General features: G+C 43.0%; 7 protein-coding genes and 1 pseudogene across 12 annotated transcripts; 5 read left to right on the top strand and 3 right to left on the bottom strand.

Moving 5' to 3' along the window:
• The first annotated feature begins 10,698 nt into the window (after window positions 1-10,698).
• LOC115164579 (transcription cofactor vestigial-like protein 4) lies at window positions 10,699-17,476 on the top strand. The gene is made up of 5 exons (XM_029717213.1): window positions 10,699-10,920; window positions 12,930-13,053; window positions 13,175-13,445; window positions 15,177-15,264; window positions 15,382-17,476. The coding sequence occupies exons 1-5, from the start codon at window positions 10,854-10,856 to the stop codon at window positions 15,690-15,692; spliced, it is 861 nt and encodes a 286-aa protein (XP_029573073.1). The 5' UTR covers window positions 10,699-10,853; the 3' UTR covers window positions 15,693-17,476.
• A 12,971-nt stretch (window positions 17,477-30,447) lies between these two features.
• LOC115164065 (sodium-dependent phosphate transporter 1-A-like) lies at window positions 30,448-41,686 on the top strand (annotated as a pseudogene).
• Window positions 41,687-44,505: 2,819 nt separating this feature from the next.
• On the top strand, window positions 44,506-60,821 carry LOC115164575 (U5 small nuclear ribonucleoprotein 200 kDa helicase). Its single transcript, XM_029717209.1, has 44 exons — window positions 44,506-44,896; window positions 45,265-45,428; window positions 45,537-45,708; window positions 45,882-46,074; window positions 46,191-46,345; window positions 46,442-46,594; window positions 46,690-46,789; window positions 46,911-47,047; window positions 47,219-47,299; window positions 47,468-47,641; window positions 47,921-48,058; window positions 48,217-48,372; window positions 48,504-48,674; window positions 48,859-49,052; window positions 49,186-49,309; window positions 49,476-49,625; window positions 50,124-50,234; window positions 50,330-50,461; window positions 50,606-50,794; window positions 50,975-51,172; window positions 51,300-51,452; window positions 52,533-52,613; window positions 52,740-52,823; window positions 52,911-53,017; window positions 53,963-54,081; window positions 54,203-54,357; window positions 54,485-54,674; window positions 54,807-54,980; window positions 55,158-55,318; window positions 55,445-55,672; window positions 55,806-55,997; window positions 56,157-56,335; window positions 56,471-56,622; window positions 56,727-56,835; window positions 56,954-57,062; window positions 57,169-57,358; window positions 57,495-57,659; window positions 57,822-57,943; window positions 58,117-58,260; window positions 58,434-58,610; window positions 58,724-58,884; window positions 59,091-59,172; window positions 59,276-59,368; window positions 59,560-60,821. Exons 1-44 carry the CDS (start codon window positions 44,852-44,854, stop codon window positions 59,707-59,709), a joined length of 6,414 nt encoding a protein of 2,137 aa, XP_029573069.1. The 5' UTR covers window positions 44,506-44,851; the 3' UTR covers window positions 59,710-60,821.
• Window positions 60,822-60,834: 13 nt separating this feature from the next.
• LOC115164576 (probable cytosolic iron-sulfur protein assembly protein ciao1-B) lies at window positions 60,835-67,065 on the bottom strand. Of its 2 annotated transcripts, none has more exons than XM_029717210.1 (7): window positions 66,682-67,065; window positions 64,136-64,284; window positions 63,915-64,026; window positions 63,700-63,788; window positions 63,329-63,530; window positions 63,154-63,229; window positions 60,835-61,528 (listed from the first exon to the last, which is right to left on the bottom strand). In XM_029717210.1, exons 1-7 carry the CDS (start codon window positions 66,818-66,820, stop codon window positions 61,294-61,296), a joined length of 1,002 nt encoding a protein of 333 aa, XP_029573070.1. In that variant the 5' UTR covers window positions 66,821-67,065; the 3' UTR covers window positions 60,835-61,293. The 2 variants fall into 2 exon arrangements, with proteins under 2 accessions (XP_029573070.1, XP_029573071.1); XM_029717211.1 differs by having other exon boundaries at window positions 63,338-63,530.
• Window positions 67,066-67,220: 155 nt separating this feature from the next.
• Window positions 67,221-70,457, top strand: LOC115164578 (transmembrane protein 127). Its single transcript, XM_029717212.1, has 3 exons — window positions 67,221-68,012; window positions 68,094-68,258; window positions 68,675-70,457. Exons 1-3 carry the CDS (start codon window positions 67,769-67,771, stop codon window positions 68,983-68,985), a joined length of 720 nt encoding a protein of 239 aa, XP_029573072.1. The 5' UTR covers window positions 67,221-67,768; the 3' UTR covers window positions 68,986-70,457.
• Window positions 70,458-73,153: 2,696 nt separating this feature from the next.
• On the top strand, window positions 73,154-75,405 carry LOC115164573 (coiled-coil domain-containing protein 74A-like). Of its 4 annotated transcripts, none has more exons than XM_029717204.1 (8): window positions 73,156-73,237; window positions 73,736-73,975; window positions 74,071-74,112; window positions 74,262-74,358; window positions 74,476-74,668; window positions 74,792-74,895; window positions 74,978-75,034; window positions 75,120-75,405. In XM_029717204.1, exons 1-8 carry the CDS (start codon window positions 73,189-73,191, stop codon window positions 75,253-75,255), a joined length of 918 nt encoding a protein of 305 aa, XP_029573064.1. In that variant the 5' UTR covers window positions 73,156-73,188; the 3' UTR covers window positions 75,256-75,405. The 4 variants fall into 4 exon arrangements, with proteins under 4 accessions (XP_029573067.1, XP_029573064.1, XP_029573065.1 ...); XM_029717205.1 differs by having other exon boundaries at window positions 73,227-73,237; window positions 73,699-73,975; XM_029717207.1 differs by lacking the exons at window positions 74,978-75,034; window positions 75,120-75,405 and having other exon boundaries at window positions 73,154-73,237; window positions 74,612-74,668; window positions 74,792-74,823.
• A 63-nt stretch (window positions 75,406-75,468) lies between these two features.
• LOC115164572 (protein turtle homolog A) lies at window positions 75,469-128,258 on the bottom strand. 2 transcript variants are annotated; one of them, XM_029717201.1, is made up of 22 exons: window positions 127,597-128,258; window positions 114,912-115,007; window positions 113,280-113,486; window positions 102,258-102,404; window positions 101,437-101,588; window positions 101,221-101,338; window positions 94,877-95,018; window positions 90,389-90,534; window positions 90,128-90,270; window positions 89,882-90,022; window positions 89,672-89,788; window positions 89,418-89,568; window positions 89,191-89,302; window positions 88,919-89,094; window positions 88,580-88,818; window positions 86,076-86,160; window positions 85,262-85,432; window positions 81,665-81,701; window positions 77,841-81,386; window positions 77,517-77,686; window positions 77,166-77,369; window positions 75,469-76,862 (listed from the first exon to the last, which is right to left on the bottom strand). In XM_029717201.1, the coding sequence occupies exons 2-21, from the start codon at window positions 114,970-114,972 to the stop codon at window positions 77,182-77,184; spliced, it is 6,249 nt and encodes a 2,082-aa protein (XP_029573061.1). In that variant the 5' UTR covers window positions 114,973-115,007; window positions 127,597-128,258; the 3' UTR covers window positions 75,469-76,862; window positions 77,166-77,181. The 2 variants fall into 2 exon arrangements, with proteins under 2 accessions (XP_029573061.1, XP_029573063.1); XM_029717203.1 differs by lacking the exon at window positions 127,597-128,258 and having other exon boundaries at window positions 114,912-115,519.
• Window positions 128,259-128,912: 654 nt separating this feature from the next.
• Window positions 128,913-131,050, bottom strand: LOC115164574 (transmembrane protein 230). The gene is made up of 3 exons (XM_029717208.1): window positions 130,626-131,050; window positions 130,219-130,341; window positions 128,913-130,083 (listed from the first exon to the last, which is right to left on the bottom strand). The coding sequence occupies exons 1-3, from the start codon at window positions 130,719-130,721 to the stop codon at window positions 129,943-129,945; spliced, it is 360 nt and encodes a 119-aa protein (XP_029573068.1). The 5' UTR covers window positions 130,722-131,050; the 3' UTR covers window positions 128,913-129,942.
• Between the last annotated feature and the right edge of the window lie 12,296 nt (window positions 131,051-143,346).

Raw genomic sequence — 143,346 nt, 5'->3', positions numbered from 1 at the left:
TGAACGAACAAGGGTGGCGTGGAACCCCAAGAGTGCACACTTGGATTATGATAGCAATGTCTGTCTGACACTCTCGGCTACAAGCACGGACAAATTAAGAAAGTTTATCCCACCATGCGCAACATATATTGGATTCTTGCCAGCCAGTACGATCCACTCGGTTTCACCATCTCATACCTAGCTGAATATCTTCTCCAAGCGTGGCTTACTTGGGAGAAAGTACTTCTACAGCTATCTCAGGTCACACTGCCAAGGTGTTACGTCAGCACCGACATGGATCTCCCAACCAGCACAAGAAGTGTTCACATCTTCAGTGATGCCTCAGAACATGCGTACGGTGCCGTTGTGTACCTCCATACTGAAGACACCAATGGACGGATCCAAGTAGCATTCCTTGCAGCTAGATCAAGAGTGGCAAACAACAACAATTGATGCCAAGACTCGAGCTCTGCGCTACACTCACCAGTGCCCAGCTGGCTGTGGTCATCAGAAGAGAACTCACCCTGGAAATCCATGAGGTCACATACTGGTCGGATTCTACAACAGTCTTAACCTGGCTCCAGTCAGACTCCTGCAGGCACAAAGTATTTGTAGGCACGAGTCACAGAAATACAGGAGCTCATGCACCCCCAGGCCTGACGTTACGTGGACACAGAGAGAAATCCAGTTGACGATATCACACACGGCAAGACACTGTCTCAGCTTTCAGAACACAACCATTGGAGTCAAGGTCCTCCATTCCTGTGGAAGGCCTAGTCATCCTGGTCGAGAAGACCAGACGATGTACTTCCTGATGAAGCAGAGGAGCTGCGGAAGCCTACCTTCTGTGGACTCCTGTCAGTGGACACCAAGTCGTCTCACCCTGATGTTACCCAGTTCAACACTTTCCAGGAGCTGGTGGAAGCTACAGTGCAGTTGTTACAAAGGGCTGCCAGTAGTGCCGAAAGGTTCTGGATTCTGAGAGAGAGGGCAGCTATTTGTCGTCTTCAGCTTGGTTGCGTTGAATGCAGGAAGTGGTGAGGCCAGCCAGATGTGCCTAGGATGGCTGACCAACCTCCAGCCCGAATGCGACTCCACAAGCCCATATTCTATTCTACATGCATGGACTGCTTTGGACCATATTTCATCAAGATTGGCCAAAGAAATGAAAAGAGATGGGGCATCATCTTTATGTGCATGATCACCCGGTCTGTACATGTGAATCTACTGACGAACATGGATTCTGATTCGTTCCTAATGGCATTGAGACACTTCATCTCCTGAAGATGAAATCCCTTAGAGATCCTGTCCGATCAAGGAACAAATTTCAAGGGAGGGGAGCGAGAGCTACAGGAGGCCTTCATGGCTCTCCACCCACAGCTCCAGGAACAGTTAGCCAGTCAGAAGATTCGCTTCATCTTCAACCCACCAAGTCCGCCACACTTTGGAGGATGCTGGTAGAGCGAGATCAGATCCATCGAGACTGCCCTGCAAACCATCCTTGACATGCAGACCATTTCCGAAGAGGTGCTGAGGACTGTCCTAATCGAAATAGAAGGGATCTTGAACTACAAACCCTTGGGATATGTGTCGTCGGACATGATGCATCCGAATCCAATCCCTCCTAACTCTCTTCTCATGGGGCGGCCAGACTCGTTACTACCACAGGTGGTCTACCCAGAGTCTGAACTGTTCAGTCGCAAAATATGGAGACACAGCCAGGTTCTAGCCGACCATTTCTGGCACTGCTTCACTCTGAACTACTTACCTGCACTTCAAAGCTGCCAGAAGTGACACAAGGATAAGCAAGACCTTGTAGTTGGGACCGTTGTGATGATCGTGGACGATCAGGCTCCTACGGCACTCTGGCAAGTTGGAACTGTCAAGTCAGTTATCCCTGGAGCAGAGAGGAAAGTGAGGACAGCAGAGATGCAAGTCAAGGACAGAACCTATGTCAGGTCTGTTGCTCGACTCATACAGCTGCCAGACCTTCCTCAAGAAGCTACTGACCCTTAGCTGGCTTGTCAGTTGGAACAAATATGTACAACACATTTGGGGGCGGCTGTAAAAATGGCCAGCTCAACTCCTTTCCAAGACCCCAGCTTTCTTTTGGTTTTCTTATTGAAATAAGGTCATGCCAATCATCATTATTTTATCAGCAGCCTTTTTTCCCAGGACAGTGTAGGAACCGACCAGGCAGGTCCTCAGTCAGTCTGTAGGTTCCATTCTCAAATAAATTGGTCACATACACATATTTAGCAGATGTTATTGCGGGTGTAGCGAAATGCTTGCGGTGAGGCGAAATGCTTGTAATGAAGACCAACCATTTTTTCCCTTCCTGCTTATTCTACCTCAGAAGAATTTGCTTTTCTTTCTGATGTTTATTGTGCATGCAGCTAAATGAAAGTGCCAAAATCCTGATGTCTTGTTGTTTGGAGGTAAATAGTGTCTGTTGTAAATATGTACCATTTGTGTTAAACTTGTGACCTAGCTAGCTTGCGTACTCCCGCTAGCATTAGCATAGTCATCTGGAATGTATAACTACAGAGCATTCGGAAAGTATTCAGACCCCTTCCCTTTTTCTACGTTTTGTTACGTTACAGCCTTATTCTAAAATTGATTAAATTAATTGCTTTCCTCATCAATACCCCATATTGACAAAGCAAAACAGATTTTTAGTATTTTTTTGCAGATGTATTAAAAATAAAACAAAAATACCTTATTTACATAAGTATTCAGACCCTTCGCTATGAGAGACTAAATTGAGCTCAGGTGCATCCTGTTTCCATTGATCATCCTTGAGAGGTTTCTACACCTTGATTGGAGTCCACCTATGGTAAATTCAATTGATTGGACATGATTTGGAAAGGCGCACACCTGTCTACATAAGGTCTCACAGTTGACAGTGCATGTCAGAGCAAAAACCAAGCCATGAGGTCGTAGGAATTGTCCGTAGAGCTCTGAGATAGGATTGTGTCGAGGCACAGATCTGGGGAAGGGTATCAAAACATTTCTGTAGCATTGAATGTCCCCAAGAACACAGTGGCCTCCATCATTCTTAAATGGAAGAAGTTTGGAACCACCAAGACTCTTTCTAGAGCTGGCCGCCCGGCCAAACTGAGCAATCGGGGGCTCTTGGTCAGGGAGGTGACCAAGAGCCTGATGGTCACTTTGACAGAGCTCCGGAGTTCCTCTGTGGGGATGGGAGCACCTTCCAGAAGTACAACCATCTCTGCAGCACTCCACCAATCAGGCCTTCATGGTAGAGTTTCTAGACGGAAGCCCCTCCTCAGTAAAAGGCACATGATAGCCCGCTTGGAGTTTGCCAAAAGGCACCTAAAGGACTCTCAGACCATGAGAAACAAGATTCTCTGGTCTGATGAAACCAAGATTGAACTCTTTGGCCGAAATGCCAAGTATCATGTCTCGAGGAAACCTGGCACCATCCCTATGGTAAACATGGTGGTGGCAGCATCATGCTGTGGGGATGTTTTCAGCGGCAGGGACTGGATTGATGGAAAGATTAACGGAGCAAAGTACAAAGAGATCCTTGATGAAAACCTGCTCCACAGCGCTCAGGACCTCAGACTGGGGCAACAGTTCACCTTCCAACAGGATAATGACCATAAGCACACAGCCAAGACAATGCAGAAGTGGCTTCGGGACAAGTTTCTGAGTGTCCTTGAGTGGCCCAGCCAGAGCCCGGACTTGAACCTGATCGAACATCTCTGGAGAGACCTGAAAATAGCGGTGTAGCGACGCTCCCCATCCAACCTGACAGAGCTTGAGAGGATCTGCAGAGAAGAATGGGAGACACTCCCCAAATACAGGTGTGCCAAGCTTGTAGCATCATACCCAAGAAGAGTTGAGGCTGTAATCACTGCCAAAGGTGCTTCAACAAAGTACTGAGTAAAGGGTCTGAATACTTACACTACAGTTCAAAAGTTTGGGGTCACTTAGAAATGTCCTTGTTTTTTAAAGAAAAGCAATTTTTCCCCCATTAACATAACATCAAATAGATTTTTATGGAATATCTACATAGGTGTACAGAGGCCTATTATCAGCAACCATCACTCCTGTGTTCCAATGGCATGTTGTGTTAGCTATTCCAAGTTTATCATTTTAAAAGGCTAACTGATCATTAGAAAACCCTTTTGCAATTATGTTAACACAGCTGAAAACTGTTATTCTGATTAAAGAAGCAATAAAACTGGCCTTCTTTAGACTAGTGCAGTATCTGGAGCATCAGCATTTGTGGGTTCCATTACAGGCTCAAAATGGCCAGAAACAAAACATTTTCTTCTGAAACTCGTCAGTCTATTCTTGTTCTGAGAAATTAAGGCTATTCAGTGCAAGAAATTTCCAAGAAACTGAAGATCTCATACAACGCTGTGTCCTACTCCCTTCACAGAACAGCACAAACTGGCTCTAACCAGAATAGAAAGAGGAGTGTGAGGCCCCGGTGCACAATTGAACAAGAGGACAAGTACATTAGAGTGTCTAGTTTTGGAAACAGACGCCTCACAAGTCCTCAACTGGCAGCTTCATTAAATAGTACCCGCAAAACACCAGTCTCAACATCAACAGTGAAGAGGCGACTCCGGGATGCTGGCCTTCTAGGCAGAGTTCCTCTGTCCAGTGTCTGTGTTCTTTTGCCCATCTTAATCTTTTATTTTTATTGGCCAGTCTGAGATATGGCTTTTTCTTTGCAACTCTGCCTAGAAGGCCAACATCCCGGAGTCGCCTCTTCACTCTTGACGTTGAGACTGGTGTTTTGCAGGTACTATTAAATGTTTTTGTTACATGTAATCTTTTGGTTCAACCACAATGCATAATCAGCATCATCAACAGGGGGAACACTATTGGGATTGGGGCTACGCTGATAAGCTGTAGAAAGAATATATTCATTTACAAGACCTGTTCATAGAAAATATAATAGGTAATTTAGGGCCTGAGATCAAAGTCAATATTCAGACCACTAGGGGTCAATGTTTTTAAATAGAATATTGTAGCAGGTTCAAGGGTGTGGGGTTTCCACGTCACCAAGTGCAATAACCAAACACGCACAAGGAGCACAGCTAGAATGCAAATGGGAAGTTTATGATGGAGTTTTGCACACTGGGGAAAAGGGGGGAATTCACCAAACATTTCACAGTCCACCATCCATTCTTGTTGTCCGTTCCGTTCTCCCGGGGTAATTCTAAACCTCGGGTCCTCAGCCAAACCGGTTCGGTACAAAGTGCGAGTAATCAGACAGTCCAGATCACAACGGGTAATCACACAGATATTTCTCTCTCTTCTCACACTCTTCATAACACACTCTTCATAACACACTCTTCATAACACACTCTTCATAACACACTCTTCATAACATACTCTTCATAACATACTCTTCATAACACACTCTTCCCTCTCCATTCTCTGCCCCTTTGTGCAGGCCGCTTCCTCTTTTATCCCAGAGTACTCCCTGGCTTAATGATCCACAGGCTCACCTTGTTGTGGCAGGAAGTCCATATAAGGCTCGGGGGTGGAGCCAGCAAGATATCTCACTTGAATAACCACTCCCCTCACCTCTCCCTGCCGTCTGCCACAATATCCAGTAGGCCTCCCTATATAGTAGTAGGATCTTGATGTTACCTCCTCTCCTTGGTCGAGCAACATGCTCAATGCCTGTGTATTTGAGGGAGGAGATGGTATGGTTAGCTTCAACAATGTGAGCTGCTACTGGATAGTCAGTGTTCTTGCACCTGATTGAGCTGCGGTGTTCAGCTATGTGTTGTTTTAATTGTCTCTTCGTTTGTACTACGTAGGTTTTCCCACATGTACAGGTGATGAGATAGATTACTCCCTTTCTTGCGTGAGATGAAACCCCTAAACAGGGATTTTTCGACCTGTATGTGGGTGACTTGCCTAGTTAAATAAAGGTTAAATTAAAATTTTAAGAATACAGTCTGAAGAAGGATGTTTTAGTAGTGCTATCGCACTGTGCGCATGAGCCACATTTGTAGTTCCCATTTGGAGTGGGTGTCAAGAGTGTCTGAGTGGGCTCGTGGCAGGTCAGATCTTACTAAGCTATTTTTTGTCTGATTGCAGAATATGCCAGTGCTTTCTCAGGATTTCTTTCATTTTCTCCGAACACTTGGTGTACTTAAGTGCAAAACACTTTTGCATTGTTTTACTTCTTTGGTTTAGTTTTTAGCAATTCCTCTCTTGGTTTTTCAGATATTTTCATCATTGCAGCATTAAGAGTTTTGTCCTTGTAGCCTCTCATTTTGAATGTATCTATCATTTTCTTAGCATTGCTGTCAAAATCTGACTGGTGGCCACAGATTCGTTTAACTCTTCAAATTCATAAACACCACATATTTTTCAGTAGTGACCAAAAAAACATTATAACATTACCATCGTCTTTTTTTCATTGTACTACCATGATACGTTTTTTTGTAAGGGATGTGAGGAACGTGTTTGCTGGCCTCATAAATGCTAACCTGCTAGCTAATATTTAGAAAAATGATTTAGCCAGCAAGCGAAGCTAGCTACAGATGTTAGCTGGCTAGTTCGCTACAGTAGTTAGCTACTGCCATCAGTTGTTCTTGTGATATCATATTTTGCCTATTTTACCATTTATAGAATGCATACTGTCATTTGAATATAGCGCGGGAAAGGGAATCCGTACACACTGTGGACACGGTAGACACATTTAAATGTAGGTGTAGATGCATGATGCGTTCGGAATTCCATGATCAGAACCTCATGATTAGAATACTAAAGCTGCATGAACTGTCAAGTCTAGACACGGCCATTGAGAACCGTTGGTCTGCTAAGTACTAGCCCATAGAATCCAATAAATGTTTCCTGAGTGTGAACTACTCACAATGTTGTTTCTATTATCCACACTAAATGATAAGACCTTGTGCATGTTGATTGGTTGACATTATGGCAGGAAATAGTCATAATAAAAAAACATCACTCTGAATACTCTTAACAAATTAATCCTATCATATCATCCTATCCTATCAAATTTTGATAAACCCATGAATTCCTGATCATGAAGGAATGTCAGTTTTACTCTGCACCATCGGTAAGGGACATTCAGCATCAATCTGTCAAGGAAAATATAGTATTCTTTCTAAGAAAGATATCTACATATGTTTCAGGATGTTATGTATCCCTGGAAATAATTAGGATTCATGTTAACATTACAGTTTTGAAAACATAGCTTGTTAAAAAAAAGTGCTGTCTTGCCACAACTTGGGTTAAGTTGAGCTGATGGACAGGGTAAGTTAACCCACCTACAAATATAAGGGCACAAGGTTGAGACCCAGATGCAGACACGGGAGGCAGATGGTTTGAGTCTTTGATATTTATTATAATCCAAAAGGGTAGGCAAGAGAATGGTCGTGGACAGGCAAAAGGTCAAAACCAGTTCAGAGTCCAGGAGGTCAAGGCAGGCAGAATGGTCAGGCAGGCAGGTACAGAGTCCAGAAACAGGCAAGGATCAAAACCGGGAGGACAAGCAAAAAGAAAATAGAAAAAGCAGGCGCACGGGAAAAACACGCTGGTTGACTTGAACATACAAGACGAACTGGCACAGAGAGACAGGAAACAGGGATAAATACACAGGGGAAAATAAGTGACACTTTGAGGGGGTAGAGACAATCACAAGGACAGGTGAAACAGATCAGGGCGTGACAACAAATGTATGTGCTGAATTAAATATTACCACTACCTTTTTTAAACCATATCTATCAAACACAATTCAATACAATCACAATCACTTTTTTGTTTTTTATAATTTTAAGCATATTTTAACATGGGCTCAACACCTAACAAACACTGTACCTTTTAAACACTTTTAACAGGCCAGGCCCTGTTGTTACCTCATACCCCAGCAATAATTCCTTGCATATACACCTGTGAAGAAAACACTTACATTTGCTAAACTTTCCATTGGCTCAACTTACCCCAAGGCAAAGATTTTGACTATGTTGGCCCACACAGCTATAAGGATGCACTTTCAGGCTAGGTTTAGGACCTCATATTGAAGCTTATAAAGACCCCAACTGATGATACAAGCATCATGAAACTTGTAACACAATAAATGAATTACACTTCGTGAAAATAATTTTCTTTTTTTCTTCCTTCACAGACTCCATGAAATTATAACCTCTTCCTAAATATTTTGTCAAATTATTAATTGTGTGTACAACAGAAACAACTACCCACAAAACCCCAAAGGAAAACAGGCTGCCTAAGTATGATTCTTAATCAGAGACAACGATAGACAGCTGCCTCTGATTAGGAACCCTACTCGGCCCAAAACAAAGAAATACAAAAACATAGAAAAAGGAACATAGAATGCCCACCCAATGTAACACCCTGGCCTAACCAAAATAAGAACAAAAAACCCCTCTCTATGGCCAGGGCGTTACAGTACACCCCCCCCCCCCAAAGGTGCGGACTCCAGCTGCAAAACCTGACTCTGAAGGGGATGGTCCGGGTGGGCCTTCCTACGGTGGCGGCTCGGGTGCGGGACGTGGACCCCGTTCCACCCTTGGCTTCGGCCACTTAGGTGGCGCCCCTAGCTGCGCCGGAGGACTGGCGGGCAACCCTGGCTGCGCCCGGTTGGCGGGCGATTCTGGCTGCGCCTGGCTGGCAGGCGACCCTGGCTGCGCCCGGCTGGCGGGCGACCCTGACGGCTCCGGTGGCTCCGGGCTGGCGGCGGCTCCGGCAGCTCCGGGCTGGTGGGCGGCCCTGGCGGCTCCGGGCTGGCGGGCGGCTCTGGCCCAGGATTCACCAGTCTGGGGAGATATGAAGGAGGCCTGGCCCTGGGCGCAGGCACAGGACTCACCAGGCTGGGGAGACATGAAGGAGGCCTGGCCCTGGGCGCAGGCACAGGACTCACCAGGCTGGCGGGCGGCTCTGGGGGCTCCGGACAGGCGGGCGGCTCTGGACAGGCGGGCGGCTCTGGACAGGCGGGCGGCTCTGGCGGCTCCGGACAGGCGGGCGGCTCTGGCGGCTCCAGCCTGGCGGGCGGCTCTGGCGGCTCCGGACTTGCGGGCGGCTCTGGCCCAGGATTTACCAGGCTGGGGAGACATGAAGGAGGCCTGGCCCTGGGCGCAGGCACAGGACTCACCAGGCTGGGGAGACATGAAGGAGGCCTGGCCCTGGGCGCAGGCACAGGACTCACCAGGCTGGCGGGCGGCTCTGGGGGCTCCGGACAGGCGGGCGGCTCTGGACAGGCGGGCGGCTCTGGTGGCTCCGGACAGGCGGGCGGCTCTGGCGGCTCCAGCCTGGCGGGCGGCTCTGGCGGCTCCGGACTTGCGGGCGGCTCTGGCACAGGACTCACCAGGCTGGGGAGACCCACTGGAGGCCTGGTCCTGGGAGGAGGCACTACAAGGCTAGTGCGAGGAGCAGGAACAGGACATACTGGAGAGAGAGTGCGAGAGGCAGGCACCTGAAAAGCATGGGTAGTTGACTCAGGCCTCACCCCTGGTCCAGCCGAACTACCCGTGTACCCCCCCAACAACAAAAAAATTGGGGGCTGCCTCTCGTTCTTCCCAGGTAGGCTTCGATATCTGTCGATCACCTGGTCCCAAGTCCAGTCTCTCCTCCCAATCCACTCCTGATGAGACCAGGTGTCCATCTCCTCCCGAGCACGCTGCTTGATCCAGTTGTGGTGGGTAGTTCTGTAACGATCGTCTGGAAGAGGGGACCAAGATGCAGCGTGGTAAGTGGTCATAATGATTTTTAATGATACACTTCAAAAAAACTAACAGGGAAAACGAAAGCCAACAGTTCTGTTGGTGCAAACCACACAACAGAAACAACTACCCACAAAACCCCAAAGGAAAACAGGCTGCCTAAGTATGATTCCTAATCAGAGACAACGATAGACAGCTGCCTCTGATTAGGAACCCTACTCGGCCCAAAACAAAGAAATACAAAAACATAGAAAAAGGAACATAGAATGCCCACCCAATGTAACACCCTGGCCTAACCAAAATAAAGAACAAAACACCCCTCTCTATGGCCAGGGCGTTACAGTGCCTGTAAATGTGTCAGGTCCTGAGTGTTGTTGTGGTCACATGTGTGCTGAGAGTATGCTCATGTGTGTCCAGACTCTTCAGCATGCTCAGACAAGATTGTTTCTCAGTGCAGAAGTTTTTCCAGGATTTAGGGGCCTTTGTCTGGCCATCAACAATAGCCTTTTTCATTAATGGTTAGGCTGGCTCACAGTACAGCTGTGTGCGTGTATGGGCAGGCCAGTGGAATGACTGGAGCTCTGGTGGGCTAAGCGCTCGAAGAAATGCAGTTTGGTGAGATTGTAGATTAGGAGCGAGGGAAGGGCAGAGGACAGGTGCTGACTTCCAGAGTGGAGACAAAAGATACACCTGAAGTTCCCAGTGGATTCTGGGAGAAGTACAAAACATGGGAAAAAGTGCTTTGTGACATTATCAGTGTTTTCTTGTTTTGAGTCTCCGTTGAATTGAATGTAAAGTAATCCATGTTACATTCCTGTTTATGCCTGAAAGTGAGGTAAACGTATGGTTGGGTGGTGCAGGGACAGTCAGGGAACAGTTTAATATAATTTTTCCGATTTGCGGTATCTACCTGTGAACCCACTCTTCCTGCAACAATAACATAAACACCTAAAAGGGAGGAGGTTGTGATTGGCTTGAGAGCGACCAATGACATTGCAGCAATAGGGTTTCCTGGAAGACACAGCAGCTCTGCGCAGCCTCCTGATACGTTACCTGGCCAAGATCAAGCCCAGCATCTCATTAACTTTCCATTTCCAACCAGAATTTAGGCTCGAACAGTCAAGGTGGTCCTCTGCAGTTTGCTTTATTCACAGACAAAGACAAGGAAACATGGCTGTTGCAAACTTGCAATACATAACTCGGATGAGCAGTGGCTTCAAAGTCTACATCTTGGAAGGTAATATATCTTATTTATTTTCTTATAGGCCTACTATTGTTTCACAAAATAGAATTGTGCTGCTGTGATCCCTGCTACTTTAAATAGTAGTATTTATTGCTGCAACATGCATTGTTATCATGTATGATGACACAGTTGTTATTAGATCATTATTACTTCGTAATTAGCTTAGCTAGTTCAACTAAAGTCATTAGAAATGCAAATGTTTAGGGTCAGTATAAAATAACTTTTACTAAGTCCGAGTAAATGTCGAGTACATTTTAGCTAACTGTTTGAATTGTATAAAAACAATATGTAATCCACTCTAAAGCAACTTTAACAATATCATTTAAGAAACCAATACATATTTTTACTTTTAAATGTTTTTTTTTAAGGTTTTGAGTTTAAGATAACGTTGACGAATGTGATAATAATGCCTCACTATATCCACTTAAGGCTATAACAACATTTAAGAATAGTCAGCAACTATAAATGAGTCCCTCCATTGGTAAAATGTCAACTTGCTTCTAAATGTCTTGCTCTCAAGCATTACTTCAGATAGGTTTATGTCAGATGATGGGAATAACTGTGGCAGATGGAGAGGATCTGAAGATACTGCCCTCTTGTTTCCTCTACTGATAGGAACAAATAACCATGCCTCAGGCATCATAACGTCAGTCAGGCAAGGTGTGGTTTTCTCTCAGTCGCCCTCCACGGGCATCCACTGTGACACTATGCTGTCTGAGGGACAGAATGGGAGGTCATAGGTGAGATGTTGGGGTTGAGGGACATGACTGTTTGAGATGTGGATTGGATTGACGGTTGTGGATAGGGGGAGTATTTGAGATTAAGGGGACCATTCATGCACAGTACTAACATGACCTAATCATTCAGCATTGTATCTCAATATGGTAGTGGAGCATTGCATGCTAATGTGGTGCATTTCTTTTGGTATATTGACAATGCCAATTTGAAAATAGTTCAAGGAATTTAGCTTTAAAGAAACAACATAATGTGAGGTGTGAAGAGGACTGGTGTCAGCTTTATAAAAAACAAATGCCAGTGTACTTGACGTTGGTAAACGTCACATTCTGCCACCTCTGGTCTCTTGGCCCTCCCACCTCTACGAGAGGGCAGCTCCTGCTCAGCTCAGCCCAGTCCAAGCTCTTCTCTCTCCTGGCAACCCAATGGTGGAACCAGCTTCCATCTGAACCTACTAAGGCCAGCCCATCTTCCGAAAACATCTTGACCCTTCCTCTTCAAATAGTATCTTAAATAATCCCACAGCACCCCCCCCCCTTGCTCCTCCTCCTCACCTCCTCCCCATTTCCCCCCCTTACTAGCTCTGATAGCTCCTTTATTGAGGAAAATTGTACTTACTATGAGTGTGATATGTGGTTGTCCCACCTAGCTATCTTAAGATGATTGCACTAACTGTAAGTCGATCTGGATAAGAGAGTCTGCTAAATGACTCAAACGTAATGTAAATAACACAAAGGATGTTAGCACCTGTTGATGTTTCTCTTAGTTTCTCACAATGAAGAGAATGCTTCTGTGTGATGTGTGTATTGTAATGATGGTTGTGAGACATTAGTTATCTTAAGTTTGTCCAGCTCAATCCACATTTTGAATATAAACTAATCTTCCTCTCTTAGATATGTAAATAAGATAGGTGTCATCATCACTGTATGTTGAAATACAACATTTACAGGTAACATTGAATCAAAAAGTTTTGTAACAGTCACCAATCTGGTATGTCTAGTTCCACAGCTTAACAGAGTTTACAATTAACGGTGGAATGAAAGCTTTCCCACGAACCACTCATACAGGTGATGAACCGTATGTCACAGTTCCACAGATCAAAACAACCCGTCACCTATTTACTCATTGCCACACCTTATGTCTGTTCAGTAGATTAGTTAGGTGTAAGCCATCCTTATCTGTGCCAATATCTTTGCCAATAAGTATAGTGTGTATTATTTCGAATAGTAACCATTAGCTTTATGTGTGCCTGATCTTTCCTCTTGTAGGTCAGCCCAACCTAAGAAGTGAAGATAGATACAGGCATATGACAAATGAGAGAGTTCGAGTACCACCAGTGCATCCAGTCAAGCGCAAACACAGCTCTGAGCGTGGCCTAACATTGGAAGAAAGGTTTGTGAAACCTGCACATGCCTTAATCCCCCTCTATAACTTCATAATTGACAACCATTGGTTTCATAACGCCATGTCCAGTGTGTGATTCCATGTTTCAGCAAGTGATTTTGTGTTTCAGGCGAGAGAGGGCACAGAGCAAAAGCAACATGAGAAATGCTCAGAGGCCAGCTGTGTTTAGTGTTCCCCAGAGCCCCACATCCTCCTGGAGCCCAACCCCAAGCCCCACATCCTCCTGGAGCCCAACCCCCAGCCCCACAGGTCATCTTCCCCATCATGTGTATCCCACACCACCTATGGATGAACCACTGGACCTAATTAAGAAACCAAGGAAAGAGCCTGAGAGGACAGAGAAGAAAACCAAAAGCACTACATCCACCAATCAGATACAGGTAATTTCAAGAGGAACAATTATAATAGTGGGTCCAGGTGCTAACAACATGAAGGATGGGTTTTCTGGTTTGTCTCAGTCATGAGTGCCTCAGTAATCTCCCAGTGAAGCCCTAGGCAGTCAGACCCTACGTACACTACATGACCAAAAGTAAGTGGATACCTGTCGAACATCTCATTCCAAAATCATGGGCATTAATATGGAGTTGGCCCACCTTTTGCTTCTATAACAGCCTCCACTCTTCTGGGAAGGTGTTCCACTAGTAGTTGGAACATTGCTGCGGGGACTTGCTTCTATTCAGCCACAAGATCATTAGTGAGGTCGGGCATTAAGCTTGGGCGATTAGGCCTGGCTTGCAGTCAGCATTCCAATTCATCCCAAAGGTGTTTGATGGTGTTGAAGTCAGGACTCTGTGCAGGCCTGTCAAGTTCTCCAACACCGATCTCAACAAACCATTTCTGTATGGACCTCGCTTTGTGCAAGGGGGCCTTGTCATGCTGAAACAGGAAAGGGCCTCCCCAAACTGTTGTCACAAAGTTGGAAGGACAGAATCGTCTAGAATGTAATTGTATGCTTCACTGCAATTAAGTGGCCTAGCCCAAACCATGAAATGGAGGAGGACCATCCTCCTCCACCAAACTTTACCGTTGGCAGGTAGTGTTCTCTTGGCATCCGCCAAACCCAGATTTGTCCATCAGACTGCCAGATGGTGAAGCATGATTCATCACTCTAGAGAACATGTTTCCACTGCTCCAGAGTCCAATGGCAGCAAGCTTTTCACTACTCCAGCCGACGCTTGGCATTGCGCATAGCATGGTGATCTTAGGCTTGCTCGGCCATGGAAACCCATTTCATTAAGCTCCCGATGAACAGTTATTGTGCTGACGTTGCTTCCAGAGGCAGTTTGGAATTCGGTAGTGAGTGTTGCAACCGAGGACAGATGATTTTTACATGGTACGCACTTCAGCACTTCAGCCCATTCTGTGAGCTTGTGTGGCCTACCACTTCGCGGCTGAGCCATTGTTGCTCCTAGACATTCCCACTTCACAATAACAGCACTTACAGTGGACCAGGGCAGCTCTAGCAGGGCAGACATTAGACTAACTGACTTGTTGGAAAGGTGGCATCCTATGAAGGTGCCACGTTGAAAGTCACTGAGCTCATCAGTAAGGCCATTCTACTGCCAATGTATGTCTATGGAAATTGCTTGGCTATGTGTTCGATTTTATACACCTGTCAGCAACGTGTGTGGCTGAAATAGCCGAATCCACTCATTTGAAGGGGTGTCCACATACTTTTGTATATATAGTGTATCTCTGCGATCTCTGTAGTGATTATAAACGCTCAGGCACATTCTATTCCCAAGAGCCTTTACAGGCTTCTGCTTGTCCAAGATATGCAATCCAGCTGGATTCGGGAGAAAATGTGAGCAATGGTGGGAGGAATGTCCTCAACATGACTAAACAGACATCTCTTTCTTTGACCTGTTTGTGCCAACCTGATGAGGGTGAACAGCTTTCAGGCCCCATCCTATAACCAAATAAATGTTCTATCCTAAAGTCAAACTGAGCCTTCAACAAAAAGTTAGTGATGGCTTAATGTGCTACGTTTACATTGACATGTTAATCCTATTGTTCTGGGGGGAATTAGGTTTTCGATAACATCGTTCTGTACGGAATCTTATAATGTTTAAACACTTTTTAAAATGTAACAATTGTTTTGCCTCTTTCAGATGCGTCCTTCTGTGATCACCTGTGTCTCCTCCACAAGAAAGCCCACCTGTAAATCTGAGTTCCGCAGCAGCAGCCACTCCTCCACAGGTCAGTATCATTCTCCTTTATCTCAATAAAAACTGTAGTGCTACAATGCTGTTGTTGTATTGCAGACTTGTTAAGAATTATGCCTCTGACCTTTGTTTGGTATTCTCTCCATTGCAGTGCTATATAAGCACAGCTATGACCATGTGGTGGAGGAGCATTTCAAGAGAAGCCTGGGGATGGACTACCAAAGGGCCAGCTCCCGCCAGTTCTCCATCAGCGTCTCTGTGGATGACCACTTTGCCAAAGCCTTGGGAGGGAAGTGGCTTGAGATCAAATCTAAATCTTCCTCGTGCTCCTCGTCTACATCCTCACCACCCAGCAGCCCAAGTGTCACTCACTCCCGCAGCTACAGACACAGCCCAAGCCAAGCTCCCAAAGAATCTCCAAGTACCACTACTCCCACCTCCAGCTTCTGGTCAGTCAAATAAAACTACAGAGACCTTTCCTGGAGAAAGAATTAACTTTGAGTAGCTTTTTATGCAATGCAACAGCAGGTCAATGCTTTTCAACGAATGAAAGCACCGAGGAAACAGTTATTGAGCAAGGGTAGACTAGAGAACAGGAATTCAGGAACACTTACCTACTCTATGGTTGAACCATTGAGAGCATCTCTATGAGTCTATGCCCTGTTTGTGGAAAGGGGGTTTATTGGTCTAATTTAAAGGGACAAGCAAATGTTACAGGGATGTGATGTCTTTATTTCTCTTAATTTCTGTCCCAGACTTTTTAATAGCATATCTATCTCTGAAATAGATGGCCATTATATTTCAGTAAATGTGTCATATTTCATGCGGTGAAGATGCCACAACTTTCATGATTGTGTATTTATACTGTATGTTTTTAACGAACCTGGATCCTATTTTCAGTCTACTAAATTATCTACTGTACAAAAACATTCACCAAACCTGTTCAATACAGAAACTTCGTGTGTTTGTATAAAATCAACTTAAAAAGGGCAACTCAAAAAGAAAAACCTATTTGTGACTGGATATTACAAGTTGAGGCTTTATTAAGTAAAACATACAACTTAAATTAACAATATTCTTGTATGAAAAGCAACCTGGTGATTTACGAAAACATTTTGAGTGTGCAATTTTTATATGATGTACTTTGAAAAATATGGAGTGCTTTGAACACTGATAAAATGCATTATATTAATTCAATACAATTGAATTACCTCCCTTGAGCCTATGACTGCGATTGTTGTACATACTTTTTAAAAAATGCAAGTACCACTGACTTACAATTACAGGTATGCTTTATGACCTTACATTAAAGAAGACAAGGTCAGAAAGGTTGGTTATGTGTCACTTCCACGTCTCAGTAAAGAAGTCAGATTCTCATGTGAATACTACTCCTGTAGACATTCAAGGTAGCGATCCAGACAGCTTAATTTCAGTGGTGAGTCACTGTGTCTGGGGTACATCCTTTATAGTGTGCACGTACACCACGTCACAAGATGGAAGCATTATGGCATTCGGCACTTGATTCTTTGCGGAAAGGGGGATGTTAATATACCTTTTGATGATTGAGTCATGGCAGCATTTAGGGGGGTTTGAATCCCTATTCCTCCTGGGTGTAAAACTAAAGAAAGGTAAATACTTCGTCCTCAATAGGGGCTTTTTTCTGGGAGATTTTGGGAATGTCAGGAGCATGTCCCAGCAGGCTTGTGTTCAAGCATTCCTGTCTCCTGAGAAAATTATTCACAAAGATCCTACAGATCCTGTTTGGCAAGGGAATGGAGAAAGGGAGGGAGGGAGAGAAGGAGGGAGGGAAATGGGGTAGGAAGGGCAGGGCTAATATAGGCCCCTGGTTTCCTTTTTTTTCTTCAGTTTCTTATTTGCATGTTCTATCTTGTCTAACAAGTGAAATTATATGATGCTCTGAATCATTTTCCAGAAGTGAAGCCTTTGAACTGTATTGCTACGTGTCTTGCAGTGTTTTATTGTAAAATAATTTGTCAGATTAATGTAAAAAGAGAATCACTCTAAAATGACCATATTAACTGCATTTCAGAATGGATTGCAATGTGGGGTCATCTATAAAAACGTTGTTTGTGGCAATACGATATAATAGCAATCCAATGCAAAAGTACTCATGAATCATCTGACAAGAATCAGTTGTTCTCATTTGCTTTTATTCTGCACCAAAGTTTTTATATCAATATAAAATCATGCAATTACAATAAAATTGGCAAAAATAGATTTTTAGCAAAAAACTATTTCTCAAGCAAGATTTTTGCTAGGACTGTTTGAGTGGTCTGAGTGGGGAGGGTACAACTGAAAACTAGCTGTTATTTGCATAAAGGTTTGGAATTCTCTATCTTATTGGTCTATTTGCAAATTTACCGCATGGTGATGTCACCACGTAAAGCCGAAACTCTGGCCCATGCATAGTGGGCAAGTTCAGCTCTTTTTACTGATTTAGATATTTTCGAGTCATTCAGTTAAATTAATGAATTGTTCGAATAGTTTCGTTAATTTGAGTCAGTAATACCCAGAGCACGCATAACATTCAATATTTCAATTAATTGCATTCATTTTTGCACCATGTGATCAATTATCAGTTATAAACATGTATTTTTCTTCTCTATACTGACTGCAGCGTGATCTATTTTCCCTCGCGCACATGATAGACAGTTGCTGGTCGGAGCACATCCCCGCTGAGCTGGAGGAGCGGGTTTTAAAAGCCAATTTATGTGGTCGGAGGCCCGTATGGATGTTGTGACGCAATTGCAGAGCTTCTAGAGCAGTGGTTCTTAACCTGGGTTCGATCGAACCCCAGGGGTTCGGTGAGTCAGTCTCAGGGGTTCGGCGGAGGTCAAGACACACACCCGACTCATATGATTCGTGATGACACGCCCCGCTTGGCCATCATTGGCTGCAGGTGATCACGCAACATCGCTTGGCCTATCTGTGCTGCAGGGAATTTGGCGCGCTCAGTAGTCGAATTGTGACTGTCGTGATGGTACGTCGTGTGATTTCTTTCTTAATATTTTAATCCCTTCATACTAACTATGTCGAGCAAAAAAAGAAAGTGGTCGGACGAATATGTACAATATGGATTCACATGTATAACGGAACGTGATGAGAGTCAGCGTCCTAACTGCATGATTTGCAATGCCAAGTTGAGCAATTCTAGTCTTGCACCGGCAAAACTAAGAGAACACTTCCTTAAGCTGCATGGAGATGGACAATACAAGAACACAACGCTCGCTGAATTCAAGGTGAAGAGAGCCATTTTTCCAATTAAGAAGGGTTCGGTGAATGCGCATATGAAACTGGTGGGGGTCAGTACCTCCAACAAGGTTAAGAACCACTGTTCTAGAGGCACCCAGAGGCTAAATTGAACTCTGTACCACATCGTCACGCGCCTCTAAAATGTTGTAACAATGTGGAGGGCTCCGTAAAGCTCCGCATTGACATGATTGGTTGACGGTAGGTGAGGGCGGGAGGTCCTGTATAAGCACAAACTGACTTCCTCGAAAACTTCCTTCACAACAGCTCTGCGCTGCTCGGCGAATAGCAACCGGAATGATGGCTCTGACTTCTGCAGAGGCCGTATCACCCTAAATTCTGCACGGCCAAAACAGACGTCAAATGACCATGTCGCTCCTTTAATCTTTCTGTAGAATTCATTGCGGCCAACAGGTCAAACAAACTACTAAAATGAATGAGTTACTATGAAAAAAGATATAACTCTTGAGTCAGTAAAAAGAGTCGTTCAAAAAGAACGAATCGTTCGCAAACTGCACATCACTAATTAGGTCATGTGTAGTGTTAGTTTCATCCGCTGTTGTACAATATATACGCTGAACAAAAATATAAACGCCACATGCAACAATGTCAAAGATTTTACTGAGTTACAGTTCATATAAGGAAATCAGTCAATTGAAGTAAAGCCATTAGTCCCTATTCTATGGATTTCACATGACTGGGAATACAGATATGCATCTGTTGGTCACAGATACCTTAAAAAAAAGGTAAGGGCGTGGATCAGAAAACCAGTCAGTATCTGGTGTGACCCGTGGCGACCCGCCATTTTGAGGCCCACAAAGCAGGTCGGCTCTGCAAAGCTCAGTGCTTTCTGTGGTGGTGAGGCAGGCCAGCAGAAAATAGGAGCATTGCTCCGTGATTTAGCTCAGTGTTCTGTCACACATGGGGACACTACGTCACCCGCCTTTAGTAAGAGTAGACATCAAGAATGTGAGCCCTTTGGGTGCTGCCATGGAGTTACATTAGAAGTACCCTTCCAAGAAGGGTCAGGGTCATTGGCCACAAATAAAATGAAGTCAAATCACGTTATATCTACAGTAGTCTTGATTGGACTGATCATGTCAACATCTTACTTTCAAAATCTTAGCAAGCAGTCGTCATCATAAATCAAGTAGACAATCTACTGGCAAATCCTTTTTAATCCTTGTCATATGAAAATGAAGATAAATTATAGATAAAACGTATCGGTGCTCATCGGCCATTGGACATAAACATTACACAACAAGTTGGAGATGGCAAATTCAAAAATGAGTTGTTGGGAAGGAATCGGTGACAGCGGCTAACCGCAAACATTGCAACTGGGAAGTCAGACTGGGAAAATACGTTTTCAACAGTCATCCAACTCGGAATCTTTTTCTTTGATGACAAAATTTGCCAACGAAGGGATGCCACGCACAAGGTGAGTCCAAAAATGTCTTATATGCTGCTGCATAAATTATGTAATATGCCAGAGAGCCATATCAGCCCTTTCAGCTATGTTTTTTAAAAAGGTAGTAAACGAGGCTGAATGAATTGTTTCGCTGCCAGGTATCCTGGAAGGATATTTACCTCATCCCGTCAGTCGAGGATGCCTGGTCGTTCTTTAAAATTAATTTCCTCACCATCTTAAATAAGCATGCCCCTTTCAAAAAATGTAGAACTAAGAACAGATATAGCCCTTGGTTCACTCCAGACCTGACTGCCCTTGACCAGCACAAAAACATCCCGTGGCGGACTGCAATAGCATCGAATAGTCCCCGCGATATGCAACTGTTCAGGGAAGTCAGGAACCAATACACACAGTCAGTCAGGAAAGCAAAGGCTAGCTTTTTCAAACAGAAATTTACATCCTGTTGCTCTTACTCCAAAAGGTTTTGGGACACTGTAAAGTCCATGGAGAACAAGAGCATCTCCTCCCAGCTGCCCACTGCACTGAGGCTAGGTGACATGGTCACCACCGATAAATCCATGATAATCAAAAATTTCAAAAAGCATTTCTCTACGGCTGGCCATGCTTTCCTCCTGGCTACCCCAACTCTGGCCAACAGCTCCGCACCCCTCGAAGGTACTTGCCCGAGCCTCCCCAGCTTCTCCTTCACCCAAATCCAGATCGCAGATGTTTTGAAAGAGCTGCAAAACCTGGACCCGTACAAATCAGCTGGGCTAGACAATCTGGACCCTCTCTTTCTAAAATTATCCGCCGCCATTGTTGCAACCCCTATTACCAGTCTGTTCCACCTCTCATTTTGTCCGAGATCCCTAAAGATTGGAAAGCTGCCGCGGTCATCCCCCTCTTCAAAGGGGGTGACACTCTAGACCCAAACTGTTACAGACCTATATCCATCCAGCCCTGCCTTTCTAAAGTCTTTGAAAGCCAAGTTAATAAACAGATCACTGACCATTTCGAATCCCACTGTACCTTCTCCGCTGTACAATCCGGTTTCCGAGCTGATCACGGGTGCACCTCAGCCACGCTCAAGGTATTAAATGATATCATAACCGGCATCGATAAAAGACAGTACTGTGCAGCCGTCTTCACAGACCTGGCCAAGGCTTTCGACACTGTCAATCACCGTATTCTTATTGGCAGACTCAATAGCCTTGGTTTCTCAAATGACTGCCTCGCCTGGTTCACCAAGTACTTTGCACATAGAGTTCAGTGTTTAAAATCGGAGGGCCTGTTGTCCAGACCTCTGGCATTCTCTATGGGGGTACCACAGGGTTCAATTCTCGGGCAGACTCTTTTCTCTGTATATATCAACGATGTCGCTCTTGCTGCGGGTGATTCCCTGATCCACTTCTACGCCAACGACACCATTCTGTATACATCTGGCCCTTCTTTGGACACTGTGTTAACTAACCTCCAAACGAGCTTCAATGCCATACAACACTCCTTCCGTGGCCTCCAACTGCTCTTAAACGCTAGCAAAACCAAATGCATGCTTTTCAACCGTTCGCTGCCCGCCCGCCCGACTAGCATCACTACTCTGGACGGTTCTGACCTAGAATACGTGGACAACTACAAATACCTAGGTGTCTGGCTAGACTGTAAACTCTCCTTCCAGACTCATATCAAACATCTCCAATCCAAAATCAAATCTTTCCATTTCGCAACAAAGCCTCCTTCACTCACGCCGCCAAACTTACCCTAGTAAAACTGACTATCCTACCTATCCTCGACTTCGGCGATGTCATCTACAAAATAGCTTCCAATACTCTACTCAGCAAATTGGATGCAGTCTATCACAGTGCCATCCGTTTTGTTACCAAAGCACCTTATACCACCCACCACTGCAACCTGTATGCTCTAGTCAGCTGGCCCTCGCTACATATTCGTCGCCAGACCCACTGGCTCCAGGTCATCTACAAGTCTATGCTAGGTAAAGCTCCGCCTTATCTCAGCTCACTGGTCACGATAACAACACCCACCCGTAGCACGTGCTCCAGCAGGTATATCTCACTGGTCATCCCCAAAGCCAACACCTCCTTTGGCCGCCTTTCCTTCCAGTTCTCTGCTGCCAGTGACTGGAACGAATTGCAAAAATTGCTGAAGCTGGAGACTTACATTTCCCTCACTAACTTTAAACATCACCTATCTGAGCAGCTAACCGATCGCTGCAGCTGTACATAGTCCATCTGTAAATAGCCCACCCAATCTACCTACCTCATCCCCATATTGTTTTTATTTACTTTGCTGCTCTTTTGCACACCAGTACTTACACACCATCATCTGCTCATCATCATCTGCTCATCTATCACTCCAGTGTTAATCTGCTAAATTGTAATTACTTTGCTACTATGGCCTATTTATTGCCATACCTCCTCATGCCATTTGCACACACTGTATATAGACTTTCTATTTTTTCTATTGTGTTGACTGTACGCTTGTTTTTTCCATGTAACTCTGTGTCGTTGTTTCTGTTGCACTTCTTTGCTTTATCTTGGCCAGGTCGCAGTTGTAAGTGAGAAGTTGTTCTCAACTAGCTTACCTGGTTAAATAAAGGTGAAATAAAAAATTTAACATATTTTTTTAAAAAGGCTCCGCTGATAGCCAGGTGTAGCGGTGGTAAGGATTCACTACATTTTGCTGGATAGAAAGCTCTGCTGTTGGGACAGGTTTATGTAGGCCTAACAGTTTGTGGGCACCGCTTTTCGCCGTTTAGTGCAATTAATGTATTGTTTAGTGTTGTGTTGTGTAGTGGCTTTGCTGGCATGCATCTAAGAAAAATTTGAGGGGAGTTTGCCCCACCAAGATTTACATGCTAAAATTGCCACTGGGTGTGACCACCGTTTTCCTCATGCAGCGCAACACATCTCCTTCGCATAGAGTTGATCAGGCTGTTGATTGTGGTCTGTGGAATGTTGTCCCACTCATCTTCAATGGCTGTGCGAAAGTTGCTGGATATTGGCGGGAACGGGAACTCTGTCATACACGTCGATCCAGAACATCACAAACATGCTCAGTGTGTAACATGTATGGTGAGTATGCAGGCCATGGAAGAACTGGGACAATTTCAGCTTTCAGGAATTGTGTACAGATCCTTGCGACATGGGACCGTGTATTATCATGCTGCACCATGAGGTGACGGCGGCGGATGAATGGCAAGACAATGAGCCTCAGGATCTCGTCACGGTATCTTTGTGCATTCAAATGCCATCGATAAAATGCAATTGTGTTCGTTGTCTGTAGCTTACGCCTGCCCTTATGCCTGAGCTCCCAAGTGGCGCAGCGGTCTAAGGCACTGCATCTCAGTGCAAGAGGCGTCACCTGAGTCCCTGGTTTGAATCCAGGCTGTATCACATCTGGCTGTGATTGGGAGACCCATTCGACAGAGCACAATTGGCCCAGTGTCGTCCAGGTTTGGCCGGAGTAAGCAGTCATTGTAAATAAGAATTTGTTCTTAACTGACTTGCCTAGTTAAATAAAGGTTAAATACTCAAAAATAAACAATACTGTCACCATACGGCACTCTGTTCACAATGTAAAACAGATGAGCTTCCCTGAGATGGTTTCAGACAGGGCTGGCCTGGGCTGGCGTGGTTACACATGGACTGCGGTTGTGAGGCCAGTTGGATGTACTGCCAAATTCTCTAAAATGACCTTGGAGGTGGCTTATGGTTGAGAAATGAACATTCAATTCTCTGGCAACAGCTCATGTGGACATCCCTACAGTCAGCATGCCAATTGCACGCTCCCTTAAAACTTGAGAACATCTGTGGCATTATGTTGTGTGACAAAACTGCACATTTTAGAGTGGTCATTTATTGTCCCCAGCACAAAGTGCACCTGTATAATGATCATGCTGTTTAATCAGCTTCTTGATATGCCACACCTGTCAGGTGGACGGATTATCTTGGTAAAGGAAAAAATCTCACTAATAGGGATGCAAACATTTCTGGGATCTTTTCAGCTCATGAAACATGGGACCAAGACTTTACATGTTACGTTTGTATTTTTTTTCAGTATAGAAAACAGAATTTTGACTGCACTAGGCCTTTATGGTACTCTGTAAAGAGGTAGGGTTTCTGAAGTTTTTCGGGAAGAGGGCCAGGAACTCTCCTTCCACCATTTGGGTGCCAGGACAGAGAAGAGCTTTGTTTGGGCTTAGTGGGAGCTGACCCCCGTAGGGAGACATCTAGAGGACTTGAAGGGAATTTGTGTAGCAATATCTGAAACAAGTGCTTTCCATACAGTCTTAGCATGCTCTCATAACAACTAAATGCAAACCGTTAAAGCTAATCAAACTAGCTGTTAACCTCTTGCAGTATATCTCCTAACATCCCCTATCCAGACTTCTCACTATCTTTATTATTTGAACTTACGCAGCACTATTAAGCATCAACAAATACTTGACACATGACCTTGCTACTGAAGAGAATGTTTAGTAACAGTATTAAGCATCAAGGAATACTTGACACATGACCTTGCTACTTCAGGAAATGTTTAGTAAACCATTTGGCGTCTAATCCCTTGTAATTGAAAACATGAAAGGCCAATTCCTTTGTTTCTAAAGCAAGCACTATCCCATTTGCAAGAAGATAGACAATAAGAATCAATTAGTGTAAAATGTAAAGTTTCAGGCATTATTCAACATCATATGCACAATACAACTATGGAAGGAATTAGGAAAGCATAATGACAATACAAATATTTGACATTTTCTTTTGAAATGTACTTTTTTCTGTTTATACAATCGTTATATCGAGACCTTTCTTGTAACAATATCTGCATTATGTAGGCTTCTCTGAATTAAAAAATAAATACATTATTTCACCTTTATTTAACCAGGTAGGCCAGTTGAGAACAAGTTGTCATTTACAACTGCGACCTGGCCAAGATAAAGCATAGCAGTGCGACACAAACAACAACATAGAGTTACACATGGAATAAACAAACGTACAGTCAATAACACAATATAAAAAATCTATATGCAGTGTGTGCAAATGATGAATGAATTCTCAAATGCAATGTTTCCATCACAATCTCTCCCACAAGTATTTCTTAGTTATGAAGAACAAGATCTAACGGTATTTTAGAGGAGGCAGTTTGTATAGTATTTCAACATCAGCTTGTCCAGTTCATTGTGAAAGATTCATTCTATTCAACCAATAATGGTTGGCAGTACTGTACATACTTCAAATTGTGTGTATGTATGATCATACAAAACAGAAATGAGAAAGCACGCTATGAGAAACCACGCACAACTAACGATTACTGTGGGAAATGCTCTGCTGTATATCCTGTATAGTCGGTGTAAAGCCCCAGCCTGGGAAAAGGAAGGCTTAATATGTTGGGGGTTTGGTTCTCTCACACAAAGTTACCCTTATCACAAAGTTATTTCTCACACCTCAATGGAAAACAACAATGTCACTAACTTGACTAAAGCCATACAAATATACATTCATCTAATTATTCATTTGGAAGTACTAATTAAAGATGCATTACTGTAATTATTTGATTATACAGTAAGTTGTCTGAAAAATGTAGGACATTCTCAACCGTTATAGTACTTGTTCTGAATGAAGAACTAATGTGCTAATTCAATAAAACATTAAAACATTGATTTAGAAATGATTTACAAAAGTGTTTTGTTTTGTTGATTTTTTACATCTGGAGGATGCCGTGCCAGCTAGTGTAATGAGGCAGTTGTACAGCCAGATAAATAACTGCGGATATGTGTGGGTGAGACGCTTCAAATGACACACTTCCTGTTTTACCCCACATTTTCCCATATGAAGAATTTTGTGTTGTAACGAATAACAGACAACATTATGTGATGCTGAAGTTTCTCAAATTCCAAAAAGAAAACAGACTGAAACAAGTCTTACACATGCGGAAAGCCTACCTGACATGTCCTGACCATAGAGAGCTCTTATTTTCTATGGTAGAGTAGGGCAGGGCGTGACTGGGGGGTTTATCTAGTTTATTTATTTCTATGTTGTGTTCTAGTTTCTTTTTTCTATGCTGGGGTTTTTGTATGATTCCCAATTAGAGGCAGCTGGTCATCGTTGTCTCTAATTGGGGATCATATTTAAGTTGTTGTTTTTCCCACCTGTGTTTGTGGGAGATTATTTTGAGTTAGTGCATGTTGCACCTCTGTCGTCACGGTTTGTTATTAGTTTATTGTTTGTCTCGCTAAGTTTCACATTCAAATAAAAGATGTGGAACGATACTCCCGCTGCGCCTTGGTCTCCTTCTTCAGGCGAATGTAACACTACCAGCAGAGAGACTGGACAAAATGTAGAATATCATTCAGATCTTTTCACTGACTCTAAATCGCACATCTTTCTTTTAGGTACTTTTAGTGTACACTTTTAGCATATGTTTAGAGGATGTTGCTAAGCCAGCACAACATATACAGTATACACAACAAAATAGTTGTGGTTGAGGAGAAACATCCATCACACAACATAGCAGAAACAAACATGCTGAAAGTTAGAGCTTTGTCTTCAGCCAAAGATTAATATAAAGAAACATGAGGGTCGTATTAAAGGCTCAAATTAAATCTTGACTAAAGCCATACAAATGTACATAAATCTAATTATTCATTGGGAAGTACTAATTAAAGATGCATTACTGTATTTGATTATACAGTAAGTTGGCTGAAAAATGTAGGACATTCTCAAATTTGATTTGAGCCTTAAGCCAGCACAACGTATACACAACAAAATCATTGTGGTTATGGTTGAGGAGAAACATGCATCACACAACATAGCAGAAACAAACATGCTGAAAGTTAGAGCTTTGTCTTCTGCCAAAGAGTAATATAAAAAACACATGATATATATATTGCCATCCGTTTTGTCACCAAAGCCCGATATACTACCCACCACTGCGACCTGTTCGCTCTCGTTGGCTGGCCCTCGCTTCATACTCGTCACCAAACCCACTGGCTCCAGGTTATCTACAAGACCCTGCTAGGTAAAGTCCCCCCTTATCTCAGCTCACTGGTCACCATAGCAGCACCCACCTGTAGCACGCGCTCCAGCAGGTATGTCTCTCGTCACCCCCAAAGCCAATTCCTCCTTTGGCCGTCTCTCCTTCCAGTTCTCTGCTGCCAATGACTGCAACGAACTACAAAAATCTCTGAAACTGGAAACACTTATCTCCCTCACTAGCTTTAAGCAGCAACTGTCAGAGCAGCTCACAGATCACTGCACCTGTACATAGCCCATCTATAATTTAGCCCAAACTACCACCTCTTCCCCTACTGTATTTATTTATTTTGCTCCTTTGCACCCCATTTTCTATTTCTACTTTGCACTTTCTTCCACTACAAATCTACCATTCCAGTGTTTTACTTGCTATATTGTATTTACTTTGCCACCATGGCCTTTTTTGCCTTTACCTCCCTTGTCTCACCTCATTTGCTCACATTGTATATAGATTTATTTTTCTACTATATTATTGACTGTATGTTTGTTTTACTCCATGTGTAACTCTGTGTTGTTATATGTGTCGAACTGCTTTGCTTTATCTTGGCCAGATCGCAGTTGTAAATGAGAACTTGTTCTCAACTTGCCTACCTGGTTAAATAAAGGTGAAATAAAAATAAATACAAAAATATTGGATCACAGCTGAAATGGAATGCTACATAGACCTTTACAGAGTCCCAGGAGTCAAATCAAATCAAATCAAATTTATTTATATAGCCCTTCGTATATCAGCTGAAATCTCAAAGTGCTGTACAGAAACCCAGCCTAAAACCCCAAACAGCAAGCAATGCATGTGAAAGAGGCACGGTGGCTAGGAAAAACTCCCTAGGAAAAACTCCCTAGAAAGGCCAAAAACCTAGGAAGAAACCTAGAGAGGAACCAGGCTATGAGGGGTGGCCAGTCCTCTTCTGGCTGTGCCGGGTGGATATTATAACAGAACATGGTCAAGATGTTAAAATGTTCATAAATGACCAGCATGGTCAAATAATAATAATCATTGTAGTTGTCGAGGGTGCAACAAGCACGTCCGGTGAACAGGTCAGGGTTCCGTAGCCGCAGGCAGAACAGTTGAAACTGGACCAGCAGCATGGCCAGGTGGACTGGGGACAGCAAGGAGTCATCATGCCAGGTAGTCCCGAGGCATGGTCCTAGGGCTCAGGTCCTCAGAGAGAAAGAAAGAAAGAAAGAGAGAAAGAGAGAATTAGAGAGAGCATATTTAAATTCACACAGGACACCGGATAAGACAAGAGAATACTCCAGATGAAACAGACTGACCCCAGCCCCCCGGCACATAAACTACTGCAGCATAAATACTGGAGGCTGAGACAGGAGGGATCAGAAGACACTGTGGCCCCATCCGATGATACCCCCGGACAGGGCCAAACAGGCAGGATATAACCCCACCCACTTTGCCAAAGCACAGCCCCCACACCACTAGAGGGATGTCTACAACCACCAACTTACCGTCCGAAGACAAGGCCGAGTATAGCCCACAAAAATCTCCGCCATGGCACAACCCAAGGGGGTTGCTGGATCCAGTCATTGCTGGATCCAGTGTCCACTTATTTGAAAAGTGCAGTGACATGAATCCTTTAACTAGCCACAAGGTCATACTTACCGTAAATTCCGGACTATAAGCCGGAACTTTTTCCCCAGCTTTGAACCTTGCGGCTTAAACAATGACGCGGCTAATATATGGATTTTTCCCGCTTTCAATTTTTTTTTCTCCAAAAAAACACATTCTGTGACGTGCTCAGTTTTTTGCCGGCATGAAGCTTTCATTAGACCAAGGAAATTGCCGAACGGGTTAAGGTCAAACAACTTTTTTGTTTACTGTTTAGATTAAATCGAGCGCTCTCAAACTTCCCATCATTCTGATTACGGTAGTCATTTTGTCACCCACATCATGGCAAAGACACAGAGAAATGCATATGATGCAGCTTTCAAGTTGAAGGCGATTGATCTGGCTGTTGGAAAAGGAAATAGAGCTGCTGCACGGGAGCTTGGTCTTAATGAGTCGATGATAAGACGTTGGAAACAGCAGCGTGAGGAATTGACTCAGTGCAAAAAGACAACTAAAGCTTACTGCTAATTTTTTATTTTTTGTTACAAGCCGTGTTTCGTTAAAGCCTATTTATTTTTGTTACAAGCCGTGTTTCGTTAAAGCCTATTTATTTTTGTTACAAGCCGTGTTTCGTTAAAGCCTGTGTAAAGTTCATTTGTTTCAATGTACCGGTAGGCACCTGTGGCTTATAGACATGTGCAGCTTATTTATGTTCAAAATAAATAAAAAATTTAATTCAGTGGGTGCGGCTTATATTCAGGTGCGCTTAATAGTCCGGAAATTACGGTAGTATGTTTAACAGTTCGCCATTACTGCATTAACTCACACAAATTCCATTGATAATATTATTAGCCTCAGCAATTAAATGTATGACTTAGAAAACCTGTACAAATGTAATCTCTTGTAATCTTCCCACTATAATCTCCTGTGTTTGATGGTGTATTGTGTAAATGGGGCTAAATACATCCCTACATGTTTTTCACACAAAAGATGACCAAGCTTCCCAAAACTGTCACACACTTGTTCACATTCTTGTGTCTTCAGTGTATTCGCAATGTGTTTATCACTTTAATTGAAAATTGACAAGCAGTATAAATAGAAAAATGACAAGGTTATCGGAAATTCAGTTAGAGAATCATCAGCTGTCTTCCTGGCCCACCTCCAAATGCTTTTCAGGGGTCAAAAAGTTCCATCCAATGGGCAAGTGGATCACATAAATGCCGACTAAAAGGTTTAGATTACGTGCATTTCAACTACCACAACTTACAACACCACAGAGTACCAAATAATAACTGATGTTTAAAGGAAAGTCATCAGCAGTTTTTAAGGGCAATGTTGCATTTCAAACCTGGGCAAATTCTGCTGACTTCCTTGTGCCTGCAAACTTCCTATGTGAATTTCACAGAAAAGAAGATTAATAATAAATTGGAGGTTGATCACTAACATAGACACTGAAAAGTTTGACCGTGTAATGTTGAAGTGCAGGAATACTATATTATCGGCTACCTACATTATAACAATTAGGGGTTCAACAAGGGTTCTTCTAAGAGCGTCAAAGTTCTCAGAAGAACCTTAGGGTTCTTGGCACTAAAAATTGCCCCAAAAGGCTCTTCCAAGAACCCCATAGGAGGTGGGGTTTATCGAGGAACCTCCTTAGCTGGTGGAGGTTCTCAATTTAAGGTAAGGCTTGTCCCTTGTATGATCTAAATTTATATTGGCTTATCTATTTTTTCATATTTGTGCAAATCCTTCTAAAACAATAAATGGACACAATTCAATGGATATCAATCAACAAAGACATAAGAATATTTAGGCTATAAGAATATGTTGAAGGCTAGCTGTATTGGGTGCAGATGACTGAACTTTTTTGTGTCTGTGTCTGCAGGTATACAGAGGAGGAGGCATACAAAGGTATGCCAATTGGTATTGGTTTGTTATGCAGATCACTTGGACCATCCTCCCTTGCCTCTTCAAATGATTCCAACCTCCTAGTGTGGAAATATATATAAAACAAGTTTTTGACTGCACTTGGCCTTTAAGGTTTTCTGTAAACAGGCTAAATATTAAGCCTTGTCTCTGGCAGCTGCAGTTTTATGATTAGAACTGAGAGTGCGTGCGCATGAGCCGTTATACTCCCCACTCATTGCCGAACAAGTATGTAAGCCCACAAGCAACTTAACCAAACAACTCTGGCCGCACCGCTTGATATAGAACTCTCCTCCAATGACTGTAGATTAAGTGGACAAGTTATACCGTGGATGCTTGCTTAGGCACACAGGCTACGCACAGTCTTCAATTTCAGGGCTACTTATTGCAACGGGAGCAGAGGTCCTTTATTGGTGAGTAGGCTTATAAAATACTTGGTGCTCTCCACTCACCATGGCCCTCGTTCGTTAATCACTTTCAGACTGTTTCCGCACTGTCGTACACGAACCTGAGTTGCGCGTGACGCCTTCCACTTTTTTATTGTTGGCACATTATTATAAACATCTGAATAAGTCTATGTCATCTAGATCAGTGGTTCCGACGAGGACCTCTGGGGGTACTTGGCCCATCCACAGAGGGTACTTGACTAATGAGACCATAGGCTTACTGGTAAAATCACACGAGGTACTCCGGGCAGAGCAAAATTCAGTTGGTGGTACAGTAATCGAAAAGGGTTGAGAACCACTGATCTAGATAATTTAGTGTCAAACTGCTGTAACTATTACATGTAGGCAATGTAACCACTTGATTTTCCTTATCCTGCTCTGATATTTTGTAGCAACTCTTATTTACATTTTCAGAGATTGTTTGCAATCTTTTTTCTTCTAAGGATAAACTATTTTGTTGAGTCCTTGTGGTTTTCAGAATTGGAAAAATGAAAGGCATACTCTACTATGATTTTATGGTCCACTTATGTTTTAATTAAATAACTGGTTTTAGTATAAAGCACATGTGAAGTAACCTAACCAGTCAGATATTCATTGCTAGTTATGTAAGACACAGAACTGGTGTATCGTCTAGTTGCCTAGTATTTCATAAGACCACGGCCCAGAGCCGGACTACTGCCCCAGACCCCCACCCCCAATTCTGTTTTTATGACAGAAACATGTCCAGTTTTATAATTCTATTTCTACACATTTTGTCACAAGGCTAAGAGAGTACTTTGCTGTTTTAAAGCTAATTTCTTGCAATTCTACACATTTTGCAATTAAAAACAAAACAAAGGTTGGGGAGACAACTGTAATCCGGCACTGAGAAGGCATCAGTAACACTACTCTTGAAGTGCTTGAAATCTACATTTGTGATAATTGTCCCCCACAATGAAATCGGGTGTCACGTTCTGACCAGTAAAGGGGTTATTTGTTATTGTAGTTTGGTCAGGACGTGGCAGGGGGTGTTTGTTTTATGTGGTTCGGGGTTTGATGGGTTATGTTATTATGTAAGAGGGGGGTGTTTGTTTAGAGTGTTTTGGGGTTTGTTGGGCTATGTGTTATGTAGAGGGGTGTTTGTTTAGAGTGTTCTGGGGTTTTTGGGGTTATGTTCTAGGTTAGTGTATTTCTATGTTAGATCTAGGTTGTTTAGTTCTATGTTTAGTTTTTTGGGATTGGCCTTCAATTGGAGGCAGCTGTTCCTCGTTACTTCTGATTGAAGGTCCTATGTATAGGGGTGTGTTTGTAATGGGAATTGTGCGTAGTTGTCTCCTTGTTTAGTGTCTGAGTACCTGACAGGACTGTTAGTGTCGGTCGTGGTGTTTGTATACGTGTTTTGTTTGTTTTTTCCTTCTTTTAACCAATTAAAGAAGATGAGTATACATGTTCCCGCTGCACCTTGGTCCAATCATTACGACACCCGTTACATCGGGGAAGGGACTGAGACTTTCTCTGTCCATCAGTACATTACACTCTTAGAAAAAAAGGTTCTGCATTGAACCAAAAAGGCTGTTATTGCTTGCTTCATATATGGGACCCCTTAAGGTTCTATATAGAACCCTTTTGTAGGGTTCTTTGATCAGAAACCCAGGGGTTCGTCATCACTGAACCAAAATTGCTTCCATGTAGAACCATTGAGTTCCATACAGGGTTCTATTTTGAACCAATTTTGGGTTCTTTACAGAACCTTAAAGCTGCAATATGTAACTTTTTGGGTGACACGACTAAATTCACATAGAAATGTGAGTTATAGATCTGTCATTCTCATTGAAAGTAAGTCTAAGAAGCGGTAGATCTGTTCTATATGCGCTATTTCTATGCTTCCCGTGCTAAAGTTTAGTTTTAATATTCTACATAGTTTAGCACAGAAAGCGTGGTCATTAACTACAATGACCATAATCCATTGCGCACCTACTTTTCCGGCCTGTAAGTTTATTTTATGCCTGCTACGTTAAGTTAGTGTGGAACAGAAAGACAGAGAGAGAAAAGAGACAGAAAAATATGCAATCGAGAGGAATAGATAGCAGTTGCTTTGCGAGGTATCTCTACCTGAAAATACATGATCTAAGTGATTGATAATTGGTATTCAGCAGTCATAAATGTATGACTTATTTACTTTGAAGAATGACTAATATAGTGATTTTGTCAGAGAGCATAGGCAGCAGCTTTATAGAGATGAGATGACTTGGAATTAAATAATAAAGTCATCAAATGAAACAAATGTAATATACACAACAACTGAAATAAGTTACTAAAGTAAAGTCATGTGAATAAATTATGGTTAATAGGTGATAAGAAATAATGGGCAATCACTAACATCATGGGAATTTAATTAATTGTTCTATTCTGTGTTACGGCATTCAACCCACAATTCATAATGCATTTAATAATGTTAAAAATAAATCAATTGAAATCAAACTGTGATTATTTTTTTATAATCGAACTGAAACCAAACCTACCTCAAAAAGCACTAATCGCTCAGCACAGACAGCACTGGCCTGATTTTGACAAAACTTGGGTGAATAATGAGTCTTGCCATAGAGATCCGGCATTTACAAAATTATACTGATTGGCCAGATGGTGGCGCTATAACAAGAGATTGAAAATGCTAACTTTAAAAGGTCACGCCCCTCACCTCGTTTGATCTAAAGTAATGCAATTCGGTACAATTGTCTCTCTCCTCACAAGGAACAAATTTGCCCCAGGGACACATAAAGTCGGAATTTAAACGCTACTCCTCTGGCACCGAATGACCGATCTGCATGCAACTTGATATGTTGCATCTATGGACAAAGGTCTCTCAAGGCATTACTTTCCAGACTAGTACCTCAAACAACACTGATCAATAAACATTCACATGGGTGTGGTCTGGCACATAAATGCATATAAATCAATCAAAGGCATTTGTATTGTAACAAAATGTGGTACACATGCTGCAAACACTGTCAAGACTAAACATATTTAAGAACATTCACATTGACCCCATGGTGATGCTATTATGGGCACATGTTTATATCTCTTGATCTGTTTGACTCAGAGTGATGAAATTTGGCACACATGCTCAGGGATAGGAATCTAGTTCACTCACACAATATCTTAGACACCACTAGCTCTGAATGATGCTTCTTACCATAGAGAGCCGTCATTTACAAAATGACACTTATTGGCCCAAGCGGAGAGCAATACATAATTCCTGGGGGACGACATGTTTACTGTTGCCTTGTTTTATTCTTGAAGTACCGTATATAGGCTATATATACTTTTATGCTAGTGTATGATTCACTGACAACTTGTATATAGGCCTACTGAAAGACAGCTTTTATACTGTATTATTTCAGAGATTGATATTTAAATTGATCTGTCATCATACATGATTTGTAAAGTGCCATCTCTCAAATTGAAATACAAAACATATATTCTTCTTAGGGTAATCATTCACGCCATGATTAACCCACCAATTATTGGATGTGCTCTAGCTTCACAAATTAACGATCACTGTTTAAAAAAAAGCACAAACAGTTCACTAATAAAAAAAAGTCAATAGGTCAGGTTTGACAGAGATTGCCCAAGTGAGCATGGTGGAGAGAATGGGGTTACTATCAAATGTAAAAAATTTGAAACAGTTTTCACACATACAATGGTTGTTAATTTAACCCCGCCCAAGATGTTTAAATTTACTTTAATAATAGACATACTTTAACATCGCGGATCCATAGTGTCTTTTTTGGTCCTGTCTGTTAACTCCTGGTCTAATATGTTTATGTCAGTTCAAATATGTCATTACTGTTAAATACTAAAATGAAACAATGATTTTGATCTTCTGATTCAGTGTGGTGAATAAGTCTTTATTTTTATTTGATTTTTTTGCAGAACATTGTACATCATCAACCACCTACTGAGGCTACCACACAATGGATGTACGTTGCATATTATCCCAGTGTCTAAGAAAACTCTCAAACCAGCTCAGTAAACTTAGATAGCAATTATTGTTTTACCCTTCCCTTTAGCCTCTTATTGACCAGAGCTCGGAAAGGAGTAAGAAAATAGCTATATTCTTTGATTTGAGGCAGGATACCTGAAACGCGTATTTATTGAATCTCAAGGAAGCAATATACCTCATTATTTATTATTCGTATTATCTTGAAAAAAATGTTTAAGTTATTTTGAAAATGTCTGAATTTTTATAATTTTGTTTTGTGATTCAAATAGACAATTTTTTTTACAATGGAATCTACTAGTATAGCATCTCTAGCAGGAGCCACCACTGCCTATTCGAGTGATATGTCAGGCTAGCTGTGGCTACTGATCCTGGGCTTTGTCATTGCCTTCACCCTGGCCTTTTCTGTGGGGGCCAATGATGTGGCCAACTCGTTTGGCACGGCGGTGGGCTCTGGCGTGGTCACCCTACGAGAGGCCTGCATCCTGGCCACTGTCTTTGAGACGGTAGGCTCCATGCTGCTGGGGGCCAAAGTCAGCGAGACCATCCGCAAGGGCATCATCGCCGTGAACATGTACAATGGCTCCGAACACGTGCTGATGGCAGGCTCCATCAGTGCCATGTCTGGTGAGTGCTTATATGACGATCATTGTTAGGAGTTCAGAAACTCCTTGCATACTATGTTGATTTAAGAGGTCTCAATGGCATTTGTTGATATCCTTATAAAGGCAACAAATGAGGACATTTTTCATGCTTGTGTTCTACAGGTTCTGCTGTGTGGCAACTGGCAGCTTCATTTTTAAAACTCCCTATATCTGGAACCCACTGTATTGTGGGTGCAACAATTGGTTTCTCCATGGTAGCCAAAGGTCATCATGGGGTCAAATGGATGGAGCTACTAAGTAGTGGTGTGTAAATGACTGTGGTCATACGCTGCAATAAGGACTCGCTCAGACATGATAATTATGAGATGATGATATCACAGTATTCGGGTGACAAAATAAGGGTTGAAAAAAAAAAATGCTTATGACAAGTCTTACAATGCATTACATCTGTATCGTAATGCATTATTACCAAATAGTATTGGTCAGAGACTCATTGAAATATGCTTTGAAATAATTATCTTTAGAAATATCTATTTTCTCTCTGTAGTGGTATCCTGGTTCCTCTCACCTCTGCTGTCAGGCATCATGTCTGCAATTCTCTTCTATTTTATTCGCAGGTTCATCCTGAATAAGGTTAGAGGGGTAAACCTGTAATATTGTTTTTAGTGTTCCAACTTTCTCCTGATGAGAGAATGTAGAAGGATGAAATGACTGTTTCAGCACACAATGGGGAATATCTGAGGAATCTATGAAATAATAGTGACATTTAATAAGTGATCCTTAGACATGTGCTCCGAGCCAGATCTCACCCCACCTATTTTCCTCAAGAGGATCCTGTTCCCAACGGCCTGAGAGCTCTCCCTGTCTTCTATGCTATCACCATGGCCATCAACCTCTTCTCGATCATGTTCACTGGAGCCCCCCGTGAGTACACACTCTCAGTCACTATGCACACATACACCCCAATCACTTCATCCTCCCAAAACACTCTCTCACAGCACTAATGCAGGGACCATTGAAACCCTCTGGAGCACCCTTGATGCCTTATTAAAAAGTGTCACTGGAGGCATAAAGGAGTCTGCTATGATGAAATGTGTTAATATTTCTGTCCAATGTTTTGTCATTCAGCGTATTTAACTACCTGAATTTTTTTTAAGAAAACATTCTGCTGTCAGAACCTCTGAAATGACATGTCTTATACTATGCTGTGGGATACAATTTTATTTTATTGCACACAGTAGACACATCCAACAATATAGGCTACTGTGTATGATATTGCTCACATATTTACCACACTCGTTTTCATGCTTGCCAACATAATTTTACACTTTGCCTTACTCACGTGTTCAGTTTCTCAGACAAAGTAACACAACTGATGCTGATAATCTCACTCATGCCAACAGACACACATAATCAAAACCACACAATCTTGTAAGGCTTCATTTAGAAGATATGAAATGTTCTCTTGGGAGCCCCTCATTGTATCTATGGCAGTAGGAGAGTTATTGTCACTGCATTACAGTATTTGCTATCCTGTATATTTTTATTATTGCTGTAAATTGTGTTTTGCTCCCTGTCTCTCACATCTGTCAAATTTGATTGACTTGTTTTGATCTGTAACATTTTATTGGCTACTGGATTAAATAGGTAAGTATTGAGAAAATTTGCCTCACCCCCCTTATCCTACCTCATTTGCACACACTGTATATAGATTTTCTCTATTGTATTATTGACTGTATGTTTGTTTATTCCATGTGTAACTCTGTGTTGTTGTTTGTGTCGCTCTGCTTTCCTTTATCTTGGCCAGGTCACAGTTGTAAATGAGAACTTGTTCTCAACTAGCCTACCTGGTTAAATAAAGGTGAAATAAAAAGATAATTCGTAATTATACAAATTACTTCACAGATCTTTATTGTAAAGGATTTAAACACTGTTTCCCATGCTTGTTCAATGAACCATAAAAAATTAATGAACATGCACCTGTGGAACGGTTGTTAAGACACTAACAGCTTACAGACGGTAGGCAATTAAGGTCACAGTTATAAAAACTTAGGACACTAAAGAGGCCTTTCTACTGACTCTGAAAAACACCAAAAGAAAGATGCCCAGGGTCCCTGCTCATCTGCGTGAACGTGCCTTAGGCATGCTGCAATGAGGCATGAGGACTGCAGATGTGGCCAGGGCAATAAATTGCAATGTCCGTACCGTGAGACGCCTAAGACAGCACTACAGGGAGACAGGACGGACAGATGATCGTCCTCGCAGTGGTAGACCACGTGTAACATCACCTGCACAGGATCGGTACATCCGAACATCACACCTGTGGGACAGGTACAGGATGGCAACAACAACTGCCTGAGTTACACCAGGAACGCACAATCCCTCCATCAGTGCTCAGACTGTCCGCAATAGGCTGAGAGAGGCTGGACTGAGGGCTTGTAGGCCTGTTATAAAGCAGGTCCTCACCAGACATCACCGGCAACAACGTCGCCTATGGACACAAACCCACCGTCACAGGACCAGACAAGTGCTCTTCACTGACGAGTCGCGGCTTTGTCTCACCAGGGGTGATGGTCGATTTTGCGATTATCGTCGAAGGAATGAGCATTACAGAGGCCTGTACCCTGGAGTGGGATCGATTTGGAGGTGGAGGGTCCGTCATGGTCTGGGGTGGTGTGTCACAGCATCATCGGACTGAGCTTGTTGTCATTGCAGCCAATCTCAACGCTGTGCGTTACAGGGAAGACATCCTCCTCCCTCATGTGGTACCCTTCCCGCAGGCTAATCCTGACATGAACCTCCAGCACGACAATGCCACTAGCCATACTGCCGTTCTGTGTGTGATTTCCTGGAAGACAGGAATGTCAGTGTTCTGCCATGGCCAGCGAAGAACCCGGATCTCAATCCCATTGAGCACTTCTGGGACCTGTTGGATCGGAGGGTGAGGGCCATTCCCCCCAGAAATGTCCGGGAACTTGCAGGTGCCTTGGTGGAAGAGTGGGGTAACATCTCACAGCAAGAACTGGAAAATCTGGTGCAGTCCATGAGGAGGAGATGCACTGCAGTACTTAATGCAGCTGGTGGCCACACTAGATACTGACTGTTACTTTTGATTTTGCCCCCCCTTTTGTTCAGGGACACATTATTCCATTTCTGTTAGTCACATGTCTGTGGAACTTGTTCAGTTTATGTCTCAGTTGTTGAATCTTGTTATGTTCATACAAATATATACACATGTTAAGTTTGCTGAAAATAAACGCAGTGGACAGTGAGAGGACGTTTCTTTATTTGCTGAGTTTAGTAATGCACCGTCCTAGTTGAAAGTGACCCTGATAAGTTCCTCTTCAGCACCTGTCTGACTCACATTATTTGTTGCTGCATGTCCTCTTTCTGATACTGCTCATATCTGAGTATGTACACAAATAGCTTAGTTGGAAGTGAAAAAGTTCTCAGGAAATTCTACCACGTGTCTCCTATCTCATGTGGTCATGAAGTAGGAAGGGACCGAGAAACAACGAATTAGAGACAGCAAGAGGGGTCATTTAGTTTGTACCATCCTAGTGATTATCTAAAAGGACTTTGAAGGCACAAGCAATAGTACACTCAATAGTGTACTTGACATTTGTGTATGGTAAATGAAACGGACAGTTTCTACAAAATTACTGAATTGTTCGACCAAATGCCATGGTGGGTAACACTGCTCATCTCACTGGGCTGCGCCCTCATCACAGCCTTGGTTGTGTGGTTCATCGTCTGTCCACGGCTCAAGAAGAAGATGAAGCGTAAATCTCATTGCTGTTATACAACTTCCAACTTTGAAAGGGAATCGATTGATGTAGAAATAATGCTATTTCTACATCAATCGATTCACACACAATCGATTCACACACAACCAAGGCTGCTGTTTGTCCATCAGGAGAAGTGGCCTCCAGTCGCTGTGAAACTCCACTGATGGAGAAGACCCCCTCCAATCTTGCCCCACAGGAGCATCCCTCCACAATCAAACCTTGTGACTCCATTCCCCAGACACCACCAGCCGATAAGCAAAGGGTGACCTTTAACATTGGAGGCTCAGAGGAGGCTGATCTGGACAGCAACATGGACACCAAAGACTTGGACGTCAGCAATAGTGAGATCCCCTAGTGACAAAATGATTAAGCTTAATAGTATTTTACCACTCATCTTTATTGTTTGAACTGAATGTATTGTTGCTGGTTATCCCTGTTAGGTATTAATGACAGAATGGGCCCCATGACTATCACAGACCCACATAGTGGCCAAGCCCACCCTGTACAAAAGGACTCGGGGCTCTACAAAGACCTGCTACACAAGCTTCACCTGGCCAGGGTGGGAGACTGCATTGATGACGACGATGGACGACCCATACGGCAAAACAACAGCTATACCTCCTACACCCTGGCCATCTATGGCATCCATGGGGACCGCAGATACAAGGGGGGAAGCTAGCAGATCAGCTCAGGAGATCACAGCTGGACAGCTACAACAGCTACCGCTTGGCAGAGGCAGATGGTGGTACAGTGGTTAAGGAGGAGGCAGAGGCTGTGGGGCTGACATTGGAGGCAGGCAAGGACATACTTCTAGAGGAGGATGAGCTGGAGGTGGACCGGCCAGAGGTCACACATCTCTTCCGGTTCATACAGATCCTCACCGCTTGTTTCAGCTCCTTCGCCCATAGAGGCAACGATGTCAGGTATGCTAGGACAGGGAATATTTAAGCAATAATTCTCGAGGGGGTGTGGTATATGGCCAATATACCATGGCTAAGGGCTGTAAATAAGCACAACGAAACACAGAGTGCCTGTATACAGCCCTTAGCCGTGGTACTGTATATTGGCCATATACCACAAACCACTGAGGTGCCTTATTGCTATTCCAAACTGGTTACCAACATAATTGGTAAAAATAAATGTTTTGTCATAACCATGGTATACGGTCTGATATACCACGACTGTCAGCCAATCAGTATTCGGGGCTCGAACTACCTAGTTCATAAAGATAAATAATGACTGTCTGCTTATCATTATAGGCTGATTAAGTGAAGTAAGTATGCTCTCCTTTTTTATTCTCTCTCAGTAATGCAATTGGTGGCCCTGTGGCTGGTGTATGAGAGTGGCTCTGTGGTGTCCAATGCCCCCACACCCATCTGGCTGCTTTTGTATAGAGGAGTGGGCATCACTGCTGGGCTCTGGGTGTGGGGACGCAAAGTGATCCAGACCATTGGCAAGGACCTCACCCCAATCACCCCCTCCAGGTATACCATGCACTGAAACTATCTGTGTTTTACATACGTAAGTCTGTGGGCCAATACAACAAAATATCACATTGTTCAAACTCCCAAAGTCTATTCAGTATGAATATCATTCAATGTTCTCTTGTATCTTATTACACAGTATATAATTCTTGCGAATCTTATTTGCTCCTTCCAGTGGATTCAGCATTGAACTGTCCTCAGCGCTCACAGTGGTAGTAGCCTCTAATATTGGTCTCCCTGTCAGCACAACTCACTGCAAGGTAATTCAAGTTTAACTGTATAGATGAGTCGGGTCAATTTTGAGCCTAACAACAAAAAACTGTCTAGAGCGCTATACCACAGTTATTGAATAATTTGGAAAATTTGACTTATAATACCATAACGGAGGAATCGCATGATACTTAAATACGTAACAATTCATTCATTAATTGACCAGTGTGAGCTAGTAGAAACCAGTGTGAACCTGTGGATAGTGTTGAGTAAACTTGTTTTTGTTGTGTGCACTCAGGTGGGCTCTGTGGTTGCTGTTGGATGGCTGCGCTCAAGGAAGGCTGTTGACTGGCATCTGTTCAGGAATATCTTCATCGCCTGGTTTGTAACCGTCCCCATCTCTGGGCTCATCAGTGCTGCCATCATGGCTCTCTTCATCTATTACATCCTGTGGGGTTCGAATGGACCTGAGATGACCCCTGCCCTCACCTGTGTTGAAAAATTTGTGTTTTCAGCATTTGTACATACCAAGTCCTGACTTTGTTTATTTTTACACATGTGTTTACTGCACATCACTGAAGTTGATTACTATGTAATGTTGATCATCTGCCATGTAATAAAAAAATGTATTGTTAAATGTCTAGTTTACAGATCATGCTAAAACTAGAAAGAGTTGTACATTCAGAGGCATTAGTAATTTTGTTCAAAATAAAATGACATTACCAAACCATTTGTTGTTGTGGTTATAAGCTTAGTACACATTTACCAGCAAGAAAATACAGTGCAATGAAAAGGTTTAAAAGTAAATTAATTTTGAATGGTCAACTTTAATTTTTTTTATTTAACCTTTATTTAACTAGGCAAGTCAGTTAAGAACAAATTCTTATTTACAATGACGGCCTACCAAAAGGCAAAAGGCCTCCTGCGGTGACGGGGTCTGGGATTAAAAATTAATCAAATATAAACATAGGACAAAACACACATCACGACAAGAGAGACAACACAACACTACATAAAGATAGACCTAAGACAACAACATAGCAAGGCAGCAACACATAACAACACAGCATGGTAGCAACACAACATAACAACATGGTAGCAACACAACATGGTAGCAGCACAAAACATGGTACAAACATTAATGGGAACAGACAACAGCACAAAGGGCAAGAAGGTAGAGACAATAATACATCACACAAAGCAGCCACAACTGTCAGTAAGAGTGTCCATGATTGAGTCTTTGAATGAAGAGATTTAGAAAAACTGCTGCAGCGAACTGAAAAGAGGAGTGACCTAGGGATGTGTGTGCTTTTGGAACCTTTAACAGAATGTGACTGGCAGAACAGGTGTTGTATGTGGAGGATGAGGGCTGCAGTAGATATCTCAGATATGGGGAAGTGAGGCCTAAGAGGGTTTTATAAATAAGCATCAACCAGTGTGTCTTGCGATGGGTATACAGAGATGACCAGTTTACAGAGGAGTATAGAGTGCAGTGACGCATCATATAAGGAGCCTTGGTGGCAAATCTGATGGCCGAATTGTAAAGAACATCTAGCCGCTCGAGAGCACCCTTGCCTGCCGATCTATAAATTATGTCTCCGTAATCTTACATGGGAAGGATGGTCATCTGAATCAGGGTTAGTTTGGCAGCTGGGGTGAAAGAGGAGCGATTACGATAGAGGAAACCAATTCTTAATTTAACTTTAGCCTGCAGCTTTGATATGTGCTGAGAGAAGGACAGTGTACCGTCTAGCCATACTCTCAAGTACTTGTATGAGGTGACTACCTCAAGCTCTAAACCCTCAGAGGTAGTAATCACACCTGTGGGGAGAGGGGCATTCTCCTTACCAAACCACATTACCTTTGTTTTGGAGGTGTTCAGAACAAGATTAAGGGCAGAGAAAGCTTGTTGGACACTAAGAAAGCTTTGTTGTGGAGCATTTAACACAAAATCTGGGGAGGGGTCAGCTGAGTATAAGACTGTATAATCTGCATATAAATGGATGAGAGAGCTTCCTACTGCCTGAGCTATGCTGTTGATGTAAATGGAGAAGAGCGTGGGGCCTAGGATCGAGCCTTGGGGGACTCCTTTGTCAACAGGCAGTGGCTGAGACAGTAAATTTTCTGGCTTTATATGCTGCACTCTTTGAGAGAGGTAGTTAGCAAACTAGGCCCGCAAGAATGGAATGGTCTACCGTATCAAAAGATTTGACCAAGTCAATAAAAACAGCAGCACAACATTGCTTAGAATCAAGGGCAATGGTGACATCATTGAGGGCCTTCAAGGTTGCAGTGACACATCCATAACCTGAGCGGAAACCAGATTGCATACCTGAGAGAATACTATAGACATCAAGAAAGCCAGTCAGTTGAATATTGACAAGTTTTTCCAACACTTTTGATAAACAGGGCAAAATAGAAATATGCCTATAACAGTTACAGTAGGATCAGCTTGATCTCCACCTTTAAATACAGGATGAACCGTGGCTGCCTTCCAAGCAATGGGAGCCACCCCAGAAAGGACCTCGGACTCAGTGACTGCCTGCAGGGAGAAACTTTGTACCGGGGCAGGGGAAAAAGAGGGAGAAGCATTGAGATAGTCACATTAGAAGGGGTGGGAGATGAGGAAATGTTGCCGGGCAAGGACTTGATATGTAACTTGTAACTTGATATGTAGTTTGAAGAAATAATAGATGAATACCCTCCGTCATGGTTTACACAGGCACATATAATACACATATAATACATTGTAATCCTCATAAAATCTTGATTATTCTAGTCTTTCATTAACATAATCAATCATAGAAACATAATGTGTTTATGTGTGGCACCTGGGTGATAAAAAATGATAGGATAATAATGAAATGGTGGATACCAGTGGATAGTACAGTATTTTACATCTACTGTATACGTAGCCTAGTGTGTGTGTGTCCAGATAATTTGACACTGGGTGGGCCTGAGGTGATCGCAGTACAGGAAGTATTTAGGAAGGGAAAAGATCCAGCAGATGATACACACTAACATACATATTAAAATACTATCCACCATTTTAATTGTAGTTTTTTTATCACCAAAGTGCCACACAGATTACTAGGCTATGCAATAGAGATTAGCGATCAGGCTATACACTACAGCTACAGTATATTGCAGTATGTACAAACACAAAGGGAATGGAGCAACTGCAGGCAATTTCCTAACTATTTAAAAAAAAAGAATGGCACAGCAGCCCAATTATTAGCTATGCCTTTGTTGGGCAGTATTCACAAACCTATATGACCTCTTGTCATTATATAATTGTCACCAAAGCCCAGCTGGGCTAACAATACAGTCAGTGGTGGTTGATGAGGAACAGTCTGAGCGGGGGTTTTGAACCAGGGACACCTGACCCAGCACTAACATATGGATGGGGATGCTATACTCTCACTATTAGTTTAGATTCTAGAAAACCCCATATTTAATTAAATTGGCCAGAGCGGTACTGCTTCATCGAATTGATAGAGGTAACTGTACAAAAAATATAATCTCGAATTTGACCTACGACACGAACGGAAGCGGAAGTAGTAACTGAAGCGCCGCTTGTTGTTGGAGCGAGCGTGTTTGCAGAAACGTATGGCTAACGCTTTTACTAACAACAAGTACATCACATATCGCTAAGTGTATATATTGATACAAAGGATTTTCGCTTACCTCAATTTCTCGATCCAAGCACACCAACATTGGCAGTGGAGCTAATGTTAGCCAACCTTAGTATAGCATCCCCATCTTAGCTGGCTGCTCTAGAAACTCGCTAGCTAACGTTCAGCTAGCTAACATTAGCTAGTCATCGTTCATCCAGTGACACTGTAAATTGTAACTTTTGAACCACAAAAGTGCTTAAACTTTCATTCAAGCAATCATGGCGGATGTTACTGCACGTAGCTTGCAGTATGAGTACAAAGCGGTAAGTATGACATTGAACTAAGCTGACGTTAGCTAACTAACGTTACTTCGAGATGTTTTCACTCATGCTGTATTGTTTTCTTGCGTCTAAGTAGTTTGCAGTAGTTCGGTAGTTATCTAACGTGTTACCGGTATGCTAATGTGGCTGGACACAGTATTGTACTTTCTACTGGTTACTAACTAGGTAGTTAGCGAGAAGTTAGCCAGTTAACGTTAGTCTGTTAGCTAGCCAGTTTGTCCTAATGTTGACAAACGAATTTCTCAATAAGTTTTTTTATTTTTGTGCTTCAGTAAGTGTGTAACTAGCCAGCATGGTGAAGGCAAGTTGCTTTACCCTTCCTCTTAACTTTGTCTATTGTCCAATACTAGAACTCCAACTTGGTCTTGCAAGCGGACCGTTCGCTCATTGACCGCACAAGGCGTGATGAGCCCACAGGAGAGGTGCTGTCCCTGGTGGGGAAGTTGGTGGGAACCAAGATGGGTGACAAGTCCCAGAGGACCAAACCTTCAATGCTGGAGGAGAGACGGGCAAAGTAAGTACAACTGCCTCTTCAAGTATTTTTTCTGGTGCATGTCTGAAACACTTCTTGACTGACCCATGTATGACTATTCCCTCCACCTTTGTCTTTTGAACTGTGCAGGAGGAGGAAGAGAGATGAGGACAGGCATGACATGAACAAGATGAAGGGCTTCACCCTCCTGTCAGAGGGCATTGATGAGATGGTGGGCATCGTGTACAAGCCTAAGACCAAGGAGACCAGGGAGACCTATGAGGTCCTTCTCAGCTTCATCCAGGCTGCGCTTGGAGATCAGGTCAGAGAAACAACTGTTAAGACACTTGTGCAATTATGTGTCTGTCTCAAGGGGTCATTGGTTTGAAAAGAATGAAGAACACTATGCAGACCATATATAATGGTGGAATGAACAATGTTCTATTCAAATCAATGACTTGATTATGCCTGTGCTGTATTTTTGTATCTCTGCAGCCGAGAGATATCCTGTGTGGAGCGGCTGACGAGGTGCTGGCTGTGCTGAAGAATGACAAGATGAGGGACAAGGAGAGACGGCGGGAAGTGGAGCAGTTACTAGGGCCTGCAGATGACACACGCTACCACGTGTTGGTCAACCTGGGCAAGAAGATCAGTGACTACGGGGGTGACAAAGAGCTCCAGAACATGGGTAAGGAAATGAACACAATGATGAAGGAATGTTTACATTATATTCACTCAACTGGATCGTGCATTCATTTATGGCTACTATTATGCATTAAAGTGAACCAATGTTTCAACACACAGATGACAACATTGACGAAACATACGGAGTGAATGTCCAGTTTGAATCTGATGAGGAGGAGGGTGATGAGGACCAGTTTGGGGAGGTGCGAGATGACGGATCAGACGAAGAGAGTGAAGGAGAGGAAGCAGACTTGGGCTGCACTCTGACAGCCAATGTAAGACCCCTCATTCACATAACACACACGTCTGTGTTTATACTAAACTACAATGTTTCTTTTAACCTTTGCACTAATTAAACATGTATCACGTAGCTTGGTGTGACAGGTGATGTGATGACAGCCAAGAAGAAGGAGCTGCACCCTCGTGACATCGATGCCTTCTGGCTCCAACGTCAGCTCAGCCGTTTCTATGACGATGCCATAATCTCTCAGAAGAAAGCAGATGAGGTTCTGGAGATCCTCAAGGTATGTGTTTGTGTGTGTATTTGTTTCAGTATCTCTGCCTTTGTCTATGTGGTTGCCTTGGTCTCTGACTGACTCCCTGTCTCTGTATTCCACAGACGGCCAGTGATGACCGAGAATGTGAGAACCAGCTGGTCTTACTGTTGGGATTCAACACCTTTGACTTCATCAAAATCCTTCGTCAGCATCGTCGCATGAGTGAGTACCTATCATTTCCACAACTAATGTACATTAAGTTAACATTTAGAGGGGGACTATAACAGCATGCATTGCCAAAATTGAGAGGTCACTCATAATCAATTTCTCTGCTCCCTCACAGTCCAGTACTGTACCATGTTGGCAAGTGCTCAGAGCGAAGCAGAGAAGGAGAAGATCATAGGAAAGATGGAGACAGATCCAGACTTGTCCAAAGTTCTTTATCAGCTGCAGGAGACTGAGAAGGAGGATATTATTAGGGTAAGAAACCATCTTAATTGTTGTATTAATCACTGGATAAATCATTGTTTCTACACTGTGTACTGTAGACGTATTGGAACAGACTGAAATACATAGAAGGATAAATGATCACCTAAGCATTTAATGTTGGTTCCTTTGGTCTCAAACAATGGCTGGTGTTCATGTCTTCAGGAAGAGCGATCTCGCAGGGAGAGAGTAAGGAAGTCTCGCGTGGACAATGACTTGGAGTCTATGGACATTGACCATGGAGAGGTGAGGAGGACCATGAATAATGCACGCATGACTATAGCCACTGTAATCCACAGACGATTTTCACATAAACTATAAACATTACACACATGTAGCAATGACATACATTCAATATGAATACATTGATGCTAAATAAATCCTAACTTCAACCATTTACCCCCCCCCTCTCAGTCCATGACCCCTAAACAGTTGCTGGACCTGGAGGACCTGGCCTTCACCCAGGGAAGCCACTTCATGGCCAACAAGAGGTGCCAGCTGCCCGATGGCTCCTTTCGCAAGCAGCGCAAAGGCTACGAGGAGGTGCACGTTCCTGCACTCAAACCCAAGCCCTTCGCTGACGATGAGGTGTGTGTGCGCCTATGTATTCATATTTTTTGTTGTTGATGTACATTTTACATTTTTACATTTTAGTCATTTAGCAGACGCTCTTATCCAGAGCGACTTACATTTCATTTCATACATTTGTTTTATTTATTTTTTTCGTACTGGCCCCCCGTGGGAATCGAACCCACAACCCTGGCGTTGCAAACACCATGCGTTGCAAGTACTGACGCTTCTAGCAAGTGAATGGTCTTATTTTCAAGAACTGTCACCCAAGCCTCAATTGATCATCTGTATTATTAGGTGCTGGTGACCATTGAGAAGCTGCCCAAGTATGCCCAGGCAGGTTTCGAAGGGTTCAAAACCCTGAACCGCATTCAGAGCAAGCTGTTCAAGACTGCTATGGAGACCGATGAGAACCTGCTGGTGTGTGCTCCTACGGTTAGTAAATAAACCACGGTCAACTATAATACACTGCTCTCTGCTCAGCACTCTGTCATGTTGCATATGTTCAAAAGTGCCATTGTTGAACTCCGTTTTGTTTTATAACTTATCCCAATGTATTTTCTTCCTCTGTTTATTCCCCTGGGTACCTCCAGGGAGCAGGTAAGACCAACGTGGCCCTCATGGCTATGCTAAGAGAGATCGGCAAGCACATCAATCTGGACGGAACCATTAACTTGGACGACTTCAAGATCATCTATGTGGCTCCTATGCGCTCGCTGGTACAGGAGATGGTGGGAAGCTTTAGTAAGGTGAGACTTGTTCTTTTTATGGGGTCCGAACTCAGTGTTATATGCTGTCACGCACTTAAATTGCCAGGAGAGCTATGTTTGTATAATAAGGAATTCTGTGATTGTGTTTTGCATGTCTCCCTCCCTCCCAGCGTCTGGCCAGTTATGGCATCACAGTGTCTGAGCTGACAGGAGACCACCAGCTGTGTAAAGAGGAGATCAATGCCACCCAGGTCATCGTCTGCACCCCAGAGAAATGGGACATCATCACACGCAAAGGAGGCGAGCGCACCTATACCCAGCTAGTGCGCCTCATCATCATTGTAAGTACAGACACGCTCTCAAACTTAAATGGTCCTCTTATGGACTTTATGCAAGACCCTTTAGTCAAACATCCCATTACTATTTCCCAAGCATTTACGTTATTTGACATGATTTTTAAAACTGTAGTTATAAACTCATTGGGTGTAAGAGCTGTATGTAACTGAGTGTGTGTCTGGTGGTCAGGATGAGATCCATCTGCTGCATGACGACCGTGGGCCAGTGCTGGAGTCTCTGGTGGCCAGGACCATCCGCAACGTGGAGCTGACCCAGGAGGACGTGCGTCTGCTGGGTCTCAGTGCCACCCTGCCCAACTACGAGGACGTGGCCACCTGCCTGCGAGTAGACCCCGCCAAGGGACTCTTCTACTTCGACAACAGGTCAGCCAGGGCTCAGGAAGGAGGGTCAATCTCTCCACACACTCTCACTTATCATCCTACTATAGATGAACAGGTTTTGTGAGAGGTTGGATTGGAAGCACAAATCTGACTGATAGTCTTTTCTGTCTTCCAGTTTCCGTCCAGTGCCCCTGGAACAGACATATGTGGGCATCACTGAGAAGAAGGCTATCAAGCGCTTCCAGATCATGAATGAAATTGTCTATGAGAAGATCATGGAGCATGCTGGGAAGAACCAGGTGAGGCCTGCTCAGCCTAGTGTTCTTCAGCCATCATCTGACTCTGCATTGCCGCCAACACAAAACATGAGATCCTGGAAAATCCTAATGTCTATCAGATGAGAAATATCAACAGACAGAAAGTTCCACACAATCTAGTATTCGTGTGCTAACTTGTGTTTGCCAGGTGCTGGTGTTTGTCCACTCCAGGAAGGAGACGGGGAAGACGGCCCGGGCTATCAGGGACATGTGTCTGGAGAAAGACACCCTGGGGCTGTTCCTGAGGGAGGGGTCAGCCTCAACTGAGGTCCTCAGGACTGAGGCAGAGCAGTGTAAGGTGAGTTCATCTGACCTGGGGACTAATTTTAGCTAACAAAGCCTGTAGAATCTCTCCATGTCCAGAATTCTACACACATCTGTCCCAAATCTGTGAGTAAAAAAACAAATTGTACAATAATCTGATTATTAAAGCTGCAATATGTAACTTTTTGGGCGACCAAAACAAATTCACATAGAATTGTGAGTTATAGATCTGCCATTCTCATTGAAAGCAAGTCTAAGCAGCGGTAGATCTGTTTTATGTGCGCTATTTCTATGCTTCCCGTTAAGTTTCGTTTTACATCTTTTACTTTTGGTTTTGAACACCAGCTTTAAACAGCTGAACATACAATAATTTTGATTATTGAAAATATATTTCACAGTGGTTTAGATTTGTCACAAACTGAAATTAATTTAACTATTAGAATTTTAGCAACCAGGAAATGGCGAAGCGATTTCTGCATATTGTACCTTAAAAAAAAAAGGAACATTACATACATTTTTTTTCGTCCCCCAGAACCTTGAGCTGAAGGACTTGCTGCCCTACGGTTTTGCCATCCATCATGCTGGTATGACCAGAGTGGACCGTACCTTGGTGGAAGATCTCTTTGCTGATCGCCACATCCAGGTTAGTCTCTACTAACCTCTTTCCTTTAATACAGTCAGAGCTATTGTTACAACGTCACCGGACCTGTCTCACTGAAAGGGCTCTGTCTGTTTCAGGTGCTGGTGTCCACAGCCACATTGGCCTGGGGTGTGAATCTGCCTGCACATACTGTCATCATCAAAGGCACCCAGGTGTATAGCCCAGAAAAAGGCAGATGGACAGAGCTGGGAGCCCTGGACATTCTACAGGTTAGTCTGCATTGGCTGGATTAGACTAGTGAGGTACATACACAGAGCTAGACTTCACTGTAGCAGAGTATTTTATGAGCTAGATAATGCTCAAACTCTAGCTTTGTAAGTTTGAATGACACCTATGTTCTGTGCTGTGTTCAGATGCTTGGTCGAGCTGGGCGTCCTCAGTACGACACCAAGGGAGAGGGCATTCTGATCACATCCCATGGGGAGCTGCAGTACTACCTATCTCTGCTCAACCAGCAGCTGCCCATCGAGAGCCAGATGGTTTCCAAGTTGCCAGACATGCTCAACGCTGAGATAGTGCTGGGCAACGTGCAGAATGCTAAGGTGAGCGTAAACTGGATTTACAACACCGCACACAACTCACCACTAATAACAATACAGACATGCTGTGGTTTGCTACTGAAACTACCTGTGGAGAGACTGATCAACTAGAACCATTAGTGCTAACATTCAAACCCTTGCTGCTGTAGAGGTCTTACTCCTCCCTTGTTGTCTCCTCATCAGGACGCAGTGAACTGGCTGGGCTACACCTACCTGTACGTGCGCATGCTCCGTAACCCCACCCTGTACGGAGTCTCCCATGACGACCGCAGCTCTGACCCCCTGCTGGAGCGCCGCAGGATGGACCTGATCCACACTGCAGCCAATGTGCTGGACAAGAACAGCCTGGTCAAGTACGACAAGCGGACCGGCGCTTTCCAGGTACACACTGCTCTACCAATGCAGTGACACTGACCTATTGAGGCCTCTTCAAGATTCTAAGATGGTGAAAACAAAGATTATGCTATTGATATTCATAATAGATGACTTTTCTCATCCTTCCCTGAAGGTGACGGATCTGGGTCGCATCGCCAGCCACTTCTACATCACCCATGACTCCATCCAGACGTACAACCAGCTGCTGAAGCCCACCCTCAGTGAGATCGAGCTTTTCCGTGTCTTCTCTCTCTCCTCTGAGTTCAGGAACATCACTGTCAGAGAGGTATGCAGCACTCTAGAATAGGGATGGGCACGGTTATTCAAATATCCAAATGGGCGTTACTATTCGCTTACTTGGGAGAGTATTAACTTTTGAGGGAATAAATATTGGCTTACTTTAACAATGAAAAGGATTTGACTAAAATGAAATACGATTATCTATGTGACATTGTTACATAGCCTACAAGGATAAACCATTACATATTTATTTTATGTTTAATGACAGTTTGTATGAGTGCGCCCCATAAAAAAGATTCACCGGCAGCCTACACTCATTTCACACGAGTAGCTTGTTGTTATTGTCAGCCAATCAAAGCGCTGCTGCAGTCAGAGGCTCCATGTGTAGCAAGTGAAGTGGGAGATTTCTAATCAATACAAAAGGGAATTAAAATAACAGAATTCAGTTGGCTAAATGAGAAGGAGTAGGCTAAAATAATCAACCAGGACGTAGGCTGTTGTTTCATATGAATGGAGTTGTTGTAGACAAGGACAGGAAGTGCATGCAAGAAATACTCAATTAGTTATGCGTGCTACCTTAGCTAGCTAGATAACAGCAGCAACACGTTTTTCTATCATACCATCTGATAGTGCCTGTCTTGCCTGCATCAAATCGTTGTAAAGAAGCTAGCTAGCTACAGTAGCCAGTTAAGTTAACCAGGTAGCTAGCTAGAGTCTTTAACTGGCCTGTAGCCAGCTAGCTTCTTTACAATGATTTGATGCAGCAAAGACAGGCACTACCAGATGGTAAGATAGATAACCTATGGCAGCAACAAGTTTGGCTACTTTCTCTCTCTCTCCTACACACACCCTTCTGCTGAAACAAGCAGAGGGCAGCACACCGGCTGTCTCCATTGAAGTTTGAAAACTTAAAAAAAAAAAAAAATTGTATTTCGACTATCTGAATAGCCAGGGGGGAAAAATGAAATCATTTAAAATGCCCATCCCTACTCTAGAATACTATATTTAATTACAAAAGGCCACACATGTTACTGAATGCTTTTGGCCTAGGTCTATACCAAACCAGCAACTGATGTACAGTAAAATGCTACAGATACATGAATGCTCACGTGGGGTCTTATTTTAGGAAGAGAAGCTGGAACTGCAAAAGCTGCTGGAGAGAGTTCCCATTCCAGTGAAGGAGAGCATTGAGGAGCCCAGCGCCAAGGTTTACTACTACTACATGTGTCAATGTTGACACTACACTGATCAATGATATGGAACACCGCTGCAGTATGTATTGCTAGAGCCCTGTTGCTATGAGCCAGTTCTGAGGTGTGTGTTCTTATTACAGATCAACGTGCTGCTCCAGGCTTACATCTCTCAGCTCAAACTGGAGGGCTTTGCTCTGATGGCTGACATGGTCTACGTGACGCAGGTAAGGCTATGTCCATTTGTTTGTTTGATTTGAGAGATGTTTTAAGTATTTTACCAGCATCTGACTGTTAACTATATCCTTCCTCAGAGTGCTGGAAGACTGATGCGAGCCATCTTTGAGATCGTCCTGAGCAGGGGATGGGCCCAGCTCACAGACAAAACCATGAACCTCTGCAAGATGATTGACAAGAGGATGTAAGTTAACCATTGCTGTTTATTCCTAGTTTTCACTGATGAACACCTTAGTCACCAGTCCTAGTGAATTATAGTTAACAAAAATATAAATGCAACAATTTCAACGATTTAACTGAGTTACAGTTCATATAAGGAAATCAGTCAATTGAAATTAATTAATTAGGCCCTAATCTATGGATTTCACATGACTGGGCAGGGGCGCAGCCATGGGTGGGCCTGGGAGGGCATAGGCCCATCCACTTGGAAGCCAGGGCACACCCACTGGGGAACCAGGCCCAGCCAATCAGAATGACTTTTTCCCCACAGAAGGGCTTTATTACAGAGAGAAATACTCCTCAGTTTCATCAGCTGTCTGGGTAGCTGGTCTCAGACAATTCCGCAGGTGAAGAAGCTGAATGTGGAGGTCCTGGGCTGGTGTGGTTACACGTGTTGTGCGGTTGTGAGGCCGTTTAGACATACTGCCAAATTCTCTAAAACAACATTGGAGGCGGCTTATGGTAGAGAAATTAACATACAATGATCTGGCAACAGCTCTGGTGGACATTCCTGCAGTCAGCATGCCAATTGCACTTCCCCTCAAAACTTGAGACATCTACGGCATTGTGTTGTGTGACATAACTGCACATTTTAGAGTGGCCTTTTATTGTCCCCAGCAAAATGTGCCTCTGTGTACTGATCTAGCTGTTTAATTAGCTTTTTGATATGCCACACCTGTCAGGTGGATTGATTATCTTGGCAAAGGAGAAATGCTCACTAAAAGAGATCAAAAAAATTGTGCACGAAATTTTGTGGGTATGGATAATTTTGGGGATATTTTATTTTAACATGGGACCAACACTTTACATGTTGTGTTTTATATTTTTGTTCAGTGTACATGACGAGGCTAGAATGAAATGTGATGTTCCTCTGGTCTTCTCTGTCTGAATGTGTCCCTCTCCTACACAGGTGGCAGTCCATGTCTCCTCTGCGTCAGTTCAGGAAGCTCCCAGAGGAAGTCATCAAGAAGATTGAGAAGAAGAACTTCCCCTTCGAGCGCCTCTATGACCTTAACCACAATGAGATTGGTGAGTTTGCTCTGCATTGCACCCCAAATGCCCCAGCTTGATCTGGACCCACTAACACTACATGCTCATTGATTCATCCCCGGTTGTTGAAGTTGTCATTGAAAGTGTTTCTGTCCCTCAGGTGAGTTGATCCGCATGCCCAAGATGGGGAAGACCATCCATAAGTACGTGCACCAGTTCCCCAAACTGGACCTGGCCGTCCACCTGCAGCCCATCACCCGCTCCACACTGAAGGTGGAGCTCACCATCACACCGGACTTCCAGTGGGATGACAAGGTCAGTGGATCTGTACACTACCCTCAGGCTGTTAGTTTATAGCTGTTATATGGCTCAGATTAAATTGGGTTTTTCTTACTGTAACACACCGACACATTCATACACACCTTCTCGGTGGCCCATACAGGTGCATGGCTCGTCAGAGGCCTTCTGGATCCTGGTGGAGGATGTAGACAGTGAGGTCATCCTACACCACGAGTACTTCCTGCTCAAGGCCAAGTACGCCCAGGACGAGCACCTGGTCACCTTCTTTGTGCCCGTGTTCGAGCCCCTGCCCCCACAGTACTTCATCCGCGTGGCCTCTGACCGCTGGCTGTGTGAGTGCGACACTCCTCTGGCTAGCTCTTATTAGTACCTTAGTCGATTCAAACTGTATAAGCAAATCTAAAGTTTTGGAGGATGTCCATTGAAAATGTTTCTCTCTCTCTCTGCACATCTCTCCCTCTCAGCCTGTGAGACCCAGCTGCCGGTGTCTTTCCGCCACCTGATCCTGCCAGAGAAGTACCCCCCTCCTACTGAGCTGCTGGACTTGCAGCCCCTGCCTGTGACCGCCCTGCGTAATGCCGCCTTCGAGACCCTCTATCAGAACAAGTTTCCCTTCTTCAACCCCATCCAGACACAGGGTAAGACACACTCTGAGACTCTGAAGTGTCACCATTTGGGCTAACAGTTTCTCACTGCACCCATCTGACCTCTCAGACCAATGTGGCCCATTCAATGACTTCGATCAGGCACATGCCTCTATACCTTTGGTGCTTACATTGTGAGTAAAATAACGTGGTATTCTCTGTTTTGTCCAGTGTTCAACGCTGTGTACAACAGTGATGACAACGTGTTTGTGGGAGCCCCCACCGGCAGTGGGAAGACCATCTGTGCTGAGTTTGCCATCCTGAGGATGCTGCTGCACAACGCAGAGGGACGCTGTGTCTACATCACACCCATGGAGGCCCTGGCTGAACAGGTACAGGGTTATCAAGATGGGGTGTTTTCAACTTTAACATAATGTTGTTTTCGTATGACTTCTGATTATTCGCACTTATATTACCCATTCCTTCCACCCCGTTTAACATCACTCGTGTGTGTCCAGGTGTTTGTTGACTGGCACCAGAAGTTCCAGGATGCTCTGAATAAGAAGGTGGTGTTGCTGACGGGAGAGACTAGCACTGACCTGAAGCTGCTGGGGAAGGGTGACATCATTGTCAGCACCCCGGACAAATGGGACATCCTGTCACGCCGCTGGAAGCAGAGGAAGAACGTCCAGAACGTCAGCCTCTTCATCGTGGACGAGACTCACCTCATTGGAGGAGAGAACGGGGTAAGGCCATGATCCAAACTGATAAAACTTATATATCCACATGCCTAGTGCTTTGATTAGATATCAACTATACAATGCTTTTTTGACGTGAAGTAAAATATATTGATATTCATACTCACCGTCTTGCTTGAAGCCTGTGTTGGAGGTGATCTGCTCCAGGATGAGGTACATCTCGTCTCAGATTGAGCGTCCCATCCGCATCGTGGCCCTCAGCTCCTCCCTGTCCAACGCCAAAGACGTGGCCCACTGGCTGGGATGCAGCACCACCGCAACCTTTAACTTCCACCCCAACGTCAGGCCTGTCCCTCTGGAGCTGCACATCCAGGTCTGTACCATGACTGTAATGTCCTCTCAACCTGTTACATCATCAACCTGCCCTTATCCAAATAAAACACCAATAAGGTTTTGTCCATAAAATATATTATTATCTGGCTGGATAATATCATATCTGCTCAATTTAACTTAATTGTAATTCCTCTCTCAGGGCTTCAATGTGAGTCACACCCAGACTCGCTTGCTGTCCATGGCCAAGCCAGTATACCACGCCATCATGAAGCACTCCCCCTCTAAACCGGCTGTGGTGTTCGTCCCATCCCGCCGACAGACCCGCCTCACCGCCATCGACATCCTCACCTTCTGTGCTGCTGATGTGGTCCCTCAGAGGTCAGACCCATAACCTTTACACACTTTAATCTTTCTGAGTGGTGCAAGGAGTTAAAACTCTTTATGTATACAGTGTTGGTAGATGTTATAACATGAAGTCTCAGAGCAGTAACAGATGTTCCTGTCTCCCTGTAGGTTCCTGCACTGCACTGAGAAGGACCTGGCTCCCTTCCTGGAGAAGGTGACAGACGGCACCCTGAAGGAGACGCTGGCCAATGGGGTGGGCTACCTGCACGAGGGCCTGTCCACTACAGAACGCAGGATTGTGGAGCAGCTCTTCAACTCGGGTACGACTGGCCACTCCCTTAGACCTGCTGATATAGTACATAGTTAGAGAAAGTATAGCGGGTGATTGTTAAATGACACACTGTGTCTGGTCCTCTGTCTGCAGGTGCAGTCCAGGTTGTAGTGGCCTCACGCTCCCTCTGCTGGGGCACAAACATATCTGCTCACCTGGTTGTTATCATGGACACCCAGTACTACAATGGCAAAATACATGCGTAAGTAACTTATTTATTTTTGGTTGTTGTAATGACTACATTTCCTAGTCTATATCACTCAGACCCCCCTACTGCCTCAGTTTAAGTGTGTTAGTGACCATGTCCTCTGTGTCCCCAGCTATGTGGACTACCCTATCTACGATGTGCTCCAGATGGTGGGCAAGGCCAACCGGCCCCTGCAGGACGATGAGGGACGCTGTGTCATCATGTGTCAGGGTTCCAAAAAGGTACGTCAGCAATATCCTCTTTTTCTCTCCATTTTCACTCAGTCACTTTTTCTGTCACTCCATCATTCTGTAATTTTAGCACCTAATCTATTTTTCTCAAATGTAGGATTTCTTCAAGAAGTTCCTGTATGAGCCCCTGCCGGTGGAATCTCACCTGGACCACTGCATGCACGACCACTTCAATGCTGAGATCGTCACCAAGACGGTGGAGAACAAACAGGACGCAGTGGACTACCTGACCTGGACCTTCCTGTACCGCCGCATGACCCAGAACCCCAACTACTATAACCTGCAAGGTGAGACAGGCACACCTACAGCACTGGCACTGCTCTCTACTGTTGAAATTCTAGACATGTAGTATTTTTCCATGCCTGTAGTGTTTTTGTCAAGGAGTCTTATGTTAATGTGCTGCTCTCCATCTCTCCCTTCCAGGCATGTCTCACCGTCATCTGTCCGACCACCTGTCAGAGCTGGTGGAGAACACCCTGCATGACCTGGAGCAGTCCAAGTGCATCAGCATCGAGGATGAGATGGACGTGGCACCTCTTAACTTGGGCATGATCGCTGCCTACTACTATATCAACTACACCACTATCGGTGAGAACTACCACAACCAACATCCCATTGTCACTAAATATGGCTTTATCAGTCACATCACCTATGCTGTGAACCACTCCACAGACTAAGCAAATGTTAAAATAGAAAACATACATTATACAGTATATAACTTCAGTTACTGATATTTTGTGTTTTTATCAGAGTTGTTCAGTATGTCCCTGAACGCCAAGACCAAGATCCGTGGATTGATTGAGATCATTTCCAATGCTGCTGAGTACAAGAACATCCCCATCAGACACCATGAGGACAACCTGCTCAGACAGGTAAACACACTAATGCACGTCAATAATCATATGCACTTTTGCAGACTTACCCCACCCAAATAGCCATGTAGAACTGGAAGTAATGGAAAGTGTGAATTCATTGCTCACAAATACTAATCTGAAAGCATTCTATGAAATGATCATTAATTAAGTTGTGTATGTTGTGTTTTCAGCTGGCCCAGAAGGTGCCCCACAAACTGAACAACCCCAAGTTCAACGACCCCCATGTGAAGACCAACCTGCTGTTGCAGGCTCACTTGTCCAGGATGCAGTTGAGCGCTGAGCTCCAGTCAGACACAGAGGAGATCCTCAGCAAGGTGAATGAGAAATGAATAGATGCTTTGGTGCAGTCTAAGGTGTGTTAAATGGACTCTGTAGAACAGAAAGACTCTAGTATGACCTAGTGTTGAAGAGTTCGGAAAGTAGAGGGTCAGATTTGAAGTGTGCTAGTGTTTCAAAATCTATGTGTACGGTTGTGTGTCCTGTCCAGGCTGTGCGTCTGATCCAGGCCTGTGTAGATGTGCTGTCCAGTAATGGCTGGCTGAGCCCTGCGCTGGCTGCTATGGAGCTGGCTCAGATGGTCACCCAGGCCATGTGGTCCAAGGACTCCTACCTCAAACAGCTGCCCTACTTCACCTCTGAGCACATCAAACGCTGCATGGACAAGGTAACACATCCACTACTGCCTGTTACTCTATTCATTTGTAACACTTCCATCCAAGGGATCATGGCCATCTTGCTTTGGTGTGGATCTTGAAGCTGATCTCTCGTATCTCTCAGGGTGTGGAGAGTATCTTTGACATCATGGAGATGGAGGATGAGGATCGTAGTGGGCTGCTGCAGCTCTCAGACACCCAGATAGCTGACGTGGCTCGCTTCTGTAACCGCTACCCTAACATTGAACTGTCCTACGAGGTGGCAGAGAAGGAGAACATCAAGAGGTGATTTAAATGGGGGTGTTAGAGATTGTGGGGAAATAGGTTGACTGAATATAGAGAGATCAGTACCACAGGAAAATGTTTGTTTGCTTCAGAGGTTGTTAATTATAAGGTCTTTGCTACTACTACTGCCCAGTGAATCTATAGACCATTGAGAATGAGAGAAGAAGAGTAAGTGAAGGTGTCTGATCATAGCTTTGTGTTTACAGTGGAGGTCCAGTGCTGGTTCTGGTCCAGTTGGAGAGAGAAGAAGAGGTGACTGGGCCTGTTATTGCCCCACTCTTCCCCCAGGTATGGATCATCACCACCAGTTTGTCAGAACTCCTCTAGTGATTCATTCAAAAAGCACAAACTCAACAATAACCATGTTTAACCTTTGACTGTGTTGTTTCAGAAACGTGAGGAGGGCTGGTGGGTGGTGATTGGAGACCCCAAGTCCAACAGCCTGATCTCCATTAAGAGGCTGACCCTGCAGCAGAAGGCCAAGGTCTGTTTATAACCCTAACTGGACCTTAAAGAGCCAATACATGCAAGCATCTGCATATTTTGAGTCGCCTACATGTAGGCTAGCATGTAATTGATCTAGCGTCTGAAAGCCCAAAAGTAATCTTAAAGGTGAATACCCTCTGTGTCAGCATTGCTTGGCCTCACTCTCTGTGCCCTTTTCTCCCATTGCAGGTGAAGCTGGACTTTGTTGCACCAGTGCTGGGCGTTCACAACTACACACTGTACTTCATGAGTGATGCCTACATGGGCTGTGATCAGGAGTATAAGTTCAGCGTGGATGTGAAGGAGGCAGACAGCGATGGAGACAGTGATTCAGACTAATCAGGCATCAACAGATGACAAGTCATTTCTCAATTCAAGCTGGGATCAGTAGAGGTTGTTTGTTTTGTTTTATACTGAACAAAAATATAAACGCAACAATTTTACAGTTCATATGAAATCAGTCAATTTAAATAAATGAATTAGGCCCTAATCTATGGATTTCACATGACTGGCAATACAGATACCATCCAAAAAATGGGCCTCAGGATCTCGTTGCAGTATTATTGTGCATTCAAATTGCCAATGTTCATTGTCCGTAGCTTATGCCTGCTCATACCATAACCCCACCGCCACCATGGGGTACTTTACATCAGAAAACCGCTCACCCACACAATGTATTATGATCATGCTCTTTAATATGCCACGCAGATGGATTATCTTGGCAAAAGATAAACACTCACTAACAGGGATGTAAACAAAGGACAAAATGTGTGAGAAGCTTTTTGTGCATATGGGACATAACTGGGATCTTTTATTTCAGCTCATGAAACATGGGACCTATATGTTGTTTATTTTTGTTCAGTGTAGAGGCATTGAGTCAAGTTTAGTCAGAATCTCTCTTTGGACTGTTTTATTCTATTGTGCCTGAGGTAATTGTCAGACCTTTTTGTACAATTGTTTAAATGTGCTCCAGTCGAGGATAGTAATGTGTGTGTGTATATAGTACCTAATTAGAGAAGTCAACCAAAAGATGAAGTCTGCTTACATTTTAAGTAAACAAGTCATAGTATATCAAAGATTGACTCAATTTAACTGTTTCACAACTCTGCAATCATGGTTGGGTACTTTGTAAATAATCTACCTGTCAAACTCAGTAAGGCAACCTGATTACTTTCCCTTTAAGTCAGAAGACAAAGGATCCGTCAAACGCATTTGGTGTGTAATCAGTGACCTCTGACTCGCTCCGGTGGAACAAGCTTGCGCCTTTCAAGACTAATTTGAATGTCATTTAACAGTCTCAATGTATTTTTTTCCCCCTGGCAACAACTGATTAGTAAAAAAATTAAGCTACTCCCAACCCTGTCTGCTATTAAGAGTGATCAGCCTGTTTTGTTTGTTGGTGAAATACCTTTATGCTGTCATGGCTTTTCCAATAAAAATTATCCAGACTATGACTGTAAATTAATATAATCTGAAGACCATCTTTAATTATTCATAAAGGTGAAAGTGAAGACATTTTCCATCAAAAGCTTACTAGAAGAAAGTGGTTTCTGGAAACATTTATCTAGCATCTAGACATAAGTGTGCTGAATCCCTTGATTAAATAGCTATGACAATTTTATTTTCTTGATATTACAAAACACCATTGGAATGTGTAAATTGTATTGTTAATGAAATACATAATTATGACATTTAGGGCCCACATTCATTTTTGAACCACAAAACAAGTGCACAGGCAGGAATCTTATCAGTATCATGACCACTCTAACCTCATTAAAACAGGTTATTGCAAGAGGGATTAATAATAGACATCATACATGACAATTTCAGTGCTGTTGGCACCCTCGACAGTACAAGGTAAATTCAGCACTGTTAAACACTGGATCTAGAAGTCCTAACTGGCCCAACATACTGTACATGTTCTCAGACCCCAGACTGGTAGTTCCAGACTGCTATCTCCCCATTGTCACTGCAGGAGACAAGGAGCCCAGCCTCCTTCGGGTGCCAGGCGATACAGTTGACATCCTGGGTGTGGGCCTTAGGTACATGGGCAGACAGGGAGAAAGCAGGCTGGTCTGGGTCAGCCGTCTCATCCTCCTTAAACACACGTACTCCGTCATCCCCACATGCAGTCGCTAGGGCACCCATCAGTGGACACCTGAGAACAACCAAAGAGTACTGACTTGGTGAATCTGGCTGCATTTTTAAATATGTAAAGTGGTTAAAATATAACCTACCTTCCAAAAGTTTGGGGCCACTTAGAAATGTCCTTGTTTTCCATGAAAACATACATGAGTTGCAAATTGAGTAGGAAATATAGTCAAGATGTCGACAAGGTTATAAATATTGATTTTTAATTGAAATATTAATTGTGTCCTTCAAACTTTGCAGCAATTACAGCCTTGCAGACCTTCGGCATTCTAGTTGTCAATTTGTTGAGGTAATCTGAAGAGATTTCACCCTATGCTTCCTGAAGCACCTCCCACAACTTGGACTGGCTTGATGGGCACTTCTTACGTACCATACGGTCAAGCTGATCCCACAGGAGCTCAATAGGGTTGAGATCCGGTGACTGCTGGCCACTCCATTATAGACAGAATACCAGCTGACTGCTTCTTCCCTAAATAGTTCTTGCATAGTTTGGAGCTGTGCTTTGGGTCATTGTCCTGTTGTAGGAGGAAATTGGCTCCAATTAAGCACCGTCCACAGGGTAGGGTATGGCATGGCGTTGCAAAATGGAGTGATAGCCTTCCTTCAATATCCATTTTACCCTGTACAAATCTCCCACTTTACCACCACCAAAGCACTCCCAGACCATCCCATTGCCTCCACCATGCTTGACAGATGGCGTCAAGTTCTGCGTCTCATTAATGTTCTTTGTGATCCGAACACCTCAAACTTAGATTCGTCTGTCCATAACACTTTTTTCCAATCTTCCTCTGTCCAGTGTCTGTTCTTTTGCCCATCTTAATTTTTTATTTTTATTGGCCAGTCTGAAATATGGCTTTTTCTTTGCAACTGCCTAGAAGGCCAGCATCCCGGAGTCGCATCTTCACTGTTTACGTTGAGACTGGTGTTTTGCAGGTACTATTTAATGAAGCTGCCAGTTGAGGACTTGTGAGGCGTCTGTTTCTCAAACTAGACACTAATGTACTGGTCCTCTTGCTCAGTTGTGCACCGGGGCCTCCCACTCTTTCTATTCTTGTTTGGGCCAGTTTGCGCTGTTCTGTGAAGGGAGTAGTACACAACGTTGTACGAGATCTGCAGTTTCTCACATAGAATAGCCTTCATTTCTCAGAACAAGAATAGACTGAAGAGTTTCAGAAGAAAGTCATTTGTTTCTGGACATTTTGAGCCTGTAATCGAACCCACAAATGCTGATGGTCCAGATAATCAACTAGTCTAAAGAAGGCCAGTTTTATTTCTTCTTTAAATCAGGACAACAGTTTTCAGCTGTGCTAACATAATTGAAATAGGGTTTTCTAATGATCAATTAGCTATTTAAAACAAACTTGGATTAGCTATCAAAATGTGCCATTGGAACACAGGAGTGATGGTTGCTGATAACGGGCCTCTGTACACCTATGTAGATATTCACATTTTTTGTTTTAAATCTGCCATTTCCAGCTACAATAGTCATTTACAACATTAACAATGTCTACACTGTATTTCTGATCAATTTGATGTTATTTTAATGGTCATAAAATTTTCTTTTCTTTCAAAAACAAACATTTCTAAGTGACCCCAAACTTTTGAACGTTCTATAAAGAGGAGGACTCTCACCATGCAATATCATACACTGTCCGTCCATGAAACCCCGAAAGGGTACAAACACATTTCCAAGCCGCGCCGGTGCCTTCTGTAAAAAAACAAATGTAAAAAAAATCTTGTTTTTCCTTACCTTCCTTTTCCCCACAACATCTATACATCTATGGAGCATTGTGTGTATCTTTCTCACCCTGCCCACCTTCAGGCTGACATTCTTTCCAGATCTTCACAGTACAGTCATCACTGCAGGAGGCCAGTCTCTGGCCACTTGGGTCAAAGGTCAAACCCCAGACAGTGGAGGTGTGTCCTTCCAGGGTCGCCCTACACTCCCAGTCATCATCCTCTTCTTTATAGACACACACATTGTTGTCGTAGCTACATGAGGCGAGGAGCTGCGTAGAGAACGTCACTTAGCTTTAGTGGGGGGAGACAGGGAATGCAGAGTACAGAATACTGAAACGATTAGTCCAGAGAAGCCTTGCAATAACAATGGGGTGTCATGAGATTATATAACATTGCTATTAGTACAAGGAGTGAAACAGCATATGAAATAGGCAGTACCTCCTGTGTTGGGTGCCAGACAACATGCTTGACATCCTGTGTATGAGAGTTTACCACACTCACACACTCATACTCATTCTCCTCATCCACTGAGAAGGAAAGAGATGGTGAGAGACTATTCAAAACTACATACAGAGAAACAGTTGAATGTTAATACTTGTTTCTCGTGATAGGAATAAAATGAGTTTGTATTTCTATATTGATGCAGCACTAACCTTCCCAGATCCAGACGCTCTTGTCTCTACTACATGTAGCCAGCAAGTTACCGGATGGGGCCCAGGCCACACATTTGACCTCATTCTCATGTCCTTCCAACACAGTCAAGCACTGAAAGAAACAGAGACAGTGTGATGCTCTCAACTAGGGCCATATCTTACCATCATCACCATAAATGTATATACAGTAGTAAGCTGTTCACAGTGACCAGTCCCCTCACCTCAAAATCATCATTCTTCTTTTTCCAGATGCAGGTTGTGGCATCAAAGCTGGCTGAGGCCAGGTAGTTCCCACATGGGGACCATGCCACCTTTCTGACAGTTCTCTGGTGTCCATCCTGGAGCACGGTCTTGCATTCCCAAGAGTCACCTACACAGATAATCAAATAGGGGTCATTTTTCCCAGTAGTGTGCTACTGCAACCTGCAATTTGGGGCGGTCCGGCATGTGGGCATTCCTGCATCCCTAGCATCCCATTGGTTCCTGCATGAAACACCGGTGACACCGTGTGCTAACTACACTGAACAATATAAACGCAACGTAAAAAAAGTGTTTTATGAGCTGAAATAAAAGATCCCAGAAATGTTCCATAAGCACAAAAAGTGTATTTCTCTCATATTTTGTGCACAAATGTTTACATCCCTGTTAATGATTATTTCTCCTCTGCCAAGATAATCCATCCACCTGACAGGTGTGGCATATCAAGAAGCTGTATAAACATCATGATCATTACACAGGTGTATCTTGTGCTGGGCACAAAAACAGGTCACTCTAAAATGTGCAGTTTTGTCACACAACACAATGCCACAGATGTCTCAAGTTTTGAGAGAGCATGCAATTGGCATGCTGACTGCAGGAATGTCCACCAGAACGATTTCCAGAGAATGTAATGTTCATGTATCTACCATAAGCCGCCTCCAACGTCATTTTAGAGAATTTGGCAGTACGACCAACACTTGCAAACCAAGTGTAACCATGCAGGCCCAGGACCTCCACATACAGCTTCTTCACCCAGCTTCCCTGAGAAACTGTGTCAGTGAAGCTCATCTGCGCGCTTGTCGTCCTCACCATGGTCTTGACCTGACTGCAGTTTGGCATCATAAGCGACTTCAGTGGGCAAATGCTCATTTTTGATGGCCACTAGCATGCTGGAGAAGTGTGCTCTTCACGGATAAATCCTGGTTTCAACTGTACCGGGCAGATGGCAGATATATAGCATCGTGTGGGCGAGCGGTTTGCTGATGTCAACGTTGTTAACAGAGTGCCCCTTGGTGGCAGTGGGGTTATGGTATGGAAAGGTATAAGCTACGTACAACAAACACAATTGCATTTTATCAATGGAAATTTGAACGCACAAAGATACCGTGATGAAATTGTGAGGTCCATTGTCGTGCCATTCATCCGCCGCCATCACCTCATGTTTTAACATAATAATGCAAGGCTCCATGTTGAAAGGATCTGTACACAATTCCTGGAAGCTGAAAATGTCCCCGTTCTTCCATGGCCTGCATACTCACCAGACATGTCCTCCATTGAGCATGTTTGGGATGCTCTGGTTCGACATCATGTTCCAGTTCCCACCAATATCCAGCAACTCCGCACCACCATTGAAGAGGAGTGGGACAACATTCCACAGGCCACTAAAAGCATGATCAACTCTATGTGAAGGTGATGTGTAGCGCTACATGAGACAAATGGTGCTCACACAAGATACTGACTGGTTTTCTGATCCATGCCCTTGCCTCTTTTGGGGGGGTATCTGTATTCCCAGTCATGTGAAATCCATAGATTAGGGCCTAGTGAAGCTATTTCAATTGACTAATTTCTTTATATGAACTGTAACTCTGTAAAATATTTGAAATTGTTACATTTATATTTTTGTTCAGTGTAGTTTGCTAGTTAGCGACACAGTGTGCACAGCAAGCTACGCCTAACAAAATTATAAACGCAACATGCAACAATGTCAAAGACTTTACCCAGTTACAGTTCATATAAGGAAATCACTCAATTGAAATAAATGAGTAGGGCAGACTGGAGGTTAGTGTACTAGCTAGCTTGATAGCTAACTAGCACACGGTGACACTCCCGTCTGCTGTGTACCGGAGTCTTCCTAAGGACTAGATGGCTAAACTAGCAGACTATCCACTGGCGTACGTACGGCTAGCAAGATAACGTTGTCGCCAACGATCCTACTCATGATGGTTTAGCAGTGGCTGGCATCCAACATTATTGTGCATTAATGCCACCTACTGTACTGGAGGGCATTGGCTTCCCGCCTGTCCCTAACTTACAACTAGAACACGTAACTTTTTGAGCGACCAGACCAAATTCACATAGAAATATAGATCTTTCATTCTCATTGAAATCAAGTCTAAGAAGCGGTAGATCTGTTAAATGTGCTTGAGTTTCCCGTGCTTAAGTTTCACTTTAGGTTTTGTAGACCAGCTTCAAACAGTTGAAAATACAATATATGTGGCTATGGAAAACATTTCAAAGGTTTAGATGGTACAATGACTCTACACAATGACTGCTTGTTTTGTCACAAACTTAAATTAGGCTAACAATCAGAATTGTAGAAACCAGGAAATGGCGGAGCGATTTCTGCAATGTGGATCTTTAAAAACCAATATAAATATAAAGAGGTGCCTGCAAATGCAGAAATGCCCACATGCAGGAACGCCCCCTTCTAATCTTTTGTTTGTTTGTTTGTTTCCGCGGGCACATGCTGCTGATAAGGTTCATTTCACAGCGGATTTGTCATATTTACCTTCCCTTCCCCATATTCGAATGGTTCGGTCACCACCGCATGATGCCAGCAATGTGCCTTTGGGGTTCCATGCAACATACCAACAGCGGGAATCTGGATGCGCATTGAATTTCTGTAGAAGGGCCAAAGTGTCGTTCATTGCTAGCACGCTGCTATCTAGCTAATGACTTGTTATTGGCAACTGATAATGCTGCTACCAAAACAGCAAGCTAGTCGTAGCTATGCAAACGTCATACACACATAAACAAGGAAGACAGCTAATACCCACTTCAAATACGAGTTTTTTTATATGGTATTTCTAAATAGATTTCGCAACTAAAGTTTTACCGAAAATACTCCAACCTAACGTCTTACTTTCTCTTCCTCTCCGTAGATAAATGCTGCCAATCTAAAGTCCATTCGGCTCATTACCGCCGCCATCAGTACATGACGATCATTGCATGTTTTTGGACACGTTGTACCAAATGGCTAAAGTGTAGCTGCATAATATCCCAGTAGGTGGTGGTAATAGCAACAAAGGTACTTGGTGTAACGTTAAATCTAAAAAGAAGAAGTGATTATGAACAAGGAAACAATTTTACAGGAAGATAGCTAGCTACTTGGCTGCCTTTTGTTTTTTGCGTAATATCGTTAGTATAAGTCCTCCTTTGGGCGTTTTAGATTGCTTGAACAGATTGTGAGTATCATGTCTTCAGATTTGATATATTATGGGTGTCAGTTCACGTTACTATTTGTTTGAAGTAAATCAACTACGATTTTAGACTGCTAGCTAGCTTCTGCTGCTAACAGGCCTACGTCGAGGTCTGAGCTTTGTAGCTAGTTAGACTGAAAATTATTGGTCAATTTGTTTTGTTGTTGAGTAATTTAGCTAAGAGATTACGCATTGTGAAAATACTTTAACCTATTTATATGACACATTGTTACCAGTTGACCTACACTAACGTTATCGGTTTTAGTTAAGTTGGCTGATCATTTCACAGACAGAAGGGCGCTTTGTCAAAACAAAAGCTGTCTGTCATTTGAAGACTGACTTAGCATAGCTATAAATCAGGCACTGACTCCTGGTTGACGACCAAGTGGGAATTGGATGACAATGTATGCACCGCCGGGTACCACTGTCCCCGGAAGCCGGCGAAGGAGAGGGGGTACCGCATTGCCCAAGCAGCCAGAGCGAAGCCTGGCATCTGCCCTCCCCGGAGCACTGTCCATCACGGCTCTATGTACGGCCTTGGCCGAACCAGCTTGGGTCCGAGTTCATGGAGGGACGTGTCCCAAGCAGGAGCTTGGAGTGGCTGATGTCCTGGGATACATTGACCCAAAACTCCTGGAGGGTAAGTAATGATTTTGCCAACAGTGGCTCAAAGCACATACTACCTGTGGTTTGTGTTAACTATCACCAACTTCTTCTTCAGATTATTGTGTGAACTCCCAGACCATCTTGCTGCTAAGGGTCATTGCTGCCTTCTGCTTCCTGGGCATCCTATGCAGCCTGATAGCTTTCCTTTTGGATGTCTTTGGGCCCAAGCACCCTGCCCTCAAGATCACCCGCAGATACGCATTTGCCCACATTCTCACAGGTATGAATGGTTTTGGGCTGTGGACAAGAGAGAAAATTAGCTATTCAACTAAAGTGTGACAACGATTTCAAGGCAAAGTATAAACTAGGGCTGGTACGATACCAGTATGGCAATATTTTTCCCATGGCAAAAATGAAAACACAAAGCACACCAAACTCTTTGGTCCTTTAAAAACCTGCTGTATGTAAATATTGTGTGCTATAGCTTGGAAAATAAATACGTGTGACTCTGGATGACATATTGATGTTTGTTTCCAACATTAGGGCTGTTTTGCTAAATAAGTAAAAAAAAAATTGTTTTGTTTCCTTGCCACAATACTAATGAGTATCACAATACTGGCCCTAGTAGAAACAATGGAAATCAAATAATCCCTTTCCTTTTTTCCCCCTGCCTGCTCTTTCTTTTTATGGTTTTAGTGCTGCAGTGTGCCACAGTAATTGGGTTCTGCTACTGGGCCTCAGAGCTCATCTTGTCGCTACAGCAGCAGCACAAGAAGTACCACGGATCACTCATCTACGTCACGTTTGCCATTAGCTTCTACCTGGTGGCAGGGGCTGGCGGAGCCTCCATTCTGGCCACAGCTGCCAACCTGCTGCGCCACTACCCCACAGAGGAGGAGGAGCAGGCTCTAGAGCTTCTCTCAGAGATGGAGGAGAGCAGTGAAACATATCCTGCCGATTATGACATTGCCAATCAGTTCCAGCCGCCTCCTGCATACACGCCTTAATGTAGCCAGCCCGGCCACTTCTTTCTCTTACATCCTTGCTTCTCTATGAGCATGTCTATTGGCCTTGTCTCAAACACCTACAGATATGTGATCCAAAAACTGTACCTAATGGATATTCTCTGCAAATACTCTGCTTTCTATAATCAACATCAACACAAATGGACACACTTATTTCTTGATTGTGGGTGCTTGAGTGCATGAAAGCTTCCTTTTACGGTGGCAGAGATTCAATACTTGATTCGTATTTTCACCACTGAAGCTTCGCTTTTAGGAATTTGCATGTATATGGCATTAAGGACTTGACCCTTACATGTAAAGCAAGAGAAACTGGTAATATATGGGCCGTTATTTTAAGAACTGTTGTACGGTTTGGGTCTACACCTGGTTTATTGAATGATCAGATATGGCGTGAGACTCAACTTAGTGTATGACAGTGTTTTAAGTCATGGCTCGACAAAGGTCAAGTTCGGAAGTTTGGGCTTTCCACAGTATGGCAGTAGTATTGGGCATTGGTTTGAAGTGTTAAATGATCGCTGAACATCGATCATTTGAGTGAACTTGGTGACTTGCCTGCCATGTGATTACAATTGGACATTTTATCAGTTAAACCTGAAAGGCACCAAGGTTAAACATACACTGAATTATAGACATTTATTTCTCAATTGAAATGGACCATTATTTGTTAACTGTCTCTCCCTGGTGTGGTAACTTTTTTTATGTGAATGCAATGCACTGTTTTGCATTTTATTTAGTCTTAACAGTTGTGCAGTTCTGAACTTGGAAGTCAATAGGTTTTCCATATTAAGTAAGATTGGTTCGTCACAGTAGTAGTAAAAAAAAGTTATTTTACATAAACATGGCCAGTGATTGAGGCCCAAATTTTTTATGAAAGTAATAAATGGAAAGCCATGAGAAATGTAAAGTTTCTCATTGTTTTTCAATGTACATTATTCACATTTTTCTTATGTTGGACAAATAGAGGAACATTATTTTCTCTTTTTAACAATTGGCAAAAAGGGTAGCATGCCATTGTAGATGTAGACTCATCCTCTGTCCACAATGCATTGGTCATTTCATAAATGAAATCATTTCACTCAAATGTATCCAACTGAATGACAACTTTTATTTGTACTTTGTGATTACTTAACTTGAGTTATGTGTGTTGTCTGTGCATGAGTTCTTCCCCCTGATCCTCAGGATTGTGAGAATCTTATTGAAATCTTTTGGGATGGAATACGTCACACAAGTAATCTCAACTTGTGTTAGGATTCAGCCTTTTTTTCATGTGATTAATAATCTAGTTGTACAAGTGATTTGTTGCTCTTTTGTTTATTTTGATATTGTTTCTTTTATTTTAGCCTTTCTGCTTTACTTTCATAAGTGTGTAGAAATGTTAAGTAAAATATTGTGGACAGTTTATACATAAAGCTGGTCGTATTCTAAATAAAATTAAATGTCAAATTTTGTTTTAACTAATTGCATTCAATCTTAGAACTTGAAATGAAGAGATTCATTCCTAAACGCTATATATGCAGTTTCAGAAATGTTGGCAAATTAGCATTTTTTGGTTTAAAGAACTTATGAAAGAGATTGGTGTATATTTTTCCCCATATAATCATGGCATGGAATTGTTAAATGACAGTTTTCAAACAAATACATATCAGTAAATGGTTTCATTTCAGAGAGACAAACAATCATATTTTTTGGCAAAATTATATATGTCCGCCTCACTCTCAGAGAAAGAAAGAAGCGCTGCAAGGTTTTACACAGTCAAATGTTTTAATAAAGAACTATGCAATTGAATAATACAGTAATATGAGATCTGTATGTAAAATATACAAGATAAGAACATTCCATTCCAGCTAAACAATGGATCTAAGCTATAGTGTTTTGTGACAAAACCAATTTTTAATACACATCTAAAATCAGTGTTGGGGAAACTACTCTGAAGAAATAGTTTACCAAGCTACCAATTACTTCATACAGGAAGAAGTTAAGCTACACTAAAGCTACTCTTAAGAAAAATAGTTATTTGGTAAAAAATGTATCTATATCTGAAATGTCATAGAGTACAAATTGCAAGAACTGATCACTCTGTAGTCAGATGTTAACAAAATGTGATTTTGCCTGTTAAAGATGCAATATGCAGAAATTGCTATGCCATTTCCTGGTTGCTAAAATTCAAATAGTTTGCCTAATTTCAGTTTTTGTTACAAAACAAGCATAGTGTAGTGTTGAAATAGCGCACATAGAACAGATCTAACGCTTCTTAGACTTGCTTTCAATGAGAGTGATATCTACAACTCACATTTCAAAGTGAATTTGCTCGGGTCGCAAAAAAAGTTACATATTGCAGCTTTAAACACAAAGTGAGAATTAAGCTCACAAAAAGTGTTTCACGTGAGAATTAGGAAGGTCTGAAGAAAGGAAATTCTTACCTACAGTGCACCTATATTTTGGGAGGGCAAAAAAGGGTAGTGTGTAGTTCCAATAGTTGGCTATACCTCTACATGGCAAAAAAAAGTAGCCTAATTAACTACTGAAAACACTACCAAAATGTCAATCTAGTTCCAACTACCACCAAGCTACTGCAAAATGTAATTAAATTACTAGTTGAACTACATGTAGTTTACCACTGCCCAATAATGTCTAAAATCTATGAATTTAAAATCTGAGAAGAGTAATATTTTACAGACACAAAGGTAGCTAGCTACCCATAAGCATTTATTTCTGATGAAAAAAACACGTGAAAAATTGGTCTATATGGTGTTTTGGAAATAAACTATTACAGTGGAGGCTGCTGAGGGGAGAATGGCTCATAATAATAGCTGGGATGGAGTAGAATGTATGGAGTGAATGGACATGGTATGAAAACCATGTTTTTGATACCATTCCATTAACTCCATTCCAGCCATTATTATGAGCCATTCTCCCCTTAGCAGCCTCCACTGCTATTCAAATGTAGGCTGCACACAATATTTATGCAATCATGTGTCTTGAGCCATGTGTGGTCTACAATATAATTAGGAATTAGAGTACTAGAATGAACATGAACCTTCTTATGATGGGATAAAGGTCAGGGAGTTGACCAACCATGGTTTGTCTGTGCTGTGATAAGATATTGTGTCAAATAATGAATTTGAAGAATGTATCTGCACTGTATGTTTGTTAGCTAGCTATCCAGACAGTTTTAGAGGAATGATTCCATACAGTTTTTCACATTAACTGCCAATATGCCAGCATTCCATTCAAACAATGCGGTCACAGCAATAGACTGGCTGAAATCAATTGATCAGTTGATAGGACTTGGACAAGTTGTAGATGCAACAAGTACTGATATTTGGTGCGTTCGTAAATTCACTTTGGAGCACTCAGAGTGCGCTCTGGGCGTTCGTAAATTGAGAGCGTTGTCAGATTGTCCGTTTGTTTCACTCTCGGAGCGTTTTGCTCTCGGAGTGTTTAGAGCGCAACCTGGAAGCCTGGCGGAGGAGTAGGGTTGATCCGAGCGTTCTGACCTCACAACTGCAGTCAAGCACCCAAGCTAACTGGCTAAAGCTAGCTAGCTTGTTAGCTACTTCTAGACATAAATGAGAGAACACCTCACTCTAACCGTTTTACTTGCCCTAGCAGAGCTGGTTAGGCTGTTTTCATGGTATCCAGAGCGTTGGTGACTGTAACTGTGCTGCTGGCAACAATTTAATTAAGCTTTTTTGCCGATGTTTACTGACACCGGCCAAATTCAACGGGTGTTGAGCGTTCGAAATTAATCGTTATTCTGCGCTCTGGAACACTCAGAAGAGAGTCAGAGCGAATTTACGAACGCACCCATTGTATCATATAATAGCATACACAGTTTTCCAATAAAACAAAAATGCAGACATTTATGGTCTGTTTACAAATATTTTATAGGAGATTTATACAGAAAATGTGTATAAAACCCATTTAAACTGTATTTATAATTAAATGACAATATTTTGGGTTGACAATAATTATATTACACAATTTCTGATATCATGCCTTACTTTTATGTTCGTGCATAAATAAAATCAAGGTTATGCCTCTACTGCCATTTATTCCAATTAGACTGGTTTAGAGTTCTCATTAACAATATGGCTGTCATTTTAACTCCATTCTGGAATTTTGAGGGATTATGACATAACCACTCTAGTAATTTAACAGGATCTATGCTGACTGTCGGTTGCTATGGTAACAACTGTTTTGTTGAAGGGAGGCAAAATTGAGACATCTGGAAGTAAGTCGAGCAGTGCGGAGTCGTCTTTTGAAGCTGAAATGTTAATGATAAGAGAAATGTCAGCATGAACAGCCTAATCAGGACCTATTGGCCTATCTAAAAAGTTACGTATTTTTTCATGATCGTGGTCCTCTGCCATGTGTGGCTCTTGGTGCTATAAACCTAGGCTACCATGCTGCTAAGACATATGTAGCCTAGCTTGGACTGAAATAGGTGCTTGTACTTGTTTAATTTGGGCGGGTACTTTTTATATTTAGGTGAACGAACTCTGCAATACTTTTAAGCTAATATTCTATAAGAAGTGCACTAACTCATGCAGTAGACCAGTTTAGGTACCGGTAGTTCACTACATTCCGGTGAGCTCCTGCCCAAGTCAAGCACTGATTTTACCATTTTAAAATGGCAAGCATTGATAGCCAGATTCATATGTAGTGTCAAGTGGTACGTTAGCTAATAGTCAGGCGTGTTGTATTTTCTACTATCATATAAAAAAAATAGCAGTCCGGAACCTGCCTCACTGGTCCCATGTCGGATGTCCCCGAAAATTACCCCGTGACTGGCCACCCACTCCTTCACAAATGATGGACTCAGAAAGTTTAACTTTTCGATGCACCATGGATTCTGACATTAGACGAGTGGCATCATTGAAGAAGGATGTTTTATTCCTACAAAAACAGCACAGAGAAACACTGAGGAAACTGCATGAGGAAATCGAAGAATTAAAACGTGAAAATAAAGGTATAAAGTTAAATGCATCATGAGTATCCTAGTATGCTACTGCATTATTAAATAGTGTTGTGACACCCCTAATAATTGATTTATTCAATTTGCAGAACTGCACTATCAGTTGATAATGGAGCCACAACAATCTGAAGGTATGAGTAGGCCTATGCCTGATATTTTCTTCTGTAGTTCTTTTCCTCCCACACCATCATGCTATTAGGGAACAAATTGTAAGTGTCCCTCCCTATTGAAATGTATTATTATACCCCCCACCCCCCACACTTTTCCCCTTGTGGTTTAGTATCTCCAAGATGCAGATCTCAAACACAACAGCCCAGCTACATAGAGCAGACCAGCCATCCTCTGCATGGTCTGCCATCTCCATCAGCAAATCTAAGGTAATCATCACACTTAACACCTATATAATATCTTTCTTACATATCATTAATAATAAAACACTTTGGTGGAAGTGTTGATCGAACGTTCTCTTTATTTTCCTGCACACTCGCATGCAGAGTGGATACAGCAAGCACATCTAATCTTTTAAGATCAGATTTAAATGCAAAATCAAAAAAGGGGTTGATCACATCCTTGCTTCCCCTGCGGATTGATGGTGGTCCATCTCACTCCCCCTGTGCCCCCACCCTACAGGAGTGTGAGGTCATCATCAGACAGCTCTGTAAAAACAACAACTTGCAGTCCCAGGAGGTAGGCTACAGAGAGGACCCTACTGTATCATGTTCTGCTCTCATTCCATGTCAGAATGTAAGAACACCATGTCACGTTTAATCTTAGAATGTTAAAACTCTCTTCTCTCAACTTGTGTTTCAGCTGCTACGTGTGAAGGCCATCCTCAAAGACATAATAGTCAACAACAAGAAAATGTCCCAGGAGGCTTACGCACTGACCAAGGCCTACCTCTCTGATGCAGACAGGTGAAATAGCCTACACAATTTATCAAAATGTTTGGAAAAACTCATCCCTAAAATAGTTTTCATATTGAATTATTTCTTTCAGAGACAAAGACATTGGAATGTTTCCAAAACTTCCTCTCAAGTCGCTGCCAAAAAAACTGTAAGTCAGTCATGCTATTTATAGTGTTATTGAATGTGCTCCATGCTATTACTTAAAATAAGCATATTATTTTTGCCTTCTGAAGGCCCCCAGCCCCGATTGGCATGAGAGAAAGAGTAATCTTGCCAGCCATCAAACAGAGCCTAAACTCCAGAATAGCAGAGAGGCAGAAGAAGGCACAAGCTGTGCTGAGATCCCGTCTGAGAAGAGTGGTGCAGTAGGACACAGCATTATCATCACAAATTATGCATCCCTCAGTTTTGAACCGAGTGTGTTGTCTGTGAATAAAGTAAAGGTGTAAAGTCTGAGAATGATACACTCTTGAGTTCCATCTCACTAACTGTGACCAATAAAATGAACATGAGTGTAAACTGGATAGTTCAGGACCCTGTTCAATACTTCAATGTGAAATAATAATGTCACATTCTGGTGCATTCAGAATAAAACCATTTATTCAATGCAAACATATAAAAATGACAATAAGAACAACCAAATGTGCAGATATTTAAACCCAGTTGGAAAAAAACAAAAAAATGTATTTAAAAAATGCAGATGTGCTCCAAATGTACAGATTTACAGACGCTCCTTAAGTATAGTACAGGCTTCCATTCCTTTTTAATTTTCCTTTTTTGGTTACTGTAAAACAGTTCCAGTATAAAGTACAGTTTTGTCATTACATAACAGAAGTCAGGACACAATTTTGTGCATAAAATGTACAACAATAAATGGAGACTTCTTATTCCAACATATAATTAATCTTAATTGAGTATATTCACAGTGTGGTTTTCACATCAATGATGTGAATTTGCATGTAAACATTGTTGCATATCAAAACCCATGTTAATAAATATACAATAATGCAAATTATGCTTGTAGTACAAAAGATAAAAAAGAAAGGTGTAGATGATTAAAATATATGCAGTACTTAATCTCAAACCATATTGTTATACTTGATCTCCAATAATTTAATATATGCTTAATTTGGGAATATGTTTAACCATATTTGTGAACGGTGAACTACCTTATTTTTGACAAAGGTAAAGCAAAGATGATACACAACCTTTCCCTGTCATGAACAACATAAGATATTTTTAAATTCAAGTCAAGAAATGTCAGCATGAATTCTTTTTCATATGATCGACGATTAGGATGTTGAGTTTTTAATGGTACCAAATATATAAGGTTTAATTGTCTAGGGCTACAGTACATGAACACATTTACATTGTTAACTCTTACAAGCAATCACTCAACACTTTCCTGTTAGTCTGAAATACTCTGCTGAGAAAACTGAGGATGATTACAAACACATAAATGAGGGAGATTCACCTGTGACAAGATTGTAATTAATAAAAAAAAATAAGTTTTTCTACCCAGGTAATAATGAGCTACCCACTGTAACAATGCAATACAAAGATGAAGGCTCGCTCACTCAAAGCACAATCCATTTTCCTTGGGGAAAATGCAAAATAGTGTTTGTGTTGATTACACAAAACACAAGAAATATAAATATCCAGCATCTCATAATAGGCTTCAAACAGATCAAAGTATTATTCTGTGTCAATAATGATGGCACACAACACAAGTATCAATATCTGTGGCAAACGATGTGCGCCATATGATCAAGCAGCATATCCGGTCTGTCAGTTGGTTATACTTTTGACATTGTTCTGTCCACAGAAGATCCAGTTGAACTGTTGAGGATATGGATTTTGTACATATAAAAATTAGGTATAATGAAGCTTCAATAAAGATATCCAGCATTTATCGAGGACCACAGTGCTGTATTCTGCGCATCTGAGAAACTATTTGCTTCCTTTCTTTGAAATATCTGAAACACAAAATGATAGAATACAGCACACTGTTAAATACATTCCCAGGACAAACAATGCATCAAAATTCTGCAAGATTATCATTCCATTAGCTAGTACTGCCTGTCTTTGTCCCTGACAATTTTCATCCATCTGTTGTGAAATTGTGCATTGCTTAAAAAGACAGCGTTTTAAAATTAAAGGAAAAAGTGAATGTACAATTTCACAACAGAGAGGGGTGAAAACTGTCAGGGACAAAGGTAGGCAGTGAGAGGTCAAAGAGAAGGTGAGAGGGTAGCAGTAGCAGGCAGAGAGGAACGGACCAAGGAGGGCAGGTGGTTAGAGGAGCGCTGAGTTGGAGTCTGTGTCGGGGGGGAGGCAGGGATCACTGGTGCAGGAGGTTTCCTGAGCGCGCCTGTACTCCTGGTACTCCAGGCGGAGTGCGTTGAAGCGCGCCTCACTTAGGGAGCGACTGTATTGGCAGCGAGGTGGGTTGGAAACTGGTGAACTGACTGAGGGAGGCGGGCCTGAGGGGCGGGAGGGAGAGGAACAGCATGGAATGGGAGAGTCATGGGTACAACTCACATTACCACAACCACAACAAAAGGCACAAATGAATTCACACATGATATGATACATTCAGTGTGGTGAATAATAACATACTATTCTCTTACCATTCCTGTGGCGGTCCTGGAGGCCAGCCGCAGAACGTGGTCGATCATGCCTGCCCTCCCCCCTGCCCTGTCCTACCCCTGCCTGTGGCTTCATGGCCTCCAGGACTTCCGAGTCCACACAGACATCAGTGGAATCCCACTCATAACTCTCATCAACTGATGTGTTCCTTCTATTGACAGGCACACAAAACAAGTGGTCAGTCAGACATACACAGGACAATAACAATAGTTTAACAGTATATCAATGACATATTTGCAACATCCTAAATTTTTTGGGCTGTGAAGAAATCTCTGTGTGATGTTGGACTGGTGCGGTAGTTTCACCTTTTCTTTCTCCGCTCAAGTAGATCCATCTCGGCTCTGTGTCTCTGTGTCTCACTTTCCTCGGTTGTCTCTGGGGAGCTGAGAAGGGTGGGAGTGATAGAGAGGGACTGGCGGAGGAGGCCAACGCTACCTCTCCCACTGCTCTGGCTGGCATAACTGGCCCTCCCTCCTTCCCTGTTATCTCTCATCTCCACCTCAGCCCCCGCTCCCTTACCCATCCCTCTCTCTGCTTGTCTATGACTGTCTACATCTCTGGGTGGGAAAGGGCCACCATGGTAGGGTGAGGGCCAGCTATACATCCGGGGCAGGTTGGGCCTCGGGGGGCCCCCCTTGGACTCTATCGGTCTGGGGTAGTCCCCCCCCATGCCTGGTCTGGGTGGGTACTTGTCTGGTCTGGGTGGGTACTGGGGTATTGAGAAATCCATAGGGACATATATGTGCTGTACAGACCTCAGGGCATCCTGATATGTGATAGGCAACCTGGATGCATCAGGATAAGCACTGGCCTGTCTACGCGGATCAGATAGGTCTCGTCTAGCAGAGCCAGGGGGTTGACTTGGTGGGTACATGGAGGAGCTAAGGTAGGTATAGGAAGAACTGGCTTGGGATCTGTAATACCGAGGCCTCTCCAAGGATCTTTCAGCATACCTAGCCCTTTCCAAGCTGCTTACACTCGGCCTTCTAAAAGGGACACCTTCTTGCCACAAGGGGCCTGGCCTGAAGAAGGAGGATGCAGGGGTGCGTCCTAAACTATAGGACTTGACCTGGATGTCTGGGTTTGGGAACTTATCCCAGTAACATTTCTCTGAGACATAAGTCCTTGGGCTTTCAAAATGCTCCCATTTCTGTGACCCTAAGCTGATGGACTTCTTCAGAAATGGACGAGGCTGTCCCATGCCTGAGAGTGTTCTGCAGGGGCCGATGCTCAGAGATTTCTTCATGAATGGTGCATGGGGTTGAGGGATCTTAGAGGCTATTTTATTAGTCCTGTTGCCCTGAGAATGAAGTCTTTGGGCTTGTTCTGAAGCTGACTCTGGTTTAACGGCAAAAGTGTCAGAGTGTTTTGACACAACGTCTGCCATGCTTTTATCTGCACTAACCAACGTCTGGACTGGACTTAAACCCATTCTCGATAGTTGTTTCTCTGAGGCTGGGGTCTTTTGACTAATCAGTGGTTGTGACTGCTCATGGTTGTGATGATAACTCCCTGTGAGTTCTGAACCAGGTGATTGTTTTTTTGACCAGTCTGGAATCTCAGCTTTGTGGCTTAAATCTCTTGCTTCCACTTGCAGAGAGTATCTATAGGCTGGCTTCTCAACTGCTTCTGAAGTTCCTGCTGGACCAACAGAGTGTCTGTTTTCTAAAAAAGAAACTTTTTTTTGGCATGAACTTGTCTCAAGGTTCTTCTGCACATGAACTGCCCAGTCTTTTGGAACCACGTCTGGCTTACCTTCCAGAGAAGTCTCTGTTTGTGGCTCTACGCTTTGGCAAGTAGTGACTGTGAGTTCAGATTCATCCCCAGAGTCATCCACACTCATCTCAATGAAACCCGGGAGGCTCAAATACTCCAGAATTGCACTTGTCTGCAGTGGGGACATTTTGGGAGCCTGGTTTGTCTGCTTGTTCTTGAAAGACTCTGAGACTCTGGCAACAGAGAACTGGGACTGGTCACTATCACACTCTTCCAGAAGAGTTAAGCGGGAAATGCGACTGGGGCTGTCACTAAAAAGCGCCCTATCACTCCTTCTGGAGCGTGTCCTGACACACTCTCTCTCCTGCTCAGGGTATAACAGTGAACTCTGAGGGTCATCTCCAATCTTATCATCTCTCACTTTCCCTTTGGCCCCTGCTTTGTGGAGCTCATAGGGCAAAGTAGAATAACTAGAAGGACTCTGATTTACTCTCTCCCTAAGGTCATCTATTGTCTCTGTTTTCTCAGACAGACTATATGATGCAGTGCCTGGGTAAGGCTGAACAGGACTTGTGGCCCTTACTCGATCTGCTGAAACAGATCTGACACTTTCAGCTGCTGGCTCCAGATGCTGTGTACCATAAGCAAAGGACGATCTTGGTTTTAAGGCACCTCCCCCCGGTTGCCCATTTTCCCTCCAGCCTTCCTCAACCATAGAGCTTCTACGATACGTGTCCTGCTCTCTTTCTACAGTTCTGTCAGGATTCCTCGACCTGGCTCTGCTTCTGGCTGTTCCTCGACCAATAGGTGGGCTTTCTGATGTAGGGGAGAGCAGAGATAGAGCGGTGCATTGAGTGGCTGGGGAGCATGAGCAGTCTTCAGGTAGCGAGTCCTTCATGGCTGACCCAATGTGACATTGGTGAGGATGTTGGAACCTTGGTGTGGTGCTCTCTAAGGGGCTCTGCACTGGGATAAGGCTGTTGATAGAGTTGACTGGGCTGATGTCCCATTGGATGTAGGAGGAAGGGAGTCGGTCCATTGGGCTGCTCGTGTTCCCAAAGTAGCAGGCCCTCCTATAGTCCGACAGCTGATGGGTCTCCCCGGAAGCCCGGTGGGCTTTGGGACGTAAGGTAATGTCTTGTGGCTTCCATATAGGATCCTCAGCCCTTGAACTATCCAGTTCCCTGTTAGGGCTTTCTGCCTTTTCAGGCTGCCTTTCCTCTTTCTCCCGCTCCCTTACCCTCTGGCTGGCGGTATAGTTCTCCAGCTCCCTCTCCATCTCCTCCCTCTCTTTGGCCAACTGCAGACACTTACTGAGGTTATCCCGCTCTTGGTCACTTGTATCAATCTGTGAGACCAGTGTGCTGGCATTGGTCAGCTGGCTCTCTCCCCCCATGGGATGGTAGCCTGCTTGGTGATGCCTGTCCCTCTCCAGCTGTCTGGCTCTCCTGCCCAGGCTGGGGAAGATGTCCTCTGGGTGCCCAGCACGGTATCTTTTCAGGGAGTCACAGGCTCTCTTCTCACTGCTGTCGGAGTAGAAGCTGTCTCTCTCCAGCAGAGCCACTGAGATGCCCTGCTCGTCATCAGAGTAGAAGCAGCCGTGACGGGAGAAGTTCCTGGCCATGGCCCTCACTCTACCCGGGGAAGCAGGGGGCTTGCTGAGGTCTATAACCTCCACTGTAAGGGAGGAGTCCTTTCTCTCTCCCCTCTCAGAGCTCAAACTGCTGGACTTTGGAGAGTCTTTGAAAGATGTCTGGTTGCTCCCTGTGCCGCTATCTCCCCCATTGGTTTGGGTTTGTAGGAAGACTGTTTTCACGTTTTTCTTCATGTTGGAAATAGTAGATCCCTCTAGCAAGGGCTGGACAATGAATCGTCCATCTGGGCCTCTTGAGATGGACTCCAGAGCAGAGGGGGAGGGGGCATTACCCCCCAGGTGGCTCTCAAAGATGGTGTAGTGGGGTGGGGGAGAGGAGCTGGACAGGAGCTGACTACGCTGGTCCTGGTACTCTCCACGGCTGCCTTTATCAAAGGAGGAACGGTCAGACTGGGAAGATGAGGAGTTGGGGAAGAAAGACAGAGGAGGACACAGCTTTATCTTCAGAACGCTGTCAGGGCTGTCAGAAGGCGAGCGAGCTCTGAGGAAGAGAGAAGAGTCATAGGAGAAGTGATGAGTTCAGTTGAACAGATTAAGACAGGTTATTGCATTATTACATTATTGTCTCAAGCTTAAAAGAACAATATGTAAGGATGCATTCAGTGGCTACAAATTGCTATGCTTATTGTTATGAGTAGCAGATAAATACACCTTAATATGCAATGATTCTCAAAAAAGGGCACATAAGAATGGAAAATGGGTTGGTTAAAAAACAGCCAATGCAATGAGGGAAATATGCTGGTATGGATGGGTACTTACTCTGGAGAAGGGCTCTTCTGGAAGGCAGAGGGGAGATCTGGAGGAGGGAGAAAAGGCCAAACAATGGCACATATAAAATAAACAAAAATGCTGTCAACTGAAATAGATTAACATGCATAACATGAAAAGGAACCTAATGAAAGTTACTGAGAGCTGGTCCAGTCATCAAGGCTTTGGAAATCCAGCTTAATAGGCTTTGAAAATAATTGAGTTGCTAAATCTGTTTTTGGACATAAATTAATTATATTTACACTCATTGATTCTTGAAGAATATAACTTATACACAGTACCAGTCAAACATTTGGACACACCTACTCATAAAAAGGGTTATTTTTACTATTTTCCACATTGAAGAATAATAGTGAAGACATCAAAACTATGAAATAACACATATGGAATCATGTAGTAATCAAAAAAGTGTTTCAAAAATCTAAATATATGTTATATTTGAGATTCTTCAAAGTAGCCACCCTTTGCCTTGATGACAGCTTTGCACACCCTTTGCATTCTTTCAACCAGCTTCATGAGGTAGTCAACTGGAATACATTTCAATTAACAGGTGTTCCTTATTTAAAGTTAATTTGTGGAATTTCTTTCCTTAATGCGTTTGAGCCAATCAGTTGTGTTGTGACAAGGTATACAGACGACAGCCCTATTTGATAAAAGGCCATGTCCATATTATGTCAAGAACAGCTCAAATAAGTAAAGAGAAACGACACTCCATCATTACTTTAAGACATGAAGGTTAGCCAATACGTAAAACTTCAAGAACTTTGAAAGTTTCTTCAAGTGCAGTCGCAAAAACCATCAAGCGCTAAGATGAAACTGGCTCTCATGAGGACCGCCACAGGAAAGGAAGACCCAGAGTTACCTGTGCTGCAGAGGATAAGTTCATTAGAGTTACCAGCCTCAGTAATGTAAGCCCAAATGAATGCTTCACAGAGTTCAAGTAACAGACACATCTCAACATCAACTGTTCAGCGGAGAGTGGGTGAATCAGGCCTTCATGGTTGAATTGCTGAAAAGAAACCACTACTAAAGGACACCAATAAGAAGAAATGACTTGTCCAAGAAACACCAGCAATGGGCATTAGACCACTGGAAATCTGTCCTTTGGTCTGATAAGTCGAAATGTGATATTTTTGGTTCCAACCGCCGTGTCTTTGTGAGACGCAGAGTTGGTGAACGGATGATCTCTGCATGTGTGGTTCCCACTGTCATGACGTTGCCCTCTTTGGGTTTTCTATGTACCATCCCCCTACCTCCCCCTACTCAGGCCCTGTTTGAGCCGTCGTAAATTCCTAAGAAAATGTCCCGCCTCATGGCCACAGTATAAAGAGACAGAGTGTTTTCATGGAGAGACAAAGGAATTCTTCCACCTCACAGGACTGGAGAACCGAACAACATTTATGTTCTGGAGAAAGTATAAAAGATCGGTGAAGAATCCAGCTACGAACTGGTCCGTTTGGTACAATTCTGTGAAACTCATGAGAGACAATACGGCCACATTACCATGGCTCTGTTTATATCATAGCCTCAGTTGTGAGACTTACATCTAATGGTTGTATAAAATTAATGAATAAGGATAAAGCTATTTGGAATATGTTGGGATGCTTGTAAGATGTTAATGTGAGAGAAATGTATTTTCTGTTTAAAGTTTTACCAAGTCATCGACACGCCCCCATGAACAGACGGGACCTGGCGTCATGAGACAGCCTTTTTCTGTCCTTCCGAATATAAACCCCACCCAGGGTTTCTATCAGCAGACCAGCTTACCTCGAGAAGAGAGGGCCAAGGTTTGACCATGCATTCCTCGTTCTGAACTTTAACCATACCACGTGGTTAAACGCTTAGACTATTGATACCGACAGAATAATAACAAGTCTTTGATATTAATTACTAGTCTGCAGCTAGGAATTCGGTATCATTGAACGCGAAGACCAACGAAACATCCGTCCTATAACGACATTAATGAATGTCACTTTGAAATATCCATTCTAACCGAGAGAGAGAGAGAGAGATAGAAAAACTCTCCAACAGAACCCAACTCTCCAACAAAGATCCCGACGACACACTGAGCGTAAATATATATATTGATTGCAATTGTTCCCGAATGAGTGAGCGTTCATGTGCAAAGGATTAGCATTTCAATTGTTAATATTTATCAACTCTGTAGTGCCTTCTCAGCTGACCCACACTCCCCTTTTGTCTAACAAGCCGCCATGCCGGTTTAGCCCTCTAGGGCACATTCCTCTATCATTTCTTGTAACGATACCTACTGTTTGTTATGCATTTCTGTGAATTACTTAGATTAGTAAATAAATGATTTTAAGACAATTGATGTATGGATGACTCATAGTGAAGACTGGGTTCGTGCAGATAACCAACAATTTACGACGTTTGGAATGAGACTGACCAAGGTAAATAACACATCATTAATCAGAAGACTCAGAGATCAGATATTATGATATCTGAAAGTTATATTAGGAAAATTATAACTTTGTAATCTGAATATTTTCCTTGGTGCCCCGACCTCCTAGTTAATTACAGTTACACGATTAATCAGTTCAATCGCGTAATAATAATTACAGAGAGTTATTTGATAAACGTCTTCAGTTTAATGATGCCAAAGACACGACACCACCGTGAAGCATGGAGGATGTGTGATGGTGTGGGGGTGCTTTGCTGGTGACACTGTCGGTGATTTATTTAGAATTCAAGGCACACTTAACCAGCATGGCTACCACAGCATTCTGCAGCGATACGCCATCCCTTCTGGTTTGTGCTTAGTGGGACTATCATTTGTAGTTCAACAGGACAATGACCCAACACACCTCCAGGCTGTATAAGGGCTATTTGACCAAGAAGGAGAGTGATGAAATGCCTCATCAGATCACCTGGCCTCCACAATCACCCGACCTCAACCCAATTGAGATGGTTTTGGATGAGTTGGACCGCAGAGTGAAGGAAAAGCAGGCAACAAGATCTCAGCATATGTGGGAACTCCTTCAAGACTGTTGGAAAAGCATTCCAGGTGAAGCTGGTTGAGAGAATGCTAAGTGTGTGTAAAGCTGCCATGAAGACAAAGGGTGGCTACTTTGAAGAATCTACATTTAATTGATTTGTTTAACATTTTTTTGGTTTCTACATGATTCCATATGTGTTATTTCATAGGTTTGATGTCTTCACTATTATTCTATAATGTAGAAAATTGTAAAAATAAAGAAAAACCTTGAATGAGTAGGTGTGTCCAAACTTTTGACTGGTACTGTACATGTATGTACTCAATCAGAATCCAAAATAAATGCTTGTTTTACTCCAATGTTTGTTAATGTTGGAAATGTAAACAAACCTTGACAATAAGCTTAAAACTATAATTTTGATATCTTGGATGGTCAGTACATTGCATCAATAGCTATTTCTATGAGTGGTAACATTTCTCCAGGCCCATCTTTCAGCTTTCCATTCCTTTGTTATTGTTTCAACTGCAGATTGCCCATTTAAAGATAACCTCTAATAAAACACTTCAATGGATAGAAAGCTTGAAATTCTTTCTCTTTTAGTATCAGGGAAATGTTAGGATAATGCAGTCTTTACCATCTCTCCTCTTCCTCCGCCGATGGGCTCTTCTGTGACTCATAACACAGGCTGTCACCAAGGAGAGGATGATTGCCAGGAACAGGAAGCACACTCCACCCAACACACCAGCCAATAACGGCTCAGGGACAAACTCCAGGAAGCCTGGCCAGACAGGGTACATCTCCATGCCTGCAACCACACCAGGCACAGTGTGTTAGTAATGCACTAACAACACCATAGACAGCCATGCTTTTGGCTAACAATCAACATGTATCAACATAATGACAACTGTCAAGAGTCATGACTATCACCAAGCACAGTTGATATAACTGTTACATAATGTTTAGGGCTGTTTAGTCTTTGTCACCCCGTGATCTGTTTCACCTGTTCCTGTGATTGTCTCCACCCCTTCCAGGCGTCGCTTATTTTCTCCAGTGTATTTATCCCTGTGTTTCCTGTCTCTCTGTGCCAGTTCGTCTTGTATGTTAGTCAAGTCAACCAGTTTGTTTTTCCCCGTTCTCCTTGTGCTATTCTCTTTTTGATCGTCTACCTGATTTTGACCTCTGCCTGATCATCCTGCCTGCCCTGACCTTGATTCTGCCTGCCCTTTGGTACCTTTTGGACTCTGAACTGGTTTTGACCCTTTTGCCTGTCCATGACCATTCTCTTGCCTTACCCTATTGGATGAATAAATATTGTAAGACTCCAACCATCTGCCTCCTGTGTCTGCATCTGGGTCTCGCCTTGTGTCATGATAGTCTTAGCTTTATAACATAACCAGTGTTTCTATCATACAGTTGATCAGAGCTGGCTGTACAGTAATGATACTAACCTGTGGTGTTCACATTGACAGACTCACTGGGCTCACTCAGTAGCTTGTTACTGCGAGACACCAATCTCAGATCATAAATGCAGTCCTGAGAGGGGACAGGGGAGAGGGGAGAAGGACATGTGTTCAATAAACACAATTTTGGGCAGCATACAGGGGCTTCGAAAGTATTCACCTCCTTGGTATTTTTCCTATTTTGTTACATTACAACCTGGAATTAAAATGGATCTTTGGGGGGTTTGTATCATTTGATTAGCAAAACTTGGGTATGCATACCTATATGCATACCCCCCCCCCCCCCCCCCCCCCCAAGTCAATACTTTGTAGAGCCACCTTTTGTAGCAATTACAGCTGAAAGTCTCCTGGGGTATGTCTCTATAAGCTTGGCACATCTAGCCACTGGGATGTTTGCCCATTCTTCAAGGCAAAACTGCTCTAGCTCCTTCAAGTTGGATGGTTTCCGCTGGTGTACAGCAATCTTTAAGTCATACCACAGATTCTCAATTGGATTGAGACCTGGGCTTTGACTAGGCAATTCCAAGACATTTAAACATTTCCCCTTAAACCATTAGAGTGTTGCTTTAGCAGTATGCTTAGGGTCATTGTCCTGCAGGAAAATGAACCTCCACCCCAGTCTCAAATCTCTGGAAGACTGAAACAGGTTTCCCTCAAGAAATTCCCTTTATTTAGCACCATCCATCATTCCTTCAATTCTGACCAGTTTCCCAGTCCCTGCCAATGAAAAACATCCCCACAGCATGATGCTGCCACCACCATGCTTCACTGTGGGGATGGTATTCTCAGGGTGATGAGAGGTGTTGGGTTTGCGCCAGACATAGCATTTTCCTTGATGGCCAAAAAGCTAAATTTTAGTCTCATCTGACCAGAGTACCTTCTTCCATATGTTTGGGGAGTCTCCCACACCAAATGTGTTTGCTTATTTTTTTCTTTAAGCCATAGTTTTTTTCCGGCCACTCTTCCGTAAAGCCCAGCTCTGTGGAGTGTACAGCTTAAAGTGGTCCTATGGACAGATACTCCAATCTCCGCTGTGGAGCTTTGCAACACCTTCAGGGTTATCTTTGATCTCTTTGTTGCATCTCTGATTAATGCCTTCCTTGCCTGGTCCGTGAGTTTTGGTGGACGGCCCTCTCTTGGCAGGTTTATTGTGGTGACATATTCTTTCAATTTTTTAATAATGGATTTAATGGTGCTCCGTGGGATGTTCAAAGTTTCAGATATTTTTTATGACCTAACCCTGATCTGTACTTCTCCACAACTTTGTCCCCGACCTGTTTGGAGAGCTCCTTGGTCTTCATAGTGCCGCTTGCTTGGTGGTGCCCCATGCTTAGTGGTGTTGTAGACTCTGGGGCCTTTCAGAACAGGTGTATATATACTGAGATCATGTGACAGATTACCGTAAATTACCGTAAATTCCGGACTATAAACCGCAACTTTTTTCCCACGCTTTGAACTTCGCGGCTTAAACAATGACGCGGCCAATATATGGATTTTTCCTGCTTTCAAATTTGTTGGTCTTGACAGCGTGGAGCATTGTCAAAAAATCCACCATCATCAACAGGTTTCGAAAGGCTGGACTGCTGCGTGTTGAAGAGGGCTCAGCGGGGGATTTGCCTCCGGATGAAAGTGACGAGAGCGACAATGAAAACGATCCAATATCGGATGAAGCAATTCTGAGGCTATTCAACTCCGACACCGAAGGAGATGGTTTCAGTGCACAGGAGGAGGAAGATAGTGACCAATGACTTTCTTGGTAGGCTACTGTTTACTGCAAATTTTTTATTTTTTGTTTCAAGCCGTGTTTTGTTAAAGCCTATTTATTTTTGTTACAAGCCGTGTTTCGTTAAAGACTAATTATTTTTGTTACAAACCGTGTTTCGTTAAAGCCTATTTATTTTTGTTACAAGCTGTGTTTCGTTAAAGCCTCTGTAAAGTTCATTTGTTTCAATGTACCGGTAGGCACCTGCTGCTTATAGACATGTGCGGCTTATTTATGTTCAAAATAATATTTTTTTTTAAATTCAGTTGGTGCGGCTTATATTCAGGTGCGCTTAATAGTCCTGAAATTACGGTATGTGACTTCTGAAGGTAATTGGTTGCACCAGATCTTATTTAGGGGCTTCATAGCAAAGGGGGTGAATACATATGCACAAACCACTTTTCTGTTTTTGATTTTTTTAGAATTTTTTAAACAAGTAATTTTTTTCATTTCACTTCACCAATTTGGACTATTTTGTGTATGTCCATTACATGAAATCCAAATAAAAATCAATTTACATTACAGGTTGTAATGAAACAAAATAGGAAAAACGCCAAGGGGGTGAATACTGTTGCAAGGCACTGTATCTGAAAACACATTAAAGCTTGGAAGTCATCGTCTTCAGATTACAGTTAATGTACTTTAAAGTACTTTTTATTAGACCTCATTTATCTACTAGTTAGTGTCTTCATTCATTCTGCCAAGGTCCAGAATTATAATTGCCTCTCACCCTCAGTAATCCTTGTACCAGTAGTTCACTCTGGTTGGCCTTCACAGCGCTGTTGAGAATGACCCATTGGCCTCTGTTCCTCCGAGCCTGGAGGACATACCCAGTGAGGGGTGTGGCCTGAGACTCAGGAGCATACCACTGTAGAACAATCCCAAGCACTGTCTGATTGGCTGACAGGAACGAGGGAGGGTCGATAGTTGGTAGAGTGGTGATCACTGTCGGTGGATCTGTTGGTAGGGCTGTGGAGGAGAGACAGGATAAGATCAACAACAAACAATTTGATCAGTGTCCAATACAGACAAATGAAAGAGTGCTTTGTCAGTTAAAACTTGTACTGACCCTGCGTTCTGACAGAGGTGATTTCACTGAAGGGTCCAGAGCCCAGTTTGTTCTGAGGCAGGACACTGAACTGGTAGCTGGTGCCAGCCAGCAGCCCTGTCACCAACAGGTGGGACTTGGAGGTGGGCACTGGGAGAGATGCCCACTCATGTTTCCCTCTGGAAGCCTGCTTAACCCTGGGGCCAAGAGGGAGGGACTCAGAGATTTAAGAACCATGACAAAGAAGAGAATGGCCTGTGTCATTCTGATAAACATTGAGATTAGTTACTAACCAGATAGTAAACTTCTGAGTGTATCCTCCATCAAATCCAGGTTCCCAGGACACATTGGCCAGGTTCATCCCGGTGCTTACTGACACGAATGAGGCAGCATGCGGGCTGGTGCCTGGGGGGAAGATGAGGGAAATTTGGCATACACCAGTGGAACGGTATACCCTGTTTACCAATGTACTACAGAATGGCATGTCTTGCCATCTTACTCCATGCAGAGGTCAACTCACCCAGAACCAAGACCACAGTGCCAGTGTTGACAGTGGCCACGCGGTTGGTGGCAAGGCACTCCCAACCCCCCTGGTGGTCTTTCCTGAGAGGCTTCAGGAGGAGGGAGCCGTTGGACAGCACAGTGTATGTGGAGCGAGGAGTAGGACCAACCTATGAGTTGAGAGAGCAACAACAGAGATGAGCGTAAACAGACAGAGAGAGAGGGCTATGCTCTCTGGGGTTCCATCAGCTGTGTCTATTAGGGACACCTCACCTTGCTCCAGGTGATATTGGGAGAGGGGTCTCCATCTGCCTCACAGGGGATGACTAGCTCCCGGCCCACCTCCTGCAGGTACTCAGCACGAGGGGACACAGAAAATGAGGGCGGATCCTGCAGAGGGAAAGACAGTTTAAAGTCCATCCAGACCCACAGGCAGCAGGGTTTTCTATGACCAGGGAACAGAGGCCTGGAGACCAGCCTTACCTGCAGGATAACCTTAGTGGGTTCAGACTGACCCATGGTTCCATAGCTGTTATAGGCAGTACAGGTGTACATGCCCACTGCATCGTCATTGGCTGTGGCTATAAACACTGAGCCCTCAGAGTTCACCTTCCAGCCAGGGACCTGAGCAGACATAGACAAAAGGAGAAAACAAACATGAAATACAACAGAGATCAATGACATATATTCTATGTATTAGGATTCATGTTTCCCAGTGTGAATACCTACATTGTCAAGGTTTAAATTGTTCCCATCTTTGGTCCAGTTGACAAAGAGCATGGGGGGCTCAGCCTGGACTGGGCAGAAGATGACTCCCCTCATGCCGGTAGGTAGATACGTTTCCCTGGGCATCCGGCCCACCCGGGCAGGGTCTAAGAGAGACAAAGGAAATATATATACAGTAAGTCACTCTCCCAGAGATGGACTATAACACACAGGCCAGGAAATCAAGACATGCATAAAGTAGCCATAGTGAACCACAATTCTTACATTTGACTTTGAGGTGTGCTGAGGCAGAGGGTGGGGTCATCAGCCCATTGGTTGGTATACAGGTGTAAATCCCAGTGTCCTCTGGGACAAGACTAGGGATGAGGAGTGTGCCGTCCACTAAGATCTTCACACGGGTCTTGAGATAGCTGAGAACAAAACACACACACACATCACAACCTGGCCTTTAGTGTTTTTATAAAAATATATTATATATATATTACTCCTTTTTTTCCCCCAATTTCATGGTATCCAATTGGTAGTAGTTTGTCTTGTCTCATCGCTGCAACTCCCGTACGGACTCAGCAGAGGCGAAGGTCGATAGCCATCCTTTTTAGACAACCCAACCTAGCCGCACTGCTTCTTGACACAATGCACATCCAACCCAGAAGCCCACCGCGCCAATGTGTCGGAGGAAACGACCTGGTCAGCGTGCACTGCGCCCGGCCCGCCACAGGAGTTGCTAGTGCGCACTGAGACAAGGATATCCCTGCCGGCCAAACCCTCCCTAGCCCGGACTACGCTGGGGCAATTGTGCGTCCCCCCATGGACCTCCCGGTCGCAGCCGGCTGCGACAGAGTCTGGGCTCGAACCCATAATCTCTGGTAGCACAGCTAGCACTGCGATGCAGTGCCTTAGACCACTGCGCCACCCGGGAGGCTTGAATGTCTTCTTAGTTGCAATATGCTCCATTGTCTAAGAATTACCTGTGGTCAAAATGCTACTACTGGTATATAATTGACTCACTAACAATCGAATTAACTTGTATTGTAGAGGAAAACGATGGGCTTGGAAATGGGCTTGCAATGGGCTTGGAAACATAGATACACATCATAAGACAGTATGCTTCTCACATATCCCAGTCAATGGAGGCTCCTCAGAGAAGGAAGGGGAGGACCATCCTTTTTAGATAAAACTATACTAAATATATTCAAATGTCATTAAATACTTTATTAAACTACACTGTTTTGCAATGAATGTCTACTGTAGCCTCAACAGCACTCTGTAGGGTAGCTGTAATGACGAGGCGGTGAGTCGGAAGCAAGTGCAGGTGAAACGTTTTAATAAAACAACAAAACCAAGAACATGACACGAACATAATACAGAATGACACCTCACCAAAGGGAAGCATCAGGGAGTTTTTTTGTTTTTGTGTTGGAGGTGATGTCGGGCCCGGGTGTCAGGACCGAGGCATCAGGCTCTCACTCCTCAGCGGATCGTCAGATTTCTGCGCCTCAGCGGAGACGACCGGTTCACTCCTGATCCCCGGGATCGTCCCTCTGGTTGGCGTCCTGCGGCTGGAGCCGAATGCGCCGGGGAGGGGGTACTGTCACGTATGCTCTCTCTCCGATGCTCTAGGTCGCTATGCTCCTGCACCTCAGCTGGATCGACAGGTTCCCGCGCCTTAGCAGAGGTGACCGGTCCGCTCCTGATCCCGGGATCGTCAGCTTGGTCGGCGTCCTGCGGCTGGAGCCACTTGTCAGGGAGGGGGTACTGTCACGTGTGCTCCCTCTCCGGCCTCTAGGTCACCAGGCTGCTTGTTAAGGCGCACACCTGTCACCATCGCTAAGCGCATTAGCGCAATATGACACTCACCTGGACTCCATCACCTCCTTGATTACCTGCCCTATATATGTCACTCCCCTTGGTTCCTTCCCCATGCATCATTGTTTCTGTTTCAGTTTCATGGCTGTGCATTGTTCGTGTTTTGTATTATGTTGTGTTTATTTATTACAACACTCACTCCCTGAACTTGCTTCCCGACTATCAGCGCACATCGTTACAGTAGCGACCACCATGGTGTAGTCGGAGGACAGCTAGCTTCTGTCCTCCTCTGGGTACATTGACTTCAATACAAAACCTACGAGGCTCATGGTTCTCACCCAATTCCATAGACTTACACAGTAATTTATCTTGCGGAGGACGTCCTCCAACCTATCAGAGCTCTTGCAGCATGAACTGACATATTGTGCACCCAATCAAAGGATCAGAGAATTAATCTAGTACAGAAAACATTAGCTACAGCTAGCTAGCACTGCAGTGCATAAAATGCGGTGATTAGTTGACTCAAAGAGAGAGAAAGACAATAGTTGAACAGTTTGAACAAATTAATTTATTCGAAAATGAAGAAGCAAGAAAGAGATAGAGAGACAGATTTCTTTTTTTAAAACTTTCAGTTTCACTTACTTAGCTAGCAAATGCAGCTACAGTTGAAGTCGGAAGTTTACATACACTTAGGTCATTAAAACTCGTCTTTCAACCACTCCACAAATTTATTGATAACAAACTATAGTTTTGGCAAGTCGGTAAGGACATCTACTTTGTGCATGACACAAGTAATTTTTCTAACAATTGTTTACAGACAGATTATTTCACTTATAATTCACTGTATCACAATTCCAGTGGGTCAGAAGTTTACATACACTAAGTTGACTTGTTGAGGTCTACAGCCGTCATACCACTCAGGAAGGAGACGAAAAGTGGTGCGAAAAGTGCAAATCAATCCCAGAACAACAGCAAAGGACCTTGTGAAGATGCTGGAGGAACCAGGTACAAAAGTATCTATATCCACAGTAAAACGAGTTCTATATCGACATAACCTGTAAGGCCGCTCAGTAAGGAAGAAGCCACTGCTCCAAACCGCCATAAAAAAGCCAGACTACGGTTTGCAACTGCACATGGGGACAAAGATCGTACCTTTTGTAGAAATGTCCTCTGGTCTGATGAAACAAAAATAGAACTGTTTGGCCATAATGACCATCGTTATGTTTGGAGGAAAAAGGGGGAGGCTTGCAAGCCAAAGAACACCATCCCAACCATGAAGCATGGGGGTGGCAGCATCATGTTGTGGGGGTGCTTTGCTGCAGGAGGGACTGGTGCACTTCACAAAATAGATGGCATCATGAGGGAGGGAAATTATGTGGATATATTGAAGCAACATCTCAAGACATCAGTCAGGAAGTTAAAGCTTGGTCGCAAATGGGTCTCCAAATGGACAATGACCCCAAGTATACTTCCAAAGTTGTGGCAAAATGGCTTAAGGACAACAAAGTCAAGGTATTGGAGTGGCCATCACAAAGCCCTGACCTCAATCCTATAGAACATTTGTGGGCAGAACTGAAAAAGCGTGTGCGAGCAAGGAGGTCTACAAACCTGACTCAGTTACACTCATTTAAATTATTCTCTCTACTATTATTCGGACATTTCACATTCTTAAAATAAAGTGGTGATCCTAACTGACCTAAGACAGGGAATTTTTACTAGGATCAAATGTCAGGAATTGTGAAAAACTGAGTTTAAATGTATTTTGCTAAGGTGTATGTAAACTTCCGACTTCAACTGTAGCTAGTTTAGCCTACTCAAACACATTGCTCAAACAGAGGGATGCTATTTTAGCTAGCTGGCTTTTACTATCCAACACAACACTGGAACTCTTCCAAGTCAAGGTAAGCTTTTGGTTTTACTAATTTATTGCCATCGGGGCCTGCCGGTGTAAGTGCTAAATTGCTTACTGACTATACACTGTAACGTTACTGCATGATTGTAGAGGGTTTACTAACGCATTAGTTCTATTAGCTATGTTGATGATGATGTTGCTTTAGCTTATATGGTGACAACAATGTAGGCTGTGTGTAGCGGTTATGATATGGTTTGGCTTGGAAAGTTTTTTTTTTTGCCTGGCCACATACAGCTGATGTGTTGTGCATTGAAGTGCATTGATGTCCACAAGCGAATGGAAAAGGTGAGAGGAGGAGAGCGCATAGATGCGAGAAGGAATACAACATGGCTGCTGTGAAAGTAAACTGTGTTTACACGTGATCAGGTGTGTATTCATTCCGCCGATTCTCTTGAATAACGTTTCTTAAACGGAAGCAAACGGAATGAAACGGGGATAAGCATACCTGAATTTGTCCAACAGAAACTCTTTTTGCAACTGTTAGACTAATGATTACACCCTAGATCAGCAAGATGCAGGCAAGAGTGTGCAATGCATTATTGAATGTGTCACTGTCTGTCCATGTGTCTGTCACCTAAAAAAAATGTCTCGACCTGTGTGCACCTACATTGTACATTTTCATTTATAGGCTAGGTTGAAGCAACCTCATGATGGACATAGGGAAAATTTGAGTATAATGTACTGTAGTAGCCTAAACCTATCGCTGTCACATTGAACTGGGTGAATGGAATATGAATGACAGTTATCCAATATGCTGTAATAGAAATAAGGCCATGCTTATGAAAATAAAAAAGATTGTCCTTCGTCATCTTAAACTGCACTGACCGCCACTGATCCCAGTAGCTTCTGTAGTTTGTGTTTCTACTGTACTTTGTGTTTCTGTGCGTTTGTGTTGTAGTTTGTGTTTCTACTGTAGTTTGTGTTTCTGTGTGTGTTTGTGTTTCTACTGTAGTTTGTGTTTCTGTGTGTGTTTGTGTTGAAGTTTGTGTTTCTACTGTAGTTTGTGTGTTTACAATGTGTCAAAGTCAACTCACTCTATATGGTAGACATTCTGTCCCTGTTTCCACCACTCATAGGTGAGGTTGGAGGGATAGGCCTCAGCTTGGCACTGCAGAACTGCATCCTGGGATATGTTGAGGGTGGTGTCCTCTGGGGCGATGATGATGAGTGGAGGACCTATTTTGAAGTTGGGAGAATTTAATTACTGCATACATGTGCTTTTCTCTGGTTGTAAAACAAGTGAGTCATACTGATAAACCTTAATGATACAGGTATGCGGACACAAATAACAGTTGAGGATTTGATGTGACAAGAACAGTGCATTTATAGACCATACACCACTAGATGGAAGTGTCACAGTAGCTCTGGGCCTGTATCCACAAAGCATCTCAGAGTAAAAGTGCTTATCTAGGATCAGTTTAGCCTTTTAGATTATAATGAATAAGATTATATTGACAGATCCTAGATCAGCACTCCTACTCTGAGATGCTTTTGGGGATATGGGCCCTGATAGTAAAATGGTGACGGGGGGGAAGGCTGTCGTCTTATCGGCTCTTAACCAACCATGCTATTTTGTTTGTTTATTCGCGTTGTTCGTAACTTCTTTTGTACATAATGTTGCTGCTACCGTCTCTTATGACCGAAAAGAGCTTCTGGACATCAGAACTGCGATTGCTCACCTCAAACTTGACGAAGAGTTCTTCTTCAATGAGTCGGACGGGAGGGATTTAATACAGACACCCGACCAGGCCCAGATCCCCGTTATTTGCTGGAGAAGAAAACGCAGATTTCGCGGAAAGAGATCAGGGTGCCTTGTGAGGATCAGGCGACAAGTGGCTAATCTTCCCATGCCTTCCGTCCTGCTAGCTAATGTTCAATCGCTGGAAAATAAAGGGGACGAACTGAAAGCACGTTTATTCTACCAACGGGACATTAAAACTGTAATATCTTATGTTTCACCGAGTCGTGGCTGAACGACGACATTAAGAACATACAGCTGGCGGGTTATACACTACATCGGCAGGACAGAAAAGCAGCCTCTGGTAAGACATGGGGCGGGGGCCTGTGCATTTATGTAAACAACAGCTGGTGCACGATATCTAAGGAAGTCTCAAGGTTTTGCTCGCCTGAGGTAGAGTATCTCATGATAAGCTTTAGACCATACTATCTACCAAGAGAGTTTTCATCTGTATTTTTCGTAGCTGTCTACATACCTACACCTCAATGAGCTGTATACCGCCATAAGCAAACAGGAAAACGCTCATCCAGAGGCTGCACTCCTAGTGGCCGGGGACTTTAATGCAGGGAAACTTAAATCAGTTTTAACTAATTTCTATCAGCATGTTAATTGTGCAACCAGAGGGGAAAATATTACACCACCTTAACTTCAAGCACAGTGTAATGAGGGTCGTCTAAAGGAGACCAAGGCTTAGCGTGTATAGTGCTCATATTTACTTTTTTAATGAATACACTTTAACAAAACGACCGACAACAGTTCCGTCAGGTGACATACACTAAACAGAAAACAACTACCCACAAAAACCCAGGAAGAAAAACCCCTACTTAAATATGATCTCCAATCAGAGGCAACGAGGACCAGCTGCCTCCAATTGGAGATCAACCCCAAAAACAACAACATAGAAATAGAAAACCTAGAACACAAACATAGAAATAGAAAACATAGAAAAACACAAAACACCCCCTGTCACGCCCTGACCTACTCTACTATAGAAAATTACATCTTACTAGGGTCAGGACGTGACAGTACCCCCCCCCCCCCCAAAGGTGCAGACTCCAAATGCAACAAACCAAAAAAACAAAAAAAAAACAAAAGGGAGGGTAGGGAGGGTGATGATTGTCTATGCCGGCTCAAATGCAGTCCACCTAACCTTAACCTCCAGCATAGGAGGCGGCTCCGGTTCTGGGCGTACTCCCCACTCCACCCGTTGATCCTTCTGCTTTATTACCACCTGACTGTGAATCGTCGTCGAAGGAACCGGACTGTAGATCATTGCTGGAGGTTCCTGGCTGCGGACCGCCGCTGGAGGCTCTGGGCTGCGGACCGTCGCTGGAGGCTCCGGACTGGGGTGCGTCACTGGAGGCTCCGGACTGGGGAGCGTCGCTGGAGGCTCCGGACTGGGGAGCGTCGCTGGAAGCTCCGGACTGAGGAGTGTCGCTGGAGGCTCCGGACGGAGAAACGTCGCCGGAGGTTCCGGACTGGGAGGCGTCATACTAGGTTCCGGACTAGTGACCGTTGCTGCTGGCTCCATGCCATGGATCATCTCCACAGGTTCTGCGCCAAGGATCATCACTGGAGGCTTCTTACCATGGATTATCTCTACAGGTGTCGGCCATGAATTATTCCTACAGGCTTCGTGCCATGGTTTATCCCTACAGACTCCGGACCATTTATAATCCCTCCAGGTTTTTTGCCAAGGATTACCTCTTCAGGCTTCGTGCCATGGAATATCCCTACAGGCTCCGGGCCATGGATCATCACTAGAGGCTTAGTGCCATGGGTCATCTCTACAGGCGTCGGACCATCGATTATCACTGGAGGCTTTGTACGTGAAGCAGGAACCGGTCTCACCAGACTGGGGAGACGCACTGAGGACCGAGTGCTCAAAGCAGGCACCGGCCGTACTGGGTTATGGATGCGCACTGGAGGGAGAGTGCGAAGAACAGGCACAGGACATACTGGATTCTGGAGGCGCACTGGAGGGAGAGCACGAGGAGCAGGCACAGGACGCACTGTGCTATGGAGGCGCACTGGAGAGAGAGTGCGAGAGGCAGGCACATGCTCACCACAAAAAGCACGGGGAGTTGACTCAGGCCTCACCCCTGGCCCAGCCAAACTACCCGTGTGCCCCCCCAAAACATTTTTTGGGGGTTGCCTCTCGTTCTTCCCAGGTAGGCTCCGGTATCTCTCGATTACCAGGTCCAATTTCTCCTCTCTGTCCACTCACTATGTGACCAGGTGTCCATTTCAGCCCGGGCACGCCGCTTGATCCAATCATGGTGGGTAGTTCTGTAACGAGGGTCGTCTAAAGGAGACCAAGGCGCAGCGTGTATAGTGCTCATATTTACTTTTTTAATGAATACACTTTAACAAAACAACAAAGCGACCGACAACAGTTCCGTCAGGTGACATACACTAAACAGAAAACAACTACCCACAAAAACCCAGGAAGAAAAACCCCTACTTAAATATGATCTCCAATCAGAGGCAACGAGGACCAGCTGCCTCCAATTGGAGATCAACCCCCAAAAAAAACATAGAAATTGAAAACCTAGAACACAAACATAGAAATAGAAAACATAGAAAAACACAAAACACCCCCTGTCGCGCCCTGACCTACTCTACTATAGAAAATTACATCTTACTAGGGTCAGGACATGAAACACAGAGACACATACAAAGCTCTCCCTCGCCCTCCATTTGGCAAATCTGACCACAATTCTATCCTCCTGATTCCTGCTTACAAGCAAAAATTAAAGCAGGAAGTACCAGTGACTTGGTCTATAAAAAAAGTGGTCAGATAAAGCAGATACTAAACTACAGGACTGTTTTGTCGTCGGCTGTGGCAGGGCCTGCAAACTATTACAGACTACAAAGGGAAGCACGGCCGAGAGCTGCCCGGTAACACGAGCCTACCAGATGAGCTAAATAACTTCTATGCTCGCTTCCAGGCAAGTAACACTGAAACATGCATGAGAGCATCAGCTGTTCCGGACGACTGTGTGATCACACTCTCCGCAGCCGATGTGAGTAAGACCTTCAAACAGGTGAACATTCACAAGGCAACAGGACCAGACGGATTACCAACTGGAGAGGGTTTTCATTGACATTTTCAACCTCTCCCTCTCTGAGTCTGTAATACCAACATGTTTCAATCAGACCACCATAGTCCCTGTGCCCAAGAGCACTAAGGTAACCTGCCTAAATGACTACTGACCCGTAGCACTCACATCTGTAGCCATGAAATGCTTTGAAAGGCTGGTCATGGCTCACATCAACACCATTATCCCAGAAACCCTGGACCCACTCCAATTTGCATACCGCACCAACAGATCCACAGATGACGCAATCTCTATTGCACTCCACACTTCCCTTTCACACCTGGACAAAAGGAACACCTATGTGAGAATGCTATTCATTGACTACAGCTCAGTGTTCAACACCATAGTGCCCTCAAAGCTCATCACTAAGCTTTGGACACTGGGACTAAACACCTCCCTCTACAACTGGATCCTGGACTTCCTGACGGGCCGCCCCCAGGTGGTAAGGGTAGGTAACAACACATCCGCCACGCTGATTCTCAACACGGGAGCCCCTCAGTGGTGCGTGCTCAGTCCCCTCCTGTTCTCCCTGTTCACTCATGACTGCACGGCTAGGCACGACTCCAACACCATCATTAAGTTTGCTGATGACACAACAGTGGTAGACCTGAAGTCAGAGACCTGACCATGTGGTGCAAGGACAACAACCTCTCCATCAAAGTGATCAAGACAAAGGAGATGATTGTGGACTACAGGAAAAGGAGGACCGAGCACGCCCCCATTCTCATCGATGGGGCTACAGTGGAGCAGGTTGAGAGCTTCAAGTTCCTTGGTGTCCACATCACCAACAAACTAATATGGTCCAAGCACACCAAGATAGTCGAGAAGAAGACACAACAAAACCTATTCCCCCTCAGGAGACTGAAAAGATTTGGCATGGGTCCTCAGATCCTCAAAAGGTTTTACAGCTGCACCGTCGAGAGTATCACTGCCTGGTATGGCAACTGCTCCGCCTCCGACCGCAAGGCACTACAGAGGGTAGTGCGTACGGCCCAGTACATCACCGGGGCCAAGCTTCCTGCCATCCAGAACCTCCATACCTGGCGGTGTCAGAGGAAGGCCCTAAAAATTGTCAAAGACTCCAGCCACTGTTCTTTCTGCTAGCGCACGGCAAGCGGTATCGAAGTGCCAAGTCTAGGTCCAAGAGGCTCATAAATAGCTTCTACCCTCAAGCAATAAGACTCCTCAACAGCTAATCAAATGGCTACCCAGACTATTTTCCCAGAAAACATATGTGCTTTAAGTTGGCTTTCTGTTAAACTAAAGGCAGAGGCTGCGGATCCGTAGGTAACCGCCCTATCCCAGCCCCCTGGAACCCTTTTCCCCAGGAACACGCATTCAGCAGGATGCAACGTTTTGGAACGTTCAGAGAGAAATATGTGTTGTAGAACAAACATGCCTCTCTGACATGTTGAACAAGGAATCACGTAGGCTCTATTCATGGCATTCCTATCTGCAATGTTCAACAACATTTGGCTACTGAACGTGGCCCAGAGCTGAAGTTTTCCGAATCACGTTCTGTGCACGTGTTTCTTTACCTCTAATTTAGGCACACATTTTTGTGGTCAAGTTTTACAGGTGAAAAATTGTAAGCTGACATATGGAATTGTTTTAAGAAGGTCCTACCATGGATACTTTAGCTATTTGATTTTGAATTTTAGGACACCTTTAGGTATCAAATGTATAAATTATTTGTTAAAATATTGAATTTGGCCTTAACCACTATAGCCCATAGAAACACATTGAATAACACATTCCTAAATGGCCAAAAATATATATATAAATCCTAATGAATATATATATATTCGTATAATTATTATATATATACGAATTGAGGATGTTCTTTTATTTCTTTTATTTATTTATCCGTTATTTTACCAGGTAAGTTGACTGAGAACACATTCTCATTTACAGTTCTGAGGGCAAAAGGGGGTGCAACTCAATGTTAGGAAGGTATTCCTAATGTTTTGTACACTCAGTGTATGTGTTTGCTAATACCCTGAAATCTTGGTTACAGAAATTATGTAGCAAAAATGTAAGTGTAGGGAGAAGACAAGCACACTAGGTGGAGACAGAAATCTTTGTGTGGTCATTGTAGGCTCTTTCTCCCTTTCTCCAGGCTCCTCTCCAATGAGAGACATACAGTGGTGAGAAAGACAGGGGTACTGAATCCTGGTGTTCCTAATGTTAGGAACATTGATTCAGCTTTGATCTAACTTTATTAAACGACCACCATTCGTCAGAGTAGCCTGTTCTCTATGAGTAAAGTAGGGAATCCCATACATGCGCAGAAGCTTCAGGACCTTTAGCTGACGGGAAGAGGGGGTCCAGAAAAGATGTATCCTCAGCCACTCCGTAAACTAAATGGTCAGTAAACTAAATGGTTTGTCTTCTTGACCAGACCTAAGGTTTTAAGGATTAATGTATGAACCTTTAGGGGTTAATACATTGGAGACCCTTAAGGTGAGCGAACTGAGCTGATTGGGCTTATGAGAAGTCCGCAGAGTCTCCCAGATGGTTAGAAGATAGTCAGACTGACCTTTGACCTGCAACTGGGTAGTATGGGTCAGATTCCCCTCCGAGTTGGACACATGACATTTATACATTCCTGATGTCTCTCTGGTGATGGGAGCCAAAGATAAGGTGCCATTGAGCACCTGTGAGAGAGGGAGGGAGAGAGAAAGAGATTGCAGATGCTTTGAATCATGACCAACATCTTCATCCAACAACAGCAAACAGAATCTTTTCTACATACCACCATCTTTTCACCATTCTCAATTGGGGCCTCATCTTTATGCCAGATAACAGTTGGTCGAGGGTTACCATGGGCACCACAGCTGAGGGTCAGGGAGTCCCCTAGCAGGACTTCCACAAAGGTAGGCGGAGTCTTGATAAATACAGGTGGGGCTGCAGGGGGAAAATTAGATGATCTTCAAACAAATGTAACACAATTCTCTAGTTAGTTAATTAACTACTAATGGGAAACTATGAATTATGTTACTGCTATATCTGTAAGCTAGTCGTGGCCTCTGATCACCCAAACATGTTGAGTAACCAGGTACGTTACATGGATGTAACACAATACTTGCCCTGATGATATCCTATTTGATGCGTAAGGGAGGAAAAAAATAAGACAAGATGGACAAATGGAAAGAAAGAGAGGATGAGAGGTAGATAGTAAATTGGAGTGGCATGTGTTTTGATATGTGTGTGAATGGGAAAACAGAATAGGAAAAGGAGAGAAGGAGAGAGTGACAGTAGGAGGAGAGAAGGATGCAGGACAAGAGAAACACTTGAACACAAAACATTGTTTTCCCTTTAGCCTCCACTATCCTGGTGAAGTCACGTGCACTGTCTACGTCCCCTGTGGCGAGACGAGACGTGTCGTGAGCACTGTGTAAAACACTGAGCATTATGCAACAACAACTCATACACTGAAAAAAGACTCCATATGAAGATAAACAGGAGAGGGACATGCTGAGGATGTTGAGGATATTCTAAAGGGAAAACACTGATGGTTGTGGGCAGTTAGAGGATGACATGTCCTGTAGGCCACAGAGACCCACTGAGCTGCACCTGTGATGGAGAGGAAGGTCCAGGTGCCGTTGCGGAACTCGTCTGTGGTGCAGTCTAGGAGCAGGATGCGACACTCGAACCAGCCCTCGTCCTCCAGGCTCAGCCCCTCCACCAGCAGCGAGGCCCCCCGGGTCAGAGACACACGGCCTGGGCACAGAGAGAGACAGAGAGCCCCCAGGGTCAGAACATACAACCAGACTAGCAGAGTCAGCACATGCAGGCAGTGGGCTTACCAAGCAGAGGACACAGGCATCCAGTGTCACAAAAGGCCACAGGCAAAGTCAAACCTCATGGGTTTTCAGGACATCAACTATACTGTCCCATAAAGTTTGCTGTGAGTTAGTATCAAATAATCAATTATACATTACTTAAATTCCCCAAAGGGTTTAGGACTCAGGACTTTTCGGTCTGCTTAATGGAATATATGGAATGACATAAATGCCAAACAGAGAATGTAATTTAAAGAGAAGCCAGAGACCTTGGGTTAGGGAAGTACAAACACATGATTCAATTGTGACAAGCAGAGCAAGATTCTAGTTGAGAAAGATTTACTATATTTAGACTTCTCGTTGTGTACAATATGGAGAGTGATGAAGAGAATAGATAAAAAAGGGTAAAGGCAGTTTGGTACCAATACCAACAAATCAACACTAGAGAGAAGCTCTTATCAATGTCAAAATGTCACCAGATTCCACCGGAATCTGAAGATTTGTTTTGAAATGTACCACCTGTTTTTGTTTATCATGGAGGAACATATGGCAGAGAGGGAAACTGTGGAAAGCGGAAGACACTTTATGAAGTCCTCTCTCCCCCCCACCTCCTTCCAAACACACGTCTCTCTATCTCACACCCCGCCCCTCTCTTTTTCTTTCTACTTCTTACAACTCCTTGTCGGGCTTTGAAACGTGATCTTTTGGTTGCCTGGTGACTGAAGCCTGGTTTTCAGGGTACTAAGTTACCCGTCTTTCCCCACCCCCTCCTTTTATTCAGTCTCTCAATGAACTCTTTTTTCCCCAAATGCAGGGTTTTAAATGATAGGAGGATGTTTATAGTAAATCAGTGGAAAACTCATGCTTTTAGCAGGCAACAGCCAAGCAGTTTTAAAATAAACAGAGCAGTCACAGAGAAACCTCATGCATCCCCTCAGAACAAAACAAACGTACCCAATGAGTTACTCATAAATGTAAGTTAATAATGTTTGGAGCTATAAATGAGCAGAGGAGGAAGCCCTTGGCTTTTAAACACAAGAAATATACATATTTTTCAAGGTGGAACAAGTTAAACCAATTAACCCTCTGACAAGTAATAGGGAAAGGGAAAGGGGGATACCTAGCCAGTTGTACAACTGAATGCCTTCATATGATAATGTCTGATAAATGCTTAGGCTTTATAAACCTCTGTAGTAAGCAATTGTAGTAGATAACCAATGCAATTCTACAGCCTGCAGAATCTAGAATAAAGACTGTAGACACCTTGTACACTAAATCCTATGATTGACAACACAATGTGTAAAAAGCCCCTATTTGAAGAAAAAAAAGCCCCTAGTTTGTTCATTGAATAAGCATGAGAATAGAGACGGAGTAGCATCCTCATCATTGAATCTTTTCACGACCCTTGTACTTCAGCTCCTGAGGTCATTTCACCAGGGTGTTGAATGACAGAAAAGATTTATTGAATTTACTTCAACTTTGAAATTATGCCAAAAAACATCAGAGGAAAACAGCATCTATTCAGCTGTCCAGGATGTTTTCCTTTCAGACAGCAGTGGCCGGAGGTAGCCTTGTGATTAATTAAGCAAAATACACCCACAGCCTTGAGGCTTCAGTGTGAAACACCACACTGTGTTTAAAAAGGGATTACAATGAGTAACAATTAACCCCACATTCCTGAGAGGGGCTGTTGTTTTGGTTAATAGTAAGGTATGCTTGCAGAGGTAATGATTGTCTGACCTTCTTCAACACAGACCCAATCATTACTGGGCGGCTCTCAGTTTGTGCTTACAAAAAAAGGTACCTCTGATCCCAGGTCAGTGTTTTTAGGAGAGCTGATAGGACACTCAGAGAAAGGAAATGTGTGCTGAAATGATAACAGGTGTATCAAAGACTTCAGGCATTGGCTGTTATCTCAAAGTGAGGGATCCTCCCTGAGCTGCCTATTTCCTATACAGACTTTTTCCCAAACAGCAATGGAATTAACTCCACACCCAGTGCACTGGAGAAAAACTATCATGTGTAACACTTCACACACACTCTCACACCTAATCCCTTTGTGGCTAAAAATGCTGAGGGACATTTTAAATTCATTAAGATTACCAGCACCTCTAAGAATGATTAAGAATCAAACACAAACCAAGGAATTCCCAATGGCCAAATAAATCTAAATACTGACATGCAAGCATGAGCGTGCACAGCATATGAGTTGATTTTCAAAACCTTGAGTGTGCAGTTCCAACTGGCTCACCACTGGGGAATTTTTTGTTGGACTATCAAACACTTAACTTTCTTGCTCCCCTCCTGCCTGTCCATCACTACAAAGGGAAGGCAACTCCCCCACACCACCCCTCGTAATTCTCTCAAATTACCATAGTGATGAAACCAAGAATACCCAGGGCTGGGAGTTTGGATTTGAATTCAGTTGCTGTGGAAACGGGGAGCGACGGGGGTAAAACACTGGGAAGGGAGGGCCAATCACAGGGGGTGGGTTTGTGCCTGTGATTCAAAAAAGTACACATGGAAGAAAACATGTTTGGATTGAAATAATGGGTAAATGGCTTGTGACCGATCCAGCAGTAGGAAATGGAGACAGTGGGTGCATTCTTAAATTCACTCTGGCTACCTACTCCGATTTCAGAGCACTCTCGTCTGAGTGTGCCAGAGCGCAGAATAACTGACAAATTTACGAACGCTCAACACCCATTGAATATGGCTGGTGTCAGTAAACGTCGGCAAAAAAAAGCGTAATTCAATTGTTGTCAGCAGCAGATCTTGATAATGCTCTGGATAACATAAAAACAGCCTAACCAGCACTGCTAGGGCAAGTAAAATGGTCAGAGTGAGGTGTTCTCTCATTTGTGTCTGGAAGTAGCTAGCAAGCTAGCCAACGTTAGCCAGTTAGCTTCGGTACTTGACTGCAGTTGTGAGGCCAGAATGCTCGGATCAACCCTACTCCTCGACCAGAGCGTCCAGTGTGCGCTCTGAACGCGCCGAGAGTGAAATGCTCTGAATTTACGAACAGACAATCCTACAACGCTCTGAATTTACGAACGCCCAGGGGGCACTCTGAGCGCACTCTGGCACTCCAGATTGAATTTACGAACGCACCCAGTGTGAGAGATAAAAGAGAGCCAGAGAGAGAAAAGCATGTTTTCATTCAAATCTGAGGTCAGACAATAGTGACAAATGCAGTTTTATTTTAATTATTTGTCTAGCCATGGATGGTCCCAAAAGGCAAAATTGCTTCCATTCATAAAAACCAAATCAGAATAAGATAAAAAATAAATATGTGCCCTGTAAATGATTGCTTTTGTTAAGATGGACAGATGGGTCACTACCACATGATTTAAAATAATGTTCCAAATTAAAGGTGTGGACAATTTCCAAACCATCCCAACTCGAAATAAAAATATGGGGATCTGAATACTCATCAAAGATGACCAAGTATTGATGAAAATTGTTAAACGGCTCATCGCTGCATTCCACAAGGACAGATTATGGCGAGGTTATAGAAGGTATTTGGATCAATAATCCACCGACTACTACCAATGAGTGAGACCTCACTGACCTCAGTGAGCCTGTAACACTCCAGCAGACACATTCATTACTCCCACTTGGCCTGCATTAACACAATATCTTGAGGTCCTCCTATACACTAGTCTCTATGGAGCACAGAGACAGAGAAACACTAGCTGCTCCTTTTTCCTGTCTATTCTCCTCACTGTTTTTCCACCCCCAGATATCACATGACGACTTCAGTCTACCTTACAACGAGCTGCTATTCTGACAGGTCTGGCTGGTGTGCAGTGAAGGGTGCATAATGGAAACTCTAATGCACCCGTTCAGTTCAGCGTTCCCCTCTAAGACGCACCACCCTCTTCACATTAGCCAGAGTCAGGTTCTCCCCCAGTGGGTGGCAGGTTAAAAATCACTCAGCTCTTTCTGAGCTGCACCGCTCACTGCACTGCCAGAGAACTGCCTGTACTCTGACAACAGTTTTTATGTAACCATGGCCTGGGGTTTTAATATACAAGGAGGCTCTCTGTAATGTACTGCATTGTGTTTAAAATCACTGTGTGCTCCCATGCTTACTTTAGGGAAACTGGTGTTAAATCGTATTAATTTTACCCACATAATTCCATTCAAGCTGGGTGTCACACATATGGAAGTCAACACTTCCGATGCAGTGATTGTGTGGCAAATGCTGTTCATTGTGGTCCATGCAGCCTCTCAGCGTTAAATCTCTGGGATAATGTTCTATTGTTCGGAGGAAATGGAATGGACATGTGATTGTTGCAGTGGTGGTTCCCACTGCTGCGTAATTACATGTTGTAATGCACGGGGATATACAGAATTTCATATGCTACAATTAATAGCGGCACCTATGGAGGAAGACAGATCATTCTGTTTAAAGAGGCCTCCGTTTTGTTTTTCTTTGTCCGTTCCGTATGTGTTTAAGGGAGACGGGCAGAGGTGCATTGTGGGATGTGTTTTGATTTGAATACAATCATAAGTCTGGGGCCAGCCCCCAGCCCCTGACAGCCCACCCCTCCCTTCCCCCCCAAATTTCCCTCTTCAATCCTCCTCTCCCCTAATCAGTTTAACCCTCTTATGAATAGCTCTTTGTCAAGCAATAGATTACAGTTAACTCAGTCCCTCTCTCTCTGTCCGGCTGTTTTAACCCTTGCACCAGCAAGCACGTTCCGCTCACATGGTCAAGCCACTGCAGCAGTGAGTGACACATCCAAACCTCAGCCCCATCCAACTTGGCCAACTACAGAATGGCCCTCCATGCCTGAATCAGAAAACAAGCAATTTAGAAGCAACAAGTCAACCATGGTCTACTGCATTCAAATCTGTGACAAAGCATGGAAGTGTCAATGTACCAATGCCTGTTTTTAATGACACTGTATTTGAAATATACTAACATACTGTATGACTTAGAAATTACCATGTGCAGGTGTTCATGCATGTGTGAGTTTATGAGCCCTTTTGTATTCCATACATGATGTACAGTACTGGTAAATAATTGACAGATGCTGCATTTGTTCTGCTCATTCGTTCAAATGAAATCAAGCTTTATTTATACAGCACATTTCAGACATGGAATTTGTATTAAGGCAATTCTAACATTTTTAAAAACATTACAATACATTCATAAGATACTAAGTGTGTGCCCTCAGGCCCATACTCCACTACCACATATCTAAAACACAAAATCAAGGTGTATGTGTGTATTGTGCGTATGTTATCATGTGTGTGTATGCATGTCTCTGTGCCTATGTTTGTGTTGCGTCATAGTCACGGCTGTTCCGTAAGGTGCATTTTTATCTGTTTTTAAAATCTGATTCTACTGCTTGCATCAGTTACCTGATGTGGAATAGAGTTCCATGTAGTCATGGCTCTATGTAGTACTGTGCGCCTCCCATAGTCTGTTCTGGACTTGGGGACTGTGAACAGACTTCTGGTGGTATATCTTGTGGGGTATGCATGGGTGTCTGAGCTGTATGCTAGTCGTTTAAACAGACAACTTGGTGCTTTCAACATGTCAATACCTCTCACAAATACAAGTAGTGATGAAGTCAATCTCTCCTCTAGAGATTGACATGCATATTATTAATGTTTGCTCTCTGTGTACATCCAAGGGCCAGCTGTGCTGCCCTGTTCTGAGCCAATTGCAATTTTCTTAAGTCCCTCTTTGTGCCACACGTCTGAACAGTAGTCCAGGTGCGACAAAACTAAAGCCTGTAGGACTTGCCTTGTTGATAGTGCTATTAAGAAGGCAGAGTAACGCTTTAATATGGACAGATTTCTCCCTATCTTAGCTACTGTTGTATCAATATGTTTTGACCATGACAGTTTACAATCCAGGGTTACTACAAGCAGTTTAGTCACCTCAACCTGTTCAATTTCCACATTATTTATTATAATACTTAGTTGAGGTTTAGGGTTTACTGAATGATCTGTCCCAAATACAATGCTTTTAGTTTTTGAAATATTTAGGACAAACTTATTGAAACCAACTGCAGCTCTTTGTTAAGTGTTTCAGTCATTTCAGTTGCTGTAGTAGCTGGTGTTGAGTCATCCGCATACAAAGACGCACTGGCTTTACTCAGTCAGTGGCATGTCATTAGTAAATATTGAAAAAAGTAAGGGGCCTAGACAGCTGCCCTGAGGAATTCCTGGTTCTACCTGGATTATGTTGGCTTCCATTAAAGAACACCCTCTGTGTTCTGTTAGACAGGTAACTCTTTATCCACAATATAGCAGGGGGTGTAAAGCCATAACACATACGTTTTTCCAGCTGCAGACTATGATCGATAATGTCAAAAGCCGCACTGAAGTCTAACAAAACAGCCCCCACAATCTTTTATCATCAATTTCTCTCGGCCAATCATCAGTAATTTGTGTAAGTGCTGTGCTTGTTGAATATCATTCCCTATAAGCATGCTGAAAGTCTGTTGTCAATTTGTTTACTGTAAATTAGCATTGTACCTGGTCAAAACCATTTTTTCCAAAACTTTACTAAGGGTTGGTAACAGGCTGATTGGTCAGCTATTTGAGCCAGTAAAGGGGGCTTTACTATTAGACATTTTTACATTTTAGTCATTTAGCAGACGCTCTTATCCAGAGCGACTTACAGTAGTGAATGCATACATTTCATTTCATACATTTTTTTTTCCTGTGCTGGCCCCCAGCACATACATTTTTTTTTCCTGTGTGAGTATAACAGAACTCATATGGCAGGCAAAAAAACGGAGACAAATTGAATCAGGAAGTGGGAGAAATTAGAAATGTAGTTTTTCTTTTGAATCCCTTGAAAAACTACAGTGACATAGGATTTACGTTGCACCTCCTAACTCTTCCATTGGCTGTCAACAATCTTTAGGAACTGGTTTTATCCGTCACCTGTTACCGGGCAGAAAATTGTGGCTCAGTCAATCACTGGCCAGTCTGAGGACAGGTGTCTTATGACACATGACTTCGTTGTTTTTTTATTTTTCTTCTGGGATGAACACCTATTGCCCGGTTGTAAAATTATCGCAATTTTACGTTAAAAAAGACCCTAAAGGATTGATTGTAAACATCGTTTGACGTGTTTCTACAAACGGTAATGGAACTTTGAACATTTCGTCTATGGATTTGCGTCCACGCCACATGGCATTGTAAAGTGTTCTGGATGGGTCAACAAAACGGACGGATTTGGACATAAATGATGGACTTTGCAGAACAAATGAACATTTCTTGTGGAAGTGGGTGCCCATCCGAGTGCATTCCGCCGAAGATCAGCAAAGGTAAGTAAATATTTCGAACATATTTTTAGAGATTTGTCGACGTCGTGGTTGTAGGCTAACTGTATAGCTTAGAATTGAAGGCTAAGTTCTGTACTCAGAATATTGAACAATGTGCTTTTTCTGTAAAGTTATTTTGAAATCTGACAAAGTGTTTGCATAAAGGAGTAGATTATCTCTAATTCTTTAAATAATTGTTATACATTTTGTCAACGTGTATGAGTTCATCTGTAAATTAAACATTTTCTGAACGTCACGCGCCAATGTAAAAATTGGGGTTTTGGATATAAATATAAACTTGATCGAACAAAAAATGCATGTGTTGTCTAACATGATGTCCTAGGAGTGTCATCTGATGAAGATTGTCAAAGGTTAGTGCTTAATTTTAGCTGTATATCTGGTTTTGTCATGGCTATCCGTGCTTGGAAAATTGCTTTTTTTTTGCTAAGGTGCTATGCTAAAATAATCTAATGTTTTGCTTTCACCGTAAAGCCTTTTTGAAATCGGACAATGTGATTGGATTAACGAGTAGAGTATCTTTAAAATGCCGTATAATACTTGAATTTTAATTTTGAGATTATTTTGTTTTGAATTTCGCGCCATGCTATCTCACTGGTTGTTGTCCAACCAATCCCTTTAGCAGGATTGTATCCTCTAGAGGTTAAAGAAGGACTTCACACAAAAGCTCCCAGGCAGCACAATACTGGGCCTGATCTCATTCCCCCTGCTCTGATTCCAGGCCCATGGGACACACCTACAGCGCTGTGAGATGAAGTAACAGAACCTTTGTCCTGACGGAGTAACTTAGAGCTGGAGAACATGAGATCCACGGGTCTAGCCTGCATTCTTCTCATATTGTGTCACTGTTTGGCAAACGTCTCCCTGGTCCAGTTTTAGTAGAAATACAGATTGCTGCTGGATCATGTGGGTCAGCCTCAGCTGCCACCTCTCTGTTTGGCTCTCTCCTGGCTGAGTTGGTCGAATAGGGTCATGTTTAGTAAGGCGTTGTTGACCAACGTAAAATGTCAATTCCAATTAAAAGATGGTGGAGGAACAAGGCTCATTAATTGAGGTTCTTTAATGTGTGTATTTGTATGAGGGCGAAACAAGGCCATGACTCCCCCAGTGTTCACGGCTCACACTGAGACAGAATGATGGGGGCCTGCTGGGCTGAGTCTGGGGTTTTGCCTCTGTCGTTCTACCCCCAGGAGGGTGTGCCCTCCACACCGTCTCCACTCATTTACTTCAGCGGAGAGGACACATTTGATCTGCCCTTTTTAGAGTAAGTGTCCCTGACAGCGCGGCCAGTGAATGGAGACTCACAGGCCAGCCTGGACTAACACATTTCCTCAAAAAGCACAACTCCAACAGACTTCACTAGCCGAGTTGACTCTACTTCAGTATTTCAGTGACTATTTATTTGTCTCTTCCTCTTTGTTCTCAGGTGATTGATGTTCAGCCCTCCAGGGCATGTTTAGAAAAGAGACATGGAGGAAGAAGTATGTGGCACTGGGCATCCTCCTTCAAAATGGTTTCTCTCCAGAAATAAAAGATTTGCAGAGCAGCCTGCACAAGTAATCTGTCTGTTTCAGAACGAATGGCTTCTAATGGGGTCAACAGAAGGACATTACTCTGTGGCACAGACACAGACACAGCAAGCACTCCTCAAGCACTCACTGTAATCTGAAATACACTTGATATCCTATCTGAACAATTAGAGATTAAACGTATTACTTTATTATACCCCCATCCAAGATAACGCTTCCTCTCATTCTTTCATGAGACACTATTAGACTGGCGGATGGCGTCAGTGCAAGATTGTACATGAGAGATAGAGCAGTCTTATAAGCTCTTAATAAGGATGAAAAAAAGTTAGGCATTTCTAAAAAGTTGTGTTGCGCTTGTTTGTCCCTGAGTATAGACAGCTTGAGACAAAGATCAGGAAGTGGTTGTGTTTCATACTGTCTAGTGAGGTGGGGCTGTGGTTCAATCTGAAATCCCCCATACATTTTAATTTGATGGTAGAATACATTAGATCTGCAGTGCTGATACGCTTCACATGTTGCCATCTGCCTCAAGAAGGAGAGCCGAGAGGATATGAGGCAGACAGGGGTTAAGCAGACCCCAGACACACAGAGAGGGAGAATATCCCTCATCAAAACCAAGTCCTTTTTGATTTCTAACAAACCGTTAGATTGTTGTTGTTACTTTTCTGTTGTTTTTACCCCCATAGCCTCAGTGATGAATTATGGGTTATGCTGCATCACATGATTGCCTTAAAACAATAACACTGGGGTTTATGGGTGGGTCAGAAAGACGGCCAGACATCTGTTGGTTAGTGCTCTTCCGGCCATTCCTGAATTGTCAGACCCTGGTCGGTGTCCAGTGCATGCCAGAGTCCATTTGATCTTTAGTGTGATAGCTGAAATCATCTACTGATTGTTTTAAAGTGAAAACCAACTGTAGGTGGACTTGAAAGGCTTCCTGCCAGGTTCAGTGACCTAGATGAGAGGATATGGGATTTTGGAGGCACAAGTACTGGCGTGGGCTCCGTCAGAGGAAGGGGTGGATGTGATATAGACCTTTTGTCTTTTGTTCTCTGAGAGACAATGACTGGATTATGGTACTCTAGGCAAGAAAACTCTATTATTCCATATACTTCCTTCATTCTCCTTACAGCAAAGCAACCTCTTCACTGGGTCACCCCTCTGAATACCAATAAAAAACTGTCATCAGACCACCAGCCCCCACCCCACCCAAGCCTGCCTCAATTCAACAATACCCCCCCCCCCCCTCCCCGCATGCACACACAAAAACACACAAACATACACACATACATATGCACACACCCACACACAGCCCCGTCTGTCATCCCACCCCCCTGACTGATCCATTAACATATTTCCGTCCTCACCCAGGCCCTGCCCCAGTCCCCTGCCCCGGTACTATGGAGGCCCTACCACACACCCAGACACACAGTGTAATTACAGGGCTCTTGTTTGGGTGGATTACCTATTTGGGGTATTCTCACCACTGAAACCCCCCAGCATTCATAAATACCATTGTAGCCCCCTTCCCCACCCCCACTCAAAACAAAACAGCTGTACTTAAAGCACATTCCCAGCCAGCTACTAGTGAGAGGAAAGAAAGGCTCAAAGGAAGGTAATTGAAAGTTGTTTTAAGACAATGTGACCTTATTGCACAGAATCTCTTCAGATATAATCAGAGAAATGCGTCTTTTTCAGGTCCTTGTCTTGAGGTTAAACTCTCCTTTGTCCTTCTCCCATACGATACACTGAGGAATGTAGAGACTGCACTGGGGTGTTGTATGCAGGCAAATGGCTCCCAATAAACCAACAGGACAAAAGATTCAATTGCACCAGGACTCAAAGTGAGACCCAAAAGGTTCAAATGTTCAGCCATGTTGTGTAACTGCAATTGCCACAGGGTATTTGCTATGCATTGTGTAATTTGAAAGAAGCAGTGATAAGACATAGATCTGGGACAAGAGGACTCACCCTTGTAGTTGGGATGCACACGTGGTGCGTACACTCCGAATTTGATGAGGATGGGAACATTGTAACCCAGACGAACCCACTCCACCACGTGCAGCGGGAACAAGTTTGGGGTGGTTACTCCTGTAGAAAGGGGGGTAAGACTGCAACCTAGCTCTGCAGTCCCCCCAACCCTGGCTCGGACCACCGCCTCCACACCCTGGGATGTACCTGAGGAGAAAGCACACAGGTTGCAATAATACCATGGTGGTAGGCTGAGCATGACTGGTGAATCGGCAGTAAAACATGTTGATGCCTGAATAGTCAACATTCAACATCCACATGTGGATCTGTTCCACATAGGTTTGAGTCTCATGCAGAGCCAGATACATGCTCAGTTTTCTCCAAAATGCATTCTGTGGAATTTCTGATTACACATTCCAGGAAGATATTGAGTAAATATTCACTTGATTTTTTGCAGGGCCGAGAACCGATGATAAAATTGTTTAGCAGCCAGCATCAGCTTGGCTCCTTTATGAGAGGGAAGGTGAGGACAAAGACAGGAGAAACAAGGCTAAACCCAAAAGGCAAGGATGGAAAAAACTGGAAGGACATTGAGAAACTAACAAGCAGTAAAGGATAAGAGATTAGAGTAGATAGCATAAACACATTTAAATGTCAATAAATATTGGATGTCAGCCTGCATATTTCCAATGACTGTGTTAATCTCCAGAGTATGCTTAGTTTAAAACAGACATACAGAGGCCATGTAAAACAATGACACTCCATTTGGTGACAAGACCGCTGGACTGCAACTCTTTAAACATGTTTCAATTCCATTAACGACACCTGGGCCAGAGCCTGAGAGCCTGTGCCTGCAGCTGAGTGCCTGGCAGTGTTGTGTTGTCTCTGTACCTCGTCTGGCCTAGTGATTAAGCACTAATCTCAAAGGGGACACTCCCTGATAGAGGGCAGGGCAGCAGGCCCCTCACTGCTCCCTCCCACTCCACCACCCCCTGGGGTCCACACATGGCCTGCACTCCACAAAACTCCCCTCCCCCGAGAAGCGTGCCTTTGGGATGGGGCCAGTATAAATCCCAGATTGATCTAAATCCGCATCCGTAGATATATTTTAGTAGGATTTCACCCCATTCCCTTGTACACACTTGTGTCTAGACCCCCAGACCCCCTCCTCATCACTTTCCCCAATCCAGGCCATGTGTATATAGTGGCAGATGTCAGAGATTTATCAGTATGATGCTGTGAATCATATGTTCTAGGGAATACATTCAGAAAATTCCACTGGCCAGTACATGAAAGTCAAGGGCTATGTGAACAATGTGAACAATGAATCTAAAGAGAGTGGTATAAACTACAGAGGAAAATACATTGGTAGTTAAGGGTAGAAAAGGATGCAGAGAGACAGAAACGGTGAGAGGAAGATAGTGAATTGGATGAGAGTTTTTCTCTAGAGGTACATTTTACATGATACGTTTTTACGGTGTATAACTTAACTACAGTGTTGCACCATTGTAATACAAATGTATGAAGTGAATTACTTGGGTAGCTAGGAGAGCAAGGCAGGTGTAAGGAGAGAAACCAAGAAAAATGTGATGAGCATAGCAAATCTTCCCAGATGTACAGTATGATACTTACGCAGCAGACAGAGGGCAACAACAGTGGTGACACCCAGAAGCCACAGTCTCTCCAATCCCATGGCCGTCCCTCACACACCTTCACACATCTCCCAACCTGAAAACACAGAAACACACACATTCAATTCAAACCTCTGACATACAGTAACACACAGCCTTCAATACTGTACAAGGACCTTCTCACTGCATCTGGCATCAGACAAGACCAAGGTAATCGTCCAAGTTAACATCAACCCTAAAGTATTTCATAATCCCTACTTTAAACTGCATTCCAGTCTGTTGATCACTTGATAACTGACTGTATTCCGTAAATAATCTTTGCATACTGCACAATGTGATGCCTGATCTGTGGTTGGGATTTGGGAAACATGCTTATTCAAACTAGCATTGGGAGGGGAAATATTTCCTCTGAGTGGACATCATGCCCTGTTTGTGTGTGTGTGTGTGTGTGTGTGTGTGTCCCTGTCACTGATACGGTCAAAGAGATTTACCTTCTGCCTCTGATTGGTTCAGCTCATACCGTAGGTCTCGTATCATGCTAACTGGGCTTAAAGCTATAGACACGTGACACGTGCAAGAGGAAAACACCAGCGACATCTCTGTTTACTGATTGGCTATCTCATCCTGGAATATACAAGGTCTGAGGTCATCTACCTTTGGCCTAAAGAGCAGGAACCCAGACTTCATCAAAGAAATTGGAAATAAAGACGTTGTCATCCTACAAGAAACATGGTATAGAGGAGATCTCATCATCCCAACCCCAGTCTAGTCATCATCCCAACCCCAGTCTAGACTTCATCCCAACCCCAGTCTAGTCTTCTTCCCAACCCCAGTCTAGTCATCATCCCAAACCCAGTCTATTCATCATCCCAAACCCAGTCTAGTCATCATCCCAACCCCAGTCTAGTCTTCTTCCCAACCCCAGTCTAGTCATCATCCCAACCCCAGTCTAGTCTTCTTCCCAACCCCAGTCTAGTCTTCTTCCCAACCCCAGTCTAGTCATCATCCCAACCCCAGTCTAGTCATCATCCCAACCCCAGTCTAGTCTTCTTCCCAACCCCAGTCTAGTCATCATCCCAACCCCAGTCTAGTCTTCTTCCCAACCCCAGTATTCAATGCAGTTTCAATTAATCTCTCCTCTTGAGTTTCAATGTAAAAAATGGTATCATCCAGAGTTTTTGAGAAGAGAACCCTGTTTTATTTATTTATTTCACCTTTATTTAACCAGGTAGGCTAGTTGAGAACAAGTTCTCATTTGCAACTGTGACCTGGCCAAGATAAAGCAAAGCAGTTCGACACATACAACAACACAGAGTTACACATGGAATAAACAAACATACAATCAATAATACAGTAGAAAAATCTATATACAGCATGTGCAAATGAGGTAGGATAAGAGAGGTAAGGCTAAAAATAGGCCATAGTGGCAAAGTAATTACAATATAGCAATTAAACACTGGAATGGTAGGATGTGCAGAAGATGAATGTGCAAGTTGAGATACTGGGGTGCAAAAGAGCAAGATAAATAAATAAATACAGTATGGGGATGAGGTAGATTGGATGGGCTATTTACAGATGAGCTATGTACAGGTGCAGTGATCTGTGAGCTGCTCTGACAGCTGGTGCTTAAAGCTAGTGAGGGAGGTAAGAGTCTCCAGCTTCAGAGATTTTTGCAGTTCGTTCCAGTCATTGGCAGCAGAGAACTGGAAGGAGAGGCGGCCAAAGGAAGAATTGGCTTTGGGGGTGACCGGTGAGATATACCTGCTAGACCGCATGCTACGGGTGGGTGCTGCTATGGTGACCAGTGAGCTGAGATAAGGCGGGGCTTTACCTAGCAGAGACTTGTAGATGACCTGGAGCCTGTGGGTTTGGCGGCGATTATGAAGCGAGGGCCAGCCAACGAGATCATACAGGTCGCAGTGGTGGGTAGTATATGGGGCTTTGGAGACAAAACGGATGGCACTGTGATAGACTGCATCCAATTTGTTGAGTAGAGTGTTGGAGGCTATTTTGTAAATGACATCGCCGAAGTCGAGGATCGGTAGGATGGTCAGTTTTACGAGGGTATGTTTGGCAGCATGAGTGAAGGAGGCTTCGTTGCGAAATAGGAAGCCAATTCTAGATTTAATTTTGGATTGGAGATGTTTAATGTGAGTCTGGAAGGAGAGTTTACAGTCTAACCAGACACCTAGGTATTTGTAGTTGTCCACATATTCAAAGTCAGAACCGTCCAGAGTAGTGATGCTGGACGGGCAGGCAGGTGCGGGCAGCGATCGGTTGAAGAGCATGCATTTAGTTTTACTTGCATTTAAGAGCAGTTGTAGGCCACGGAAGGAGTGTTGTATGGCATTGAAGCTCATCTGGAGGTTAGTTAACACAGTGTCCAACGAAGGGCCAGGGGTATACAGAATGGTGTCGTCTGCGTAGAGGTGGATCAAAGAATCACCAGCAGCGAGAGCGACATCATTGATGTATACAGAGAAGAGAGTCGTCCCGAGAATTGAACCCTGTGGCACCCCCATAGAGACTGCCAGAGGTCCGGACAACAGGCTCTCTGATTTGACATACTTTACTCTATCGGAGAAGTAGTTGGTGAACCAAGCGAGGCAATCATTTGAGAAACCAAGGCTGTTGAGTCTGCCAATAAGAATGTTGTGATTGACAGAGTCGAAAGCCTTAGCCAGGTCGATGAATACGGCTGCACAGTAATGTCTCTTATCGATGGCGGTTACGGAGTCGTTTAGGACCTTGAGCGGGGCTGAGGTGCACCCATGAACAGCCCAGAAACCAGATTGCATAGTGGAGGAGGTACGGTGAGATTCGAAATGGTGGGTAATCTGTTTGTTAACTTGGCTTTCAAAGAAGGGTAGAATAGATATAGGTCTGTAGCAGTTTGGGTCATGAGTGTCTCCCCCTTTGAAGAGGGGGATGACTGCGGCAGCTTTCCAATCTATGGGAATCTCAGACGATACGAAAGAGAGGTTGAACAGGTTAGTAATAGGGGTTGCAATAATTTCGGCAGATGATTTTAGAAAGAGAGGGTCCAGATTGTCTAGCCCGGCTGATTTGTAGGGGTCCAGATTTTGCAGCTCTTTCAGAACATCAGCTATCTGGATTTTGGTGAAGGAGAAGTGGGGGAGGTTTGGGCGAGTTGCTGTGGGGAGCGCAGAGCTGTTGACCGGGGTAGGGGTAGCCAGGCGGTAAGCATGGCCAGCCGTAGAAAAATGCTTATTGAAATTCTCAATTATCGTGGATTTGTCGGTAGTGACAGTGTTTTCTAGCCTCAGTGCAGTGGGCAGCTGGGAGGAGGTGCTCTTATTCTCCATGGACTTTACAGTGTCCCAGAACTTTTTGGAGTTTGTACTACAGGATGCAAATTTCTGTTTGAAAAAGCTAGCCTTAGCTTTCCTAACTGCCTGTGTATATTGGTTCCTAACTTCCCTAAAAAGTTGCATATAACGGGGGCTATTCAATGCTAATGCAGAACGCCACAGGATGTTTTTGTGCTGGTCAAGGGCAGACAGGTCTGGAGTGAACCAAGGGCTATATCTATTCCTAGTTGTAAATTTTTTGAATGGAGCACGCTTATTTAAGATGGTCAGGAAGGCACTTTTAAAGAATAACCAGGCATCCTCTACTGACGGGATGAGCATAATGTACAGACAAAGGTATGGTTGGAAGAGAGTACATTGAAGGTAACCCTAGGCATTGAGTAATGAAGAGAGAGATATAGTCTCTAGAGACGTTTAAACCAGGAGATGTCATCGCATATGTGGGAGGTGGAACAACATGGTTGGTTAGGGCATATTGAGCAGAGCTATAGGCTCTACTGTGAAATAAGACAGTAATCACTAACCAGGACAGTAATGGACAAGGCATATTGATATTAGGGAGAAGCATGCGTAGCCAAGTGATCGTATGGGTCCAGTGAGTGGTTGGGCTGGCTTGGGACACGGCGATTCAGACAGTTAGCAGGCCGGTGCTAGCAAGCTAGCATAAGGGCCTTAGAGGGACGTCGTGATGGGGGAAAAGTCTCTTCTTTTTTTTGCCTCCTCGTGCGGTGACGTCGATAGACCAGTCGTGGAATTAGTAGGGTTCCAAGTAGCAGAGGTGTCCAAGTCCAATTGGCAAAATGGGTATAGTGGTCCAAGAAACTGGCCGGTGGATCAGCTAACAGTCCAATATGCTATAGATAGCTAGCAGGCCGCAGGTTAGCAGAATGGGCCTTCAGGGGACGTCGTGCCTGAGGGGCCTGTTGGGATCCTCGGGCAGATTATGTCGGTATTCCAGTCGTGAAGGATCGGCGGGGTTCCATGCCCCGTACCGTCAGTAGAAGGGGTCTGGATATTGTAGCCGAGGAGTGGGCTTCAGGAGAAGCCCAGGAGCCCTAGCTGGGAGATGGGTCTAGCATGGGCTAGCCCCAGGCTAGTTGGTGCTTGCTCCGGGATGGGAACGTTAGCCAGGAGTAGTCAACCCGGGTTGCGGTTAGCTAGCTGCCATGATCCAGATGAAAGGGTTCAGAGTTTGCAGTAGGAATCCGGGGATATGGAGAGAAAAATAGGTCCGGTATGCTCTGGTTTGAAACGCGTTGTATGAACTGGCGAGAGCTTTCCGAGCTAAAGGTTAGCCGACCGATAGCTGATAGCTGGTAGCTAGTTAGCTTCAGTTGAGGTATTCCAGTTCGGAGGTAAATAGAAATACTTTAGAAAAAAAACAGATCCACACCACATTGGGTGAGGCGGGTTGCAGGAGAGTATTTTGAAGTTGAGGTTTAGGAAAAATATAAAAAAGAATGCGAAGAAAAAGATATAAAAAGATATATACATGCGACGAGACAAGACAAAGACGTCTGACTGCTACGCCATCTTGGATATGTGTGTGCCATGAATTTAATTTATATCTCTGACATTGTGCAGTATTGCTCCGACCCACTGAATATGAACCAGATATTACTGTAACCAGACTGCTCAATAATCAATTTCCTAGAAAGAAAAATGTTTAGAGCCTGACAATAAAATGGGTCAATAAAGCTGGGAAAACTGAATCTGTGCTGCACTGTCTGGCCAGTGATGTGTTAAGGTTGCAACCTACATCTTAAAATCATCTACAATTTAAGTTATCCCCTTCCCTTTCTTAGAAAATAATGGAATGACCACCCCATCCCCACATACACACTGTATTCTCCCACACACTTTATTCAGAGCCACTAATACCAGCTTATCACTAGTGTAAGTTAATTACACTAATATAAGGAGGCTATTTTTGGAAAGCTAACAACAGCATATTATGCCAACTCAAGTCACGTGACACATTTGGTGTTCTAGTGTCGCACGTTAGTTTGCCATTTCATCACGTAAAAACTGCCGCACTAGTATTCTCCAGCCCTAACTCCAGGTTCGGCAATTTACCTGTGCTGAGATGGGAGGAGTGGCAATATTTGAGGTGTGTCCTTGACCTATCTAGCCATGACCCACAGTTTCCATGGAAAGAGAGATGTGCCTTTTGTGCCGGTGAATCTCGTTTTTAGAAACATATACAATATATAGGTTTCCCCCCATTTAGTTTCATTTGATTAAAAACTAAGCATAGCCTACCCTCCCCTTAATCAAGGCTGGTTTAGCAGCATCGCATAGGTGTGTCTTTTTATCCTGACCATTAGCCAAAAGTACCCTATGAATAAAGGGGTTTTAAATGGTCTACTGAGACTGCTTTGAGGTTTTTTCCCTCACAATTCACATATATGAATTTCGCTTGTTCAAGTAGGCAAGGGGTTGGCAAAAGGTGGCCCGCGGGCCAAAACTGTCCCTAAAGTGATTTTTTTGGGCCGACTACAGTCTTTAGGATTTTCGTTTTTTGGTCAAAACATACTGTAAAATCACCAGGAATTCAGCTAAAAGGTATTCCCACAAATTAAAAAAAGAGACATAGGTGATCGTGTCTCAATGTAATCAACTTATGAAATGATTGTAATTTTCAAAAATAATCTCTTTTTGGGATTAGTTGTGGTCAATTGGAGTGTACAAATCATTTAAATCATGTTTTGCCCACCGACCATCCACTTGGACAAAAATTGGCCTGCGGCTGAATCTAGCTGCCTAACCCTGAAGTAGGCTATCCATCCCCATTTTCAAAGAGCGCCCCTCGTCCGATTACCAAAGACACACTACAAACTATTCAGTCTTCCTATTATGCCGTATCAATGTCTGATGTTTTTGAGAATCTTCCTCGCACATAGGAATAGATACAATTGACTAGGGCCAGGATGATACCAGTATCACGATAGTCGTTAGTATCGTGGCAAGGAAACAAAAATACAAAGTGGATTTAACTTATTTGGTAATTTTTTTTATGTTCACATTATTATATATCTATATATATATATATATTGTTTAAATTTCATGTTATCCAATTGGTAGTTACAGTCTTGTGCCATCGCTGTAACTCCCGTATGGACTCGGGAGAGGTGAAGGTCGAGAACCATGTGTCTTCCAAAACACGACCCTGCCAAGCCGCACTGCTGTGTTGGAGTAAACACTGTCCAACTGGCAACCGTGTCAGTGTGCATGCACCCGGCCTGCCCCAGGAGTCGCTAGAGCGCAATGGAACAAGGATATCCCAGCCGGCCAAACCCTCCCCTAACCCGGACGATGCTCGGCCAATTGTGCGCCGCTTCATGGGTCTATCGGTCGCGGCCGGCTGCAACACAGGTGCGCCACTTGGGGGGCAGATTTAACTTCTTTAGAAAAACAGCCTGTCTTGTTGGAAACAAACATCATTATGTTGTCATCCAGAGTCACATTTATTTATTTTCCAGGCAATAGACGGGTTGGTTGATTAGCAACAAAACCGACGTGTGTACAACAATGGTGCAAAACAGACAGGCTTAGATTGTTGACAACATGTAAACTATATTTAGTGTACGATGTTTATTGATAACATAAATCAATTTGCACAATGAGCACTTGTTGTCTCTAAAATACATTGTTACACCGTTACAGCGAATTTGAGCCATATTAGCAAAGACATGACGTTAGTCAAAACACCTCAACACAAGACATGGTTTCAAGAACGAGATCAAACTTGCTGAAATGAGCCACTTACGATTTCCCACATGGTAGTCATCGTTGCTAGCTATCTGACCGTCCAGAATCACAACACACGGCCTTCTGCCTCTTGAAGCACGCGCATCGTTTTTGTGACATTGTCAGCGAACCCATCTATACATAGCAGGTTTTTAAAGGACCAAAGAGTGTGGGTCTACTTCATGTTTACATTTTTGCCATGGAAAGAATATTACGATATTGGTATCGTCACAGCACTACAATTGACAGGAGCCTAGTGTTTTGTATAGATGTGCACATGTTATGCAAAAAGACATTTAGGCCTACAGTACGTGTGCAGTCTGCACACAGTGCCATAGAATGAGAGAAGCAATTCATGATATCATGTTTCTGACCCGATCATATTTAGCAATATTGTTTGATTGATTATTTTTCGTTTAACTTGATTAAAAAAAAATACTTATTATAAAAATGTACTGTCCATGGGTTTACGGTGAGAATGTACAGTACATGGCTCAAATGCAATGCAATTTAGTCTGCTATTTCCGGAAAAGTGCAAATATGATCTGTGAGACAGTCCCATGATGTTTATAAAACATTACATTTGAGAGCAGTATAACTGTGAGTGGACATATATTGGAGCTTTATCCAGCTCCTGTGAAAAGTGTGGATGTGTGTAAAACCCTCCATAGTCTAAGATGCCTTGTCTGTATTATACACCCACAGGGAGCAATTATTGTGCCTGTAACTGTATTTAGACATAGCCTATTTAAAACAAGTTGTTGTTTCATAATACCGACTTTTTAGGCCTACTGAATTTAATGTTGCTTATTGACAACATTTGACATGTCTTGTGAGAGAGCCGTTGACAGGGGAGTGTCCAGACTACAGACCCTGCAGAGAGAGCTTGTAGGGGTCAAAGTCTACAAGTGTAGACAGGAGAGACATAGGACAGCCCCCACCACTATTCTGTGGCTTCAGGTACAACCTGTTTCCCATGGCAACAGAACAAGGCACAAAGTCCTTTAAATGCAAACAAATGAGGCATACAAGTTTAGCTCAAGACGCTGCATACATTGTATGTAGTAATGAGGGGCTACATACTGTAGGTCACTGATAGTATGTATGTAAAATGACAGTGCTAGTCATCTGCTGATGCACAGTACACCATCTTCCATACTGTCAAAGTGCCTTTCCTCTCACAATGGAAAAGAAAATTGGGTGCATTTACAATGATTATCTCTCTATTTGTAACTAACAGAGGATTCGGTGTTCTTTCTGAAAGCATATATTCAGACATCATTGCAATTATGGGACCTGCTCAACAAGAGTTTTTCTTTTAGTTTTTTGAGTAGCTGGTTTCATACAAATACACCTAGTAAATGATTATGAATTATCAGATTAGATGTCTACTTTTGAATTATGTCCATATTGCCCAATAGTAACTTAAGGTCCTATCACTAAAAACTGGCTTTAGTTTAGAGGGTTGGGAATGAGTGGTAGCTAAGCCCATTTTACACAGTCCTGAACAGCAGACAAATGCAGCTCTGCCAATACAGGGAGCAGATGAACCAGGGATCTGGGGAACTGAGGAGAGGGGAACCTGGGGGTATCTGAGGGGAAGACAGAAATGACATAATAATGTGTAAGAAGCCATTGAGGGTGATCTGGGCCTTTCTGCCAAACTGAGTAAGCTGATACACAATTGATACACAACCATAGACACCAATATAGTCTGGGCTTTTGCTCCCATAAGTCTGGCAATCAATGCAGTAGACTAATACACACTTACATTTTACTTTGTAATGACAGTGTAAGGATTTTTAACCTTGTTAAGACTATTTGCATCTCTTACTGGTCTTCAATGAGACAAATTACCTAAGACTGCACCCTTGTGAACACCTAGTCTAATCCAGTACTGCCGCTCCCAACCTTAATAGTGTAATCAAATTAGAATTCAAAGTTAAAGGGCATCTGTCAGCAGCACACTGTCCTGGATATGCTTGTACAAACACTTGGTGCGTTTCTTATTTGGCCCTGCTAGCCCGTTCTTTAGTGTTATTTTAGCTTTCTTTGGCTCAACCAAGACATTGGGGTAGCACCTTGATTTTGTCTCTCACCTTCTAACAAAGCCGACGTGGTTATTTGTGTGAAGTATTCTAGCTCAGGTGCAGCAGTCAGCTATCTATGCCTTGAGACACTTTCTGTTCACCTCAGTTCAGTGTCTGTAAGCAGCTTTATGTCCCCATGGTTTGGCCTGAATTAGGATTTGCCTGGCCACGAGAGGTCATAGGGTGGGATAAACCACTCTAAAGGGCTGGTCAAATTAAAGGAGGATGTCGGTACACAACATATAGACCTAATGGGTCTCAACTGATGCCAGGCTGATCCACATCTCCACTGAGGGTTTTATAGACTTGATAAGAAACACACTTCTGGAGAGGCAAAATAGCACATTCTAAATTAAGCATTTCACTGTACTTGTGCATGTGACAATAAAACTTCAACTTGAACAGCGGACGTGTTCTGTTGCACAACATTTGTCTTTTGTCAGGGACCCCGACACGTCCTCTATAAGTTAGACGTTCCCACGAAAAGGCACTTTTGCCTGGAGCGCTCAAACTGAGTGCATGTGGTAGGGAGGAGAAAGATACGACAAAGGGACGAAACCGTGAGGAACGTAGTAGATGAATAGATGACTATACTCTGTCTACACACTCCATCATTGCAGTGGGGAACTGAGGGGTACACATCATTTTGGGGTATTTTGAGCAACGTATAACTTAAATGCGCTTTATGGATTTGGAGAGTATTTTTCTACTGTTCCTTTTTACAGCACTTTGGGTAACTTTGGACACAGCAACACGAAGAAGCGCAAAATAAAAGTCTACACACTCCACACAATGAGTTAGTACTACAGCTAAATCTACTAGGAGCTTTTCCTACAACTTCCCTGGTTGTGTTTAACAACTTCAACGTGAACTTGATATCAGAGTGGAAATGGTGGAACCTTCAGACCTTTTAAGAAGTAGGAAATGCTTCCTCCGATGTCTCTTTTTCCATTACATCTTCAAATAAGAGTTTGGTCTCAGTACTCCCTCGTTGGGTCAGTAAAGTTTAGATTGTTGGCCTAAACCTTTTGCTTTTAAGAATTAGTCTCGTGGGATGCGGAGTGGATGAATTGTTTCCTTTGTTTATGATTTACTAGTAGGTGTGTTCTTTCTTTGCACCTGAGATATGGTCCTCAGTTTGTCAAGTTACCCCCTCAAACCCAGCTGGCCTGTTCTGAGGCCATGGCCCAAGCAGGATTACCCAGGATTACTAAGAAAGTAATATAGCTGCTTATCAGTTCCATCTCTGTCACCACCATCACTGATGGGCCTTGGCTGCTATGCCGATAGGATTTCCTTAGGGTTAGGGTTATGTATTGCCAGATGAGTGGAAGTAGAGTAAAACAGATGCATAGTGTCAGGTAGATTTTTCATGAGTTTGAGGTACAAATGCACAATATTGTCTGGGTGTGATTCTAGCTGCAAAGCTGTGATCTCAATGGAAATCCTTTTGATCTGAACTTCACCTTCTTTTTTCAGGTCTGCTTTCAGTGGGCTCACTACTGGCCTGGCCTGGGGGGGATTATTTCCCTATACATTTCCACCTTTTCACCTCTTAATGTAGGGCTCTTCAAACTGTGCTGCAGCCTACCTGCTGGTATGTGATCCGGCTTGGCCCTGTTCGTTGTCTGCTCCCTTAGCTCTACTGCAAGTGCATGACACATTTGAATGGGATAAACCGTCCATGTTATTTATAATGCGATCAAAATGGCAAGCATTCCAGTAAACAGAATGTTCTAGAGGGTTAGGGTACAGTATTTGCTGACATGGTTACAACACTTTACTGAGGAGTAGACACAACAGTATTGATAGATTATGGATTTTATGTATGATGGCTCTCTCACAGGTGATGGATGGAAGGGGAGCGGTTTGGTATAGTGCATCTGTCAGCTGGATCAAAGACTGTCAGTCTGCTAGGGCTAAAGAACCCATTTGATTCTGGAGGTTCATTTGTACCTAACCAGGTCAACTCTTACCGTCTAAGACTGAGGAACATATTCAGAGTTGCCAACAACACTGCAGATTGAAATAGATATGTCTATACTATGGTGCTATTGACGCCATATTCAGCAGAACATTTCTTTCTTTGCTCCCTCTCTTTAATCTCCTTTAGGTTTTCCCAAAAAAACTATAAGCGGTTTAGTATCAAATCCATGCAAGAAACAAAAACGTCAATTATATATGCTTTAGTACACCTCAATGCTAAATAAGTCATTACCCAACATTTTTAAAACAGTGTAGAAAGTTAGACCTTCTCTAAACAAGTATGCAGAACATTGAACCACAGAGTCTGGTAAATCACTAAGGCCCATGGATGAACTGAGCGTTACAGTTGGACTTCGGTCACAAAGGTCAAAACCCTGAATATTTAAATCTACAAAATTGGCAATAACAATCCCCCATCACTCTGTTATAATGGAAACTTTTACTAAATCATGAAATAAGTGCCATGTTAGAGAACTAAACCTTTTAGCATCAATGATGCCCTTGTGTCATGATGAAGCACCACAGTGCCAACAGTGCTCCAAGTGAGGATCTCCAGTATCAAACTCATACCCATGTCAAGCAGAAGAAATGAAAGACACAATGCATGGTCTTTCAGAATGAAACCAGTCTCAATAACCATGTGTGGACTGAACTGGTGACTCATTCAGAGTATGAAGTAAGAAATTATACATCATATTTTGTTGTTTTTTTTGCCTTCATCCACGTTGGGGGATGGGACCCCCAGTTGCAATAGTAGCAGATGCTGTTCTGATTTATCAGTTTTCAAACATAAAGAAAAAGATAATGTGTAGCAGTCAGGCTTATATTTGCATCCAATAAATAAGTAAAGAATAAGAATGAAATCAAATAACAAAAAAACATTTCTGAAATGGTTACTTTAGAGCTCAATTAAGTAACTAGATGGTTTGTTTACATGGGTGTCTATGTCATAGTCTCCATATCAGGCAAAAACAGGTGCCTCTATTGTCTGATGTGCAGTTACGTGGACTGATAGGAAAGGGACCCAACCTCTATAAGAAATTACCATTCTGCTGTGATTGATTGGCCATTGTTCTCTGTATGCATTAACGTAATGCATTAATTAATCTTAATTTATTGAAGGCTATGAATAATCTGCCTGGTTCTAAACGTTCACTTACAGTAAATGCTAACGCACGCTTAAGAAATCATCCATCTGTAATTTCCAGTGGATAAAGAAACATGTCACGAGCTAAATAATCAATAAGAACAGACGTCAACACAATGCACTACAGGAGATATTCTGCTTGTCAGACTGTTTCCATGGTCGGTTGAATATTCGAGACAAAAGTATAGCCTACAACGGCATCCTTTTTGTCTAGACTAAAACTAGAATGAGGAATTGTGTGTTTGTGAAATAAAAACATTTAATATAATAGTATATTGTAAGTGAATGGCCCCTATTTACATTTGCATTAAAAGTGGACCCAGTGTGAAACTCACAGAGGCTGTTACATGTAGGTTGCGCCCGATTTAAAAGTACCTTTACCTTGCTTGAGGCACTTCTCTGACTTGACCAGAATAAAATCAGTCCATCAGGTCCTTTGCTTTTTTCAGCATGCAGGTTGACGTATTTGGGCTTTCGTTAGTTACTCTAAAGTTTTAAAAGGATGCCTTAAAAATGCAGGTGTTCGACAAAGGCAGGTGGTCGCATAGTTTATAAAAGCGTGGCAGACTGTCTCACGCGCGCCACATGATAGTTGTTAAACACAACCAGGGAACTTGTAGGAAAAGCTCCTAGTAGATTTAGCTGTAGCACTATCTCATTCAATTCTCAGGTTTTAAATCCCATATAAAGATAGAGAAAAACCTAAGAAGTACCTAGATTGGTTTAGAATCCTTTAAAAGTTTCCGAGCATTATTTTATATTGCTCTTCTTCGTGTTGCTTTGTCCAAAGTTGCCCAAAGTGTTGTAAAAAGGAGCAGTAGAAAAATACTATCCGAATCCATAAAGCGCATTTAAATTATACGTTGCTCAAAAATTCCCCACTGCAATGACGGAGTGTGTAGACAGAATACAGTCGTCTATTCATCTACTACGTTTCTCGCGGTTTCGTCGCTTCGTAGTATCTTTCTTCTCCTCCCTACCACATGCACTCAGTTTGAGCGCTCCAGACAAAAGCGCCTTTTCGTGGGAAAGTCCAACTCATAGAGGACGTGTCGGGGTCCCTGACAAAAGACAAATGTTATGCAACGGAACACGTCCGTAGACAAAGGCAATGTAATGTTGCATATCCACCAGTTATACATTTTTTTAAATGATCAAAATGTTATCCAAAAGTCCTTGCATTAAGCTTTTGTTCTCCTCCATGTGTCTTTCCATGTATATTCAATTATTAATAAAGCCGTTATTACTGGGAGAAAATAGGCTACTTTGTCACAAAAGTTACAATAAAATTCCTTCACCATAAATTTGCCAATCAATATGGGAGTGGGATAGTTTTCCTTTGAACAAATGCAACAGTGTTGTCCCTCAAAGAACTACATGTAATGTCTGTGAGCTTTGCTTTGTTTGGGGTCTGGAGTGGTTGTGGTAAACTGATCCTAGACCTGCCCAAGTAGCAACCCCCTACTCAGTTGATTTAGGAAAAACTTCTGAAGACTTGCTACACTACCAGTAGCACCATTGACCCAGAAAATATCCAATAATAACAGCTCTCACACTCACAGATATTACACTTTTTGTTCAGACAACATCAATGGTTGTCTGTAGAATATATATATATATAATTTTTTTTTTTTACCCACAAAGTAAACTTTGGCACACCACAGGGGGGTGTGAGTTGACACAAAAGTGGAGAGTAGTTCATGATACAGTCTTTATTGGAGCTGGTGCTCAACCATAAATGCCTTTAAATTCAATATATGGATGCAGTACGGACTTCATTGCAAGTGACAATGCCTTTCAAACTCAGCCAGTGGAAAACTGCACCAAACACTATATTGTTGCGTGACTATTTTTCCTTCTTGACTCTCACAGGCCTAGCAGCACAACATATGGAGATCAAAGGATTGGCATTAATCACATAAAATACTCCGACCAGGAACCCTCCAGGAAAGCATAAGTGAAATTTCAACAGAAAAACAAAGAGTCAACTTTCAAGTTCAGCCATAATATCTCAAACTCATGGTCCTGTTGGAGTACCAACCAGAGTGAGAGTACATTTATTTATGGTTACACTGATCAGGTCTTTCAGTTGGACAATACAATTAAACTCATGCCTCCCTTACAGCACAGCTATGTATTTTATCAGAAATTATGTCCTTCCCTTTTATAGATATGTGTGGGTATACCTACACGAGGCCAAAACTGTGGGAATAAATAAACCAAATTTGCTCTATACCTCAAACTGCAAATCATGTGGGTAAAAAAATGCATCCTAGAATCCCATTTCCAATTGATCAGTCAACTAAAAATCAAGGGTGGTCTACAGTGATAGGTGGGATGAGAGTGGCTGAGAGGTGGGATTAAATAGCTCATGTTCGGTTATGTATTATTGTTATGTGATTGCTGTATATAAAAGTGCCATGTATGTAAAATGTATATGTAAAATGTATGCATATGTAGCAAAAAAGCAAAAAATGTCATGAAATAAATACAAATGTGCATGTTCTTTGTTAGAAACAATAACACAAACCTATCTAAATATAGTAGTCATTCATAATGAAGTATGGTGATAATCCAGTCAAAAAACTAAAAGTGATCAGACATTACATGATGAACATAAACATCAAAAGGACATCTGCTTTAGGACTACCCTTGATCCTAGTCTGTTTACTGTATTCAACAGTGTTATATGAAAATAACAAAGGAGTTGCCTCAGTTAGGAGCGGCTCAGTCATCAAAGTCTGGGATATCATCATAGGAGTAACCACGGTAGCCCTTCGATGCATAGTAAGCTATCCGCAGGTGATAGAATCCAGGAAGGAAAACCAGGATTCCAATGATGAGAACAGGCACAGTCCGGTCAGCATGCTGAAATTAATGAACAAAAAAAATATACCTAAGAAACACATTGGAATGTGTCAAAGCTAATTATGTGAAATCTATTTGTTGTGCTGTTGTAAAACATGACAAGAATGTACAGCTGGACTCAAAGTTCATACTCACTGTGACTTCAAAGTATCCTGCCAATAGGAGGGCTCCAATGGTGATCAAAAGAGAGCCAATCAAGAAGAGGACAGTGGCCAGTGCAATGGCTTTGTATGGGACCTTTGGTGGGCTCTTTTGGAACTGGGGCGGACAAACATGACTTCATAACAACATACCACAGAAGCTCAATAAATTGAATGGTACATTTTTGTATCACCAAACCATCCCAAAAGCTTTTTTTTCAATACTGATATGAAAACATGATTCTATATACAGGGTTGTTTGGTGCAATAACAACATTGGACTATGCCTATAGGCTACATAATCCCATAATTACCATGGGCAGTTAATTTCAAATAAAACTAAGCCTATATAGATTCTATTCCAACCCTACCAGGCCCATTCTAGCACACTAAAGCCCTTACCTGCAGGTCAATGTAGCCGTCATCATCATTGGCTAATTTGGAGTACCTGACCTTAGTGTTAAGTATTCCTTGTCTTAAACTGCTGCGAGCGTTCATCTTTACTTTAAATGACTTGCTAAAACTGTTGCATTGTTCTGTTACATTGGCAGTCGGTACATTGTATCATTTCATATTGAGAAATGCTACAATGATGACACTTGCCTATTCAGATACACTGTTGTCAACTTGCAACGAACGTGTTAATCAGTATGTCAGCTCCTCTCGACTCACTATAATTAGCCTATGTTGCAACCAAATGAAAATAGAAAGAGGGATACCGCCTTTTCAGATCAGGAGTTAGAACATAAACATAACATTTTGTTGCAATAAAAACGTCCGCACTCATGCCCTCTTCCTTGTTTAGTCTGTACAACGCCTGCGCAATGCTCTGAACCGTCCCTGAACTGGAATGGAAGTGGGCTAGGCTACCACTAAGGGGCAATGCCGTATCACATCTGAAAAACAACTTGGTACAGCTCAAGTGGACCACAAAACATGTAGGCTAGGAGACGCTCATGAAAGTATCTGTCTTTTAATAAAATCAATAGATCTATCACGTGTAAGTCCACATATTGTAATAGTGACACTGATGTTAGATAGTTAGCGCTCTTATATTCCGTATTTTGTGATTTTGTAGTGATTTTTGTGTAGCTTTTCTGCATCCTCTTCCCATGCATTGTTTACTTTAGCCCATTCATAGAAGCTGCCTATTGATGAAGGTATCTTCTTCCCGGGGACTTTTGCTAAGAGCCCCGACACCTGCTCAAAACAATCATCGCTTGCAGAATGCTTTTTGAAACATAAGGAACGTACACTGAGTGTACAAAACATAAGGAACACCTTATGACAGACTGAACAGGTGAATCCAGGTGAAAGCTATGATCTGGTATTAATGTCACTTGTTAAAGCCACTTCAATCAGTGTAGAATAGGAAGGGGAGGAGATAGGTTAATTAAATAGGGGATTTTAAGCCTTGAGACAATTTATTGTGTATGTGTGCCATTCAGAGGGTAAGACAAAATATTTAAGTGTCTTTGAAGAAAGTATGGTAGTAAGTGTCAGGTGGCCTGGTTTGTGTCAAGAACTGCAACACTGCTTGGTTTTTCCGTTCAATCAATCAATTATGTATTTATTGAGCCCTTTTTACAACTGCAGTTGTCAAACTGACAACTGAGGCTAAAACCCCAGAGAGCAAGCAATACAGATGTGATAAACAGTTTCCTGTGTATCAAGAATGGTCACAGCAAAAGGGGGTGCAACTCAATGCTAGGAAGGTGTTCCTAATTCTTGGTACACTCAGTGTATTTTTCATATCAGCGAGAAATAAAAAGAAAAAGATAAGGTTAAATTACTACACACACCTTTTATAGGGTTAGGGTTAGTGTTCCCACATCGCCATATCTCCATGTTACAGTGCTTGTTTACAGACAACAGACAGAAGACAGAAGTGTGGTCCGGACACCTGTGTGTAAGCGTAACTGTGGAGTAAGTGTAGTTCGTCAACTGGAGGCACACACCATGTATGGTTCAGTGAAAATCTGCTACAGTAAGTGTATCTTGTTTATTTGAAAATGTATTTCTCTCTGATATGAAAGATAAAGGCCATATGTTTCAAAAACCATTTTGCAAGTGATGATTATTGACATTTCTAAATGTTAAAACACAGTGTCTGAATTGTAGTTCACGCAGAGCCAGCCATGGGCGAAGCTAACTTCTGAAAACCATACAGAGAGAAGGGTTTTCTAGAGCTATGCTACTTATACCCTGGCTACACCTTGAGGTAGTTGTCAGATCGTACATGATTATACTGTGCATGTTCACAGCATAGTGCGTAGTCTTGACTCGTGTCTTTTGTGAGCATATGAAAAGAAACCAAACCAACAGATGGTAACTGGGAGGGCTTTTGCAACAGTTCACCTAACATGACTCTTGATATGCTTCCAGACCTCCAGCTACTGCATCTGTCACTTCCTGTTGTTTGTGTGAATACGACTAAGAAGGTCTGTTGAAATAACAATCAAAACTATCCAGGGATCACCTCCCACCCCTACACAGTTGCACAAAAGTCTTTGTAACTAAACATGAAATGGTATAAAATCCATGTTAGACATTCATTTTCATCATTTAGCAGACGCTCTTATCCAGAGCGACTTACAGTAGTGAGTGCATACATTTCAATTCATTTCATACATTTTTTATTTTATTTTTTCCCCCCATACTGGCCCCCCATGGGAATCGAACCCACAACCCTGGCGTTGCAAACACCATTGCAAACACCATGCTCTACCAACTGAGCCACAGGGATGACAGCACGTCACGTTGAATTGGCAATCATTGTTATCTGAAATTATTATCTGATATGGTTATCTCATATATCATCCTTTGCCTTGAGGCTTGTACTCAAATATAGATTTCTGTGCATAAATATAGCCTTCAGGACCATTCCATCAGGACTACCTAGTCTGACGACTCCTGGCTGTCTCCGTCCCAAGTCCACTTGGTCCTGATCCAGTTTCTGCTGTTCTGCCTGCGGCTATGGAACCCTGACCTGTTCACCGGACCTGCTACCTTATCCCGGACCTGCTGTTTAGACTCTCTCTCTCTCTCTCTCTCTCTCTCTCTCTCTCTCTCTCTCTCTCTCTCTCTCTCTCTCTCTCTCTCTCTCTCTCTCTCTCTCTCTCTCTCTCTCTCTCTCTCTCTCTCTCTCTCTCTCCTGCTGTCTCGACCTCTGAATTCTCGGCTATGGAGGGCAAACTGACATTTACTCCTGAGGTGCTGACCTGTTGCACCCTCTATAACCACTGTGATTATTATTTGTCCCTGTTGGTCATCTATGAACATTTGAACATCTTCAAGAACAATCTAGCCTTGATTGCCATGTATTCTTATCTCCACCGGCACAGCCAGAAGAGGACTGGTCACCCCTCAGAGCCTGGTTCCTCTCTAGGTTTCTTCTTAGGTTCCTGCCTTTCTAGGGAGTTTGTCCTAGCCGCCGTGCTTCTACATCTACATTGCTTGCTGTTTGGGGTTTTAGGCTGGGTTTCTGTATAAGCACTTTGTGACATCTGCTGATGTAAAAGGTCTTTTTTGTTTTATATACTTCACAGTGTTTCACTGCTTTGTTTCCATCTCTGTGTCCTAATAGACATACATTGAGTGTACCAAACATTAGGAATACCTTCCTAATATTGAGTTGCACCCTCTTTTGCCTTCAGAACAGCCTCAATTCGCCGGGGCATGGACTCTACAATGTGTGGTAAGCGTTCCACAGGGATGCTGGTCCATGTTGACTCCAATTCTTTTCACAGTTGTGTCAAGTTGGATGGATGTCCTTTGGGTGGTGGACCATTCTTGATACACACAGGAAACTGTTGAGCCTGAATAACCCAGCAGCATTGCAGTTCTTGACACACTCAAACCATTGCGCCTGGAAACCTACTACCATACCCCGTTCACCCTCTGAATGGCACACACACAATTCATGTCTCAAGGCTTAAAAATCCTTTAACCTGTCTCTTCCTCTTCACCTACACTGATTGAAGTGGTTTTAACAGGTGACATCAATAAGGGATCATAGCTTTCACCTGGTCAGTCTATTTCATGGAAAGAGCCGGTGTTCCTAATGTTTTGTCCACTCAGTGTACGTACTTACTGAGGTGCATTACATTTGCACCATCCATTCCCATGCTGTATGTCTGTTTTCATCAAATTGCCTCAGAATAAACAAAACTCTGCAGGGTCAATCTTGTCCAGAACACTGTGGTCTATAAAATGACATATCGCCCTAGATCAATAGCCCTTTAGAACATTCATGAATTGTGATACAAAAAGTTTACTTTTTCAATTAATGGTGATATTGGGTCAAAAAAACAATTAAAGGCCATCCACTTCTTAGAAGATGTTGCTCGTGTTTACCATGGCTCTGTCTCAGAGAGTGTTTAACAGACTACAAACCATTTGATTATCCATCCAGTGTCCGTGCAATAAGAGCTGTGCCTGATGACTCTGCACAGGTCAATAAAGTGGATACACGGTCTGAGAAGAGAAAGCAGAGAAGGGCAGAGGCAGACAGTCTATTCAGGTTATCTGATGATTCTTATCAGGTAGCAGAATGACATCAATGTTATTTTTACCCTCTACAGTGTGGTGTGTTCAGGGAGATTAGAAACAGAAGCACACCAGGTAACTTGTACAAAAGATGTGATGACATTGTGTATGAAGGTTCATCTGGTTGTGACTATGGTTGTCTGACTGATTCTCCCTGCAATGGATTGTCATCTCTCTGGTCACGCACAGCAATGACCTGGATGGCACATAAAGCAGTACTGCACACCTTTTACCCTCTGATTAATAATTAATGTAGTTGCAGTTGACAGAGGGTAATTGTCTTCCTTCCCTGAAAATTGCTTTATTCCCAGCTAGTAAATAATGTTCTGAGAATCATATGTTTTTTAAAGCTTGGTGAGAGCGTGGTTGTCCTATGGTTATTTTGCACACAACCTTCCCACAACGTTCTGGGAATGGTGCAGGATACCCAGCTAGCACATAACATTGTGAGGTGGGAATTTCAGTATTTCAGCATAACGTTTCCTATGGGTTTCCTCATGGTTCTATTTTAAAAAATGTTCTCAAATTGTTCTCAGAACGTTAAGAAACAATGTTCTTCTGTGGGAATTTCAGTATTTCAGCATAACATTTTCTGAAGGTTTCCTCATGTTCTTAGAACATTAAGAAAACCTTCCATAAAAAACACAATAAATCATTAGTAGTGTTTAAATAATGTTGTACGAATTTTAATTAAAAACATATACATTCTGTTCTGTGTCACCAAAACTCTGTCTATCCTCTATCTTGTTAAGTGTGTTCAGGTGTGTTGGCTGCACCCACTAATTGGCCACACCTGATCTTAATGAGTGCTTGTTTCCTTTGAAATGGGGTCTGTTTGAATAGACTAAAATGAACAGCTTTGTATGAGTAAAAAAAAAATCATGCTAGGTCCATCCTGGTGGCGCAGTGGACTAATTCCATGGATAGACAACAGAAGATCATGGTTTAAATCTCACTGACGACGTACCAAAATAAAAAATAAATGTTTGCATAATTAAAGCCTACCATGTGTCCTCTCTGTGCTTGGAGTTTTAAACAGTTAACCTAAGCTAACAGTGTTATTAAGTCTTATTGAAATATGTTCTCAGAACATTATTTAATTACCTTAAAATAACCTGTAATTTCCCATCTCAGAATGTTAATAAAACCTCACAGGACAACTTTCAGGAAACCGTAGTAAAATGTTCTCAGAACCTCCCTGCAACCTAAAAATATACGTTCCTAGAACAGGCAAAATGTTCACTTCCGTTCTCAGAACGTTTAAAAAATGTTAACTTTTACTGCTCAGGACACTTATAGCTTCATTCCCCGAACCAATGGGAAAGCAAAAACAGACATTCCCACAACTTCCAAGGAACCAAATGTGCTAGCTGGGTTATTCACATTTCCCCTCTGGTCCTGGGAAAATTGGACCATCGCATAGACAAAATAGAGAGCCCCCTGTAGGCAGGAGTGTCTGATAGCAACCTCACCATACAGCCCTCCAGCAAGGTAGCTGGGAAACAGTGATATGAGCACTTTGTCGGGGTCACGCACAGCATTCATGGAGTAAATGCTCAGTAGATTATGAATAATCTTACGGATAAATGTGCTTTAGCAAAACAGGGGAGATATTATTTCAATATCTGAGGAAACCTGTTCCAGCTCTGCTGTTATACTCATCAGTGTTGCTTTATATGAAATACATTAATATCTTGTCTGAAAAGGTATTTGAATCTTGAAGATGCTTAGCTAATTACTCTGTGATAACACAACATATGGCTAGAGTTCAGAGTAACCTTGGGAATACTTCATTGACAAGGATGTGATGAAAATGTTACTTTGAACATTTGAACAAGAGAATTTCAATTGGAAAAATATTGCTCCTGGTGTTTAGTGAGACACTAAAGACACTGAAACACATCAATATGGTTACATGATAAAACTTGATAAAGATGTGTGAAACCAAGCTCTAAATTGCTCAAGAGTTAGTTTGTCAACATCTAAAATAGATTGTCCGAAGGAGACATGGAGTGTTGTCATTTTAGATGATAACCACTAGAGCATAATTCCCCAACTGTCAGTTATAGCATAATACCAGATGAACATAGCCCTGGGGATGTGTGTGTGTGTGTGTGTGTGTATGTGTGTGTGTGTGTGTGTGTGTGTGTGTGTGTGTGTGTGTGTGTGTGTGTGTGTGTGTGTGTGTGTGTGTGTGTGTGTATGTGTGTGTGTGTGTGTGTGTGTGTGTGTATGTGTATGTGTGTGTGTGTGTGTGTGTGTGTGTGTGTGTGAGAGTGTGTGTGTGTGAGTGTGTGTGTGTGTGTGTGTGTGTGTGTGTGTGTGTGTGTGTGTGTGTGTGTGTGTGTGTGTGTGTGTGTGGTATCATCCCTCCGTATCCCAGGGCGTGACATAGCACAGCAGTCAGGGAGCTGCAGCAGGACCATCATTAGAGTCCTGTTTGGGGGCAGAGTTCCATCAGCTAAAAAAATGAAAGCCGACTTCATTACAGCAATTCCGAGAGAGGCTTGACCGCTGGCTTGACCATTACACCACTTCAGCGTCATACTATTGCCCTGTGCCGGTCTGCTGTCACTTTACATTCACTGCTGGGCCCCAGACAACAATCGATGTGGCATTCTGTGTGTCTGACACGTATGCTAAGTTTAGGTGGGTATAGAACAGTATGACAACAATAATGACCCTTTCCTTCCCCATAGATGTCATTACATAGGCTACATGGAACATGATGATTTTTAAATTCCTCTTAAAGGGATAGAAAAGGTGATCTTACCGAAAGTGATTGGTTCACAGAGAGTGAGACACTGAGACACTGTTTTGCCATCTGTATTTCTTTTGGTACTTTTTAGTGATAGCCAATTGGTAGTTACAGTCTTGTCCCATCACTGCAACTCCCTTACAGACTCAGGAGAGTAGAAGGTCGAGAACCATGCGTCCTCTGAAACACGACCCCGCCAAGCCGCACTGCTTCTTGACACACTGCCGTACGGCTGGCGACCAAAGTCAGCTGTGCATGCGCCCAGCTGCCACAAGGAGTCGCTAGAGCACGATGGGACAAGGACATCCAAGCCGGTCAAACCCTCCCCTAACCCGGATGACACTGGGCCAATTGTGCACCGCCTCATGGGTCTCTCGGTCATGGCAAGCTGGGCTCGAACACGGATCTGTAGTGACGCTTCAAGCACTGCAATGCAGTGCCTTAGACCGTTGTGCCACTTGGGAGGCGGATTTAACTTCTTTAGGAAAACAGCCTGTTTTGTTAGAAACAAACATCATTGTATTTCATGTATTTCTAACCTATTGAATATTATCTGACATGAAAATGTTGGTTCTCAAAATCAACATGCAAGAATTTCCTCCTCATCTTCCATCTGTCTGCCCATGTCAGCATTGAATTCACTTGAACCACTGATGCATCAAAGCCTGTCTTTTTTTCTACCTGAAATGTTTTTGTGTGTGGGTGGATGACTGGCTGGTGTGGTAACAAACTTCATCAGTTTCAATAAGGCTTCTTCCTCGGTTCAAAGGGATGACTAGACTGTCACCTTCCTGTATACATGTGAAGACCCAGGTATCTATGAGAGGCTGCAGGACAGATGTACATGATCATACAATGTCTCTGTTTGGTTTTATATGAATCTGTCATCTCCTCATACTGTAAAAGGCTCTTGCTATTGGAACTGGATGGCATCATTTTTTGTCAGTAAATCCATAGATGGTTGTGTGCTCCAACCCATTAATAATTGTGTTTGAAATACGTACAGTTAAAGTCGGAAGTTTACATACACTTAGGTTGGAGTCATTAAAACTCGTTTTTCAAACACTCCACAAATTTCTTGTTAACAAACTATAGTTTTGGCACGTCGGTTAGGACATCTACTTTGTGCATGACACAAGTAATTTTTCCAACAATTGTTTACAGACAGATTATTTCACTTTCACCCTGTATCACATTTCCAGTGGGTCAGAAGTTAACATACACTAAGTTGACTGTGCCTTTAAACAGCTTGGAAAATTCCAGAAAATGATGTCATGGCTTTAGACGCTTCTGTTAGGCTAATTGACATAATTTGAGTCAATTGGAGGTGTACCTGTGGATATATTTCAAGGCCTACCTTCAAACTCAGTGCCTCTTTGCTTGACATCATGGGAAAATCAAAAGAAATCAGCCAAGACCTCAGAAAAAAAAATTGTAGACCTCCACAAGTCTGGTTCATCCTTGGGAGCAATTTCCAAAATGCCTGAAGGTACCATGTTCATCTGTAAAAACAATAGTACGCAAGTATAAACACCATGCGACCACGCAGCCGTCATACCGCTCAGGGAGGAGTCACGTTCTGTCTCCTAGAGATGAACGTACTTTGGTGAGAAAAGTGCAAATCAATCCCAGAACATCAGCAAAGGACCTTGAGAAGATGCTGGAGGAAACAGGTACAAAAGTATGTATATCCACAGTAAAACGTGTCCTATATTGGCATAACCTGAAAGGCCGCTCAGCAAGGAAGAAGCCACTGCTCCAAAACCGCCATAAAAAAGCCAGACTATGGTTTGCAACTGCACATGGTGACAAAGATCGTACTTTTTGGAGAAATGTCCTCTGGTCTGATGAAACAAAAATAGAACTGTTTGGCCATAATGACCATCGTTATGTTTGGAGGAGAAAGGGGGAGGCTTGCAAGCCGAAGAACACCATCCCAACCGTGAAGCACGGGGGTGGCAGCATCATGTTGTGTGGGTGCTTTGCTGCAGGAGTGCGGGTGCACTTCACAAAATAGATGGCATCATGAGGTAGGAAAATTACGTGGATATATTGAAGCAACATCTCAAGACATCAGTCAGGAAGTTAAAGGTTGGTCACAAATGAGTCTTCCAAATGGACAATGACCCCAAGCATACTTCCAAAGTTGTGGCAAAATGGCTTAAGGACAACAAAGTCAAGGTATTGGAGTGGCCATCACAAAGCCCTGACCTCAATCCTATAGAAAGGTTGTGGGCAGAACTGAAAAAACCTGTCAGGAGGCTCTGTCAGGAGGAATGGGCCAAAATTCACCCAACTTATTGTGGGAAGCTTGTGGAAGAACGTTTGACCCAAGTTAAACAATTTAAAGGCAATGCTACCAAATACTAATTGAGTGTATGTAAACATTTGACCCACTGGGAATGTGATGAAAGAAATAAAAACTGAAATAAATCATTCTCTCTACTATTATTCTGACATTTCACATTCTTAAAATAAAGTGGTGATCCTAACTGATCTAAAACAGGGAATTTTTACTAGGATCAAATGTCAGGAATTGTGAAAAACTGAGTTTAAATGTGTTTGGCTAAGGTGTATGTAAACTTCCGACTTCAACTCTATGTGAAATTTGAGTAGTTGTCATCAAGGAACTTGCAATATATTTGATCTAAAAGAACAACATCCCCAGCTAACACATAATGTTCTAACAGCCATATGTTTTTTAGAGCTTGGTGAGAGCGTAGTTGTCATATGTTTATTTTGCACACAAACTTCCCACAACTTTATGGGAATGGTGCAGGATAGTTGCTTGGCTTTGGAACATTCTCAGCACATTTAAGGAACTTGACAAAACAAAACAAAAAAATGTTGGTATTTCATTACTTAAACAGAACGTTTCCGCAGAACGTTTCCGTTTTGGCAATGTTCAAGGAATGTTCTCCAACTGGTTTGACATTGGGAATGTTTTCAAAAAGTTGAGAGAATGTTAATAAACAATGTTCTTCTGTGGGAATTTCAGTACATCAGCATAACGTTTCCTACAGTTTCCTCATGGTTCTAAGTCATGTTCTTAAATTGTTCCGAGAACGTTAATAAAACTTTCCATAAAAACCAAAAGAAAACTTTAGTAATGTTCACAGAACAGTCTGAGAAAGCTATTTAAAAACATATACATGCCGTTCACAGCATTAACAAAACACTATCTTCTATCCTTTTGAATATATTTTTGTATATAATAACCCCTTGTAATAAAGCATTTATAATAGAATAGTAAATCATTTATTCATAATTATATTTAACTCTGACATTTGTAAATGCTAGTAATCTAGTTATTCACACATAAACAACTTTTGAAGTACAAAATAATGATTCATAAGATCATTTATAAGATGTTTAAAATAGGTCCTCATAAACCATTTACTAATCATTAGTTAAGTCTTTTTATGTGGTCTCATCTGAAGTTAGGGATATTTTATAAACTGTCATCATGGCAAAGGGTGGCTACTTTGAAGAATCTTAAATATAACATATATTTTGATTTGTTTAACACTTTTTTGGTTACTACATATGTGTTATTTCATAGTTTTGATGTCTTCACTATCATTCTACAATGTAGAAAATAGTAAAAATAAAGGAAAATTCATGAGTAGGTGTGTCAAAACTTTTGACTGTTACTGTATATAGAAAATGTTATTTGCCAATCCACCACCCCTATCTTTGGAGGACACAAAGAACTTTGCTTTTAGAACTTTGTTGTTGTTGTTACATGCGCATTCTACACACATTTTACATACATGGTACTTCTTTACACAATAGTTACATAGCAAAAATCTACTTATTTGATTTACATTACATCTGGATGGATAGTACTTAAACATATTCAGTATACATTATATATAGTGTTTTCAGTCATAACTATAGATCATGAGCTTTTAATCCCACCCTTTTCTATGTTCTATCTTGTTAAGTGTGTTCAGGTGTGTTGCCCATGCCCACTAATTGGCCACAGCTGATCTTAATGAGTTCTTGTCTCCTTTGAAATGAGTCTGTTTGAATAGGCTAAAATGAACAGCTTTGTATGCTTTAAAAAAATATGGCATGCTAGCTCCATCCTGGTGGCACAGTGGGCTAATTCCATTGATAGAAAACATATAGGTTGTAGGTTTGAATCATACTGAGGCTGTTACAATAAAAATAGATGTGTTTAATGCCTAGGAAATTAATTTCCAGGTGTCCTATCTGTGCTTGGAGTTCAAAAAGTTACCCAAAATAAGCTAGCAGTGTTATTAAAAATCTTATTGAAACAGTCAGGGAAAGTTTTAAGGAAGTTATTCAAAAACCTCCAAATAACCTATAATTTCCATTCTCAGAGAATTAATAAAGGCTGTCGTTGTAAATAAGAATTTGTTCTTAACTGACTTGCCTAGTTAAATAAAGGTTAAATAAAACAAGTAAAAAATACAGGAAAACGTTCAAGGAACCAGAGTAAAACATTCTCAGAACCTCCCTGCAACCTAAAAATAAACATTCCCAGAAGAGGCAAAATTTCAGTTTTACTGGTCAGGAAACGTATGGCTTCATTCCCACAACCGTTGTGAAACCAAAAACATCTGTACCCACAACTTCCAATGAACCAAATGTTCTAGCTGGGTCTCTAAGGGAAGTCATTAAGGTGAGTGTCAGTGTAAATGGCAATATTTGTAGGAATGTTTAGACAAGATATGTCCCTACATTTTAAGTGTAACGTGCTCTACCTGTCTAATTTAATTGATTTTAGAATTGTCAAAACTCAGCAGTCTGCCCTGGTGTCTGAAAGGCTCAGACTGATAATTGCCATTCTGACAGGTCTTTTACAGATGGATCTTGACAAGATGCACACACAGACAGACAGAGAGAGGTGGTGGAAAGGGAGGGAAAGAGATACAATCTGTATTAGTAATAGTCCGCTATTGTTCTAACATTTAGAGAAGAGAAATCTCTCATCTCTAACCAAATAAATCTCTCTTTTTTTGACATGTGTTCGTATTCCATCATTCAATAATATCACATGATAATATCACATCAGTGAAATTAAATGGCAGATGTGCAGGAAGGAAGGGTCAGACCAGATTTACTCTGGATGATCCCAAATGTACAACCCAAATGTTGTCATTGTGAAATATGTTTACTGTAGATAACTACCATTGCTAGTAATTTTGAGTGGTGATTAACAACTAGGAGTTGTCATGGTTATGTAAGTGTTAGGAGGGGAAAGTGAATCTTCCCAAAGCAGTAGCAGCAGGTACTGAGAGGCGGTTCATTGCTCATCTGCCAGGAGAAAGAGGATTCCCAAAGCTTTGCTATGATAGCGTCCTAAAGGCTTGGGTTGGTGTTGAATCTTTATGAGTTTGAAAACAAACAAGCTATGAACAGTTTACAATGGATGAGAATGAGAGAGAGTGTTGATGGTATCCTCTATTAAATTATTAATTATACAGACCACAAATTCTGATTGGCTATACTTAAACTCTTTAACATCATCCTTGGCTCTAGCCTCTTCCCCAATATTTGGAGCAAAGGACTGATCACCTCAATCCACAAAAATGGAGACAAATTTGACCCCAATAACTACCGTGGGATATGCGTCAACAGCAACCTTGGGAAAATCCTCTGCATTATCATAAGCAGCAGACTCGTACAGTTCCTCAGTAAAAACAATGTAATGAGCAAATGTCAAATTGGCTTTTTACCAAATTACCGTACGACAGACCACGTATTCACCCTGCACACCACAATTGACAAACAAACAAACCAAACCAAAGGGAAAGTCTTCTCATGCTTTGTTGATTTAAAAAAAGT

Source organism: Salmo trutta, chromosome 27, assembly GCF_901001165.1.
Source record: "Salmo trutta chromosome 27, fSalTru1.1, whole genome shotgun sequence".
NCBI classification, from domain to species: Eukaryota; Metazoa; Chordata; class Actinopteri; order Salmoniformes; family Salmonidae; genus Salmo; species Salmo trutta.
This window is presented reverse-complemented; position numbering and strand designations above follow the sequence as displayed.

Excerpts from the sequence above, each read along its gene's own strand:
- LOC115164579 (XM_029717213.1), top strand. The coding sequence starts at position 10,854 with ATGGCTGTTGCAAACTTGCAATACATAACTCGGATGAGCAGTGGCTTC. Across the intron at positions 13,054-13,174 it reads GGCCTAACATTGGAAGAAAG|GCGAGAGAGGGCACAGAGCA; the intron begins GTTTGTGAAACC and ends TTTGTGTTTCAG. Across the intron at positions 13,446-15,176 it reads CATCCACCAATCAGATACAG|ATGCGTCCTTCTGTGATCAC; the intron begins GTAATTTCAAGA and ends TGCCTCTTTCAG.
- LOC115164575 (XM_029717209.1), top strand. The coding sequence starts at position 44,852 with ATGGCGGATGTTACTGCACGTAGCTTGCAGTATGAGTACAAAGCG. Across the intron at positions 49,626-50,123 it reads CTGAGGCAGAGCAGTGTAAG|AACCTTGAGCTGAAGGACTT; the intron begins GTGAGTTCATCT and ends TTCGTCCCCCAG. Across the intron at positions 57,944-58,116 it reads AGGACAACCTGCTCAGACAG|CTGGCCCAGAAGGTGCCCCA; the intron begins GTAAACACACTA and ends TTGTGTTTTCAG.
- LOC115164576 (XM_029717210.1), bottom strand. The coding sequence starts at position 66,820 with ATGAACGACACTTTGGCCCTTCTACAGAAATTCAATGCGCATCCAGAT. Across the intron at positions 63,230-63,328 it reads TCAGCCTGAAGGTGGGCAGG|AAGGCACCGGCGCGGCTTGG; the intron begins GTGAGAAAGATA and ends GTTTTTTTACAG. Across the intron at positions 61,529-63,153 it reads ACAGTGTATGATATTGCATG|GTGTCCACTGATGGGTGCCC; the intron begins GTGAGAGTCCTC and ends GGTTGTTCTCAG.
- LOC115164578 (XM_029717212.1), top strand. The coding sequence starts at position 67,769 with ATGACAATGTATGCACCGCCGGGTACCACTGTCCCCGGAAGCCGGCGA. Across the intron at positions 68,013-68,093 it reads TGACCCAAAACTCCTGGAGG|ATTATTGTGTGAACTCCCAG; the intron begins GTAAGTAATGAT and ends CTTCTTCTTCAG. Across the intron at positions 68,259-68,674 it reads ATTTGCCCACATTCTCACAG|TGCTGCAGTGTGCCACAGTA; the intron begins GTATGAATGGTT and ends TTATGGTTTTAG.
- LOC115164573 (XM_029717204.1), top strand. The coding sequence starts at position 73,189 with ATGGTAACAACTGTTTTGTTGAAGGGAGGCAAAATTGAGACATCTGGA. Across the intron at positions 74,896-74,977 it reads TACCTCTCTGATGCAGACAG|AGACAAAGACATTGGAATGT; the intron begins GTGAAATAGCCT and ends TATTTCTTTCAG. Across the intron at positions 75,035-75,119 it reads AAGTCGCTGCCAAAAAAACT|GCCCCCAGCCCCGATTGGCA; the intron begins GTAAGTCAGTCA and ends TGCCTTCTGAAG.
- LOC115164572 (XM_029717201.1), bottom strand. The coding sequence starts at position 114,972 with ATGGGATTGGAGAGACTGTGGCTTCTGGGTGTCACCACTGTTGTTGCC. Across the intron at positions 101,339-101,436 it reads AGAATGGTGAAAAGATGGTG|GTGCTCAATGGCACCTTATC; the intron begins GTATGTAGAAAA and ends CCTCTCTCACAG. Across the intron at positions 86,161-88,579 it reads TGGTACAAGGATTACTGAGG|GACTGCATTTATGATCTGAG; the intron begins GTGAGAGGCAAT and ends GTCCCCTCTCAG.
- LOC115164574 (XM_029717208.1), bottom strand. The coding sequence starts at position 130,721 with ATGAACGCTCGCAGCAGTTTAAGACAAGGAATACTTAACACTAAGGTC. Across the intron at positions 130,342-130,625 it reads ACGGCTACATTGACCTGCAG|TTCCAAAAGAGCCCACCAAA; the intron begins GTAAGGGCTTTA and ends TGTCCGCCCCAG. Across the intron at positions 130,084-130,218 it reads CAGGATACTTTGAAGTCACA|CATGCTGACCGGACTGTGCC; the intron begins GTGAGTATGAAC and ends CATTAATTTCAG.